General features: G+C 40.8%; 7 protein-coding genes across 12 annotated transcripts in view; 5 read left to right on the top strand and 2 right to left on the bottom strand.

The window, feature by feature from the left end:
- LOC124147009 (collagen alpha-4(VI) chain-like) overlaps positions 1–3,452 on the top strand; it is a 7,934-nt gene extending 4,482 nt beyond the window's left edge. Inside the window, exons 5-8 of the mRNA XM_046517603.2 lie at positions 1–83; positions 788–1,083; positions 1,518–1,743; positions 3,079–3,452. The exon at positions 1–83 is cut by the window's left edge and continues 222 nt beyond it. Coding sequence (XP_046373559.1) covers positions 1–83; positions 788–1,083; positions 1,518–1,743; positions 3,079–3,125 — 652 coding nt within the window. The 3' untranslated portion in view covers positions 3,126–3,452. The remainder of the gene's footprint in view (positions 84–787; positions 1,084–1,517; positions 1,744–3,078) is intronic.
- Positions 3,453–13,623: 10,171 nt separating this feature from the next.
- On the top strand, positions 13,624–28,876 carry LOC124146990 (collagen alpha-1(XII) chain-like). The gene is made up of 13 exons (XM_048382991.1): positions 13,624–13,803; positions 14,063–14,090; positions 14,746–15,330; positions 15,506–15,817; positions 16,291–16,902; positions 17,112–17,648; positions 21,470–21,816; positions 22,343–22,370; positions 22,509–23,087; positions 23,442–23,648; positions 25,080–25,685; positions 27,312–27,854; positions 28,692–28,876. Exons 1-13 carry the CDS (start codon positions 13,771–13,773, stop codon positions 28,721–28,723), a joined length of 4,449 nt encoding a protein of 1,482 aa, XP_048238948.1. The 5' UTR covers positions 13,624–13,770; the 3' UTR covers positions 28,724–28,876.
- Positions 28,877–35,559: 6,683 nt separating this feature from the next.
- On the top strand, positions 35,560–39,534 carry LOC124147008 (collagen alpha-1(XIV) chain-like). Its single transcript, XM_046517602.2, has 6 exons — positions 35,560–35,718; positions 35,933–35,960; positions 36,417–37,001; positions 37,372–37,443; positions 37,687–38,295; positions 38,831–39,534. Exons 1-6 carry the CDS (start codon positions 35,680–35,682, stop codon positions 39,373–39,375), a joined length of 1,878 nt encoding a protein of 625 aa, XP_046373558.2. The 5' UTR covers positions 35,560–35,679; the 3' UTR covers positions 39,376–39,534.
- A 5,587-nt stretch (positions 39,535–45,121) lies between these two features.
- On the top strand, positions 45,122–92,951 carry LOC124146989 (pro-epidermal growth factor-like). The gene is made up of 30 exons (XM_048382996.1): positions 45,122–45,210; positions 45,673–45,885; positions 51,682–51,844; positions 53,722–53,849; positions 54,152–54,317; positions 54,646–54,752; positions 55,453–55,599; positions 55,991–56,128; positions 61,504–61,650; positions 62,042–62,179; positions 64,438–64,584; positions 65,155–65,367; positions 68,943–69,105; positions 70,422–70,480; positions 71,320–71,535; positions 72,428–72,565; positions 72,780–72,944; positions 73,576–73,660; positions 74,363–74,421; positions 80,835–81,062; positions 81,379–81,541; positions 82,359–82,498; positions 84,302–84,464; positions 84,980–85,086; positions 86,138–86,275; positions 87,150–87,287; positions 87,698–87,835; positions 88,163–88,261; positions 92,134–92,221; positions 92,328–92,951. The coding sequence occupies exons 1-30, from the start codon at positions 45,141–45,143 to the stop codon at positions 92,443–92,445; spliced, it is 4,182 nt and encodes a 1,393-aa protein (XP_048238953.1). The 5' UTR covers positions 45,122–45,140; the 3' UTR covers positions 92,446–92,951.
- Positions 92,952–95,941: 2,990 nt separating this feature from the next.
- On the bottom strand, positions 95,942–108,859 carry LOC124147007 (neuronal acetylcholine receptor subunit alpha-9-like). Of its 3 annotated transcripts, none has more exons than XM_046517599.2 (7): positions 108,683–108,859; positions 107,314–107,438; positions 106,556–106,600; positions 100,263–100,372; positions 99,201–99,739; positions 98,271–98,458; positions 95,942–97,663 (listed from the first exon to the last, which is right to left on the bottom strand). In XM_046517599.2, the coding sequence occupies exons 1-7, from the start codon at positions 108,744–108,746 to the stop codon at positions 97,358–97,360; spliced, it is 1,377 nt and encodes a 458-aa protein (XP_046373555.2). In that variant the 5' UTR covers positions 108,747–108,859; the 3' UTR covers positions 95,942–97,357. The 3 variants fall into 3 exon arrangements, with proteins under 3 accessions (XP_046373555.2, XP_046373556.2, XP_048252673.1); XM_046517600.2 differs by having other exon boundaries at positions 108,783–108,843; XM_048396716.1 differs by lacking the exons at positions 107,314–107,438; positions 108,683–108,859 and adding an exon at positions 105,559–105,631 and having other exon boundaries at positions 106,556–106,582.
- A 1,553-nt stretch (positions 108,860–110,412) lies between these two features.
- Positions 110,413–136,923, bottom strand: LOC124146982 (neuronal acetylcholine receptor subunit beta-3-like). Of its 3 annotated transcripts, none has more exons than XM_048396804.1 (8): positions 136,875–136,923; positions 117,028–117,125; positions 115,815–115,945; positions 114,871–114,915; positions 114,627–114,736; positions 111,874–112,412; positions 111,342–111,529; positions 110,413–110,950 (listed from the first exon to the last, which is right to left on the bottom strand). In XM_048396804.1, the coding sequence occupies exons 2-8, from the start codon at positions 117,086–117,088 to the stop codon at positions 110,645–110,647; spliced, it is 1,380 nt and encodes a 459-aa protein (XP_048252761.1). In that variant the 5' UTR covers positions 117,089–117,125; positions 136,875–136,923; the 3' UTR covers positions 110,413–110,644. The 3 variants fall into 3 exon arrangements, with proteins under 3 accessions (XP_048252761.1, XP_046373527.2, XP_048252772.1); XM_046517571.2 differs by lacking the exon at positions 136,875–136,923 and adding an exon at positions 117,368–117,528; XM_048396815.1 differs by lacking the exons at positions 114,627–114,736; positions 114,871–114,915; positions 115,815–115,945; positions 136,875–136,923 and adding an exon at positions 117,368–117,528.
- Positions 118,534–125,069, top strand: LOC124147006 (cytosolic iron-sulfur assembly component 2A-like). Of its 2 annotated transcripts, XR_007221580.1 has the most exons (6): positions 118,535–118,727; positions 119,125–119,289; positions 120,391–120,440; positions 123,314–123,359; positions 123,951–124,134; positions 124,313–125,069. XR_007221580.1 is itself a non-coding variant. In XM_046517597.2 (5 exons), the coding sequence occupies exons 1-5, from the start codon at positions 118,574–118,576 to the stop codon at positions 124,055–124,057; spliced, it is 522 nt and encodes a 173-aa protein (XP_046373553.1). In that variant the 5' UTR covers positions 118,534–118,573; the 3' UTR covers positions 124,058–125,069. The 2 variants fall into 2 exon arrangements, 1 of the variants encoding a protein (XP_046373553.1); XM_046517597.2 differs by having other exon boundaries at positions 118,534–118,727; positions 123,951–125,069.
- Positions 136,924–144,179: the final 7,256 nt, after the last annotated feature.

Raw genomic sequence — 144,179 nt, forward strand, 5'->3', positions numbered from 1 at the left:
CAACTACAGGGGCCTCGACAGACTGTACAGCACTATTCCCAACAGCATCTGCGGACTCCCGCCTATCATCCTCAACAGCAGAGGTAGGTAGATGGGACTGAAAGAAAACAACAATCAAGGGAATTTTAACCCAAGGCATACATGAATCCTCTGAATTGAGCTGTTGGATTTAAATTAAAATCACAGATATAAACAACTAAATACTTTACTCATAGAAATAGTTACTCATTAGCATCCTATAGTTTGTTTTTATCAAAGCATCGTCCGCTCTGTATATAGTTCTTATCCACACCTTCACCTGTATCGATAGGCTCTCTAAAGTTCTTCACCTGTATTGATAGGCTCTCTAAAGTTGTTCATCTGTATCGATAACCTGTATAATGTTCTTCTCCACGCCTTCACCTGTATCGATAGGCTCTCTAAAGTTCTTCACCTGTATCGATAGGCTCTCTAAAGTTCTTCATCTGCATCGATAGCCTGTATAATGTTCTTCTCCACGCCTTCACCTGTATCGATAGGCTCTCTAAAGTTCTTCACCTGTATCGATAGGCTCTCTAAAGTTCTTCACCTGTATCGATATGCTCTCTAAAGTTGTTCATCTGCATCGATAGCCTGTATAATGTTCTTCTCCACGCCTTCACCTGTATCGATAGGCTCTCTAAAGTTGTTCATCTGCATCGATAGCCTGTATAATGTTCTTCTCCACGCCTTCACCTGTATCGATAGGCTCTCTAAAGTTCTTCATCTGTATTGATAGCCTGTATAATGTTCTTCTCAATGCCTTCAGTCTGCGGTGTTCGTGAGGACGCCGATCTCATCTTCGTCGCCGGACCATCAGAGGCAGACAACGCCTTCAGCATCGTCAGCAACATGGTGAACGCCCTCCGTGACGACCGTAGTCGACTGCGCCTGTCCCTGCTCCTCGGTTCCTGCCGAGCTAACGAAGTTCCTCTCTCAGACCCCTCCCTCTTCTGCAGCAACTTCGGCGACCCAACCCCTCGCCAGGATTCCTACACTAACCTGCTGAAGGACATGCGGAACGAGGCCCGAGACGCCAGAGGCACAAGACCACAGGCTAACCAGGTGAGTGAGTGAGTGAGTGAGTGAGTGAGTGGGTGGGTGGGTTGGTGGGTTGGTGGGTAAGTGAGTGAGTGGGTGAGTGAGTGAGTAGGTGAGTGAGTGAGTGAGTGAGTGAGTGAGTGAGTGAGTGGGTGGGTGGGTGGGTGAGTGAGTGAGTGAGTTGGTGGGTGGGTGAGTGAGTGAGTGAGTGAGTGAGTGGGTTTGGGTGGGTGGGTGAGTGAGTGAGTGAGTGGGTGGGTGGGTGAGTGAGTGAGTGAGTGAGTGAGTGAAATTAAGACCAATAAAAGACAAACGGCCTACTACGTCACATTATTAGAACAAACCTTTTTTGTGAACTGACATATTAATAGATACAAACATATATTATTAGTAATAATTAACAAATGACACATACTAATTATTTATTCATAAGCTGATGATGATCCGATTGCTTCCAGGTCGCCATATTGTTCCTTGGGCAGCAAACCATGGAGCTTAGCAGATTCGACATTCTGCGTCAAGCCAGGGACGCCCAGTTCGACGGCATTGAGACATACGTTGTCGACCTTGGCGTCGTGACCAACTCGAACTTCCTGTCGAGTATCGCTTCGAGCAGAGATAACGTCCTGTCGACCAGTGGTCCCGGGAACCTGGAGAACATCCTTCTCAACAAAGTCTGTGACAGTGAGTATTTCCACGTCTCTACTCCTTGTCGACCGCCTCCGTGGTCTAGTGGTAGAGCGTCCGCCCGGAGAGCGGAAGGTTCGGGGTTCGATCCCCGGCCGCGTCATACCGAAAGACGTTAAAATATGGTACTTGTTGTTACCCAGCCTGGTGCTCTGTATTAAGGGGCTAAAACAAGGACTGATCGGCTCAGTCAGTATTCTGTCTGAGTGGGGTATTCATGTTAAACTGCGGCATGGTATCAGTGAGCTAGCACTATAAATCGGCATCAGTCCGGACCAGTACAAGCAGCCACACACGTGCACCCAAGTCGCTTTCTAAGTGCAATAATATTGGACGCGACATAAAACTCAATTTCATCCCACCTCATCTCTACTCCTTGTCAGTTACATCCAAATACGGCCGCTACCACGAATGTGGCAATATTCCAGCTATGTAACAGCTCCCTGAATATAATCGGACCTGGGCCAGAAAATGCCACATCGATAGAAATTGGCACTAGTCCTATAGTCCTTGCCAAACTGCCCAATAGCTAAGGTATCATAAGGACTAGTAGACATCTGCCATTCGTAAGGGATTTGTTATATGTTATTAATATAAGGACTTAGGGATTATACATGTTAATTTCTATCGCTGTCCAGTAATCGATATTGTGAGCAACGATCCACGCTGTCGGGGTACGATGACACACCATCGATCAAGTCACCGTGCCTGACCACCCGATCCATTTGGTCGCGTCTAGGACGAGCATTGGTTGCTGGGGACCAATTCTAACCCCACGGATGACTACCACGAAATATCACGTTAATTAGCTGTCTTTGAACTGGAATTCTTCTGCACTGGGTGTAATGATGCTGTGACGTGACTGTTTTTGTACTTAAGAAGCAAGACGTGTGGGAGTTGTTTATCGTAGAATAAAACACTGCAGAGAGAATAAACCATAATAGGCGTAGCTCGACCTAAAGCCAACCTGAAGGAGAGGTGGCATGTCACTGTCGGCCATCAAAACCCCTCTCTCAGTCGTTTTCTATTTCGGCACAAAATGCATTGCCGCGTATACTTTGAATATTGTAGTTTACGCAAATCTATTATGTTATAAATTATTATTTAAAAAACGTTTACCGGCAATGACTTTGAAATTAATTCTTTTCTGTTGATATTATCTTCCGCGGTGAAGCGGTCGTCAAATCGGCTGTTTCTATGAGAAGTGGATAATTTTACAGGTATCGAATCTACGTTCGAAGGCCTCAAAACTAAAAATGACAAAGGTAATCTCACAGGTAACGTTATCTTTTTTTACAGCTTTAAGACTAATTCGCTCTATTTTCATTTCAGCTCTAAATGAAATCTCAAACCCTCTGCCAACTCTTCCCCCATCCTAAATAAAGGATCACATCTTGTACAGTGAAGTGTACATGGGAGTACAGGAAAAGTTATCGCCCCTTGATCACCCGACCACCAGAGGGCGTATCCGGAAAGCAGGGTTGGATCCGTCTGTGTACCCTTTGCTACAACGACACTGAAAGTTAATACTGTGGGACAAAATATTTCAGAATGGGTCTTAGAATGTAAAAATGTCAAGTTTATGTTGTCATTAATAGTATTCATATGTTTTAAATTTGGACGGTCATCACGAGGGACAAATCGCATTATTGAAATGATGCAGAATGAGAGTGCTATTTTTGTACAATAAAATTTGATGTACCATTCGTGTGTATATATTTTCTCAAATCACGTTATAAATCACTGGGTTGCGTCCCTTTGTTGTGTAAGGATCCGATGATCTTTGGCTTGAATCCCACATGCACCCTGGTTATAATCCAGCACCATGTACGTGCTCATGGGTTTCAACATTGATAGCCGCGATGTATCTTTAATACTGTTCCTAGCGGTGATATAGAGGGGAATATATACCATCCCAAAACACAAGCGTGATAACCGCTTTATCATATAATGTCACTCCTAACCTCTGACGGTATATATAAACCTGTTCTCAACTCTCACAAAAATTACCTAAACATGTGTGCATGAATATATATTACGTCAGAAGGTCGGTGATTTGTCAGTCGGACAGACAGCAGTCAATATAGTCCCAACTGAAACCTGGTCCTCATTGACAGTGGCGTAACTACATATAGGCAAACATAAACAATCGCCTACATATACTGTTGCTACTTTCCTTTTCGCGGTAATCTATGGTCTGTCTGCTAGAGTAACTGCCCTTTGTCAAAGGGAAGCTACTCTAACCTGCCAAGTCTGCCTGCCAAGTGAGATGTACACACAGCAACAAAATGAAACACAGTACCAATTCGGATATATTTCGGCCAAATCCAAATGTTTTAAATTCGGGAAATGGGCCCCAAGCCGCAGATGTCTACAAACACAGATGTGGAAACTTATTCGGCTTGGCTAGTGTCATCCTTCAATTGTTTCGCAATTTATGTTTCCAAAATTGCCCAAACTTGTTAAATGTCTCAGCTATGTTCCAGGTAGACACGGACTTTTAAGTATCTTAGGCTACTCTTTTGATCGTGGTAAAAGTTAACCAAGCAGTTTCTCCAGATTCACGATGGTAAATTCTGACTTGATGGCCAATCGACAAGGGCGACGCCATGTTTGTAAACACTGAAAGTGGTACCTACCTGAACAGAACGGACTAATGCAAGTATTTGGGGTCGCTTTACATATTGTTTTGCATAATTATATAGATATGCTACTACAACTGCGATAGGGAGTTGCATGACAATATATTTAAATATATATAAAGCACAGTAAAGTTCTAACTCTCAGGGACAAAATAGTAATAATTAAATAAGTGGAGTAAGATTGAACACAGTCTTTATTGGCTAGCGCTTTCAACTCGTATACTGAATATATAACTGAATTTATTACCCACGTGGTAAAGATACAGCAAGCTCCGACGTTCATACAGTTTGGATCTCTAATCTATGTGTGTGTATGTGTGTGTGTGTGTGTGTGTGTGTGTGTGTGTGTGTGTGTGTGTGTGAGAGAGAGAGAGAGAGAGAGAGAGAGAGAGAGAGAGAGAGAGAGAGAGAGAGAGAGAGAGGGATTTATAGTGCTAGCCCACTGAGATACCATGCCGCAGTTAAACATGAATACCCCACTCAGACACAGTATACTGACTCCGAGTCATCCAGTCCTTGTTTTAGCCCCTTAGTGCAACAGGGTAACAACAAGTACCATCTTTTTCATACTCCAATGAACTCACACGAAGTGAAGGTCAATTCTTAAATATATATGTCCGGATGGCTAGCTCCCAGTAGGACTTCGAAGACAGCACGTGGAGCCGTACAACCAATGTAAACATAAGATAACTACGCAAATGGAAATAGTTTTTCACGATTTAGGATATTTTCTCAATGAAAGTTAACCATTCGATGACATCTGTTTATCTAGATATGTAGACATATAAAAAATGTCAAATATCTTGAATGGATTATGTAAGATGCCCTGTGAAAGCTATGAACACACAAGAACATTTAGAAAGTGGTCAAATGTAGCAAATGTTATATTTTGGATAACACTTTCTTGGTAAAGTACAGATTCTCGTACTTTTTGGGGTTGAGTCCCGTCCGGGATTCGAACCCACACCGCCAGGGTGAAGCACCTAATCGGCCATGGGAACCGTGCCAATTTACACTTGGTACAAAAAGTACGTGATCTAGACTACCAGTTGTCGGACTTTCATTTTTCTGGAAGCCTCGGTGGCTGAGTGGGTTAGATCGCTGACTTCGTGTACCTGACGTTGTGTCCTCTGTGTTGGCTCTAAAGGGACATTGAAAGGTGTGACTTGGTGGACATTCAAATTAGATGTTTTTGCACGATCCGGCTGATGTCATTCTTACTCATGACTCTCCAGTGACTCTCCGATGAGTTACCGATGACTCACCGTTGACTCTCCGCAAATGCTTGTTTGACTCACGAGTCGCCCGTTATACATCGCTGGTAAAATATCGCGAGATTTCTCGTCATCCCGCCTAACTACATGAAACAACATTTTCACAGTCTGTGTACATTTACCAGACTGAATGCTGTACAGGTGGTAAATGCATTCCTACGTTAACATATACAACATGTACGTAGGCGAGTGTTCGCCCCCACCAACCAGGATACATAACACACGTGGCTGTGGATGTGTGGGGCTCCACTGGCATGCATGAGAACCGATATTATACGAGCGCTTCATTGCTTTAGTGGCCGACGGAACCACTGGAGGTCGTGTAGCCTGGTTGTTGAAGCGGGGGCACCGTTTAGCAATTGTCGTCATAGTGACTGACACACAGTTGTACCCTCGTCATCCGTGGTCACCATGTAGATCATTAATCATCATAACGATGGTAAGTCAACCTTTGCTAGAATAGGTATTAATAAAAAACGTCTACAATGTTCCCCATACCATCACTTTGTAACGGCTATTGCAGATATATTGTAAAGGGAACCAACATATAGCAGGATTGATGCAAATGGTTCATCGCCGACCTAGAATTTTCACGAATATGAAATAAATATATTTTCTATATCAAGATCTTTCTATTCTTCACGACGCGAGGGGGCGGTCGGGTAGCCTAGTGGTTTAAGCGTTAGCTCGTCACGCCGAAGACCCGGGTTCGATTCCCGACATGGGTACAATGTGTGAAGCCCATTTCTGGTGTCCCCCGCCGTGATATTGCTGGAATATTGCTAAAAGCGGCGTAAAACCAAACTCACTCACTCACTCACTCACGACGCGAGTGCTTATAAAGTTTTGAGAAAAACCTTCAAAGAAGGTCCATTAAAAAGAGGTAAGTACATATATTACTTGTCATAAACAAACGTGTTTTTTTTTCGTTTTTCTTATTTTTACACGACAATAATGATTTTGAATCAATGTTTAATTTTGAATTTTGATTGGGGCACTATCCTGTCACAAATACCACCAATAACACGAGAGTTAGTTTTTCTGAAGAATACGGCAGATATTTTACTTGCGCTTCAGTTAAATCTGGCCTGTCCCTTTTTTGTTACCACACGCTCCATTCATCCTCATCAGTAATCCAACTCACCAGTCTCCGTTAAATACTGGCACTATGGACTATACATATGGTAATTTCTGGTTATTTGAATTTGATTTTTGAAAAAAATAAATTGTCCCCTAAAACACTTGAAAAAAAATACTTGTGCTTCTGACCGTTGAAAAAAAAGAATTTGTAATAGTTTTAATTAAAAAATTATCAGGTTGTGCAGATGTAGCTAGGAATATAGCTGGTCTCCATAAAAAAATCCCAGCCCCCCTCCCCCAGAACATCAGATGGTCGGTCCCTAAAGGAAGTACTTACACATCAATATGGTGTAATAATTAGAGGGAAACGGCCAAATTTAAATTACTTTTTTTAACTACCGGTTAATAAAGTGTAAGTTTTGAAGCCGGGGGAGCGAAAATATGATCTAACAATATTATATATATATATATCACCGTCTTGCGCTCTACTGATCGGACTGTATAGCAATGGGTTACTCGAGCATGCACACCTCACACACAGGTGTATCGGCTGTGAAGAGCAGTCACTAAATCTATGTTCAGTGACATCTAATGTTACGTACAGTACGTTTACATGCGTATGCACATTCGTGACATATGGTGCACTTTTACCAAGTTTGTACCTGCCCATTTTGTAACGTGTAGTTCGTCAATAGGTGAGTTAGGTCCCCCCCCCATACACCCTTTCACAAAGATTCCCCAACTTGAGATCACATAATTGGCCTCACAACTTGTGCGTGTGAAACAAATAGAAACCGGCCCTTCGCATGACGCCCACGCTACCACCTCCGTATAAGCTGTAAACAAAAATGTTCTTTCATTATCATTGCTTGGTGTTTCCTACGTTAACTCTTGCCTCAAGCTGTGTGGATGTGATGTAGCAGTACGAATAGGTCGCCCTGCACAGTTCCCTATACACCACATCTCAATAAGATGCCCTGTTTATACGGCAGATTCCATTCACCAAGTGATGCTCATAGCGCTATATTTCTAATACCCCGGTCAATGTTTGTTTGTTTGTTGTTTAACGCCGCACTCAGCAATATTCAAGCTATCCAGCCTGAACACCCGATCCCGTTAGACGACTAACGGGATCGGGTGGTCAGGCTCGGTGACTTGGTTGATGCATGTCATCGTATCCCAATTGCGTGGATCGATGCTCATGATGTTAATCACTGGATTGTCTGGTCCTGACTCCATAATTTACAGACCGCCGTAATATAGCTGGAATATTGCTGAGTGTGGCGTTAAGATACAACAACCAAACAAACAAGCAGATCCCAGCGTAGACATGTTTGTGGAGAAAAAACCTTGAAGCAACCTGCGTACTTTCCCTAAAATCTTCCTGGTGTCGGAGGACGTCTGGTTGTTTTATTTCAGTTCATCTGTTAACGCAGTTACATCCACGATCACATAATTGGACTGCGGCCCTGTGGTACGGAACCCATACCGGAGGTTGTGGCTGTAATTTATATCAGGAAGCGCAACTTGCAGATATCTTATGTTTTATCCAGACATGTATCTGTTTTTGTCTCAGACCAAGTGACTCATGCTTGTGGAATAGTATCTGCAGTTTGATCAAAGTGGTCATCGTGTGCTATGGGAGATTCAACATTCATGTGTAAGAGATAACGGAGTATGCGTAGTTCGGCACTTCCCCCCCGCGGGGACAACTAGAGTGGGAGTCATACCTTGTACACGTGTAGGGATCGAACCCGTGTCTTCTTTACCCTGTGAGCTAGCACCTCCGCTGTCTGAAGTCTCGACACGAACGTGGACTGAACGCACATCGATGCTAGCTATACATGTTAGAACTCACACCACCCCAGCCAGCACCGTACCAAATGGTACCCATGACCAGATGTGTTCAACTGTATCTGACAGTAACAGCTGTTGAGGAATACACAATCTTATAACTGTTTATGAAGTACTGAGGGAAAAGAAAGTGGGGGCAGCTAGCGTAATACTTCCCCGAAATAAAGTTAAGTATAAGCTGTAATGAAATAATTATATAAATATTTTCTCGAGTCTCTTAAATTCAGGTTAGCTCAAATTAATAAGATTGGAGCTGAAGAGGGGATAAAAGTTGAATCGAGGAAGGAGTGATTGTTTTATGGACTATATGTTCAGTGTCTGTCAGAGAGACAAGTCTACGTTTGTCATGTGGATGGTATCGGCCGCGAGTTAGGAATCAGATTACACGGAACGAATAGTATATCGGTACCTTCATATTTGACCATTTTGAGTAATATCCTATGTGTAAGAAAGAACTCGAAAAAAAAAAGATGAGATATGACAATGAACATTTTTGGCCGACTTAATTGATTTGACACATCAACATGTTACCGAAACAGAAGTGTTTAACATAATGTTTGACCTAAGTACATTTAGAAATAAGTTTGGATGGAGTGGGCGAATGGGTGAGTTGGGTTTAACGCCGGTTTGAACAGTATTCCAGTTATATCACTGCTTGTCAGCTTGATGTGGGAGGAAAGCCCGAAGTCATGCAGATCTTAGACGTTTACCGTGAAACCCACGAACACGGGTATGATGCTGACAAACCAAGAAACATAATTGGGGCTAACCGGGATTCGAACCCACGATCATAGATTTCTTGCGTGCCCAAGGGACGCAACTCTCCACAGCGAACTGCGGGGCCATTGGCGACTGGGCCACCAATGCCCCCAGTTGAGATGGATGCTGAAACACTAATTAACCATGTGTCTTTAAATTAATTTAATTAAAATCAGATGTTAGTATTTAGGCACAAGTTCGTTCTGGCGCGACCTGTAATGGGATGTCCTCAAGGCCCCGTTCCACAAATCGATCCTACGACTACCGTAAGCCTATGTTAGAATATACGATCATCTTAGCGCTTAGATCGCTTTGAGGAACGGGGCCCTGATCCCTGTGCAGTGGTTGCGAGAACAAAGATCTGATTTTAATGAGATTATGATAAATTGTGATAATACCAGGTGATTGCCAAAAGGTGGGCGTGTCCGGCTCAACCTGGCATAAATCATGAACTAAATACGTCATCGCATTAAATCATTGTGTTAACTCCTAGCCTTAAGGCAGCATGAATTTATGCGAGATGCCCTACTATTTAAATGCAAAACACTATTTCGTCAAGAAGTATTTTATGCTCCTGTCATGTTAACCTACTTCCCTGTCTGTCACCATGGGCACCATGCGTAACGTTCCGGACAAGGAATGAGTGAGTGAGTGAGTATGGGTTTACGCCGCTTTTAGCAATATTCCAGCAATAATACGGCAGGGAACACCAGAAATGGGCTTCACACATTGTACCCATAACGCTTTAACCACTAGGCTACCCGACCGCCCCTCGGGACAAGGAATACACTGCAAGTTCATGTGTATTAATTTTAGAATGAGGTGATTGTCTTTTTCAGTCTTAGGAATGTGTATCTCATGGGTTAACACCTGTCTTGACATCAGTTCAAAGCAGCAAATAAATCATTCTGGAAAAACATCAGAACCACCAATATTTATATTTTGGGAAAATACTGATCAAATAACTGTTGTGCATTTTATGTTAAAATATTGCTTAATGATATTAAAGTTTTAAGACCTTAAAGGTTAAAGAAAAAAAATATAAACACTCCTGTTAGTTTGTCTACACATCTAGCTTCACAGAGGTGTTCTGTATCAGGTATCAACGTTTCATCAGTTAAAGTAATATCAGACGTTTTGGACGTCTCCTTCAGTACCACATGGTTGTGTAATGTGTTATTCTAAGGTGTGCAAACTGATGGCGGCTTACAAAGATGACCCAGATTCTGTGTGGGACACGTAGTATTTCAAATGTGTATCACGGTAGGGTTCAAATTTCAATTACTTCCTTCCTACAGATGGCTACTGGTCTTAGTCAGAGTGTCCCTCCGTGCTGTATAGACTCTGAATACGAATGTACATGCGTATTTTAACGCAGATGTCCCACCCTCACATTTTGCCCTCATTTATATCCAATAAACGTTAAATGTTTTTTTTTCCGCAGAACCTCATGTAGATACAATAGGAGTACGACTACATGTAAGTACAATAGGAATACAATAGGAATAAGTACAACATATTCTGAACATATTCCGCAAGAAGCATTTACATGTTTTCATTTTATGTGTCTGGTCAGACCCATCCCAATCTTTCACCAACATAGTCTAACGATAAGAACCATTGTAAAGTGTGAGTGAGTGAGTATGGTTTTACGCCGCTTTTCAGCAATATTCCAGCAATATCACGGCGGGGGACACCAGAAATGGGCTTCACACACTGTACCCATGTACCCACTGTTCGGCGTGACGAGCGAACGCTTTAACCTCTAGGCTACCCGCCTGCCCCCCTATATAAAGAGTAATGTAGTCATTGAGTCATTATCCACACTTCCAGGTAGGTCAGCGTCGGGTAAAGTACACTTGGACTTTGTATGATATAAAACACACTGCTGATTTCTTTTGTTTAACCCCCGACTAACAATTCGGTCATCTGAAAAAAAGTTTGTTATTTTCTGTCTAGTTCTATCTAGCCAAGATATGTACATTAGGACCTGGTTGTAATGCCATACTGTGTACTTTAGAAAATATGGTATTATAACAAGGTTGGCATTATATGCAGATGGGTGAAAGATGGACCGGATTTATATGATGGAGATATTAAAAAAATCAATCAACTGAGCTTATGAAGAAACTATCCTTTTGAAGATCAAACTAATTCGTGATTTTGGGAACGTTAGCGCTTTGCATAGTTTCCCCAAAGAAAGATTAAATGGGGATTAGCTGTGAAAACAACTGAGATCAATACACTAAAAAGAGGTACTGGTTTCTAAATAATGAACAATAATGAACAATAATGATACATATTGATGAACATAACCCCCAAAAGTTGGCATTGTAGACAGGGAATAGGGACGTTTGTTCCGAGAAACATTGGCATTAGCATTATAACAAGCTTGGCATTATAAAAAGATAATTTGTCAGCGCGGAAATACGTTTTCAATAAAAAAACCCGATGGCATTAAAACCGGGTTGTACTGTATTCACATGTATGTGTCCTCCTAGAACAACCCGTGTATATCAGGATACACAGAGAACCAATGATGTTTCAAAGCGGACGAAAACTACGGACATGAGAAGATTGCTTGGCAAAGGCTTTATAATCCCACCTCTGAAATCATAGCTGCCGGGCGGCAGGTTACCCAACCTCCCCACTACCGCCCCCTCAAACTTTGTCTATAAAATAACATCGAATTTTAAGTTGTCAACTTAAAACACATTATACAGGAAGTCAAAACACGAACGCTGTCTGAGCATAACGGTCAGGCTTTCTATGCACACGAGCCACCTGTTTCTAATTCTGGCGTAAACAGTTAGAAATCAACTGATATATACAACAAGAATCTCTGATATCTCGTGGTAATTTCAAACACATGCACGCTCCGCCACCATCATGAAGCTGCAATGCTGTGTGGTAATGCTGCCACGTGCCGTGGACTGCGTGATACATAAAGGATGCGCCCAACCTCGCCTCCCTCTATTTATAACTTTCTACATCTGTGCTTTTAAAAACAACAACATTTAACTGACTCGACACACTTCTTCAAGCCGGGGCATGGTTGTCTGTTCGAATACTTCAAACACCTGTTCTTGTTGCCCTTTTTGTTCTCAAATGAAAACAATTCTTGTTTCATAAAATAGGATCATGAATATATCTTATTCTTTATTCTTGATTTTACCATGGCTGCAAAATGTAGTTTGAAGAAATTGTGTATTTTGATGTACACGTACCTATTACAATCTTCAGGTGTATGTGTCTATGTCATGTTCCATAAAAAAGTACTGTCGAAAAGCCTTCTCATTTTCCATCCCAAATCCAAAATTTATTTAGCTTCCAAAGATATTTTGAAACATGGAACTTTCTTACCTGCTATTCATCTAAACCGGATATGTTGGATCATGTCGCCTTTCGAAAAGATACTCCACGAACCTGCTGTCTGTCATGTTCCATAAAAAAGTACTGTCGAAAAGCCTTCTCATTTTCCATCCCAAATCCAAAATTTATTTAGCTTCCAAAGATATTTTGAAACATGGAACTTTCTTACCTGCTATTCATCTAATCCGGATATGTTGGATCATGTCGCCTTTCAAAAGGATACTCCACGAACCTGCTGAATCGGACTATTTAACATTCATGCATCCAAAGTCTGTGTAGGCGTTTTACCTATATTTCACTTAATGTCATATGAGTTGAAAACCCAAGGGATTCTTTAATTTGTTTATTAAGTTTCAACATTATTTGATTTATTGCCTACAGTTCACAATCTCTGACATGGATTACGTAATGAGAATATCAATATCAACCAAAGATAACTTTTTTTTAAATCCTTAGTGTATTTTTGTCCATTCCCAATTCATCGAAATAGTTCCACGGAGACGTTCCCATGGGACCTTCATTATCATTAAATTAATTACGTTTGAAATAATTCAAAATTCGGAAATGTAGTCATCTCATGAATTTAGTTGAGACAAGGGTTGGTCTGTTGTCCTACTTGACACTGGGGTCGTGTTTGGGGCCTGGCCGTTGCTCGAATTGAAGTCAATCAATGCATTGTACATGCCATCGTTTCCTTCCATGACAGGTTCGTGGATTCATTCACAACTCTCCCGAATCTTCTTGCCGTGGGAACCTTGAATCACGTGGTACACAATGCCGGCCGACTATTCGTCAGCAGGAGGAAGAAGCAGATGAATCATGTAAATGAGTTCCATATATGGACAAACCGTCCGGGGTTTGAGGTTGGCCGCATCCTGCAGCGTGACGCAGTGGGCAGCTGTTACGATGGAGCTGTGTGAAGTGTAGGAGGCGAGACAGACTATAAAGACGACGAGTGGCTGCTATGCTGCAGGAGTCCTCTGACCATCAGCCACAAAGGAACCAGGGTGAACGTGACTGAATCAACAACAACAACAACAAAGATGTTTCTCGCTGAAGTTGCTGTGGCAACTCTGGTAAGGCTATTCGAAACGTTATTTAATATGATGTATAACACCTAGATTTTGTAATATATTTGAAAATGTATCATTCTAACACATTTTACGAGTAGTATTTATTTTTTCATATTTCGTCCCTCATCGCAAATGTACGTCGCGTATTTGGAAAAATATAAGAATGAGTTGGAAAAAGTTTTTCTCTGGCGGTGACGTTTTATAATTTGAATAAAGAGGCATACCTATATCTCAAATAATATCAACTTATTTTGTACTTCAGATGCTGTCATTTGTCTCTTCAAGACCATGTAAGTAAACAATTACCAAAGTATCGTTACGACCTGATCACATGAAGTATGAACGTGCACGCCCTTCGTTTATGCAACTTTTATCATTTCCAATTTCTGGATTTGATTGATTGTTTGTTGTTTAACGCCGCACTCAGCAATATTCCAGCTATATGACGGCGGCCTGTAAATAATCGAGTCTTGGCCAGACAATCCAGTGATTGACATCATGAGCATCGATCCACGCATTTGCGATACGATGACATGCATCAACCAAGTCAGCGAGCCTGACCACCCGATCCCGTTAGTCGCCCCTTACGACAAGCATAGTCACCTTTTATGGCAAACATGGGTTTCTGAAGACCTATTCTACCCCGGAATCTTCACAGGTCCCAATTTCTGGAAAGTAAATGCCCCTAAAGATGATTCAATTCTGTTAGAACTTCATTTACACAATTCGTATGTTTACATAAAAGGTTCAGTGCAAATGCTTGACAGATTTATAAACAAATAGATATGTAGATAGGTTCCTATTGGTAAGTGAGTGAGTATTAACTGTCGCATGGGCAATACTTCAGTATAATGACACATTCCTGATATCTTTTACATAAACATTTTTGTTTAAATTTGTATTTTTGATTTTGAAATTGTTGTAAACGTTTCTTTCCCTTTTCAGCTGTGACTGACTGCGGCGGTAAAGCGGCAGACATCGTGTTCGTTGTGGACACATCAAGTTCAATATGGCCGCCTAATTTTCATCAACATGTGCTTCCGTTCGTCAGTGACGTTGTCGACGCGTTTGACGTGGGACCAGGCGACCAACAAACACGTGTTGGAATGATCACGTTCGGAAACACATACCACCACCAGTTCCACCTGAAGGACTACCAGGACAAAGAATCACTGACAAAGAAAATCCGCAATACGCCATTCAGGGGAGGTAACACCAAGACGGACGAAGCTCTGGACTACGTGAGAGACGAGATGTTTGCACGTGAGAATGGTGCGCGTGAAGGGGTCACCCACATTGCTGTTATTCTCACTGATGGCGAGTCTGATGACACGGAACTGACCAAGGTGTCTGCATCTCTTGCTAAGAAAGATGGAATCCAGATTTTTGCTATCGGCGTTGGGAATCGCGTTGTATACTCTGAGCTGAGTAACATCGCTTCGGATCCTGATAGTCAGTTTATGTTCCACGTTGGAAACTTCCGTGCTCTCGACAGTATTAAAGATAAACTTGCAATCCGTACTTGTGCAGGTGGGTGATTTATTCAGATTGTGTTAAAATATTATATGTAATATCTCTATGTCAAACATGTTAATCATTTCAAAAGCGCTGCTAATATCGTTTATTATTTATTTTGTGTTTACTGAAAACAAAGTAGTTTTAAGCGTTATTAATAATAACTATAACCTGCTTTTTCTGCCTACAGCTACGACTAAAGCTCCTCCAACGACAAAGCGCCTGACGACACCGACCACTACCACCACCACAACCACCACCACCACACCGAAGCCATCAACAACAACAACGACAACAACCACTACTGCGCCAACAACCACTACTGAACCAACAACAACCACCACACCAACCATCAGAACATCTCCAGTACAGTCACCATCCACTTTCCCTCCACGAACACCAGCAAAGATTGGAGGAACTACAACCGCAGCACCACCAACATCAACAACGGAACGACTAAGTGGCGACCAGGGCCAAGCCGACAAAGATACAGGCACTGATGGTAAGCATACAGATTCCTATTCATTATCTGTCGATTTGTAAGTTAGAATGATATTGGCATTATGGGTCGGGTTACATTTTTACAAACTGGATGGAAATGTTACATAGTACATATTCCTTTTGACAAACCCCCCAAATCTCTGCTCTTGTGTGAACAAGTTCATTTGACGGAGAATTATGGAAGTACTGGAAATAATAAAGTACAACCAAGAACAAAGAGGCATATTTTCAGGATCATAGTAATATAAGCTTATTTAACGAAGCAGAGCTTAATCGCGATGGGTGATAAAACGTTAGATGATAGAGACGTGATTGCATTAGTAACTGTTAAGATCTGGTTAGAGACACAAGAACACATTTATTTCGTTTCGTTTGATTACCTGGAAAATGTTCACGATGGTTTTTACTTATATTGTTGATAACTGCTGCTTGGTAATGACTATAAAATATAATTATAACGACCCCTTATTTCAGACTGCAAGAGCAAGCCTGCCGACATTTTTTTCATTCTGGATGTGTCCGCTAGTCTTTACATCAAATACTTCAAAGAACATGTTATCCCATTTGTCTCTGGTGTCGTCAAGGACTTCGACATCAGCCCCGCCCACACTCGTGTCGGACTTGTCACCTTCGCCGACAACGTCACATCTGTTTTCGGATTGGACACCTACAAAGCCAGTGACGAACTTCAGAAGGCAATATCCCCCGACAACATTGTTTACACCGGTGGTAGAAAAACCAACACAGCTGACGCCATAGCTTACGTCAGAGACGTCGGTTTTGCTCGTGATGTTGCGAGAAAAGGAGTCACCAAGATGGCCGTCGTTGTCACAGATGGTAGGTCATACGATCCTATTTTGACAGCAAAGGAAGCTAAAGACGCCAAGGATTCTGGCATCTTCATGTTTGCTGTTGGTGTTGGTCCCAGCATTGAGCCAGTAGAGATGAAAGCTATTGGCAGTCATCCAGAAGAACAGTTTGTTTTCCATGTCAACCATTTTGGCGCCCTGGCTGGTGTGACAGACCTACTGAAGGAGGAGACGTGCAGACTTAAGGGAGCGAATACTATCATCATTGACCCTGAGAGTGAGTATCACTTCATTACTAGACCAAAAACTCTCATTTTCATAAAATCATGACGTAGTAGCTCATGCGAACACGAACAATCAATTAACATTATTGCATGTCCACAATTAAGAGAAATAGTATCCCTAGTCCGAATGAAGTCGGCGAGTTTTTCATCTCGACAGAACACAACTATAATCCTTATTAATGAACATTCTAATTTTTTCCAGATTGCGTCATTGGTCCCACGGACATCATGTTTGTCTTCGAATCTGCCTCTAAACTCCCGTCAAGCCGCAGCATCATGAGAACAGTCATCACCAACTTTGCTGAGAAACTGAAGGTGAAGGCCGAGCAGGTGCGTGTTGGGTCACTGACTGACCCTTGTCCTGATGAGGAGGATCTGACCTTCATCAGCCTGGAGACCTTCAAACAAAAGGTCGGCACCATCGTACAGAACACACAGGGACAGATGCACCGTCTTATCAAGACCCTGTTGACAGAGAAGTTCAAGGAAAAGACCGTTCGCCGCCAGGTGGCAGTGTTGTTCTTGGATGCGAACACGCGAAAAGGAGCTTTGGTGGTGCGTCAGGCGATGAAACTGAAGAAACAAGGCGTGGAGGTTTATGTCGTTGCTGTAGGTGATGTCTCTGAGTACATGGTGGCTGGATCAGCATCGGAACTGCTTGAGGATCACGTGATACGGCTCCAGAGTTACCCTCATCTCAAATCAGTGAAGCTGAACAAGCTCTGGAACATTTGTACAGGTACATATTCCATTCTATACAGCAAACCAACATGTTACAATAATATGAAGGTAGTCAGATAAAGTAATAATTCTGTTTTACGTTAACATCCAAAGCTGTCCAAATGTTCTTACATGATACTATCTTACAATTTCAGAGGCTGAGACAACCCAACCAAAACAGTAAGGATTCGCCTTCAGTTATCTAAAGGTCATCGAATCCTGGACAACATTCCAGTGCAAGTATGCGGATCTCATTCAAAGGTTGTGAAATCATTGATCTCCAAGAAGCAAGATCTCCTAAACCCTTCCCGCATTCAGCCAGAGAATATCTGACAATGCCGAGATACTCTGAATACATTGCATACGTAATATAAACACGTAACGTGTTCCTTCTTATGGCAATGGCACTAATACTTGTTTAACAGGTCAATGTGTTTCCTAAGGCATTTGTTCAGTTTCGTGTATTTTGGAACAAACATACACAGGGCCTCGTTGCCATATGAAACTGGTACACTGATTTATATGCAAAGTGTAATGTGCTTTGTATATGTTTGAAGTCACATCATTTTTCCATTTGTTTCTGAGAGAAATGTTAAATTAAACCCCGCATTGTCCATTTGTATATTTGCTTTCAAAAAGTAAAAATGCACATCTATCTGTTTACCAGAGTAAACACACATCCTCCACCTTCCTTAGTGCGAGATATGATCTCAATGTTATCTAATAGTGAGTGAGTGAGTAAGTGAGTGAGTTGGGTTTAACGCCGCTTTTAACAGTATTCCCGTTATACCACGGCGTGCCCTCTTATATGTGGGAGGAAAGCCCGAAGTCATGCAGGTCTCAGACGTTTACCACTTCAGTGAAACCAACGAGCACGGGTATGGTGCTGACAAACCTAGAAACATAATCAGGGTGAACCGGGATTAGAACCCACAATCATTGGTTTCTGGCTTGCCCAAGGGGCGCAACTCTGCACAGCGAATGGCGGCGCCTTAGACGACTGGGCCACCCGTGTCCCCTGTTATCCAATATCATGCCGCCACCATGGCGTGAGATAAGAACTATGTTTCCCTCTGTTCTTCGCTCTTTGTACAGATATTCACACTAAGTAACATCCATGTGAATCTAGTTGCAACCCATGTTATTTCGTTGTGATGATCCATTTGTCAAGTTTTTGTTACAAAATAGATCTTCTTATGGATTTATCAGCGTCGATCAAATCGACAGACGTATTTTAACATTCTTGAATTTGTATTTGTGAAATTTAAACAGAGTGATTTGTATTGTTTAATTTTCATATTTTATCTTATAATAAACTATATAAAACACTTGACATGACTTGGAGATTGAAATACTGGTTAACACAGACACATCACAATGCGAGTTTCCTTCATTATGTGGGAAGGTTGTGACACGTTCACACAAAGACATGTCATAATGCGATATGCTGTTCATTATGTGGAAAGGTTGTGACACGTTCACATAAAGACATGTCATAATGCGATATGCTGTTCATTATGTGACACGTTGACACAAAGACATGTCACAATGCGACATGCTGTTCATTATGTGGAAAGGTTGTGACACGTTCACACAAGGTTGTGACACGTTCACACAAAGACATGTTATAATGCGACATGCTGTTCATTATGTGGAAAGGTTGTGACACGTTCACACAAGGTTGTGACACGTTCACACAAAGACATGTTATAATGCGACATGCTGTTCATTATGTGGAAAGGTTGTGACACGTTCACACAAGGTTGTGACACGTTCACACAAAGACATGTTATAATGCGACATGCTGTTCATTATGTGGGAAGGTTGTGACACGTTCACACAAGGTTGTGACACGTTCACACAAAGACATGTTATAATGCGACATGCTGTTCATTATGTGGAAAGGTTGTGACACGTTCACACAAAGACATGTCATAATGCGATATGCTGTTCATTATGTGGGAAGGTTGTGACACGTACACACAAAGACATATCACAATTCGTGTTTCCTTCATTATGTGGAAAGGTTGTGACACGTTCACACAAAGACATATCACAATTCGTGTTTCCTTCATTATGTGGAAAGGTTGTGACACGTTCACACAAAGACATATCATAATGCGACATGCTGTTTATTATGTGGAAAGGTTGTGACACGTTCACAGAAAGACATGTCATTATGCGATATGCTGTTCATTATGTGGAAAGGTTGTGACACGTTCACACAAAGACATATCATAATGCGACATGCTGTTCATTATGTGGAAAGGTTGTGACACGTTCACACAAAGACATGTCATTATGCGACATGCTGTTCATTATGTGGGAAGGTTGTGACACGTTCACACAAGGTTGTGACACGTTCACACAAAGACATGTCATAATGCGATATGCTGTTCATTATGTGACACGTTCACACAAAGACATGTCATTATGCGATATGCTGTTCATTATGTGACACGTTCACACAAAGACATGTCATTATGCGATATGCTGTTCATTATGTGACACGTTCACACAAAGACATGTCATTATGCGATATGCTCTTTATTATGTGGGAAGGTTGTGACACGTTCACACAAGGTTGTGACACGTTCACACAAAGACATGTCATTATGCGACATGCTGTTCATTATGTGGGAAGGTTGTCACACGTTCACACAAGGTTGTGACACGTTCACACAAAGACATGTCATAATGCGATATGCTGTTCATTATGTGACACGTTCAAACAAAGACATGTCATTATGCGATATGCTGTTCATTATGTGACACGTTCACACAAAGACATGTCATTATGCGGTATGCTGTTTATTATGTGGGAAGGTTGTGACACGTACTCACAAAGACATGTCATAATGCGACATGCTGTTCATTATGTGGGAAGGTTGTGACACGTTCACACCAAGACATGTCATAATGCGATATGCTGTTTATTATGTGGGAAGGTTGTGACACGTACACACAAAGACATATCACAATTCGTGTTTCCTTCATTATGTGGAAAGGTTGTGACACGTTCACACAAAGACATACTATAATGCGACATGCTGTTCATTATGTGGAAAGGTTGTGACACGTTCACACAAAAACATGTCATAATGCGATATGCTGTTCATTATGTGGGAAGGTTGTGACACGTTCACACAAAGACATATCACAATTCGTGTTTCCTTCATTATGTGGAAAGGTTGTGACACGTACACACAAAGACATATCACAATTCGTGTTTCCTTCATTATGTGGAAAGGTTGTGACACGTTCACACAAAGACATGTTATAATGCGATATGCTGTTTATTATGTGGAAAGGTTGTGACACGTTCACACAAAGACATGTTATAATGCGATATGCTGTTTATTATGTGGAAAGGTTGTGACACGTTCACACAAAGACACATCACAATGCGAGTTTCCTTCATTATGTGGAAAGGTTGTGACACGTTCACACAAAGACATACTATAATGCGACATGCTGTTCATTATGTGGGAAGGGTGTTGAACGTACCAACAGAGATATATATTATTTCAAAATTGCATTTTTTAAATTAAACTGAATTATGGATGTGTTTCATATTGACCTTACGACGGTTTTACCAGACCCTTTGGAAACGTACATGTACTTCTTTAAAACCCACGAGAACTGAATATTTACCATTTCCCATCGAGGACTTTTATGTTCACATTCCTACATTCCACATGATCCAGTGACAGTTACTGACTGGGGAATAATCACTCAGTAATAATTATATTCACTCTTTTCTTTCTTGGTGACTTTTGATGTCAAGTATATAGTACTATGCCTACATTCGTCATTAGAAGCGAGGGCTCTATATTATAGCTCATTGGCTCCCGTATAGCGCAAGCTGTGACACCCGGTTTAAAGCTTGGCTGCATCCTGCTGCTTCACATGAATGGTTTTGTGCCTGGAGCTGTGTATTTTGTACACGGGGCAGTCGGCCAGAGGTCATACATCTGACACTAGGCTTTCATCTCTGTTTTGCCTTTTGCACCCAACTGAATCTGTTTCGGCAGATATTTGATTTTGATCATACTCTGTCGTTGACGTCACATATTATATGTATTAGGATTCTACCACGGCGATATTCAAGCGAGGAGCTATTGCGAACGAGGCGGAGAGGATCTACCTACAAGATGCTTTCTAAATTTGTTGCTGCTCTCGTTCTGGTAAGAAACTTTCGTTTGTGTATATCCCTTGGTGTGAGGTGAAATGGGGTCTAATGCCGCGTCCAAGATTATTGCACTTACATAGCGACGTGCATGCAGGTGTGTGTATTTGTGTGTGTATGTGCGTGCGTGTGTGTGTAGCTGCTTGTACTAGTCCGGAATAATGCCGATTTTATAGTGCTAGCCAATTGAGATACCATACCGCAGTTTAACATGAATACCCCACTTAGACACAGTATACTGACTCCGAGCCGACCAGGCTGGGTAACAACAAGTGCCATCTTTTAACGTCTTTTGGTAGGACGCGGCTGGGGATCGAACTCCGGACCTTCCGCTCTCTTGACGGACTCTCTACAACTAGACCACGGAGACGGTCGTATATTCCTTGAATTTCAAACATTGAATAACAATTTCTGTAATTAATTTCTGTGGCTACCGTCGTTATTTGACATGATATTTAAGAGCACGCTCTTCAGTGTTACATTCTGCAACACATTCTTAATTGTTACATTTTTCTTACATTCAGATGATGTCCGCGGTATCGTCCATACCATGTAAGTATATATATATATATATATATATATATAGTATTACATATTGAAGTTAAGTTTTTTTTAAGAATATCATATTAGATAATGTGAACGCCATTTTATTCTTCGTCCCGACTAAAACGATTTTCTTCTATCTTAAAGATGAAGCTGATTGTAGTGGTAGAGGAGTTGACATCGTTTTCATCGTTGACGCATCAAGTTCAATATGGCCGCCAGATTTCCATAATCGCGTACTGCCCTTTGTTAGCAATGTGATCAAGCTTTTTGACGTGGGACCGGGCGACCAACAAACACGTGTTGGAATGATCACGTTCGGAAACACATACCACCACCAGTTCCACCTGAAGGACTACCAGGACAAAGAATCACTTGCCAAGAAAATCCTCAATACACCATTCAGGGGAGGTAACACCAAGGTAAATGAAGCTCTGGACTACGTGAGAGACGAGATGTTTGCTCGTGAGAATGGTGCGCGTGAAGAAGCCACCAACATTGCTGTTATTCTAACTGATGGCGAGTCTGATGACACGGCATTGACAAAAGAATCTGCATCTCTGGCTAAGAAAGATGGAATCCAGATCTTTGCTATCGGCGTTGGGAATCGTGTTGTGTACTCTGAGCTGAGGAACATCGCTTCGGAACCTGATAGTCTTTTCCACGTTGGAAGCTTCCAAGCTCTTGACAGTATCAAAGAAATACTTGCAAGACGTACCTGTGCAGGTAATGGGTTTATCAATGTTTTGTTTTCAGTAAAATATTTCTTTTAACTATTTTTACTATTAGAGAGATGGATTATTAGACAATTAATTGAATCGCACGTGGTAACCCAACTTAAACATTTCTTCAAACTCTGACTTTTTATACAAAATATGTGGCTGGTGCCACTGATGAGTAAGTGTGACCATTGAGGCTCATATATCATATATCTCCTTCATATAATTTCCACCATTAGTTGCCCTTTACGTCCAGTGAATTCCAGCAGATAATCGAAACTGATTGTTCTCTGTTAGGTTTCATATTTCTTTCAATTGCTTGTAAACCATACTAATTTGTCCATATTTTGATCGGTAATAGTTGCGATAAGAACAACAACTTCAATTACCACAAGTGAGCCAACAGTCAAATCAACCACTGAACCAACCACTCTAAAGCGAGCTTCAACTACAGCGACCTCTACTGCCCCGTCCACCCCTCCGCGAACACCAGCAGCTGCAGCCCCAGACAAGTCTACAGCTGGAAGATTCATCGGTGACGAAGGTCACCTGGATAATGACGAGGACGGTAAGATTCCAGAATACGTTCGGCCTACAGACGAAATACACAACTAAAATCAACATTTAACTGAAGTGTAAAACACCCCTCATTGTTAGCCCTGGATAATGACGAGGACGGTAAAATTCCAGAATACGTTGGTCCTACAGACGAAATACACAACTAAAATCAACATTTAACTGAAGAGCCCGACTGAGTAAACCGTTAGAGTACTTAGTCACTGTTCCCATATTCCATTTCACGTTTAGTTGATTGCAAGGTAAGTTCATATTTAGTTTATCTGAGTTTAGTCTTCCACTGCGAACCACTTGGTGTGTAGGAGAGGGAGATGTTCTGGAATGACTAAAGAACAAAAACTGTCTGCTTATTAGATATGTATCCTGCCTCCTTATTAGAAACGTCTGCCCCGGTAGATCCCTCCACCGCATCACTCCAAGAGACGTTAAAAGATTGTTATTGGTGTTACCCTGCCTGGCGCGCGGCATAGAGGGTTTGAAACAAGGACCCGGCGGCTCGGAATGTGTGGGGAATTCATGTTAAACAGCAGCAAGCACTACAAAACAGGGACAGGCCCGGACAAGTACAAGCAGCCACAATTACACATGCATACACATATCTAGCATACTTTTGAAAGCTTTACCAGAGTCTTAATTGCTGTAAGCCTGATCAAACGACTTTTGAGAAAGAGTCGTGTTAATCTCTTTGAAATCTTAAAAAGTGCACTAGCGATTGTAACTCAAAAGTTGTGAAATTTAGACGCCAAAGGCTAGAGCTGCAGGAATACAACTCGACATTGAGAGAAGGTTGACTCTTGGAAAGTCGAAGTCATACCTCTTGTCTTTCTGTTTTGTGGGCAGTATTTGGCAGAGGCGACTATGCTTGTCGTAAGAGGCGACTAACGGGATCAGGTGGTAAGGCTCGCTAACTTGGTTGATGCATCTCATCGTTTCCCAATTGCGCGGATCGATGCTCATTGTGTCAATCACTGGATTGTCTGGCCCAGACTAGATTATTTACAGACCGCCGTCATAAAGGTGGAATATTGCTGAGTGCGACGTTAACTAACACACAAACAAAACAGTATTTTGTCACTTCTTTATACATAGAACTAAATATGAAACAGATGAGGCGGTTACACTGGTCGCTTTTGTTTCTAGTTCAGGTGGATAAATCAGTGGAGAGGTATTGGCTGTAGGACCATCATTGAACGATAGGATCATCGATATATCTAAAGCCTAACTTATACTTATTGTCTAAATCCACTTGTCACGTTGTGTCAATCTGAGATGATGCATGATCCGAATGTATAAGGAAACAGATATCCATAAAGGGGAGCACAATTTGTGCCCATGTAGAAGTGATGGGCCCATGTGAAATATGTAACATAACCTTGAACGCGACATTATATGCCTTTTAACCAAAGATCAATTCATATTTCAGACTGCAAGAGGAAGCCTGCCGATATTTATTTTATTCTGGATGTGTCCGCTAGTCTGTATATCAAACATTTCCAAGAAATGATCATCCCATTTGTCTCTGACGTCGTCAAGGACTTCGACATCGGCCCCGCCGACACTCGTGTCGGACTTGTCACCTTCGCCGACAACGTCACATCTGTTTTCGGATTGAACACCTGCACAACCCGTGACGAACTTCAGAAGGCAATATCCCCCGACAACATTGTCTACACTGGTGGTCGTAGAACCAACACAGCTGACGCCATAGCTTACGTCAGAGACGTCGGCTTTTCTCGTGATGTTGCCAGAAAAGGAGTCACCAAGATGGCCGTCGTTGTCACTGACGGAATGTCATACGATCCTATTTTGACAGCAAAGGAAGCTAAAGTCGCCAAGGATTCTGGCATCTTCATATTTGCTATTGGTCCCAGCATTGAGCCAGTAGAGATGAAAGCTCTTGGCAGTCATCCAGAAGAACGGTTTGTTTTCCATGTCAACAACTTTGACGCCCTGGCTGATGTGACAGACATATTGAAGGAGGAGACTTGCAGACTTAAGGGAGCAAATACTATCATTATTGACCCTGAAAGTGAGTATCACTTCATTACTAGATCAATAACCAATACCTGCTACATTCTGTCACAATAGACACCACAGGGAATGCAACGGTTCATGCGTGGACATTGAATACAAAGCCATTTCCACAATCCTAAGAAATCTTTGCTTAAAGAGAAGAAAAACAAATGCCCCCGTACATATATATGTACAGGGGCATTATTTTTTTCTTATTATATGGTTGGAGTGAAACTGAAAAGGATTTGCCTCTACGCAAAACCCTTTCAATTAACGTAAATTGTCTATGTTCCAGACTACATCCTATCACATTCTGACATAACAGAACCCTACAACCCACACAAAAAAACCAGATTCTTTTATGATAATATTTTCATTTGCATCTAAAAAAGGCAAAGTAGAAGAGAGAGGATCGGTCAGTTTACTTGGGGGAGGAGTTATTGACCGCCTCGTGGAAGGTCAGGCCTTCACGTACTTAGGAATGCAGGTTAGAGACAAACTCCACCCTCGCTCTTCCCTCAATCGCTAATATTTACCTGGGAGTGGTTTGATTAACGTGGATGTTCTTCATGATAAAACTGTATTGTGCACTTTTGCACACATTTATTTGTTTGATGATCCTCTTGTTAAGCATGTCAAGACTCACGATGAAAACAAAAGGCATTCCACAATTTTCTTAAACGAACCAAGGATGTGGGACAGAATCTCAATGTCAGTTTTGATCTTGTTGATGGTTCTGTACTGCCGGTTGAATGTCAACCAAGCGAAGTGCCATGTCAAATCGGCCATCTGAACGACCACTGCACCGCATTTATGAAAGTGTGTTGAGATCAATAGCAACCCTGAAGAGTCCTTTGCTTGACTGAAACCGGTTGGCCTGAAAGATGAAACACTGCTTTCTGTTTGCTGCTCAGGACCAGTCACTTCATGCTCATGCACAAACACAGTATATTAAGCGATCTTTTTATTACCGTTTTCGCAATGCTTGTGGTTCTGATGTGTTCTGGACCTTATAGTAGCTGCAGTTGCTCCTTAGTGGCACCCTACATGAGGCTGTTGTAGTAACGCTCAGCTAGTCTCGCCAGGAGCAGCGCACAGACTAGAACGTGAGCTGCATCAACTGTAATTAAATGCTTGACGTTTCCAATACATGTAAGATGGTAAAAGCAAGATTTGCAGAAATAATCGACTTGAACGTCCAATGTTTGTTCCTTATCCTGGTACACACCAAGGTTCTCGTCTAGTTTTAGAGATGCCACCGAGTTCCCAATGGTTATCTCAGTTTAGTGTACTTGTTGCAGATTCTCTCGTATCCCAAGCGACATCTCCTAGGATTTAACAGCGTTCGGCCTGATGTCATCCACTGTTCTATTTCTCTCGTACATAATTTTGTTCTGGAGAGTGCATGTGTTAATGTTGACAATCGGAAATTGATGTACAGTTGCGTGTCGTCTGCATAACATTGATAAGATGTCTGATCTTTGGAAGTGATATCTTTCAGACCACATTCCAGTGTACGATTCCGAACATATCATAAGAAAAAGAACAGATGCCACCTGTACCTATGTATAGACGACGAAGAGAAACTGAGAAGTGTTTCCCTTCACTCATGTCTCTTTTAATGTACTTCTCTTTTTTCCAGACTGCGTCATTGGTCCCACGGACATCACGTTTGTCTTCGAATCGGCCTCTAAACTCCCGTCAAGCCGCAGCATCATGAGAACAGTAATCACCAACTTTGCTGAGAAACTGAAGGTGAAGGACGAGCAGGTGCGTGTTGGGTCAGTGACTGACCCTTGTCCTGACGAGGGGGATCTGACATTTTTCAGTCTGGAGGCTTTTATGCGGAAAATCAGCACCATCATATCGCACACAGAGGGACAGATGCACCGTCTCATCAAGACCCTGTTGACAGAGAAGTTCAACGAAAAGACAATCTCCGTTCGCCGCCAGGTGGCAGTGCTGTTCTTGGATGAGAATACACGAAATGGAGCTTTGGTGGTGCGTCAATCGGTGAAACTAAAGCAACTTGGCGTGGAGGTTTACGTCGTTGCTGTAGGTGATGTCTCTGAGTACATGGTGGCTGGATCTGCATCAGAACTCCTCCAAGATCACGTGATACGGCTTCAGAGCTACCCTCATCTCAAATCAGTGAAACTGAACACGCTCTGGAACATTTGTGCAGGTAAATTATTCCCTTTGATACTGGGCAAATATGTCTGTTTGGGTGTTACTGAGTTGACATGTACTGTTTGGTTGATATTTGGTAAATATGTTTGGTTGGTTGATACCGGGTAAATATGTCCGGTTGGTTGATACTGGGTTAACATGTCCGGTTGGTTGATACTTGGTAAATATGTCTGGTTGGTTGATACTGAGTTAACATGTCCTGTTTGGTTGATACTGGGTAAATATGTCCGGTTGGTTGGTACTGGGTAAATATGTCTGGTTGGTTGATACTGGGTAAATATGTCTGGTTGGTTGATACTGAGTTAACATGACCTGTTTGGTTGATCCTGGGTAAATATGTTTGGTTGGTTGATACCGGGTAAATATGTCTGGTTTGTTGATACTGGGTAAATATGTCTGGTTGGTTGATACTGAGTTAATATGTCTGGTTGGTTGATGATACTGGGTTAACATGTCCTGTTTGGTTGATACTGGGTAAATATGCCTGGTTTGTTGATACTGGGTAAATATGTCTGGTTGGTTGATACTGGGTTAATATGTCTGGTTGGTTGATGATACTGGGTTAACATATCCGGTTGGTTGATACTGGGTAAATATGTCTGGTTGGTTGGTACTGGGTTAACATGTCTGGTTGGTTGATACTGGATAAATATGGCTGATTGGTTCATACTGGGTGAATATATCTCGTGCGCATCCCAGAGAGAGGTGAATGAAATATTTTGAATGATTGTTCTTAGATTGTAAGTTTAAAGTAAATTCATAAGCCACATAGTTATTTATCCGAACAAAACAATACATACATGTTCTTCAGGCTTTCACTTTGTATTTGCAGATGCTGAGATCACCAAACCGAAACACCAGTGATCTTTACGATGATGCTACGGACAATCTTCAATGTGTCGAATACTCAGACTTTGTTCAAGGTTGTCACACGTGATCTGAACGTGCGCCAAACATCCAGCTCGAGGATATCAGGATCATCCCTGAATGATCCATGACAAGTTGAGGAACTGCTGTTTGTCAGTTTGAAATGTTCATCTATCTGATGATAGGTCGAGTATCCTCTGACTCATGGCGGCGTTGATTTGCACACATGACATTGCTACAGTACAATTCGCCATTGCAAATCTGTTCAAGCCAATGTGTTATTGTACATCCTCATGTCTCCTTACACGAGTAAAACATTTCAAGCAATTCTTTGTTGAAATTCCTGGTATGTCTGCTCTTCGTGTTTATCAGGTGTCATGTGTAAAACTAGTTCGTATTTTTATTTGATTAAATATACAATCATTCCGCTTGGTTGCAATGTTCTCAGTGCGTTAAGTGTTAGCGGGCATAATTTGAGGTGCATTTATACATGTATCGTTATGTAACAAATGCTATATTTGGGATAACACTTTCTGAGTACAGATTCTCGTATTGTGTGGGGTTGAGTCACGTCCGGGATCGTTATTCTGACGTAACATGTGATTACAATGTCAAGTAATCCCGACATAAGGATCTGTTCTTATCTATAACTGTGAAATGAAAACTGAACTGAAAGGATCACACGAATAGCCCCAATAGCTCCCGATATCCCGATAGCATATTCCAATGCTTGGCCTTGAGTGAAAAGTGAAAAGCGACGTTTGCCCGAGCTGCTGCTAGCTGTTCACCCTGATATGCTGATAAGACAGCACTCTGTAGAAGACAAAGGAACTGTTGTTAGAACAATAGAGCAGGACAATACATTTACTTAAGAATATACAACAATAAAGAATAGTAGGTTTCTTAAAGTAATATCAATGATATCATCCAATCAAAGAGTCAACACAGTCGCCGGAAGGCAATCACCCGTTGGTCAACCATTCACATTCCATCTAAGAAAGGATGGTCCATATTAAAACCATTTAAAAGATTATGAACCTTACAATACGTTTATTTTTCCACATTAGGATACAAAATCGAGGACAAGTCTTTGAAGTGATCCGTACATGACAGGGGTATATATAAACTGTAGGATAACAAAACTTGTCTTGTTCCTCCAATACTGCACTTCGTTGATTTTGGCATCTAGTATCGTCAGTGAGTTTGGTGTCATCTCCCTTCAACCGCTAGGGATTGCTGACATACTAATAGCCGGCAGTGGGCGAACAACATACAGTACGTACCATACACCCACAACCGCACTATACTCGAGCTCGCTTTGGTTTCATTGGATGATAACAGTGTGACTTCATCACATGAAACACTACTATTCATCATCTAATCTTGACCTACTCTCGGACGTATAATCTTGATCAACTACTGATGCTATTCCTTTTTGTAAAATGAAATATTTCATTAATGGTTGTGTGGTATAACATATTTTGTATCTCTATCACGGTGAAGTGGGTCCAATACTTATGAAGCGACATGATAAATATTGAGAGCATTATTTTGGATGAACATTGGTTTTAGTATTATTCCAGCCATGTAACGGCGGGGACAGCAAGTATGGGCTTCACACGTTAAACACTTTTACCACAAGGCTACCCTACCATTCCCATTAGAGACTCCTACAATGAAATTACGTTATATGCCCTGACCTACATCCTTAGGCTTCCAGACCTTGGTTAATTTTTGTTTATTCTATATGGTACAAATAAGCACTTTCTCCAGAGCATAACCAGTCTCGATTATCCAGATTCAGTTGGGCGTGAATGACAAAATAGGGACGGAATTCTATGAATGGATCACTGAAAATCCGTGATGACACAAGGTCCTGGGGTAGCACTCCCGTGTAATGCATAATCGAATACCGGTACGGTTCTAACTCGTTTACTCATCGGAACCATGGACAATACATCGAGATATCCGTATTCCAGAAAGGCAGAGGTCCAATATCAATCAATAAGGATTATGCAGTGAATGTAAAGTAACTTCGGTTTATTCGATATATATGGTCGGAGTGTACCGAAATGAGTTCGGAAATTTAATTTTATCACAAGTTTAATGGATATTATCAATTTGCTTGACGGAAAGTAAGATTACTTAAGTTTATATGTGAGTTGCTGGATTGTCTGATTGACAATAGTAGGTATCCTAATGGGTACTTATTGTGCCCCTCTCTTGATTTGTTTCTCTTTGCATACGAATCGGATGTTTTACTACTTTAGTTAATTCAAAGAGAGGACACGGTGCCAAGAAGTTCAGCGTCAGCTTCAGACATGTGACCCGCCAGGAGAAAAGAGACCTTATGGTTTCTAGGAAACAATGGTGCCGTGACGTCATAAAGAAAGACGTTCGACGTCAACGTACTTCCGTCAAATTCGTCATGAAGATATATGCGGACTTGACTTTCTCTTGTAAGGTCGTAATGTAAAAAACATTATTTCAAAATATTTTAGCATATATGTCTACTTTCCATTAATCAGTCACTATATTTAAATATTACAACAGTAACTATTTCAAACCGGAAAATTAGATTTTGCAGACAATTAGTCCAAATGTTTGATGTCAAGAACATCTTTAATAAATAAGAATTGAAGCCTGTGCTAGGTCGGTTAGCCTAGTGGTTAAAGCGTTCGCTCGTCACGCCGAACACCCGGGTTCGATTCCCGACTTGGGTACAATGTTTGAAGCCTATTTCTGGTGTCCCCCGCCGTAATATTACTGGAATATTGCTAAAAGCGGCGTCAAACCATACTCACTCACTCACTGTAAATGACGGCAGCCTATGCCCCAAGCTGTATGAAACGTGGGGTGATGTCATGTGGAGGACAAATTTTGACGCATCAGTGATAAAAATTATGCCCGATGCAATTTCCTGTTTTGACTTGTTCAACATATTTCCGTGTTTTTTTAGGTGAACAATTGACTCGCCTTTGCATGAGTGAGTGAGTGAGTGAGTGAGATATTCTGAGCTTGTACAGCAACTTGCCTCGCATGCATCTTTCATGACAATCTATTTGTCAAATATACTTCCAAGTACGTATAGACTCATACAACATCTATTGAATGCCATTGACAAAACCCTTTCCCTAGACTCGCAAAAAAAATTACATTTGTCTTATTTATATTTTCAGGTATTGTGCTTGAAAACATTACTGTATCATTGACAAACAAAACAAGGAAAGACTCCTTAGTTTCCGGGGGAAGTTAATGATGCTATCTGAACAGTTTTGTTGAATTTGTTAATCTGATGCATTGATGAAGAAGGAGGACAGAAAATGGACTTAGTATGCATCCTTTTTCGGCGCCAATATCGCTTTTAAAAGTGTCAGATACAATGCCGCTATTGAGCGCACAAACCTGTCTTGCTGGAACATATTTCACATTAGCTTCCCAAGTTTATTGCTGCGATCATGACCATAATATTTTGCTAATGTGAATCAAAGTCTTCAGAAAAGTCTGTCATAAAAGCACAATGAACAACCCTTCTTTGTGTAGTACTTTTCTATTATTGTTTGCAACATAATTATATCATAAATTGTGGAGGTTCTTAACTGAAACCTGCTTGTGTCTCACTAATCTTTTCAAAAGCATCAGCCCAGAATACTACTTTTGTGTCAATGATGTACATCAACTCTTATATTTGTATCATTCCCTAACCTTGTTTGTGGAGAGGGATGATAATAAGTCTTCAGGAAACTATGACGTTTCCAGCATGATGTCAGAACTGATGTATCGTGATATTGTGAAACGGGAAATTTGAACACAGTATTTTCAGAGAGAAAAGTATTCCTAACGATGTCCATGGTGAATCATACTTTTATTTTCGGAACTGGAGAAAGAGCGAAATTAAACACCATGTACGATGACACTGTACATAATGATTCTTAAAATCGTAGTTAAACAGAATGGTGATCAGACTCAATCCTTTCTATTTCACCTCTCACTTGAGAGACTTTGTTTGTTTGTTTGTTTGTTGTTGTTTAACGCCGCACTCAGCAATATTCCAGCTATATGACGGCGGCCTGTAAATTATCGAGTCTGGACCAGACAATCAAGTGATTGACATCATGAGCATCGATCCACGTAATTGGGATACGATGAAATGCATCAACCAAGTCACCGAGCCTGACCACCTGATCCCGTTAGTCGTCTAACGGGAACGGGTGGTCAGGCTGGATAGCTGGAATATTGCTGAGTGCGGCGTTAAACATCAAACAAACAAACAAACATTGACCGCATCAACCAAGTCAGCGAGCCTGACCACCCGATCCCGTTAGTCGCCTCTTAAGACAAGCATAATCGCCTTTTATGGCAGACATGGGTTGCTGAATTCCTATTCTGTCCCGGATCTTCACGGGTTGCAAGGAATAAGATCATGATAATGATGATAATTATAATGATGATGATGATGACGATGGCGATGGCCATTCACTTCACGACTGCTTCGTGTAAACATTAATTCATATCAATCTCTAAACGGCGCAGTTGACCAGTGTCCTTGGCCCCGCGTACACCACCAATCCCAAATTGTTCGTCTTCCGCGTGGGCGCTCTATACCAGAGATAGAAATGTTGGAGTTTCTCGTTCCCATTCTTCGAAATTCCTAATTAAGTAGAAAATCTGGACGATTTGATTATCTGGGTTGAGTTATACTGGGGCTAGACGGGATAGGAAATTCCAGTTTTCCCCAAGTTTATATACTCATTTTATGACTATCTGTAAGGGAATGTACGTGTACTTACATACTTATATCAGTAGGCTGTCCCATGTGTTATTAACATACATATTCAAAATAATTAGCATTAAATATTACTAACTAGTTAATGACTTCTTACAAAAACACTTTAGGCAGGTTATTGTAGATTCAGGGCACGAGTAACATCGATACTATTACTTTTGATTTTTCATGAATAGTGTAAATATTTTGTAATGATACTATGATATTTTAGAATGCTGTAATCTACGTTAGACAATGATTTTGCTGGCGACCGCATTACCGAGAAAGAAAATACTTATTTAGAAGCACCTCTTTAGCAAACCCACCCTTTTGGCAATTTCAAACAATGATCTTACTTTTTAACGTTGTTAAATAACATGTTGTGGTTCCTACACTATTTACAAAAAGTATTGCAATATATTTCAGGCGGAAAGCTTCAACGACTTCGAAACGGCTTGACTATAGGAGCTACTCTATTACGTGCTGTGACGTCATGGCTACCGTGTCACAATGCTTAGACTTCCCTTCTGTAGAACTTTATGACGTCGTAATAGTTGTGCGTATAGAGCAAAACATTAAACAGGTCGCTTCATTTTCTCTAGGGATGTCAGTTTGAATAATACTTACAGGCCATCTGCCTTCATCATGTCTCCTGGAAGTGGCTCAATCACTATGGTGATAATTATTGTTGAAGGACATAATAAGACAAACAATATGCACATGTAACCAATCTTCAGTGATCCCTGATTCACCCTTGTGTGTTTTCAATTTAGAGGTTTTTAACCATATATACGACGACTCATACCATATGATAAATACCCCATACTGGATACACAATATCCACTATATTTAGTCACAATGATGTAAAATAATACTTTTCATACCAGTGAGTGAGTGAGTATAGTTTTACGCCGCTTATATCACGGCGGGGGACACCAGAAATGGGCTTCACACATTGTACCCATGTCGGGAATCGAACCCGGGTCTTCGGCGTGACGAGCGAACGCTTTAACCACTAGGCTACCCGACCGCCCCCTTTTCATACGAAAGGACTATCACTTGTGGTTCTTACCTGCTAATATAACACGAGAGGCAATTGTAGTCGTGATTTATCCGTATAGTCTATTGATAAATTGCAATAATAGTTATGGTAAATTTATCAAAATATTCAGATTCATTTTTTTTAATATTCGAAAAATGAAGACGATAAAGAGTCCCAGGTATTAACATCGCGTACTGAAGTTAAGGACACGACTTCTTCACACGTCATTCTTAAAAGACCTTTCCATTCGTTGTTAACTAATTTAGCAAAAACTAAAGCAGTCCTAATGTGTGCATTGCAAAGCGCTAGGTTGATGTTTATCTCTAAACATTCTTCGTAAAAATGTTGAAAAAACCGAGTAAATTCCTACTTTCGTTATTACGCACGATAAATCTTGGTGACATACAGGGTATAATTATACATTGTCGCTCCGGAAATCTCGTCTTTTGTACTCCGTACGTGTTTCCCGTTTGGGGTGGAACGTACGTCAACGTATTCATCTTCAGTGCAGTTATCTCCCTTCGACATTAAACCCTCGAGCGTATATGTGTAGTATATATGTGCAACTCAATATAGGATACGAATCTGTTATTTCATATCATCTTCGGCATGTATATAAACCACACTAGTGAAAGCAAATTGATTTAATTTGAATGGTAGAACATGGCATCATTAAGCAAGCCCGTTGAGCCCTTATTTACGATTTGGCAGGAACTTTCAAACGTTATTAAAATGCTTTGATTTAATGTCGCGATTTTGTATATCTGTAATAAAATATATGTCCCCCATCATCGCCCGTCTTGTGTTCACGCGAAGTGTGCATAAACCGTCTAATATGATTCCTCGGCATGACCTGAGTACTTTTTATTGCCGAGATGAAGGTGAGAAGTTATCTAGGTCGTACATTCCGCGTGGCCCATGCGGAAGAAGATCGGTTATCAGAATAGCCGCGGCTACCGACACCACTTGTTACTGGTCACGTGACCAACGAACTTTAGACGTCTTCGGAAACTCCCACGCTGAAACCACGTATATTGAATGAATTGAAGCACCTGACAAGATAGTATATAAGGTCCATCAGATGTCCATTTCGATGTCCAACTCAGCCAGACGACAAGTTAGCAGACGATCTGAACAGCAGCAGACATGACGTGCCTTTGGACATCCATATTGATCATAGCCGTGGTAAGTAAATCTCATGTAAAATGAAAATTTCATTTTCACTGCGCTCTTATTTTCTGTATAATTCAAATTCTAATTTTACTGTGCAATCATTTGTTCCACATTGAGGTAGTTCTCATTTGCCAGAACAGAAAATGTGATTAGAAGTTCCACAACATGGAAATTTGAATTATTGATTTAAATGTAGTTTTCAAGATGTTTCTTTCTGAAATTTCAGGGCTTAAGTGCAGTTCATTGCCGACCATGTAAGTAAAGTCTTCTCATACTCTATACAATACAATCTACTCAATACAATCCGTGAATCTCCGGGTAAGAACTGCTCAGCAGCAATCCAGGCTTGTCGTAAGGGGCGCTGTGGTCAGGCTCGCTGACTCAGTTGATGCATGTCAAGTATCCCAACTGCATAAATCGATGCTCATGATGTCAAACACTGGATTGTCTGGTCCATACTCAATTATTTACAGATCGCTGTCATATAGGTGAAATATTGCTGAGTGCGGCGGTAAACAACAAACAAATAAAACAAATCCAGCCCATGATTTCTGAATAAAGTAAGAACGGTAGGATAAGGCTACTTAAAATATGTTTATCATATTAATGATACGATTAGACTACACAACTTGTTTCCGAATACATCGACTCCATACGACCAAAATATATCTGGTTCGCCATAGTTTGCATTAATATTTTTCTTTCATCAGCACTGAAGACTTGTTCTGGCAAGGCAGCGGATGTCGTGTTCGTCATTGACACCTCCACAAGCATCTGGCCATTGGACTTCAATCAGTACGTTCGCCCATTTGTTCGCGATGTTGTACGTATGTTCGATATCGGCGCTGCCCCGTCCCAGACACGTGTGGGTGTCGTCACCTACAGCGACGAGTACAACCCTCAGTTTGATCTTGGCACCTACCTGACCCGTGACACTCTAGAACACGCCATCGAAAACATCGTCTTCACCGGCGGCAGCACCTTCACCAGCAAAGCCCTTCAGTACGTGACCGACGACATGTTTCGGCTTGAGAACGGTGCTAGACCAGAGGCTGCTTCTGTTATCATCTTGCTTACAGACGGAAAGTCGCGCTTCCCTACAGTCACCAGGGTCGAGGCTGAGCGAGCACGCTCCAATGGCGCCCACATCTTCGCTATCGGTGTGGGAGATGAAGTTGATGAGATGGAGTTGCGAAGTGTAGCAGACAATCCTGACTCTCAGTTTATGTTTCACGTCAAAGACTACACAGCCCTGCATAGCATCAAGAGGCACCTCGCCATCAGAACATGCGAAGGTAAACTTAACGCTGCGTCTTATATAGTACACAACGTCAACGCCAGTGTCTCGATTATCCGCCGAATCGGATTCCATTTTACATAACACGTTGTATATTATTACTATATGTTTGTGATTCATAAGCACATGATATAGTCGGATCGTACAATGGATTGCTATGATTATGGAAAGGGTCTTATCGCTGTTATGTACTTTGACTATTTTGTTGTCGTGTGAACTCCACCATAAAACATGAAGTAAAATTAATTAATATAGTTTCATGTAATTTCAAATATTTCCATATATGATTGTATTTCGTAAACCGTTGGTTTAGGTAGATGATAACATGCACTTACATCTAACAAATCTGATGTGTTATTACTTAACAGTCATACCAACCACTCCTGCTCCAACTACTACTGAGAGACCACAGAACGACATTGATCCGGAAACCATTAAATGTAAGTATAGGGCCGCTTAAATATATGCTAAAGAATTTATCAGCATTAATTTACGTCATTTTTTTAAAGAGGTACAGAGATATGTCATAGAACCAAATCGAACTTCAACTTCCTGACTTAAACCGGTCAGATACTATACTTCGAAGTCATTAATATTTACTTATTGAATTTTCCATAAAGTCAACATGTGAAGGGATGGTATAGAGATTTAACGACGCTATAACCAGCATATCTTTTTGACAGATTGCGGAGGGAAACCGGCAGATGTCTACTTCCTCTTGGACGTTTCCTCCAGCGTCTGGATAAAGAACTTCAACACAAAGGTCCTCCCGTTTGTCAAGGACATGGTCTCCATCTTTGACATTGGATCAACGAAGACCCGCATTGGCCTGGTAACATTCTCCAACAAAACAACCCCCATCTTCCCTCTCAACCACTACAGCACGCGTGACCAACTCCAACGAGCGCTGAGCCCTCAAACAGTTCGTTACACTGGCGGCCAGACCTACACGTCATCAGCGCTCGCCTACGTCAGAGACTATGGATTCGCGCCAAATGTCGCGAGACCAGGCGTTGCCCAGGTGATCATTCTCGTGACAGACGGCATCTCCTATGATCCTGTTCTGACTGCTGCAGAGGCTGAGAAGGCAAAGAGGAAGGGCATGTACATCTTTGCAATCGGTGTTGGGCCAAGCATTGACTACAAGGAACTGAGAGACGTGAGCAGTGACCCTGACGATCGCTTCGTGTTCACCGTTACTAATTTTAGTGCCTTGTCCAGCATCAGAAACATCCTTGCCATACAGACCTGCCAAGTTCAGCCCACCCAACCACCACCTGCCGACATCAAAAGTATGTACATACATTCAGTCATTCGATGTCGTAATACAAGGGTGGCCCAGTTGTTTAAAGGGTCGCAATTCGCTATACCGAGTTGCGTCCCTTGGTCACAGTCGTGGGTTAAAATCCCGGTTCGCCACGGTTATGTTTCTAGGTTTGTCAGCACCATACCCCTGCTCGTGGGTTTCACTAAAGTGGTCAACGTCTGAGACCTGCTTCACTTCAGGCTTTCCTCCCACATTACGCTGAGACACCATGATATAACTGGAATAATGTTCAAAGCAGCGTTAAACTCAACTCACTCATTCACAGTACATGTCTTGTATCACTTTTTAAAGTTCGACTGAATACATAATAGATTATGTCATGTCAAGTAGAAAAAGCGTGACACAGGGGTATGGTTCTGTGGCACAATTTGGGATTGGCAAATTATTATCTCTGAAATCAATGAACTGCAGATAGATATATAAATGAACTGTCAGATAAATGTTGTATACATAATACAACAAAAGCACAATAATAAATGTCATTTGTCGTTTATTTTCAGTTTGCAACATTGATTCGTCCGATATATATTTCGTCTTTGAATCTGACTCAAAGACTATGGAGGTACGGAAGCAATTCCGTTCTGACGTCATCAAACTGGTCAAGAGCACCTTCTCCAATCACAGGGGCATTCGGATCTCCGCCATCACTGACCCTTGCATCGGGGACCGTGACATCCCATTCACCACCCTCCTCGACTTCAAATTAAGGTTTGGTTCCACCCCCGTGGCCCCATACACTAAGATGCACGATCTCGTCATCACTCTGAAGGAACAGGCAGTCAACACCTGGAGGAGAACTCGTCGTTCTCGACAGGTGGGAGTTATCTTCCTTGATGAGAAGACAACAGATTTGATGAAGGTCGTGATGGAAGCCAGGCGTGCACAGGACATGGGTGTTGAACTTTATGTTGTTGCTGTTGGCAACTTGCAGAGCCGTATCATTGATATGATTGGATCAAGTCCAGCACGTGATCACGTGGTGACCTTTGAAAGTTATGATGACCTCCACATGCTCAGTGATGTTTTGGGGAAGAAGATGTGTTAATGCCTACAGACATTCATTTACATATCTACCATTTGTTGATCTCAGTCATTCACAGAATTAGTTTAGCATATCATGCGATACATTTATTGTTGTCATCGTGCTGGACGCGAAAACATCAAGAATGTTTTTTGAATAATAATAAAAAATCATTACACTTTATTCTCTTGCCTTTTGTATGAATCTCAGAGAATGCTGAACACAACATCACAATGGCTCTAAGCAATCAAGTATGGGCCAGACAAATCAGTGGTTGATAGCATGAACAGGGAGTGTTTTATAATATATTTGACCTGTTTAAATGTTAAACTGCCTCTACCGCCAAAGGTAACAAGGACGATGTTTAATTGTACTATTTCCCTTCTACAAACACTGACCAGTTGCACAAAGAAAGTGTAGCACTTCGAATAGAGTTACTTAATTAATTTACCACGGGCAATTGTTATGCTCCAAACTTTGTATTCACTGGACGAGGGTTAAACATTAGACAGACAGACAAATAAGTTATTCAATATAGAGGCCACTGGCCCCAAATAGCATCTTCCCGAGGCAAGGGACTTAATTGACTAAAGAAGTCCAGTTTCCACCCTTGCCGAGCGAAGCTGCATTTATGGAGTTATATTTTGGCTGGACTAACAAGTCTGTGCACAGTCCAATCAAAATCACGCAACGAAATCGACATCCGGTTCGTAAACTGCCGTGCAGATTCCAGTCGATTGCAGGATTTGCAAAGTATGTGTACCGTCAACATAGTGTCAACAGATATTTTCCAAAACTTTTCATGCCTTTTAACAAGGAGCTTACATGATTTGGTGCACTTTGCGAAGTAAGACCCGTTTTATTACTATAAAGATCTTGATTATCAATCAGATCGTCTTCCCTTTGTGCCGCCATTTTGTTTAAAGCAAGTGATAAGTGGTAAGAAAGGTGGAATCTTATTGGTCAATAGGAGCGACATTGAAAGGACAGAACTCGTAATCGCCAATGGTGGAGCTACGATCGAGCCCAGAAATTCCAGCCGAGCTCGGCAAGGGTGAAAAAACCCTGGACTTTTACGTATTGGAGAAAACACGCTTACGAGGTTTTGGTAGACAGAGCAGGGCCCCCGCGGTTTTTCCCGACTCCCAGGGCATGCTCTGTCTCCCAAAACCGAGGAAAAGTGTTTTTCCGCAAAAAAGAAACTTAAAACAACATTTATCAACATTTTTATGTTTCGAACATACTTTCCATGAACCTTAGGCAACGCGCGTAAAATATCTGTCTCTGACGTACGGATCTTGAAAAGGACATTCTAAAAACCAATGTGTCTTATTAACACATCTGTAGCCTCGTGGTACACTCACTGGGCTAGAGATATGAAGGTTGCGAGTTCGATTCAAGGGAAAATATGAAAAACATTTGTCATTTGATTTTAGATTTCATTACATATTACAATCTGAACGGAAGTTGTATTAATACAATACCCAGGACATCATATAAAATCCCTGGGATATTATAACACATATAGCAAAGCAAATATGACTTGAATATCCTATAAAATCCATGGGACATTACAACGTCCAATTTTATGAGATTTAAACCTCTATAGTTTTAATGCCTATAGAAAGAAGTCTCTTACTTAATAGCGACCCCAAATGAATAGGTTTATAAAGTCAGTTAACTCCCTTGTTACCTTGGGAAGATGCAAAATAAGCACAGATACAAGTTACATTCCTAGCGCTGCCATTTATAGATACAAGAAGAAAATAAGGACAAGCAATAATCACTTATCCTGTTTAATTGGGTTCATGTCCCATTGGCTTTCACCTATGTGTTCTCTGTCCATCGTATTGTGCCAGTATTATCCTTCTGTTGTCAATACTTACTTATGTTATACCACAATTGTTGTTACTTTTAATCCTCCCCTGTTAATCCTCCAACTATTATATATATTCTGTACAAGGTCCCTCATTCAGTCTTGCTGGACAACGGCATAAGGATCTACACCGAAACTTCGCTTTTTAAGTATTAAAGAAGTCGTTATCCATAACATTGTGTCTACCTTATCACATGCCTCATTGTGATCTGGAGAAACTGTGTGTTATTAGGTATATGGAGGGACACATTGATTGGGTGGAAGTGTAAATTGTGGTTCAATTCAATTAACAACAGTTACTTAAGTAGGCCAGTCAATCCCTCACAAAGCATGAGACTGACTACGCCTACTTCGACATGCACTACAACCCACTGTTGAATCGTGAACTCTGATCAAGACTAAGCGGCTGTAAAAGTCCCACGCACTTCGATATGCATGCTTCACGACATACCGCGATTCCCAATTCTATTGTTACAGTATATGCCCCATCGTCTATGCTTAAGCGTATAGCAGCCATACATTATGCATCGTGGTTAGATCACAATGACTAAACCCTCTCTGCGAGTCTTTAACAAGTCTTTTATTCGGTGTAACCTATGGTTGAATGAGCAACTGCAAACTGCCCGTGACCGTCACATCCCAAAACAGTTCGACAGGTCTGGACGGGATAATGCTTGAACTGACGTCACATTCCTCAACAAATAAACAGATCTCGACAGGATAACGCTTTAACTGACGTCACATTCCACAACAGGTCGACACACCTCGACAGGATAACGCTTTAACTGACGTCACTTTCCCCAACAGATCAACACCTCGACAGGATAACGCTTTAACTGACGTCACATTCCCCAACAGGTCGACACACCTCGACAGGATAACGCTTTAACTGACGTCACTTTCCCCAACAGATCGACACACCTCGACAGGATAACGCTTTAACTGACGTCACATTCCACGACAGGTCGACACACCTCGACAGGATAACGCTTTAACTGACGTCACATTCCACGACAGGTCGACACACCTCGACAGGATAACGCTTTAACTGACGTCACATTCCACGACAGGTCGACACACCTCGACAAGATAACGCTTTAACTGACGTCACATTCCGTGACAGGTCGACACACCTCGACAGGATAACGCTTTAACTGACGTCACATTCCACGACAGGTCGACACACCTCGACAGGATAACGCTTTAACTGACGTCACTTTCCCCAACAGATCGACACACCTCGACAGGATAACGCTTTAACTGACGTCACATTCCACGACAGGTCGACACACCTCGACAGGATAAAGCTTTAACTGACCGTCACATTCCACGACAGGTCGGCAGATCCCGATAGGATAACGATTACACTGACGTCACATTCCTCAACAAATAGACAGATCTCGACCAGATAACGCTTTAACTGACCGTCACATTCACTAACAGGTCGACAGATCTCGACAGGATAACGCTTTAACTGACCGTCACATTCCTCAACAAATAGACAGATCTCGACTATTGCACAGTTGATTAGCACTAAGATATGAAAAAGGGAAATATATTTCATGAAAATAAAAAAATATAACCATGAGTAAAAACATGTAAAAATTGAACACTATCACAGTGACGACAAGGAATTGTATTTTAAAGAATATGTATTTATATCACAGCAATAGTAAACTTTAATAAAAGGGGTATTGACAGGATAAGATTTGTGTACAGCGAACTGTTAAAAAGTAATCAACAGATGAACTTTTAAAAGTCTAATACTGGCTGGCATGAATGATTTCCGGGTCCTGTTTGTTTTCAGCATCGGCATGCGCCGTCAGCGGTCAGAAGGTAGACACGGATATTCGGAATGAAGTATATGACTGCTGTCATTTAGTATCTTACGCGCCTTTTGGACAGTTTGCTGCTCATAAATTTCGCCGATGTGTTGAAACTGGGTACCTGAGATTATGCTTGCTGTATTTAAATTTAATGTATTTCAGATATATTTTAATTTATTTTATTTACAGATAGGCTACCATACCAGCAGTTAACCTTAATAACTAGAATGCTTTGTATAAATGTTTTATAAAACGAAGAGAGTATTGTATTATCAAATTTAAAATACCTAAGATGTCGTGAGAAATACACCATACAAAGTTAAAAACTTCAGACATTAATTGCAATATTTGAACAAACAATTGCAATACTAATGTACATTAACGTGAAATTTACTGATATAAATAAGAAAACATGTTAAAAAAAACCACAGGAATATTTCCTGCTACAATAATAGCAAAAATTAGAACAAAATTGGGCAAAATGTATTCCTACGCTGCAAACACCTTTCAGTCATCCCAGGAAGAAACACAAAGTATAACGTCAAACAAATGGTTGCCCTATTTTATTACAGTCACGTTCTTTGTTTACATCAGTATATTTAGGGTGGAGTTCTTCTCTTCACCGTAACAAGTATACAGGCGAACATTTTCGAAGGGTGGCGCAAAAAGGTTTTCTTGGATTTAACAGGTGGATCACCTACCGATAGGTCAGACCATTATTTACCAATATTATGCAAGTCTGCTCAGACAACTGCGTTAGAATATCAAGACTAAAACTCACTAAAGGTGTGTTTTTCCATCAGGACAATGTGCCTGTGTACCCGTCTGTTGTCGCCATGGCTACAATGCAAGACTGTGGCTTGAACACCCTCTGTCATCTGTCCACCTCTTCACTATCTTGAAAAGAAAACTCTCTGTCAGGCTAAATGCAAACAATGATGACGCCATGTCTGGTGAGGAAGACTTAACACACAACCACGAGGCACCCTTCCACACCAGTGGGATCCAGACACTTCAGCATCCCTGTCAGGAGGGCGTGGACCCTGGGGGATGGGAGTGGGGGTCGGGTGAGGGATGGGTGGGGGTGGGGTGAGGTTTAAACAGAGTTAGTAACTCAATCAACGTAGTCCATTATAGTTAGGCTCAGAACTTTTCTGCCTCAAAGCCTAAATGGTACAAAGTATATCCGGCTTTTATCCCTGACCTTATACACCCTTCCGCTAATTCATTTTGTGTCTGTTAAATTGAGCGTACATGATGGACTTTCGCCTTGACCGCATTGCACCATGCTGCCTGGCCCTGATGACAGGATATACCCACTTGCACAATGATGCAGACGTATTCGTGTATATCCTCTGTCATCAATCAGCGGTACGAATATGTCTCTCACGTAAGCGTACTAACACCGTCATATATAACTCAATTTACTTTGTTTGTTTAACGCCACATTCAGCAATATTCCAGCCATATGACGGCGGTCTGTAAATAATCGAGTCTGGTCAATACAATCCAGTGATTGACATCATGAGCATCGATCCACGCATTTTACTATATGTAATATATTTTATTCAAAATATAAATTGAAACAGGCACTGGCATCAATATTATTTGCTTTTACGCTTGAATGTCATATTGTCCACGCATTCCCTCACCAATACCGTGGAGGTAACGTTGAAAATGATGGCAGTCAGGTGTATCCTCAAGGTTACAGCAAATTGAAAAGTTGTTTCTTTAAAAAACTATAGGGAAGTGAGGGGAAAACAATGTCCATTGTGAGGAACAAACAAGATGGTGAGTACATCATGTGCTGGTATCTATGTTATTAAAATCGACAAACCCAATCCATAATCACAAGAAATCTCCGACTATATCATGAGCATGTTAACCATGCTAAAGCATGTTACACTCTGAAACAATATAACGTAGCTGAATCTTTCTTTTCGACTACCATGTGCCATGTAAAGCAAGTCCACACGTTACCATTGTAACGAGCTAAAGAAAGCAGGACTGATGAAACTGTTTGTGTCTGTGACATCATGTCCTTCCGCTCCGTGGTCCGTGGTGCGGGATTCTGCATCAGTTTGGCCATGGCCTCGCACCAGTGGGTGATGGTGGAGTATCTCGCTCTGCTGATGCTGTTGGGTAGCAGTACCCCAGGTAAGTGCACACTTGCCGCTACAGTTCATTAGTAGTGATGAGTATTGATTTACGCCGCTTTGAGCAATATTCCGGCAGTATCACGGCGGGGGACATGTGGGGAATCGAACCAGGGTCTTCGGCGTGACGAGCGAACGCTGTGACCACTAGATCACCCCACCGCCCCAGTTCATTGGTATTATACAGGAACAGTTTGTGTCTCAGTAAATTGGAACCCTGTGCTGAAACTGAAGTAATGTTGACACTGGCGTTAACCTCAAGCCACATGACACTTTGTAACATCACATAACATCAACTGCGGATTGTAGTCACTTCATGTTCAGTTTGACGTTGTTTTGCACGCCTTGGTTAAAACCCCTGTGTTTATTACATAAACTCCTGGAACCCTACACTGAAACTGTCGCATTTACCAAGAGAACTTTGTAGGAATAGTTTGAAATGGATTCGTACTTTCTTTCACAGCTGAAGTATTCGTCCTTATCACCGACCACAACGGCTACATCTACAAGATGGATGCAAACAGCCAGGGCATCTTATACCACGACCAACAAGGAACTGAAGATATTGCTTATGATCCAGCTGAAAAACAAATCTATTGGTCCAATCTTGATACTCATTCTGTCAGCAGAGTGGATCTCGATGGTGGAAATTACATGAAACTTTTCGATGTCCAAAGTAAGAATAATTTCATCAGCTATGGTATACACTTCCGGCTTGTTACTACGGACATTGTTATACTGGACATTGTTATACTGGACATTGTTATACTGGACACTGTTATTCCGGACATTGTTATACTGGACATTGTTATACTGGACATTGTTATACTGGACATTGTTATTCCGGACATTGTTATACTGGAGACTGTTATACTGGTCATTGTTATACCGGACATTGTAATAACGGACATTGTTATACTGGACATTGTTATACTGTGCATTGCTATAACGGACTTTGTAATACTGACCATTTTTATACTGGACATTGTTATCAGAACATTGTTATACCAGACATTGTTATGCCAGACATTGCTATAACGGACATTGTAATAATGGACATTGTTATTCTGGACATTGTAATAACGGACATTGTTATTTGAGACATTGTTGTGACGGACATTGTTATACCGGACATTGTTATTCCAGACATTGTTGTGACGGACATTGTTATACTCGATAAAATCGATTAATTCTTATATGAGAGGAAGCATATCATTACACTATTAATGCCAACTGTTTCGCTAATACAAACGAAGCAACACATTCATACCACGAGGACCGCCTCCGTGGTCTAGTGGTAGAGCGTCCGCCCGGAGAGCGGAAGGTCCGGGGTTCGATCCCCGGCCTCGTCATACCAAAGGACGTTAAAAAATGGTACTTGTTGTTACCCTGTCTGGCGCTTGGCATTAAAGGGCAAAAGCAAGGACTGGTTGGCTCGGAGTCAGTATACTGTGCCTGAGTGGGGTATTCATGTTAAACTGCGGCATGGTATCTCAGTGGGCTAGCACTATAAATCGGCATCAACCCTGACTAGTACAAGCAGCCACACACACACACGTGCATGCACGTCGCTATATAAGTGCAATAATCTTGGACGCGACGTTAAACCAAATTTCACCTCACCTCATACCACAAATACGTTTTCTTTCTTTACTGCCTGCATAATATAGCAAAGATACATGACAGCCATATGGTTGTGATATAGTTTATTGTCGAGCCTGGACCAGCTAACCAGTGGTTGATAGCATGAGTATCATCCCACGCCACCAAAATACTATGACACATGGTGTAATAATAATACATATATAATTGTCCAAATAAGTAACCTACGCCATATTTTGGTCAATATTGAACAACCAATGTGACCAACTACGTACTTCAGAAAAGGGAAGGAGTGGGAGGGTCAGTACCAACATAAGAGAAACTAGCAAGTTCCGACTACTCGTGACTCATCTGGTCTAATTACGAGAGTCGTGAGGGCACTCAGATCATTTAGTTAGTATTTCATATGAGCTATTCTTGAAATAATTGCATATACATTAAAGCGACAACACCTTTTCAATATTCATACTCTTCATAATAAATCTCTGCCAAATACAGTGTCGATTTTACGGTTCCGACGATACCATAAACATGTGTTCATAAGTCACTATAGTTGTGATGACACCAGGTGTTCGCGACAAGGCGAACGCATATGAGCTACTTCTAGACAGAGGCAGTTGACAGTCAGGGCCCTGTTCCACAAAACAATATAACATTGGGTTAACTTTGATCGGTAACTAACAATGGCTCGGCAATTTATCTGAATGATCATCATACATTTCTTTGTGTCCATAGTGTAAATTTTCTTTGTACAGTAAACAACGTTTTTAACGAACACGCTTATAACGAACTGACCGATATAACGAACTTATTTTTTAGTCCCGGCCATTTGTTGCATATATGCTGTATATATGCTTATAACGAACTACGGTTATCACGAACTAAAATTAGTGGTCTCTTTGAGTTCGTTATAACCGTAGTTTACTGTATATGGCAGATCAATGCGGGTTTTACTAGATGTACTGATCCGTGAAGATGTGGGGTAAAATAGGTCTTTAGCAACACATGCTTGTCGTAAAAGGCGACAATGGGAGGGATCGGATGGTCAGGCTCGCTTGACTTGGTTGATGCATGTCACCGTATCCCGATTGCGTGGCTCGAAGCTCATGATGTCAATCACTGGACTGACTAGTCCAGGCTCGATTACTAACAGACCGCCGTCATATAGCTGGAATATTTCTGAGTGCGGCGTTAAACGCCCCCTCCCCCCCCCAAAAAAAAATAAAATAAAAATAAAAATGATAATAATAATTTAAAAAAAAAGACAACAACAACAACCAAGCAAACAAAAAACAACAAAAACAAAACCACCACAACAACAACAACAACAACAACTAGATGTACTATTAAATTCACAAAAATACATTTACAATTCCTTACACCTTTAATATATAGTTCTACTGTGTATTGTAATCATATATATTAGCAGTACATTCACTGGCAAAAACACATATTTAAGCTTAAGCCTGAATTTATGACTTAATGTATACAGTTTGCATCGGGGCACAAAGTGTTCATCTCCAAAACAAGGTATGTCGATTCACAGGGAGTTTGAAAAATATTATATAGTGTCATTATTTGGCAAGTTTTGTCACTACATGTGCCTCTGAAATTGTGCTTGTGTGAGCACAGAAGGACAATTACGATGAGATAAACATAGTATTGGCAAAAAAAAACAAATTGTTAATATAAGATATCATATGGGAATGTTAGTTTTGTTCAGTTTAAGTATGAATTTACCATATGACCGTGTTTCTGTATTAACGTTGAGGTTCAAACCGAAAGTTTAAAATAGTGAAACTGCTTTCCATGATTATAATTTTCTCGAAAGTAAATGCTAAAAATAAAAAGATAAACTTCACTGTCAAACAAAATACATGGAATAAATATATAGGTAATATTAACCTTAGTGAGTTAAGGATGAGTCAGGCCTACCGTAGGTTGTGGTCGTAACTTCAGGTATATCTCATTTACATGCAAACATTTACTTACGTAAGTGTATTTGTTTAAAAAGTATATTAACTTCGGATGAGTAAATATGTCATGAAAACGGTTCTGCACACGTGGGTAGTAATACTTTTCAAGCACATTTACACACCTCCAAAAGAGTTCGTGTAAAAGTATATTTACTCCCTAAGTATTTTACCCCATGAGTAAACTGTCTTGTAATACCCCGTTCACATGCACAACATTTACTAACGTAAGTAATTCTACATGTGTAACTATACACACGTGCGTATATGTAATGTTACTATGCTTTCACACGAAAAGCATCTTAGGTGTGTAAATAAAGTATGTAAATGGTGTAAGGTACACATATTCGTCAGTCTGTTCACGACTTTCAACACGAAACAGGTTGTTTTCCAATCAAAGTTGAATGAGAAGAGAGTTACTTCACCGAAAATTTTCGCGTGGAGCAACATGTGTTTGATGTGTACATAAAGTTTTGACTCCTTGAAACCAAAAGAAAACATCGTCCGCTTCACTCTGTATATACGCGTGACAATTTGGTTGACAATTTGTTTGGTGTTGGCAAACTAATAGATATTAATTAGATCATCCTCTTACGTTGACATAAACGTTCACATATACACACAGTGCAAATTTACATTTACACCTGATCCAGACATGATACAAATTTCCTTCTGGTGTAAATAGACACATGAGTAAACGCGTTCACACGTATGCACATATACACACATATGTATAGAGGCGCATGTGAACGGGGTATAAGACAGCATTGTAGTTTACTCACGTATGCAAACTGATAGCACCATGCCTATGAAACGTTTTTTTCTGGTCATGTCTTAATATCCATGACACCACCACCAGTCATGCTACATTTCCTCGTCACACACCAATGTGACAATCGATTCCAATTTATTAAGATACGTCCGTCAGAAACTTTATGTTTTGTGCCAACGGTGCAACAAATACCGATCGTTTTCTTTTCTGTCATAGATAAATGAATATCTGTGTTGTACATTACATTGTTCAGAATCAAATCACAATAAGTAGATGACGTGATGTACTTTTACTCAGAGGTAATTGCAACATGTTCATTATCATCAGTGTTTATGGTACAGATGACGGTGTCCAATGAGGATTGATGTGGCATAGTATTATACCACAGACAAATTTGACGACCATAGACTTTTCAGGCATTGACGAAATGTGCTGCCAAGTGTATGCCAAGTCATTACGCAAGCTGTTTGCGTTTTGCAGAGGATCATCATCAACATCGTCATGGCCATCTTTGCTTACCTCTATCCACAATGTTCTTGTAGCTCCTGTGTTTCATTTCACAAAGGTTCTGTGGTGATATTTGTGGTCATATGTAGCCTGGAGAATGATTGATTACCAGCCCTTTCGATTGAGGAATTCGCCGTAGGCAATGGATGATACAACGAGTAGGACATGGTACCATCTATGGTCCCTCTGCACCTTTTGAATCCCCGGAGTAAATTTTTAAATCGATTGAACACGTTTTGGGTTCAGCACCTGTAGGGAAAGTTACAGGGTTTCCGATATTTCAGTTTCCACAGACTGCGTGCACACAACTTTATACAGTTGCCAGTCCTACACAAACCAGATTATCGACAGTGCGGTAGCTATGGCAACTTTGTGATGGAGTTCAGTAGGCTCTCTTTCGGGTGGTCACTGGCAGGGAATCATTGAAGAAATTGAATGTTTCTTTTGTCATGCGGAAGGTTTCTATTCACTGTTCATTGTGACAAGACCCGTGAAGATTCGGGGTAGAATAGGTCTTCAGCAACCCATGCTTGCCGTAAAGGCGATTATGCTTGTCGTAAGAGGCGACCAACGGAATCGGGTCGTCAGACTCGTTGACTTGGTTGAAGCATGTAATCGATCCAAGTTGCGTGGATCGATGGTCATGGCATCAATCACTGGATTGTCTGGTCCAGACTTGATTATTTACAGACCGACGTCATATAGCTGGAATATTGCTGAGTGCGGCGTAAAACAACCAACCAATCATTGTGACAATGACGTTCGTCTTCCAATATCGTTCCACAGGATGCGTGAACGTTTCCTTGTCCATGCATTGAAACCTTCGTTAATCCCAGGACACGGCATGAACATAGGAAATACGGACAGCCTCGCCTCCTTTTCAGTCAACTCATTGCGCGTACATACATGTAATAGGACATCTCACGGTATGCAAATCACAGATACTCTAATTGGATAAATAATCAGAGTCAATATACTTTCACTCCTTTAAATAAGTTATTCCATGTGTTAAAATACTCACAGAAGTAAATGCCGACATGTAAATGAGGCTTCAGTTAAGGTTGTTTCATGAAATAAGAAGCAAACCTCAACAAAGGTCTAAAGTTCAAATCTTATGACTTACGATCGCTTTAGCGCTAAGGTTGTTTTATTGAACGGGCCCTGGATTGCTGCAGGTGCAGCACGTGCCACATTGGGCTGAGAGGGGGGGTCAGCAACCCCTTCGCATGCTGACAAGCACGGAATTGTTCTAAAGATCACACAATTACACACTTCACGAGTAATATATAGGCTCAGGATTAGGTACTAGATCCTATCTATCCTACTAGAGATAGAGAGCCAGAAACGTGGGTAGTTTCGGATTCAATCCTCACACACACAACAAAGGGTTGTATTGACATTTTGTTTTGTCCACAAAAGTACGAGTGGAAGGGTCAGTACTTACAGACGGAAACTAGCCATGTCTGTCTACTCATTACTCATTACGCAACTGAAAACATAGTACTCACATAGCTGGGATAAAGGGCCGGAAACATAAATGGTGTTGGGTTCAATCCTCAGACACACAAATAGGGTTATGTTGACATATTAATTCGAACTTGCACCAAATGTTTTGCAGAATCTCAAGGTATAGTGTTGGATCCAAGCTCGAGAATCCTTTTTTACAGTGATGATAGAACTGCGGTCATTGGAAAATATCATCTAAAGACGAGAGTGGAAGAAGTGATTGTACGTTCAGATTTGAGTCGACCACACGCTCTTGCAGCTGATACACAGAGAAGGTATGATGATGAGCATGTTTGCCGTTTTACATGATAGTTTATTGATCTGGTGTAGCAGATAGCATTTGTTTTGAAAAGGACGAAAGTGTTGGTCTTGTGTGAGTGTGAGAGTAAGTGTTTGTGTGAGAGCGAGTGTAAGTGTTGGTCTTGTATGGGTGTGAATGCGAGAGCGGGTGTGAGTGTTAGTGTTAGTGTTTGTGTGAGAGCGAGTGTGAGCGTTGGTCTTGTATGGGTGTGAATGTGAGAGTGGGTGCGGATGTGAGTGTTAGTGTGAGTGTCAGTGTTTGTGTGAGAGCGAGTGTGAGTGTTGGTCTTGTATGGATGTGAATGTGGGTGTGGGAGTAAGTGTTAGTGTTAGTGTTAGTGTTAGTGTTAGTTTGAGAACGAGTGTGAGTGTTGGTCTTGTATGGGTGTGAATGTAGAGTGGGTGTGGGTGTGGGTGTCAGTGTTAGTGTGAGTGTGAGTGTTAGTGTTAGTGTGAGAGCGAGTGTTGGTCTTGTATGGATGTGAATGTAGAGTGGGTGTGGGTGTCAGTGTTAGTGTGAGTGTGAGTGTTAGTGTTAGTTTGAGAACGAGTGTGAGTGTTGGTCTTGTATGGGTGTGAATGTGAGAGTGGGTGTGAGTGTTAGTGTGAGTGCCAGTGTTAGTGTGAGAGCAAGTGTGAGTGTTGGTCTTGTATAGGTGTGAATGTGAGAGTGGGTGTGGGTGTGAGTGTTAGTTTTAGTGTTAGTGTTAGTGTTAGTGTGAGTGTGAGTGTGAGTGTGAGTGTTAGTTTGAGAGCGAGTGTGAGTGTTGGTCTTGTATGGGTGTGAATGCGAGAGTGAGTGTGGGTGTGAGTGTTAGTGTTAGTGTTAGTGTTAGTGTGAGAGCGAGTGTGAGAGTTGGTCTTGTATGGGTGTGAATGTGAGAGTGGGTGTGGGTGTGAGTGTGAGTGTTAGTGTAAGTGTTAGTTTGAGAACGGGTGTGAGTGTTGGTCTTGTGTGGATGTGAATGCGAGAGTGGGTGTGAGTGTTAGTGTGAGTGTGAGAGCGAGTTTGAGCGTTAGTGATGTGTGAGTGTGAGTGTGAGTGGCAGTGTTGATGTGGGAGTGACTGTTTGGGTGACTGTGAGCGTGAATAGGAGCATGAGTGTTAGTGTTAGTTTTAGTGTGAATGTTGGTCTTGTATGGATGTGAATGTGAGAGTGGGTGTGGGTGTGGGTGTGGGTGTGGGTGTGGGTGTGGGTGTGAGTGTGAGTGTGAGTGTGAGTGGCAGTGGCAGTGTGGGTGTCAGAGTGACTGTTTGAGTGACTGTGAACGTGAATAGCAGCATGAGTGCGAGTGTTAGTTTGAGTGTGAATGCGGGTCATGGTTTGAGTGGTGATGTGAGTAATAGTCTTGTGCGAGTGACCGTGTGAGAGTGGTTGTGAATGCGAGTATGAGTGTTTGTATAAGAGTGAGTGTTGGTCTTGTTGGGTGTGAATGTGAGAGTTGGTGTGGGTGTGAGTGTTAGTTGGAGTGTTAGTGACGTGTGAGTGTCTGTGGCAATGTGGGTGTGAGTGTGGGTGTTAGTGTGATTGTTGGTCTTGTGTGAGTGACAGTGTGGGTGTGAGTGTGTGTGTTGGTCTTGTGTGAGTGACAGTGTGGGTGTTGGCGTGAGTGGTAGTGTGGGTGTAAGCGTGAATATGAGCATGTGTGTAAGCGTAAGTGCGAGTGGGTGTGGTATTGTGAGTTCAATTGTTCGTGTGGGTGATTGAAAGTTCAGACATTTTACGTCCTGTCTCACTGAAATGGAATGGAGCAGGATATTATTTTCTTGTATGTCCGGTCCAAAATGTACAACTTAAATTAAGTTACTGATAATTCTGATTCCCATATAAGCGTGGCCTTATACAAACAGGAAACTCTACTGGTCAGACATTGGAAACTCCCCCAGAATCGAGATGGCTGACTACAACGGGGATGACAGAGAAACCCTTGTACAGTCCAACCTCATCTGGCCTACATCACTGGTGTTAGACAAAACAGGTAAATTGTCACGCAATTGTCACCAACCCACGAAAAGGCAGGCAACCCTTTTTCAGAAATCAAGCTTACACCATACGGATGCATCCCGGATTCAACATACGTAACAAGGTTAAATTTAAATTTCTAAATCGTTTTCAAGTTTGTCAGTCTTGTTGAACACTTAACTGAACATAATGCACGACTTTGGTATGGCGGTATGATTCCGAGAGACTGTTCCCTGCATATACGTATTCCCAGTATTCTAGATATGCCATATCATATGGTAAAGGCTGATAGTAGTAACATTTAACTGTGTTATGTAGGAGACAATTTGTACTGGGTTGATGAACATGGATCCTTGAATGACGTGATGGCACTAGACCTCTCCGCAAGGACTTCCAGATCTATACCGTACACTGGGCGCCGGCGGGAATTCTTCGATCTTGATGTGTACAACGACACTTTATACTTCATTGACCGGGAGGCAACGTAAGTGATGTCATGAATTCTATTTGTGTGTTTATTGGTCTTGATTACTTTACAATGAAATTGAATTAACAGAGAGTCTTTAAAGAGAAGTATGGTAACATGCCTGTTGTGATACAGCTTTTTAAACAATTAAAATTTGTTATTGTGGGTTTTTTTCACTCGAAGAAATATGAATCATACGACATCTGAAACATAAACACTGTTAAGCATAACTAACAAACAATGAACCAAACGCAAGCAATCGCCAAGGAAAATGAAATCTTACATTGAATGCCGACCTATCTACTGTTTGTTTTTCAAAGAAATACTTACTGTCCCATATTTCCAGGTCTGTCTATTTATCGATGCCAATAACGGGAGGAGAACTGACACGAACATCAACACCAGAAGGGATGTCAATGTACAGACACATCCGCGTGTTCCACTACCCACATGGTGAATATAATACATTTGTGTGACAGGGTTGAATAGAGGGGTGTCTTTACAAGGATCGGCAAAGATACTTTCTGTCTGGTTTTGCATTAACAAATCTAGAGATAGACTTGTAACACCATGCGGAACTCAGTAGTATTGCTGCTTCTATACATACCTATGTATGTGCTTGGGTTCTGATCCCTTCGACCGCCTCCGTGGCCTAGGAGAGAGTGGAAGGCCCGGGGGTCGATCCCCGGCCGCGTCATACCAAAAGACGTTAAAAGATGGTACTCGTTGTTACCCTGTCTGACGCTCGGCATTAAGGGGCTAAAACAAGAACTGGTCGGCTCGGAGTCAGTATACTGTGTCGTGTGGGATATTTATGTTAAACTGCGACATGGTATCTCAGTGAGCTAGCACTATAAAACGGCATCAGTCCGGACTAGTACAAGCAGACACACACTCACACACACGTGCATGCACGTCGCTATGTAAGCGAATAATCTTGGACGCGACGTTAAACACCATTTCTCCTCACCTCTGATCCTTTTCGGAGTAAAGTGCACGGATTAATTTACATTCTGTGTGTTGGAACTATTTCAAAGACAATATCGCCATAAATTAATCTTCCATATCTCTACATGTCTGCATTGGGATTCATGGATTGACATGTAAAGGGTCATAAGAGTATATGTGTTCAGTTCTGTAACTTGTATTTTAGAAATTCCACGATGTCCGCCTGGTACCCATGGGAAGAAATGCCAAGTGCCGTGTGGACATTGTCGAGACGATAGGCCGTGCATGAGTGATACTGGACGCTGTCCATCCGGATGTCAACCAGGATGGATGGGGAATATGTGCACTGAAGGTAGAACGTATTTCTTGCCAGATGGTCTTTGTCATATATTGTCATTGCTAGCAAAGCTCGTATCATTTGTGTTTCATTATATATGTAGTGCCTCTTATATCGTAGCCATTGTATAATCTGGAGTGTTCAGATAGAAGTCACGTCCCAAGTGGACACTGAAGATAAACACTATTTATCCAATATAATATGAAACAACCAGTTAAAAGCATTGGTTGCTGCTGATTGTACATGTACTGACGTTGAACTAATTCATCATGTACATGTGATATTCTGACTTTTATCCTCATGACGGTGTTCTACATTTGCATGTCCCTTGCTACCCGTGAGACGAGACATATAGTAGACAATGTACAGGTACATACTTTAACGTATTTAATGTGTAATGTTTCAGGGTGTGCAGATGGGTATTTTGGCGTCAACTGCAATGATTCTTGTGGCAAATGTAAAGGTGGAATTGTCTGTGACAAAGCAGATGGGCGATGTGCCTCAGGATGTGAGACCGGCTGGATTGGGTACAACTGTACTCAAGGTGAGATTTATGTAAATAGGCATCATCTACAAGCTTCCATCAAAACTTGTAAAAGGAATGAGCTTGAAACGTTGGACATAATATTCATTTGAAATAATCTAAATTTCCTATGAAGCATAAATACAGGTTATCACGCGAGTGTGTTTGGGGATGGTAGAAAGCCAGTATTAGGAATAAACATTGTATGTAGCGAGACTTGGCGAGGTAAATACATAGTGTTTATTCCTAATACTGGATATGTACCATCCCCCAACACACAAACGTGATATTCTCTTTATCATTTAAAGTCATTCTTTAATTCTGTGCTCGAACATCTCTTTCCACCTCTCACAAACATTACCTAAACATTGCAAGTTTTTCTGGAATATTGCGCATTAAGATATATTATACGTCAGAGGGTAACCGATGTGTCAGTCGGACAGTGACAGTAGCCAATATAGTTCCAACTGAAACCTGTTTCTTATACAGTGGCGTTACTAAATATATGCAAATCATGGGGTAGAAAACAACACTGCTATTTTGATGACAATTACGTGTGATAAAGCAGATGGACTTTCCGCCCACTATGAACTCTTTAAACAATAATCACCACACCTGTGTAAGCTTATCCTGTTTAATTGGCTTCATGTCTCGTTGGCTTCTACCTCATGTGTTCTCTGCCCATCGTTTTGTGACAGTATTATCCTTCTGCTGTCATTACACACCCTTCTCATGTTAACGTTATCCCACTCGTGTATGCAATTGTTGTTACTGTCCATCCTCCACCTATTATATATATGTAACCGGGGTTTGTGATGGCAATAAGAAGGTCCAACACAGGCTACGGGTGTGAGTCTTTATTGCCTTAGTAGATAATGACACCCTGTAATGTACAAAACAATAACATTATAGAAACAGTACACAGGTTTCATACACACATATTAATACAATACAAAGCGACCTTTCATTTAATATAAACATACGTCTATATTCTGTACATGTACATGAACTTAATAATCAATGATATATAAAATCATTATCTTAACCCTGAAGTAAACAAACAAATTATCAAGGGCGATAACTCGATCCCGACATTACTTATAAGATTACAATATATAGATGGTCCATGGTTCTAAAATACAATGAACATTACAAATACAATTACCACTTTGTTGAAACTACTATATTAATTCATTAACTGATCATACATTTGGTATGATACACTATTTACAAAATATATTTCGTGACACGACAAACATGTAAATTATCCGTACCCTGTGGGTGCCACTGGGGAGTTTGTGCTCTCCAGGCAGCCGCCTTGCTGGTAGCTATCAGTTCACTCCTATTTACAGAATCAACTATGAATAAATATAAAATATAGAATACAATTGGGGAAATGTAACTAACTACACACTATCATACAATGATTCACCTTGCATACAAATACAGTATTTACACAATTATAAAAATCAACGCATTCACTCAAACATTCACACACTGAAAGAAGAATGATGAAAAGCATTTATAGTGTTTACTTAGCCTTATTTAATATAACAATATGGTGACACAATCACCATACCAGAGATAAGCATGTTAATGATACTGAAATAGCATTCCACATAACTCAGATAACATAAGTTATATTATTATACAAATACATACATAGATATTAGCTAGTAATTTTATAGATTACTAACCTAAACAATCGAATTATTTATCCATGATGTGTCCCAGTCTAAATTGTTGCCTGACTTCTGGAATGGTGTAGTGTCAAGTGCAAGATGGATGAAAAGTGCACAGTTTGAACAAGCCAATGAAAACAAGGCTTGGGTAAGAACAAAGAGAAGAAACAGTGACACAAACATTGACCAACCCAACCACCCTCTACATTATAAGTAAACTAATCCAGAAGCCCACAATAGATATTGAACTAAGAACCTACTTCCCTAACAACTTTAATATTACAAACCTAAAGGACCTCAAATAGATAAAACATATGTACAACAAAACTGTATGTCAACACTTGTGTCTGCCACATACTTCCCCCCACAGGAAAATGATGTCTCATCATTTGACCTTGCCGCTAACAAGATCGAGGAGAGTATCAGCCACTCGGTGTCGGTGATCCCGGAATCTATCATCAGCACTCGTAGTTGGCTTTGGCAAGCCATTCTGGATTTCCAGGATCAGTTATGGCAGAAAGAACATATTCTCCACTTCTCATCCAACTGGGCTGTGACCTGGTTCTGGTTGACCGCCGTGGCTGAGAAGCATCTTCTGGCTGCAAATTGGGTTGTTCTTCTCTGTCATCCTCACTGCCTGTGGCCCCAGTCTCAGATCTGTCTTCATCTTGCTCGTTCTGGTGAACAGTATCATCGGTTTGCTCTTCTTTTTCCCTCCCTTCTTCAGTAGGAGTCTCATCTCCTTCTAAAGCTTCTGCTGACTCTCCTTCAGTTGGCCTTTCCACTGGGATCTCAGTAGGAACTGAAGGTTCTGAAGAACGGGTATAGCCAATTGCTGATTTCTCATCAGACAGATCTTCACTCGTTTCGACAGCCGTGTTCTTCCTCAGCTTAGGCACAGGTTTTGGTACTTATCGTCGTCTAGGTTTAATGGCTGGTGGCATTTTGACTGGCAAAGAACTGACTGGCAGCAAGAGTTTACGATGTAGCACACTATTCCTTCCCTCTCCATTCTCCTTTCCAACCTCAAAGACAGGTATCGATGGATTGGGATGGTGCAGCACAACATATACATCTTCCTCCCATCTGTAAGCTAATTTATGTCTTCCATCAAAGGCCACAATCTTCACAAGGACTCGATAGCCTGGTTCCAACATTGCAGCTCTGGCCCTCTGGTCATGGTAAGTCTTCTGCTTGGCCTGAGATTTCTGAGATGCTGTTGAAGCTATGTCATAGGCTTGCCTCAAACGGTCCTTCAAGGATTTGGTTATGGACTTGCTTTCCTGAATTTCCATGTCCAATCCAAAAACAAGGTCAATTGGTAGTCTTGGATGTCTTCCAAACATCAAGAAGAAGGGAGCTACAGATGTTGACTCATGGCGGGTACAGTTGTAGGCGTGGACGAGTGGACCTACATGCGCCATCCAGTTCTTCTTTTCATTTGGTTCCAAAGTACCAAGCATGTTACAAAGAGTACGGTTGAACCGTTCTGTCATCCCATTGCCCATTGGATGGTATGGCGTTGTTCTGGACTTTTCTATTTTCAGAAGCTGGCACAATTCCTGCATCACCTTCCCTGTAAAATTGGATCCTTGATCAGAATGGATTCTTTTTGGAAGACCATAATGGATGACAAAATTGCTGAAAAAGGCTTCTGCTGTTGTTTTTGCTGACATGTTCTTGGTTGGGTAGGCTTGGGCGTAGCGAGTGAAGTTATCTGTCACAACCAAGACATGTTCTATTCCTCCTTTAGAGGGTTCTAGGGAAAGGAAGTCCATGCATACAAGCTCTAGTGGCTCGGAAGTCTTGATGCTGATTAAGGGAGCTTTGATGTTGGTTGCAGTTTTCCTCCTCAGACAACGCTCACAATGTTTTAGGTGGGTCTCCATGCCACGTGTTATCCCTGGCCAGTAGAACCTGTCCCTAGAAGTGATACAGTCCTGTCTCTTCCAGGGTGTCCAACATTGTCATGGAGGCTCCTCATTGCCGCAGTTTTTAATCGAGAGGGTAGAACTAGCTGTTCCCTGTCAACGCCATGAACACTGGCGACTCTGTATAGAACTCCTCGCTTGAGTTTGAACTGACTGTAGTTCTTCATCAATGATGTCATTTCAGGATCCTTCAGGTACTTCATCCGGTCTGGTCTTGCTCCATTCCTCAAGTGTGTGATAATTTCTACTAGGGCTTGATCTTTAGCCTGTGATCGTCTCCAGTCTCTGGCATTCTGTTCACATCTGTCCTCAGTTAAGTCAAGGTCTTCATCTTCAACCACATCTGCAGAGAGGCACAAACTTTCCACAAGATTCGTCACATGGGTAGAATGACAAATAGCTGTGACGTAATCTTTGGCTATCTCATCCATGTCATCAGTGTCTTCCTTGACTGGTAACCTAGACAGAGCATCGGCATCACTGTTGGATTTCCCTGGGCAGTACTTAATGATGAAATTATAGCTGGAGAGAGCAGCAAGCCATCTATGACCCGTGGCGTCTAATCGAGCACTTGTCAGCACATACGTCAATGGATTGTTGTCGGTAATAACCACAAAGTCATGATCCCACAAGTAGTCATGAAACTTCTCTGAGATAGACCATTTCAGACACAAAAACTCAAGCTTGTGTGCTGAATAATTTCTCTCAGAACGACTGAGTCCTCTTCTTGCATAATCTATTACTCATGGCTGTCCGCCCTGCACCTAGTAGAGTACTGCACCTAATCCATGACCACTCGCATCTGTGTGTAGTTCAAAGGGCTTGGTACAGTCAGCATATCCCAGAATTTGTGGCATGGAGAGTCGCTGCCTTAGTTCGTTGAAAGCACTCTGTTGGGCCTTCCCCCACATCCAGTTAACCTCCTTGGGTTGATTTGACTTCTTTGAAGCTGACTTTGGCATTAACCCTGAAAGTGGTTTGGCAATTTTGGCAAATTATTTATTGAATTTCCTGCAATAGCCAGCAAATCCAAGAAATTTCCTGACTTGCTCCGGGCTGGAAGGAGTTGGCAATGTTGCACTTTGTCAATTTTCTCAGGGTCAGCTTCAATTCTTTTTTTCTGAAACAATGTACCCCACATACCGAACTTCTTCTTTTGAAGAACTTGCACTTCTTGGTGGCGAGTTTGAGCCCACATTCTTGTATCCGCTGGAAAACTTGTTTGAGTCATTCAATATGTTCTTCATACATGTTAGAGAATATGATCAAATCATCGAGATAGATCAAACAGATGTTAAGGTGTAGACCTTCAAGGCATCGTTCCAAGAGACGCTGATAACTGGCTGGGGCGTTGGTAAGTCCAAATGGCATACGATTGTACTCGTAGGAACCTAGAGGTCCTACAGTGAAGGCAGTTCTCTCTTTATGAGCTTCCTCGATCTCCATCTAGTGATAACCACTTTTCATGTCAAGGACTGAGAAGAACTTGCTTCCACCCAAACAATCCAGTAAGTCTTCAATCCTCGGCAGTGCGTAGGAATCTTTAATGGTTCTGTCATTAAGCTGGCGAAAATCTACACACATCCACAAATCACCTCACCTCTAATCCTTTTGGGAGTAAAGTGCACGGATTAATTTACATTCTGTGTGTTGGAACTATTTCAAAGACAATATCGCCATAAATTAATCTTCCATATCTCTATATGTCTGCATTGGGATTCATGGATTGACATGTAAAGGGTCATAAGAGTATGTATATTCAGTTCTATAACTTGTAATTTAGAAATTCCACGATGTCCGCCTGGTACCCATGGGAAGGAATGCCAAGTGCCGTGTGGACATTGTCGTGACGATGGGCCGTGCATGAGGGATACTGGACGCTGTCCATCCGGATGTCAACCAGGATGGATGGGGAATATGTGCACTGAAGGTAGAACGTATTTCTTGCCAGATGGTCTTTGTCATATATTGTCATTGCTAGCAAAGCTCGTATCATTTGTGTTCCATTATATTATGTAGTGCCTCTTATTTCGTAGCCGTTGTACAATCTGGAGTGTCCAGATGGAAGTCACGTCCCAAGTGGACACTGAAGATAAACACTATTTATCCAATATAATATGAAACAACCAGTTAAAAGCATTGGTTGCTGTTGATTGTACATGTACTGACGTTGAACTAATTCATCTTGTTCATGTGATATTCTGACTTTATCCTCATGACGGTGTTCTACGTTTGCATGTCCCTTGCTACCCGTGAGACGAGACATATAGTAGACAATGTACAGGTACATACTTTAACGTACTTAATGTGTAATGTTTCAGGGTGTGCAGATGGGTATTTTGGCGTCAACTGCAATGATTCTTGTGGCAAATGTAAAGGTGGAGTTGTCTGTGACAAAGCAGATGGGCGATGTGCCTCAGGATGTGAGACCGGCTGGATTGGGTACAACTGTACTCAAGGTGAGATTTATGTAAATAGGCATCATCTACAAGCTTCGATCAAAACTTGTAAAAGGAATGAGCTTGAAACGTCTGACAAAATATTCATTTGAAATAATCTAAATTTCCTATGAAGCATATATACAGGTTATCACGCGAGTGTGTTTGGGGATATTAGAAAGCCAGTATTAGGAATGAACATTGTATTTAGCGAGACTTGGCGAGGTAAATACATAGTGTTTAGAACATATTATCCTTCTGCTGTCATTACATACCCTTCTCATGTTATCCCACTCATGTATGCAATTGTTGTTACTGTTCATCCTCCACCTATTATATATATTCTGTACCATGTTCATCATTCAGTCCTGCATGACAACGGTATAAGGATCTATACCGAAACGTCGTCTTCACAGTCATTAAAGAAGTTGTTATCCATAATTGTGTCTACTTTGACTGTGAGACTTGTCGGCAGGATTTGATACGGTCAAGCATCCCATCCTCATATATCACCGACACTGCACTAGCTTGTTTGAATCCTATCATAGCGTCAGATATCAGCAAAAACCTGTGAATTGAAAACGATTTACTGCCTACAAACTTGGCAAGGTGTCACTCAAGGCTATGTCTTAGGACCAATACTGTTTACCCTATATGCACGGTCTCTCAGCTAAATTGGTGACAAGCACGAAATCAATCAACACTGGTGTGCTGATGCTAACCAGCTGTATGTTGGTTTCTCACATGACGATACTGGAAATTGTGTCGTCCAGATCGAAAGCTGTTATCATGAAATAAAGTAATGGATGGCACCACACTGCTGAAAAGTAATCGGGACAAAACAGAATTTATTGTGATAGGTCCCAAACGTCAAATCCATGAATGTACAGCTGTTCAACAACGTCTTATAGGTGATGCTGTCATTGTTCGTTCTGCTAAGATGAAGAATCTGAGCATAGTACCAGACCCGAACCATCATGCAACCAGGGTGTGCCCAACAGCTAATTATCATCTCAGAAATATTGGAAAATATCGTCCATATCTAACAAAACCCTATTCAGTGGAACTTCTATTGCCTCTTATGATATCCAGAACTGACTATTGTAACAGCCTCCTTGTGAATGACTTCAAGCCACCATGAATGCAGCTGCTAGGATTATATTCAGATCTTCCAAGTTTGATCATGTACCCCAACATCTAATGGCGCTCCGCTGGCTGCCAGATGCAGCACTTGTCATCCGTAAGATCATCATCCATGCCTACAAGCCTGCCTATCTCAGTGAACTCTTACCGATTTACTCTCCTCAACCAACTCTCCGATCTTAACAACATCATTTTCCCGTGTTTAAACCTGTACTTTCGGAAATAGAACATATGCTGCATCGTTGCTGTGGAACAATCTGCCGGAAAATCTGCTCCCACTATTTCCTCTTTCAAATCTCAGCTAAAGACATATCTGTTTCAACAGTCTTATAGTTGCTAAAGCGCACAGAGCATATGTGTTTTGAGAATTGTTGCGCTACACAGATGCATGTATTATTATAGAAACAACTTAAACGTTTACCACTTTGGTGAAACCCACGATCATGGTATGGTGCCGATAAACCAAGGAACATAATCATGGCGAATCTGGGATACGAACCCACGTTTATAGGATTCTGGCAAGCCTAAAGGATGCAAAATGGACTTGGGATGTACTTCCGACATTACTGCAGGAACATGAAAACATATATGTAGTTGTTCCATGATAGTGGCGTGTTCCGTGTTTAGAAAGTGGGGATTTATGTTTCTTCGAGGCATCACATTAATGATTTTACTGTGTGTTATGAATTGATATCAATTAGGTCAACATTTACTTATACTGTAAATATGGTTCACGTGAACCATTTCTACAAACATATATCTAATTGGAGGATAGTTGGTCTGGTGTCTTAAATCTGTAAGGCATCCTGAGCAGAAGATGAGCTGAATACCCTTTCACTATTGTCAGTTTGCTAACATTTAATAGACATCTCTTTCCATATGAGTCCAACCTGCTGACGTCTTCAAAGGAGTCATTGAACAGGAAAACATAAACTTAGTGCCGTAGTATGACTGCGACTACTCATGTATGTGATTCGGGTATGATCGATTACTTTGGCGCCGATTACGTTGCGTTTTTCTTTGGTAGATCTACTTCCAAGACAACATTCCCATGTAGAAATCATGTAATAAACTCTGCATTGGGATTCATGGATCGACAATTAAAGTATCGTATTTCCATAACTTGTTTTTTTTAGAAATTCCAGTTTGCCCGCCTGGTACTCATGGGAAGGAATGTCAAGTGCTGTGTGGACATTGTCGTGACGATGGGCCGTGCATGAGTGATACTGGACGCTGTCCATCCGGGTGTCAACCGGGGTGGATGGGGAACATGTGCACTGAAGGTGGAACGTATTCCTTGCCAGATTGACTTTGTCATATGTCATTATTGTATATTCCTCTTTAATCCTTTTGATCAAACTCTAGAAGTACATCATATTATGCCTCAAAGTGATCAATCAGAGAGCAGAACTACTGACCCCCATGAGCCCGTATACCGTCAGTAAAAATCCAAGATGGTTGTTACATTACTGCAGTTGTTTAATCTTCAGCCTTTAAATAACGAACCCGGTGCTGGCTTGTTTTTTCGTTATTCAAAAGTACTGAATAACTAAACAGCTTTTAGGTGATGATGTAAGACGAACCTGCTGTCAAATATTAAATGAGTTTCAGTATATTTTACCACATTACTGTGGTTGTCTAATATACAGTCTTTGAATAACAAACCCAGTGCAGGAAAACGAATAACGAAACACGAACCCGCATCTAACTTCAGGCCCCTGCTGTTTTGCACGCCTTGGTCAGAACACCTGTGTTTATGACATAAAAGGCTGGAACCCTACACTGAAACTGTCGCATTTACCAAGCGAACTTTGTGGGAATAGTTTGAAATGGATTCGTACTTTCTTTCACAGTTGAAGTAATCGTCCTTATCACCGACCACAACGGCTACATCTACAAGATGGATGCAAACAGCCAGGGCATCTTATACCACGACCAACAAGGAACTGAAGATATTGCCTATGATCCAGTTGAAGAACAAATCTATTGGTCCAATCTTGACACCCATTCTGTCAGCAGAGTGGATCTCGATGGTGGAAATTACATGAAACTTTTCGATGTCCAAAGTAAGAATAATTTCATCAGCTACGGCATGCACAGCCAGCTTGTTACTACAAACATTGTTATACTGGACATTGTGTTATACTGGACATTGTTATACTGGACATTTTTACACCGGACATTGTTATACCGGATATTGTTATACCGGACAATGTTATACTGGACATTGTTATACCGGACATTGTTATACCGGACATTGTTATCCTAGACATTGGTATACTGGACATTGTTATACCGGACATTGTTATACTGGACATTATTATACTGGACATTGGTATACTGGACATTGGTATACAGGACATTGGTATACTGGACATCGTTATCCTGGACTTTGTTATACTGGACATTGTTATACCGGACATTGTTATACTGGACATTGGTATACCGAACATTGTTATACTGGACATTGTTATACTGAACATTGTTATACTGGACATTGTTATACTGGACATTGGTATACCGGACATTGGTATACCGAACATTGTTATACTGGACATTGTTATACTGGACATTGTTATACTGAACATTGTTATCATGGACATTGTTATACCGGACATTGTTGTTTAAGAACAAATCTATTGGTCCAATCTTGACACCCATTCTGTCAGCAGTGTGGACCTCGATTGTGGAAGTTACATGAAACTTTTCGACATCCAAAGTAAGAATAATTTCATCAGCTACGGCATGCACAACCGCTTGTTAGTACGGACATTGTTATACTGGACACTGTTATTCTGGACATTGTTATACTGGACATTGTTATACTGGACATTGTGTTATACTGGACATTGTTTTACTGGAGATCTTTACACCAGACATTGTTATCCTGGATATCGTTCTACCGGACAATGTTAAACTGGACATTGTTATACTGGACATTGTTATACTGGACATTGTTATACTGGACATTGTTATACTGGACATTGTTATACTGAACATTCTTATACTGGACATTGTTATACTGGACATTATTGAACCGGACATTGTTATATTATGTTATACCGTACAATGTTATACTGGACATTGTTATACTGGACATTGTTATACCGGACATTGTTATCCTAGACATTGGTATACTGGACATTGTTATACCGGACATTGTTATACCGGACATTGTTATACCGGACATTGTTATACTGGACATTGTTATACTGAACATTGTTATATCGGACATTGTTATACTGGACATTGTTATAATGGACATTGTTATACTGGACATTGTTGATCTGGACATTGTTATACCGGACATTGTTATACCGGACATTGGCATACTGGACATTGTTATCCTGGACATTGTTATACTGGACATTATTATACCGGATATTATTGTTTAAGAACAAATCTATTGGTCCAATCTTGACACCCATTCTGTCAGCAGTGTGGACCTCGATTGTGGAAGTTACATGAAACTTTTCGACATCCAAAGTAAGAATAATTTCATCAGCTACGGCATGCACAACCGCTTGTTAGTACGGACATTGTTATACTGGACACTGTTATTCTGGACATTGTTATACTGGACATTGTGTTATACTGGACATTGTTATACTGGAGATCTTTACACCAGACATTATCCTGGATATCGTTCTACCGGACAATGTTATACTGGACATTGTTATACTGGACATTGTTATACTGGACATTGTTTTATACTGGACATTGTTATACTGGACATTTTTACACCGGACATTGTTATCCTGGATATTTATATACCAGACAATGTTATACCGGACATTGTTATACCAGACATTGTTTTCCTGGACATTGGTATACCGGACATTGTTATACCGGACATTGTTATTGTGGACACTGGTATACCGGACATTGTTATACCAGACATTGGTATACCGGACATTGTTATACTGGACATTGTTATCCTGAACATTGTTATACTGGACATTGTTATACCGGACATTGTTATCCTGGACATTGTTATACCGGACATTGTGATACCGGACATTGTTATACTGGACACTGTTATACTGGACATTGTGATACCGGACATTGTTATACTGGACATTGTTATATTGGACATTGTGATACCGGAAATTGTTATACTGGACATTGTTATCCTGGACATTGTTATACTGGACATTGTTATACCGGACATTATTATACCGGATATTGTTATCCTGGACATTGGTATACTGGACATTGTTATACTGGACATTAGCATACTGGACATTGTTATACTGGACATTGTGATACCGGAAATTGTTATACTGGACATTGTTATCCTGGACATTGTTATACTGGACATTGTTATACCGGACATTATTATACCGGATATTGTTATCCTGGACATTGGTATACTGGACATTGTTATACTGGACATTAGCATACTGGACATTGTTATACTGGACATTGTTATACTGGACATTGTTATACTGGACATTGTTAATCTGGACATTGTTATACGGGACATTGATATACTGGACATTGGTATACTGGACATTGGCATACTGGACATTGGAATACTGGACATTGTTATTACGGACACTGTGTACTGGACATTGTTATACCGGACATTGTTATTCTGGCCATTGTTATACCGGACACTGGTATACTGGACCTTGGTATACTTGACATTGTTATACTGGACATTGTTATACCAGACATTATTATACCGGACATTGTTATACTAGACATTGTTATACTGGACATTGTTATAATGGACATTGTTATACTGGACATTACTATACTGGACATTGTTATACTGGACATTGTTATCCTGGACATTGTTATACCGGACACTGGTATAGTGGACATTGTGATACTAGAAATTGTTATAATGGATATTGTTATACTGGACATTGGTATACTGGACATTGTTATACCAGACATTGTTATACTGGGCATTGTTATACCGGACACTGGTATATTGGACATTGGTTTACTGGACATTGTTATAATGGACATTGTTATACTGGACATTGGTATACAGGACATTGTTAAACTGGACATTGTTATACCAGACATTGTTATACTGGACATTGTTATAATGGACATTGTTATACTGGACATTGGTATACTGGACATTGGTATACTGGACACAGTTTTACTGGACATTGTTATACCAGACATTGTTATACTGGACATTGTTACACCGGACATTGTTATACCGGACATGTACTTTAGATGAGTACAGTGGGTAGCATATCATCGTGTTTATCAGCCCACGCCAGCGAAATACTATGACACATGCTGTTATAATGATACAAATATAATTGTCCAAATAAGTAACCTATGCAATATTGTACAACCAATGTGACCACATACTACACAGGCCGCCGTAATATAGCTGGGATATTGCTGAGTGCGGGGTTAAACAACAAACAAACAACACATCAAACGTACACAGAGAAGGAATGAGAGTGTCTGTACTTCCTGAAGAAACTAGCTGGTCCCACTACTTGTTACTCATCGTGTCAAATGAAGACAGTCCTGTCGTTGTCTCTGTTGTCACATGATAGAAACATAGCGCCAGAAACAGGGCTGGTGTTGGGGTCGGTCCTCAGATACACAAAATGGGGTATATTGGCATATTGATTCTGCTTACAACAAATGTTTTCTTTTGCAGAATCTCAAGGAATAGTGTTGGATCCGAGGTCTAGGATCCTATTTTACAGCGATGATAGAACTGCGGTCATTGGGAAATATCATCTAAAGACGAGAGTGGAAGAAGTGATTGTACGTTCAGATTTGAGTCGACCACACGCTCTTGCAGCTGATACACAGAGAAGGTATGATAATTAGCACGTTTGCTGTTTTACATGATAGCTGGTAAAGTAGATAGCATTTGTTTTGAACAGGACGAAAGTGTTACTGTGATTGTTGGTGTCAGTGTGAGCGTTGGTCTTGGTGTTAGTGGTAGTGTGACAGTGAGTGTGAGTGGTAGTGTGACAGTGAGTGTGAGTGGTAGTGTGATAGTGAGTGTGAGTGGAAGTGTGACAGTGAGTGTGAGTGGTAGTGTGAGAGTGAGCGCCAGGGGTAGTGTGACAGTGAGTGTGAGTGGTAGTGTGACAGTGTGTGTGAGTGGTAGTGTGACAGTGAGCGTGAGTGGTAGTGTGACAGTGAGTGTGAGTGGTAGTGTGACAGTGAGCGTGAGTGGTAGTGTGACACTGAGTTTAAGTGGTAGTGTGAGTTTTAGTGGTAGTGGGAGTGTAAGTTTGACAGTGAGTTTAAATGGTAGGGTTAAAGTGTTAAAGTAGTTTGAGTTCAAGTGGTAGTGTGAGTGTGGGTTTAAAAGGTCGTGTGAGAGTAAGTTTAAGTGGTAGTGTGAGTGTGACAGTGGGTTTAAGTAATAGTGTGAGTGTGAGTGTAAGTGGCAGTATGAGTTTGACAGTGAGTTTAAATGGTGGGGTGGGTGTGAGTTTAAGTGTTAGAGTAGTGTGAGTTTAAGTGGTAGTGTGACAGTGAGTTCGAGGGGTAGAGTGACAGTGAGTGATAGGTTTAGGGTGGAGTGTGAGCGTGGAAGTGAGTGTTGTTCTTGATGTGAGCGGAAGTGTGACAGTGAGTGAGAGTGAAAGTGTGACAGTGAGTGTGAGTGGTAGTGTGACAGTGAGTGTGAGTGGTAGTGTGACAGTGAGTGTGAGTGGTAGTGTGACACTGAGTGTGAGTGTGAGTGTGACACTGAGTGTGAGTGTGAGTGGCAGTGTGACACTGAGTGAAAGTGGTAGTGTGACTCAGTGTGACTGGCAGTGTGACACTGAGTGTGAGTGGTAGTGTGACAGTGAGTGTGAGTGGAAGTGTGACTGTGAGTGTGAGTGGAAGTGTGACTGTGAGTGTGAGTGGTAGTGTGAATGTGAGTGTGAGTGGTAGTGTGACAGTGAGTGTGAGTGGTAGTGTGACAGTGAGTGAAAGTGTGACACTGAGTGTGAGTGTGAGTGTGACAGTGAGTGTGAGTGGTAGTGTGACACTGAGTGTGAGTGGCAGTGTGACACTGAGTGAAAGTGGTAGTGTGACTCAGTGTGACTGGCGGTGTGACACTGAGTGTGAGTGGAAGCGTGACAGTGAGTGTGAGAGGTAGTGTGACACTGAGTGTGAGTGTGAGTGGCAGTGTGACACTGAGTGAAAGTGGTAGTGTGACTCAGTATGACTGGCAGTGTGACACTGAGTGTGAGTGGTAGTGTGACAGTGAGTGTGAGTGGAAGTGTGACTGTGAGTGTGAGTGGAAGTGTGACTGTGAGTGTGAGTGGTAGTGTGACTGTGAGTGTGAGTGGTAGTGGTAGTGTGACACTGAGTGAAAGTGGTAGTGTGACTCAGTATGACTGGCAGTGTGACACTGAGTGTGAGTGGTAGTGTGACAGTGAGTGTGAGTGGAAGTGTGACTGTGAGTGTGAGTGGAAGTGTGACTGTGAGTGTGAGTGGTAGTGTGACTGTGAGTGTGAGTGGTAGTGGTAGTGTGACACTGAGTGTGAGTGGTAGTGTGACACTGAGTGTGACTGGCAGTGTGACACTGAGTGTGAGTGGTAGTGTGACAGTGAGTGTGAGTGGAAGTGTGACTGTGAGTGTGAGTGGAAGTGTGACTGTGTGTGTGAGTGGTAGTGTGACTTTGAGTGTGAGTGGTACTGTGACAGTGAGTGTGAGTGGTAGTGTGACAGTGAGTGAAAGTGTGACAGTGATTGTGAGTGTGAGTGTGACAGTGTGTGTGAGTGTGAGTGTGACACTGAGTGTGAGTGGAAGCGTGGACAAACCGTTATGAACCTAGTGACGTGAGAGACTAAACGAGGACAAGACATATATTACCTAAACTAAGAGTACAAATCTAGCCGGATACCGAATCGTATGTTTCGATTTTGGAAAGAACCCCACAGATTATGAAAAGAGATCTAAACATGTTCAAATGAAAACTGGTGTCCGTATATATGGTGTGGATATGTAAAGGTCAATTCAAGCATCAGAAAGTATTAATTGGCTGACAAAACTCGTATAATTTGTTGCCTCCTAATTCGTAGCCATTCCTTATAACTTAGAGTGTCCAGATGGAAGTCACGGTGCTGACTGTCACGTCCCATGTGGTCACTGCAGTGACAACATCCCCTGCAACAAGACGGACGGTCTCTGCCCCAGAGGATGTGCTGCAGGATGGACTTTGCCCCACTGTACTCGAGGTGACGTCTTGGCTTGCTGTTCCTGGCAGATACTTTACCCTTGTGTCGTCGGACTATTCGGTATCATCAGATGATGTTTACTTGTACTTCTCGCGGATCATTGTCATTAAAAACAGCTGTTTGATCGCCAGTATTTGTTTGGAATATATCACATAAATAAGCGATAAAACCCGCTCCATATCCAATAGAAATCTCGATTGTACGATTCCGACTATATCATAAGCATGTGTTTATGAATCACTATCAAATAGTGATGATACCAGGTGTTCGCGAAACGGTGAGCGTATCCTGACCCACCCGTCACAAACACATGCAAAGGCAAGTCAACTGTTTACCTAAAAAAACACGGGAACATATGGTACAGGTCAAACCAGGGAGATGAGTCAAATTTGGAAATGTCTTGGCCAAATTACCTAGTTTTGACGATTAAATGCATTAGTTGTGTATGTACTGACGTAGAACCAATTCATTATGTATGTAGCATATTCTAACTTAAAGATGCAGAAGTAACGAGATGTAGTAGACTATGTAAAGGTACGAACTGTAGCATCCTTAATGACCAATGACCAGTGTACGTATGGCGTAAACCGCAAGGAAACATCATAAAACAAATTGATTTGAAATTATCATTTGACATGTGCTATGAAACAGCATAATTATTTTGTAATATTATTTGTGTGCTATGGGGTGGAATGCTTCAGGGTGTCTGTATGGGTATGTTGATGTCAGCGGCAATCGGCAATGTTCTTTAGCCCAAAACGCAATTATACGGTTTAAACGATCAGCAAGCCTGTTTGGATATATTCTAAATGTAAGATCAAACATTAAATAATACTCAAGTCTAAGTTACATTGGGCTTATAGACGCAGAATCCTCCTGGAGAAATCTTTTTATCATGGGCGGAATACAATATTTCAATGAATACAATGTTTCAATGTATACAATGTTTCAGGGTGTAAGGATGGGTATTTTGGTGACAACTGCGAGGAATCATGTGGGCACTGTATGAATGGCATTGCGTGTGACAATGCAGATGGGCGGTGTGCCTCAGGATGCAAGGCTGGATGGTTTGGGTACAACTGTACTCAAGGTAAAAAATCGATAAAGATCTACACGTTTCCGGTTTCAACAAGCATGACCTTTGGGCCTGTATAAAAATAAATATCCATTCCCTTCAATGAATGTTTGATAGGTGAAATATAAAACCTTTTCGAAATAATAACAAACATTTAATTCAGATCAAGCATTATGTATCCAGATATTCTGTTAATTGTATAATGGGGGTGAAATAATATATGTTTTAGAGTGCACCTATGGATATTTTGGTGTAAACTGCAATCAGTCCTGTGGCCAGTGTATGGGTGGAGTTGCTTGTGACAGAGGAGATGGACGATGTGTCTCTGGTTGTGCAGCTGGCTGGATTGGGTACAACTGTACTCATGCTTCTACTCAACTAGAAACGGATTCACGTGAGTATCATGCGATCTCTATGTAAGTGATCTAATGAAAATAGTACCCTTGAAGATCCGGGGTAGAATAAGTCTTCAGCAACCCATGCTTACTGTAAAAGGCGCCTATGCATGTCGTAACAGGCGACTACCGGGATCGGGGTTCATAGTCGCTGACTTGGTTGATACATGTCATGGTATCCCAAATGCGTTGATCAATGCTCATGACATTAGTCACTGGATTGGCTGGTCCAGACTCGATTATTAACAGACCGCCTTCACATATCTGGAATATTGCCGTGTGCGGCGTTAGACAACAAACCAACACACAATTATGAAGATAGTTGACATGGCTTACATGTTGGCCTATTTTCTGGTCGTGTTTTATCACTATTTCGACAAAGTAGCAATTAGAAAGCAAAATGATGATGTCTCATTATGAACATGAAATACCACAGGGGAAACAAATTCATCGTGTCCAAATAAATAAGTTTGAACATATTCACTACTTCATACACTGGTTGTACTTAGCTGAATATAAAAGATACGTTTTGATACTTACTATTCCGATATGTATGGCTTCGATGCAAATATCAAAATGTGTATCGAATTAACAACTGGGTGTCTTTGATTGAGGGAGCTTGTACTTCAGATTTCAACCTCGTCCTCGTCGTAGTTGGTGTTTGTGCTGCTGCTGCCGTGCTTCTAGTCACGGCTTTGGGTATCTACACATACAGGTGAATATAGACAAAAACCTTTCCATCATCATAAGAAATCACTGCTAAAAGCACAGTCCATTTTACGATTCCGACCATGTCATAAGCACGTGTTTATGAATGACTATCAAATACATGTCTGAAAACATCTAGTCAGTTAGCAGAGGGACAATATGCTCATATGGTACACGTTTGTCAACTGTTTCGAATTGAATGATAAAGCTTCTAATTGTACTAATGGATATGTCTCAGTAGTATCTCCCTTTCATACGTTACAAACTGGAGGTTGGTCTTTGTGGTGACTTTAATGCTATCTTCTTTTGATGATATCGAACATTTCCCCAGACACATTTCACTAAATAATATTACTGGGAGGAATGCCCCGACGTTGTGGAATACACTGGAATAACTCCTGTTTATGATTGAAAGATTGCGTAGCCTGCTGTTGTGTCTTGCACCATGATATGGCTTCACGGTGTTGAAAGGCCAAACACAAACCTTTTCGGGATGGTAATGCTTCGTTAGAAAGAGTCTGGGATCAGATAGTGTTTTTCATGGTAAGTATTTGGTCCTTTAAATTGAGGAGTACTGAGAAGGTAAATGTGTCCCGGAGACAAAAGTAATTATTGTGTTAAAGTTGTGTATTATAAAACACCATTGGCAATAACATAATGATTAATTATGTTTATTGATAAATAATTTGATTTCTTTCCTCTTCTGTAGACTCAGGAAATCACCAATACCCAATACAGGTGAAGATACAGTAGCATACCGCGTCATGTAGGACTGCCAGCACAGAAGACTTCCAAATTCTTGTGGATGCTTGATCGAACCATTGTCATATTATCATTCTTATAGAAGAGCAGACACATGTCTATTTTGGGCTTTGGGAAGTTGAACTGGCCACATAGACCATTCCACATTTATGAATATATCTAAGCCTTTATTACTTAAATATGTATCATACATCATTATATGACTACCCGGGAGTAGGTGCCTTTTGATCTTTTATTTTTTTGTAGAAATATAAGATTTTACGACAACACACGAACATTGTTGGTTATTTACTGCTTACCAGAGGGAACAGTCTGGTGCCCATGTCTAGGTCTTATGTGAAACTGAGATATACCAGCTGGGTAACTTGACTAATCGTTTACTGCCAGATTCATCTATACAACTATATAATAAGCCTCGGGCCAGAATTACTAGTAGCTGAGTCAATTTTCGTCAACTGCCAGGTGCCCCGAGCAAAGTGCTGTCCTCTTAAACATAAATTGTCAATGCGTAAAGAGAGTAACCAGTCTAGATTTTCAGTCAGATTCCTATTGGCGCAAAAGGCAAATAGCACTGATGACACCAGGTCCTCGCATGTTGGTCAATAGTGGATGACAAAATGATGACACGCTACATCGGGTGATGCCATGTTGGGAGGTGGTCATCTGGCTTTCACCATACCTGACATGTCAAATGCTTGAATTTCATTGGTCAATGACGTTTCGAAGAAGATATATACACTTCTACAGCTGTGCACAACGGAAACGAATATATCCCGACTTCATTACAACGCTAATTCTGCCGATCTCTGTCCAGTCTCTGTAACCTTTGCTATTAAAACTCCTTTCGGCGTTACGGCGTCGGCTACCAACAGTTTGTAAAAAGTAATCTGTGGTTGGTTAATTTTGTGTAAACATCCATCGGTTCAATATAGACTGGGGTAAGACATGAATTAACAATCACATGACTCCAACCATGTTTGAAATGTTGTACATTTTACCGAAAAAAGATTTAAAGATAAGATACCTCTCGACGGCAATGTATGTATGATTTAAAAAGAAAATTAAAATAAAATTATACTTTTTCAAAAAACGTAGCGGTAAGATTATTTCGTTTTTGGATTATCTCTCGGGAATACGCTTTATTTTATCCTCTGTGTGTCCGTGTTAGTCGGATGACAATTTGAGAAATGAAATATGGTTGGTTTCAGTATTCAAGAAAGATATTAAAGGCAAGTCCGAAATATTTCCGGTATCAAAATCCATTTAAAAACATTTTTCAACCAATCAGAGTGCAACGCGCTCACCTATCATCACACGAAGGAACATTATTTCCCAAATTTTATTCATTAACGTGTAATCCGAAGTCCTAATGACAAATTCTCTTCCCAAACCTGGTCAAGCCAGATGTAAACAACAAACACACTATGTTTGTGTGGCACTCGCTGAGGCATTTACTCTGCATTGAAAATTTCTTTTTTCAAACCCAGTAGTGTCACTAGTCTTGATCCGTATAATTTCAGAACCATGCCAGTCACCGACACTGTAACATCTTACTAGAAGATACATGCATGTGCCAGGTACCATCCATGCTTTGTGGTTCAGAACCATAGTCGTCACTGTGACGACATCTGTCTTGCAGCAAGACTGCCAACACCTGACAACAGAAAATGTTCATAACCATAATGCACAGGACATAAACATAAAATAAACAGACCGCACTGTAACGGCGACACCACAGGAGAGATTAAACTACCCGGGCTTTACAATTCCTATATATACTCCTTACGGTAGCGCCCTCTACCTTGAATAACCTCCCTTTATATCTGGCTTTACCTTCAAGAGAAATCAATTTCAGTCAAATTCACTGTTCAACCGAATGAAATTTCATTTCTCTTCCAAAACCTCATCAAGCCAGATATAAACAACAAACACACAATGTGGCTTCCCCTGTGGCACACGCCGAGGCATTTACTCTGCATGAGAAACAAAGAAAGGGAATACAGGAAAACAACCTATATTACAAACCCAATGATTTGGACATACTTAATATGGCTTTAACACTGTCTTTGATATACCCATCTTTGGCATTCTCGCTCTTCCAGCGCCCGTGCCTCTTAAAAAGACGATCGGGTACACCGTTGTTTGCTGCCGCTGAAGCACCACCTGACCTCAAACTGTGCAGGCCATATTTGACACATATCACTGACAAAAGGTGACAAAGTTATACGAAATATTTCACGGAGTCTTGTAAAAGTCAGTGGCTTATTTTCTTTCCTCAGAACATATTTGCCATTAACACTACTTAGCGCGAGAATCCTCGGCAATCTCTGCCATCGTTAGATAACGTTGCAAGTGCATAACAGGACATAGCAGTGAATCGGATACACCTATGACTACCAATGCACCATCTCTGTTCACGTCCGTCTTGGACTGTTCAATAAATATGGACATATAAATGTTCACAAAACATATCTGAACGTGCAATGTGCAATAATTCAACTGATCGAAGAAAAACCTGCAAAAGCAACTAAAATCATTGCAGCAACGCTGCTGTCATTTTAACAGTTCCAGAGACGATACCATACAACTAAGTGGCGATATTGTTATCGGTACGTTTCTATTAACTGGTTTAGCTAATCTCCGCTTACCAGCCTCCAATACATTTCGTACCAGTGTATTGTCTGTGGGACTGTGTAACCCAACAAGAACATGAGCATATCGAATGCTGTAAAAAAAAGCTGTATTGAGAGGAGAAATACTTTCACAACTTTGTATTAAAGATAACAAATAAAGTGGGCAGTGCATAGGAGCAATTGGCAATAAAGTCGGCAAACCATGGGAATCTGCCCAATCAGAAAATCTCTTGAATCCCAAGTTGTATGATCTCACTGTAGTGGCTGATCTAGCCTCATTTAATAATATGCTCAAACCTTGTATGTTCGGTTTTAAATTTTCTGGGAGGGGAGATATAATATGATATACACTGTCTAACACATCTGAAACAGAAGAAAGCATTTCAATCACTGAAATCGATGTTCAACGCTAACATTGAAAATTTTAAATCTTTTTCACCAAAGAGACTTCCCCAATACGACTGGGAATATAAGCTTCTTTGCAAGACGGAAAATAAACAAAGTCTCTTACTTCTTTGTGAAGATACATCACGTACATAAACAGACCTACTGTTACCGACTAAGAGAGATGTGAAGCAAATAGCAAGCTTCTCTAACTTCCTTAGCTTCCTTGTACTTCCGGTACAGCTAAAGTGAAATGTAAAGTGTTCACGTGAAGTCCTAGCCATTCAAAACTTTGTGAAGGCGTCCATAAAGACTTTTCAACTTTAGGCACAAAACCAAACGTTATGAAGTCATCTTTAACCCTGACCGATACCACAGCTCAACTTGACATAGAATTTTCAACGATAATTCCATCGTCAAGAAACATCACGTTCTTGTAACCAGGTAACGCCACCATTTTACCACGCACGCACACACACACGCACGCACGCACGTACGCACCCACGCACGCACGCACGCACGCACGCGCACACACACACACACACACACACACATACACACACATTGATGCACTTAAGAATGGCGGCCACAAACAAACATTTGTAAAAGAACATGCTACATATTTTGCAGTGAGAATATTGGTGTGATTGGCTTTAACTGAAATTAAACTTCGCTATTTCGGTCAATTGTAACCCTAACCTACAAAGTAGTTGTCAAGTAGTACAAGTAGATCAGTTGTTGGATGTGGCACTCCGTAATCTGTTACATGGAGAGACCAATGTTAATGTGAAGTAGCACTAGATAACCACTTACACTGGATCCTATTCTGCATATATAGCGATGATGCAGCAGAGTCATCTCAAATAGGATTTTTAAAAGGTGGTATTCTGTGAAAATTCATCGTATATGGAACGTCAAGGACTTAATAAGATAAACACTTAATATTTATGCAAACAATCTTTCTCAATGAGGTTTTAATACCGGGCTGTGCAAGAAGAATCGGCATTATATCACCCGCCTTGTGTGATCCTTGAGAATGAATAGACATGGTTACATTGGAACGCTCTGTGGAATTATCATTTTGAACACTATAATAACAGGTAAGGTGCTTCCGATTTTTATATGTGGAATTGTAAGTAGAAATGCAATTTGTCGCATGACCATTCCTACGTTCTTGAAGGTCATAGGTTATCTCTACATTTAACCATTTTTATATCCTACCATACTGGAGGAAGGCCATCACTTTTATGCTTTAATAGAATATTTTCTGTAATGAATACAGGCAGGTTGATAACCAAGCATCGGGTCTTTCCTAGGTCTTCAAGCATTTTCTCGTGGCCAACTCCTAAAATACTATCATGCAAACTTTATTCATAAAGAAATATATTCTTCAACGACACGGATTTCAACGACTTGTAACTGTTTGCCATTTGGCTCATCGCAAAGGCATATCTCAGCTTTTATTAGAATGCAAACATAATCCAACACAAGTTTGTGAACAGGAATTACACAGAATTCAAAGCAAATGCTGAAAAAGCTCACATAGAACGTAGTTCACTCGTACATACAAGGACTACTGTTGCTTGTTGACAGTATTGGTTAAAGGTCATAAAGTCAAACTAGTACAGGAACTCGAATTATTTTTGGAATCTGAACGAATGAGAGATGTTATTCCAATTTGGTGTCCTCCCATTAGTTAGACGTCCCAATAGTTAGACAGCTTATAACAACACTTTAAACGGTTGAGTGCACACTAATCCTTATGCTTGTTACCTCAGACTTTAAAATGGAATAGTCCAGATAAGATCTGACAAACAAAGCAAAGCAGCTTTAAATAGATACTTTAATATTATAATTAACATTTAATGACACTTTACATTTGATAAATTGTATACAGTTTGGTGAAATAATGGCATCGCTGGCATGTTGGTTTCATCTTCTTGAGTGACTTGCTCCTCTAGAACAGAACAGAACTTTATTACGCTCAGGCCGAGATCCTCGGCATAGGAGGTACCAAATGACAGCAAAATACACATTATAATAGCGGATATATGGTTAGCCGGAAGATTTTACAATTTGCATTACATATTTACAGAATTTACTAAGGTTTTTTAATACAGATATCTCTTTACAAGTGAAAAGTCTTTGAAATCTAATCATATTAGGTCTTTTAGAATATGTAGGTGGGATATACAAAATTATTTCTTTAGTAAAATATGGACATTTAAAAATATAGTGAAATTCATCTCCAATATCATCAATAAAACACAGTTTACATTTTCTTTCACAAATAGGTATCCCATTCCATCTTCCTTTTTCAATTGGTAGGTGGTGGCATGAAGTACGAATAAAGGAAAAGGGATAGCTTTATTTAGGGGTAGGGACGTCAGATAATTTTCTAATTCAAATTGTGGTTTCAAGAGAGAATAGACTACACTTTCCTCGTACAATGCCTGCAACTGTGTGGTTTCTTCTCGCGCTCTTTCACGAAGATTGCTATCAAAGTTCACTCTGGTTTCATCTTCAGGCGGATGGTTATGTTCCGGCTGATTGCAAAGAAAGTCACCGACAGTCGTACATTTCCCATTGCACGTCTTGACGACACATCTCCAATGTGTGAAGGTTTGCCTCTCGCGGTTTCTGTTGTAAATATATCCATCTAATATCAACTGCTCACTTCCACGCCGAGAGGTGATGTACTCTACTTTCCTTAAACCAGCCATATCGATACTGATAATGATACGTACCCCAAGATCATTTTTATTTGTTTGATGAGTAGATAATCTAAACTCAAATCCTTCAACTGATCATACAGTAAGACAATTAAGCTACTCCATAGTTTACACAGTTAATCTCATGCCTATTGAACCTGTGCTGAGAGTAAGGTAATTTAGGTTAATTAAACGAAATTATAACATTTATACTCCCTAAACTGTGAGTCCCCTATCCCTACTCAGTACTTTAATCTAATTAGGACTGATCCATTACACCTGTAGGTATATTCCCTCTTTGCCTAAATAGAAATGTCTAACAATTGGGACGTCTAACTAATGGGACGTCTAACTAATGGGATATAACCTCCAATTTACCGCGGCGTGTGACCATTTGCCGCAATTCTTATTACAATTTACCACACATATCTCTCAGTATGAGTGAGAAACTGAAACGAATTGTTTTCTTTGTTTCCTTTGACAGGATGTATAGTAAATGTATAATATTTTATTACAATTTACCGCAGTTTTTATTACAAGTTACAACAGTATAACTTTTTACCGCGCAGTGTTATTACATTTTCCGCAGTTTATCACAATTTACCGCGTTATTACAATTTACCGCGTTATCACAATTTACCGCGTTATTACAATTTACGTCGTATAAAACGTGTATTTATTATCACGACAGGTTCTCAAGGTGATGTGATCGTGCTCATCAGCGACCACAATGGCCCCATCTACAAAGTGAACACCAGCTCCAGAAACACCACGGTCGTGTTCCGGGATGTAAGCGGAGTGGAGAACATTGCCTATGATCCAGTGAGGGAGCATGTCTACTGGTCAAATCTTCAAAAGCGAAACATTCAGCGAGTCGACCTCAGTGGGGGAAACCATGTCACAGTGTTCTCTGTTCGGAGTAAGATTTTTTCAGAGTGCATAACTAGCATACAGTTGTAAATGTTATAATGTTATCGCCAATTACAAACATTTCTGATGAAAGAAAACTATATCGTTTTGAATCAAGATAGCCACCATACTGGATGATATATGTACACAAATACCCATAATTCGTTGAAATATGTTTGGTGCGTGATTATATCTCCGTAGATGTTTGGAGATTGTTTCAGTAAATTGAAACCGGCATATAAACAAAAACAAATATTAAATCGTCATGCCGATACATGTATGTGTTCTGTGTATTAGAAACATTGCCAGAACTACATGTCTTTCAGAATGCCAAGGACTGGCAATAGCTCCCGAGTCCAGGTTCCTGTTCTACAGCGACGATGGCTCGGATATCATAGGGAAGTATGACCTGAAGACGGGCAGGAAGACTGTGATCATTCGTTCCAATTTGGGCAGAGCACATGACGTCACAGTAGATGAGTTCAACCGGTAGGATCTAAATTGGTTATTGATTTGAATCATAACTGATATCAGTGGTATTCGTTGTCCATCATCAACATTGTTCCTTTCTTTGGACTGACTGAGTAGTTGTGAGATTTGCCACAAATATTAATCATGCTCGTGTCACTGTCACATGAACGGAAAACCAATTCAATGGTAGCAACACTTTAATAGTTACCGAAACTCACAGTAAACACCGAAGATATCAACAGGTAGGGACCTGTTTGTCTCAGATTTGACTCATCCATATCGAGCAATTATCTTTATTTCAAAGCATTTGAGAATAACTGCTGAGTGACAATTTTAAAGATAAAACGCCGAAATGTAACTTTTATTCTGTTCAAAGCGGCGTTGGACCCAACTCATTCTCTCCAAATTATTATTTTACATATGTATCATTAATACATCGACAGTGTATAATGTCTTACCTGGGGCCCTTTTCATTGAAATGAAAGCGACAAGACCCTTTTCATAATCGCACGAATCAAATGTACGAATCCGACTTCATCATTAACACAAATCGCTGTTAAATAGTAACTTTCGGTATCTGTTTCACACCTGTCAAGTTACGAATTAGCTTCAATATTGCCGGTATTCCGGGCCCAGATTAACATGACGTCATTACTACGTGTTGGTTGTGATATTAATACCCTACTAAAACAGTACACGGATTATCTGACTTTCTGAAGCACCTTTAATTCTATTAATCGGGGCTGGTGTGATACGCATTTCTAACACGATGTAGAACCCTGTATCACAAATTATCCTTCTCGCTTCTCTCAGTGACAGTTTCTTTACTTTGCAGCAAATTGTTTTGGTCAGATGTAGGCCGCGACCCCAAGATCGAGATGTCGAACTACGATGGAGGAAACAGGGTGACTTTAGTACGGGCACTGTCTAGCAGCAGCAGCAGCACCCCGACATCACTAGCTGTGGATGAAAAGGGTAATAGTTTCACAGTACTAGACGATAAGGGTAACAGTTTCACACTACCAGACAATGAGGTAATAGTTTCACAGTATTGACTGATAAGGGTTAGAGTTTTACAGTACTAGACGACAAGGGTAATAGTTTCACAGTACCAGACAATGAGGTAACAGTTTCACAGTATTGGATGATAAGGGTTAGAGTTTCACAGTACTAGACGACAAGGGTAATAATTTCACAGTTTTGGACGATAAGGGTAAATGTTTCACAGTATCGGACGATAAGGGTAATAGTTTCACAGTGTTTGACAATGAGGTTAATAAGCTAATAGGGGTAATAGTTTCATCTCAGCTGACGAAAAGGGTAATAATTTCAACAATAAAGGTCACAGCTTCACGTCATTGGACAATAAGGGTAATAGCTACACCCAACTGGCAATTGAGGATATCGCCTCACAAGCCAATAAAGCCAATTGCTTCATTGGAGAAAAAGTGCACATTTTCACTTCATTGGACAATAGTCTTGATAGTTTCACCTCATTGGACAAGAAGGGAAATAGTTTCATTTCACTGAACAATAAAGGCAACAGTTTCAATAATGATAATATTTTTACTTCTTTGGACAAAATGGGCAATGGTGTCATCCCAATGACAATGAGTGTACAGTTTAACCTCAGTGGGCAATAAGGTTAATATTTCACCGAATTGGACAATATGGGTAATAACTTCACGTAATTAAATAATCAGGAGAAGTGGTTTCACCCAGCTGGACAATAAGGGTAATAACGTCTTTCGACAATTAATTAATTATTAAAAGCTTCATAGGACAATAAGGGTACAGTTACCTCATTCGACAATAAAAGAAATAGTTTCACCCCAATGGAAGACAAGGAAAATAGTTTAACCCCACTGGACAATAAAAGTAATATATTCAAGGCACACTAAGGATAATAGTTTTCACCTCATTGGACATTAAGCGTGGTAATTTTCTCTCGCATTTAACTGATGCGACATGATATATCTGAAATAGAATTTAAAGTGACGTTAAATTAAGCCAAACTGTCCGCTGTTATTCATACTTGGAACATATAAAGTCAGTTGTTTCACTACTGTTATTTAGCATTGGTATATCATCTATATATACTCACCGAATACAATACATTTTGGTTAATATATATGATAAATTACTCATTTTCAAGAGATACTAGATTGGTTCGATGCACAAACGAACTGTTATGTTGTGTGAACCGACGCTCATGAACGCATCACATGTGACGTCATAGATCCATGACTCGAGATGCGCCATTTGTGTCGTGCAGGATTAGCGTGTAATGTTTGGAAAGCACATGCAGCATACCGTGATAAAACTAAAGACACTCTGTGATTTGTCATTAATGGGCACACATGGGAAGCATCTCTTCTTAACTTACATACTGTTCCATATGTTTCTATAGTTCGTGGTTTTTTTGGCGGTGAGTATATTAAGACTATTCTTTCACTGATTAGGCACAAGTGGGAACAAATACTTAGTTTCAATGCATTCGTTAAAAGCCAAATGTGACCCAAATGAAGGCACGATATGGCACGCGTTCTCCTCTGGTTGTATTTGCAGACAGGAACCAAATTTTCTTTAATGACAATGTCTTGGTATATGAACAAATGTAACAGATAAAGATGCTTCTGTCCTGATGTTTTACACATCGATTCAGTGAGAAATAGACTACATAGTGCACATTATATATTGCTTGATAAGAGGTCTGTAACATTTTACGTGTTTTATGGTATCGTTTCTTCAAGAAAACACCTTTTGTGTGTTTTTCAGGTGAAAATCTGTATTGGGTTGATGAACAAAAGCATAGAAGTGAAATCATGGTGCTTCGACTAAACCAAACAACTGCACGATCAATACCGTATGGGGAGCGGTCTGATTTCTTTTCACTTGACTTGTTCAACAAGACCCTCTACCTAATTGATCTCAGACAAAGGTAAGCAATATTTGTACCAGTTACCTCGACACGTTATCTATCTATCTATCTATCTATCTATCCAACCATCCATCTGTCTATGATGGGATGATGGGCGATCCTTACATGAAAGCTGGTTTCGAAGCGTTGAAATGAATGAGTCACGAAATGTGTCAGAGGCATGCTCTTGTATGCTTATATACCGTCAAACTAGCTTCCAGAACTTTCTATACAGTGATGTAATGACCGTGAAGATCCGGGTTAGAATAAGTCTTCAGCAACCCATGCTTGCCGTAAGAGACGACTATGATCGGGTGGTAAGGCTCGGTGACTTGGTTGATACGATGCCATATACCAGTATCTTTGTCTGTCTTTCGGTCTGTCTGTCCGTCCCGTCGTCCCTCTATCCCTCCCTCTGTCCACCTATGGCTGTCTGTGTGTCTGTCTGCGCATTTGATACCACAATCAACAACAATGCCAACTAATGCTGTCCTGGGTCAACATCAAACAATGCTGATTTCTGTTTATGTCTGAAGGAACGTGTTTCTGTCCGTGCCGGTAACTGGAGGGACTGTAGCCTCTACTCCAATACCACGAGGGATGTCAGATTACAGGAGTATCCGGGTGTTCAGCTACCCTCATAGTACGTCATACCTTGAATTATTATGGGGTTCATGTGGGTAGGTGTGTGTAAGGCAGATGGACGGTGTACCTTAAGATGCGGGACTGCCTGGTTTGGTGTCAGCTGTAACCAAGGTAACATATTAATGAAACACCATCAGCACGGCTGTTCAATGACTGTTGAGCCTATGCAATAACAACAAAATCAATTTCTCACAATTTCCCAAGACCGACAAAATATATAGTTTTGAAACATTGAGAAACACTTCCATTTGAAAGTGTCTTTTTATCAGATACGTCAATCATCTCACGGTGGCGATTAGTAGACGTAATACTGCGAACAATAGTTATCATATGAAACTGGTACCGAGAATCTTTCATACATGTGTGTGCAATTTAGTTTGATACAATACGAACTTTGACTTTGCTGAATCTACTGATGATTGATTAATTCTTTCGTTAACACATTTATACAACTAATTTATCAAACTTAATACATAAAGCGTTGAAGGTCAATATTGATGTACACATTATTTCATCGATTATTTCATTCGTCAGCTTTTTGGTCAATTGTGGAAAACTGACCCATAATCGACAATCTCACATATACCATCTTATTGTTGACAGGGGCGGTCGGGTAGCCTAGTGTTGAAAGCGTTCGCACGTCACGCCGAAGACCCGGGTTCGATTCCCGACATGAGTACAATGTGTGAAGCCAATTTCTGGTGTCCCCTGCCGTGATATTGCTGGAATATTGCTAAAAACGGTGTAAAACCATACTCACCCACTCACTCACTCTTGTAGATAGTCATTTTTGAGACATAAATGCGAAGCTACATTAATGCGGACAAAGGTCACTCGCATGTGTCGCTTTTAATCCACGCTCGCATTAATTTCCAGATTTACAATATATGGTGTGAATAAATGATGAATACTTTACTGTGACAGTAAGGAGATAAGGAGTAGGAGAGAAAATATGATCCACTTGACAGATCAACTTGATATTTGGAGTTATTTAAGTAGATGGGATTATGTTCTTTGTGGGTAATGGGGAAACAACGTTTCTGTTTCAGAGTGTACGGATGGGTATTTTGGTGACAACTGCGAGGGATCCTGTGGTCACTGTTTGAGTGGCGCTGTGTGTGACAAGGCAGATGGACGATGTGCCTCAGGGTGCGAGGCTGGATGGTTTGGGTACAACTGTACCCAAGGTAACATATTGATGAAAAAGCATCAGCGATGCTGCATAGTTGGGTGACTGTGGTTTTGAATGATTAGGAATCACATCTCTTTGCAAACGTCTGTATATCAGACTAACACATATAACAAACGTGTGGACGAGTGGATGAGTATGGTTTAGAAATCAGCCATATCATGGTAGGGGACAAAGAGTATTATACATAATAGTTACCATGGCAACGAGGCACCAAGATTCCTTTATTACACTAGTGAACAATGTGATTAGCTTACATACTAATTTTGTTTCTAGTATTGATCTATTTTATTATTCATCCAATTGCTCACTTATATGTGTATTTTTAAATAATTTATCAAACGTATTACATAAAACGTTAAAGTCAATTGACGAAACTGGCTGAGCAACAATCGAAAATCTCACGTACACATATATTATATATGGTGTAACTAGAATATGAGTCCCGACACCGTGTTACAGTGTATTCCCGTGAAGATCCGGGTTCGCAAAATAGGTCTTCAGGAATCCCTGCTTGTCATAAGAGGCGACTGTACTTGTTTTAAGAGCCGACTAACGCGATCAGGTGGTCAGGCTCGCTGACTCGGTTGATGCTTGCCATCGTATGCCGATTGCGTAGATCGATGCTCATGATGTCAATCACTTGATTGTCTGGTCCAGACTCAATCATTTACAGACCGCCGTCACATAGCTGGAATATTGCTGAATTCGGTGTTAAACAACAAACAAACAAACAAACATTGTTACAGTGAGGAGATGTGGAGTTGGACTCAAGCAGGGACATATTATTATCAAGTCGAGAGATCAACTCTTTGGTGTAGAATATAATTATGTTATATGTGTGTAATGGGGAAACAACGTTTCTGTTTCAGAGTGTACGGATGGGTATTACGGTGACAACTGCGAGGGATCCTGTGGTCACTGTTTGAGTGGCGCTGTGTGTGACAAGGCAGATGGACGATGTGCCTCAGGGTGCGAGGCTGGATGGTTTGGGTACAACTGTACCCAAGGTAACATATTGCTGAAAAAAGCATCAGCGATGCTGCATAGTTGGGTGACTGTGGTTTTGAATGATTAGGAATCACATTTTCTTGCAAACGTCTGTATCTCAGACTAACACATATAACAAACGTGTGGACGAGTGGATGAGTATGGTTTAGAAATCAGCCATATCACGGTAGGGGACAAAGAGTATTATACATAATAGTTACCATGGCAACGAGGCACCACGATTCCTTCATTACACCAGTGAACAATGTGATTGGCTTACATACCAATTTTGTTTCTAGTATTGATCTATTTTAGTATTCATCCAATTGGACTCATGCAGGGACATATTATCAAGTCGAGAGATCAACTCTTTGGTGTAGAATATAATTATGTTATATGTGTCTAATGGGATACTTTGTTTCTGTTTCAGAGTGTACAGTTGGATATTTTGGTGTCAACTGCGAGGAAGCATGCGGCCATTGTAGAGGCGGGGCTTCTTGTGACAAATCAGATGGAGGATGTGTCTTAGGGTGTGAGGAAGGCTGGATTGGGTACAACTGTTCCCAAGGTATGCAAAGCATGTTGATTCAGCGTCATCTAAACTGCTCCACGAGAAAGACACTTGGGGCAGCTAACACACTGCTGTTACAAAGAATCGAGATGAACTCACGAGGTCCATCATGGATAGTCTGAATGCTACAGAAAAAATCAGACAAGCTGTTTAGGAAAATATTTTACGTTCGGACAGTGGACGTCAGTGATCAGTGATTCGGTGTGGCGTGTTTAGTGATGAATTAAATTTAAACGTAACATTCGTATAGAAGTAAGTGTTACTGTGTATAATGACGCACCCATAACCGTTAACATATTCAGTAATAAACTGTCCTTTTATTAGCAGGATGTAGCGGGAAAAGGTGTGACGTGACATGTTCTAACTGTAGCCAACAACAGGACTGCGGTGTTGGTGGGAATTGTTCAAGTCCACTTACCACAGGTACCTAGCTAATGAAGATATAGTCCGGCAGAGAGGACAAAAACCTAGAATTGGGGGATAAAGTTTTATTATTGCTGGAATTGTTTATGTACACATTCTAGGTTATGAATCTGACTGATTACAATCTGTCATCTTTGAGCATTTTCAAATATTCAAGATGGCCTCCAAGATGGCCGTTAAGACATGAAAATATCTCTTCTCTGCTAATTGTATGGAATATCCGACTACTCTTGATGCATATCACTATTGTTTTGCCTTCAATATATTAGAATAGGTTCTTCTTAATGAAATAATTTCATTTGGAAATGTAATTAATCAAAATAACAGGCAACAGAAAACATGTCTATGAAAACCCCCAAATCAGTATATATCAGTATAGATACATTTATTATGATTTTATTCAGTGTAAACTTGGATGCTTGTGGATTTTCATAGGATAATCAATGAAATATAGGTACAGAATAAGATACATTCACACTGCATGCTGGAGTAAAATTATTTAAAAAAGGAAGGAAGATATGCCAGTGCCCATTGACAATGGGCCTGTCATTACTCGCTATCATGATCTCGAGAAGCCACCAATGCCTGAAATTGCAGGACTGAAGTCACCACTGCTTGTGGAGGTATCATGCCAGCGTGTTGTGTCATCAAATGAAGCTGAGGAGAAGGATTTCTCTTTCTAAAGGATGCAGTTACAACAGACCAATGCCCAGAATTCAATGTCGGGTGAAGGGTGGAACCTTTAAACCAAGCACCTCTGCTTCATACCAACCACTTACAGACATGACTCCATCTCACCCTGATATGATGACTTAATTCCGTAGTTGGTGCTCAGCGTCTGACTCAATTGACAGTTCAAGAGATCACAGTTTTCACATGTGATCAGCAACTTCACAGAGTTGCCCTTCGTTTGATGTTGGTGTATCCACATATATTCTCCAATGTTGTTCTACGACGAGGAGGCATGCACCTACTGATGTGTTTTGTGGGATCAGTAGGATCACTCTTGGCAAATAGAGGTGTTTGCCAAAGATGGTGGCAGAAGAGATTTTGAGAAGTGTGCTTGGACCTGGTAGTATCAGCAGTGACAGTCAACCTCAGCTTAAACTGCAAACTCTCTCTTAAGAAAGCAAGACCACAAAGCTCTGGGTTGACGTTCTCATCAAGCCTGTTTTGATTATGATGATGTATGTGAGGGCAGAGAGGGAAGGTACCTTGAAGCAGTTAAACAAATGATGCCATACGTCTTTGCTGATGGACATATACATTTTGCCAGGTATGGTCTGTTCTATCTTAGGTCCATTGAAGCTGTGTCCCTCAAAATCCAAGAACACTTTCTTGCAGGGTACCGTGTCATGAGACACATACCTGGCTACTGACACGGTATCTGGAGTGATGTGGGCATTATGTCTCCAGATTTGCACACATTAAGAGGAAGCTGTTTTATAGAGTTTCAACTCAATGTAGAAAAACAACAGGATAAACACAAAGAAGAAAACAAATCAAGAATAGACTCGGATGCCAAGGACAGGGAGAACATTCGGCAGCATCTGCAACTTCTAATTGATCCAATGAAGCCAAAACTCACCAGAAGATCTTATGAACATCGTTTCCAGCAGGGTTTTTTCTTCTGCAGTTAACGTTCACGATGCAGTATCTATTGGAACAAAGAAGCTGGAACGCTTTCAGAGTGGAAGACCAAACAGCTTTCATGAAACAATTCCCAAAACGATTGTTACAATAGGTACAGCAAAGAAGCATTTCCAGAAGAACGCGTAGAGTTTTTCGACATAAGTTCTCATGTTATAGGTCTGCAGGCCACCTCTTGTGATGTTGACATTAAACATGTCTTTCCTCATGAATATGCACCAGTTGCCACTTCCATGTTCAGCGACGCTGGAGAAATGAGAGTATGCAAGGCAAAGTCCACCATGAAACGTATTTTACAAGTACCAGTATCTTCTCGTCATAAAGATCACCAGACAACAGCCTTGATTATTGATGGATCAGCATTAATGTGGGTCATTCGCAGGCCAGCATGGGGAACAGTCTTAGATTTGTTGCTAGGTTTCAAAGCTAACATTATATCCAAATTGAAAGTTGGAGATGTGTACTTGGAATTTGACCGTTACAAGGAGTACAGCACTAAGGATGTCACAAGGCAGGGACGAACAACAAATGCCAGCAGTGGAGTTCATCAAGGTATCAACAATCTTACCTCCCCAGAAGGTTGTCCTCACAGTCAAAGAACACAAACTTGTCATTACAGGAGAGAATAATGTCCCACTTTAAGTGTGTAATGGTATCATATCCAGCAGACATGACATTGCCACAACGCAATGAGAAGCTGACAAAACCTAATTGTCCAACAAGCAATTTCAAGTAGCAGCAAATGGACTCCTTCCAGTGACTGTTCTGTCAGATGATACTGACGTATTCCTCCTGCTGTTACATTTCTTCTACTTGCAGAATATCAAGGTACAGGTATTCATGGATATTGGAGCTTCTGTTTCCAAAAATGAACCTATCGTTCTAAGCCTACTTGCAGCACATAAATTGAGAGGTTGTGATACAACAGCATCATGTTTTGAGATTGGTAAAGGACATGTGTTAAAGGTTCGAGGGTTCGATTCCCGACATGGGTACAAAGTGTGAAACCCATTTCTGGTGTCCCCTGCCGTGATATTGCTGGAATATTGCTAAAAGCGGCGTAAAATCATACTCACTCACTCACTGAAAAGATGGTCACTCTCTCTCACTGCTTGGAGATCCTACAGCAGATTTACTCGTAATCCCTTTACAAGCAGCTCAATTCATGGCGAACCAAACTGCACATCTGTCACAGAAGCTCGCTTACAAGTTTGCGCTACCAAAACTGGAAGAGGCTGTTCTCAAATTCCCAAGCTCTCAACTTTAACGCCAACTTATGAAGCCTTTTTGGAAAACGTGAAGCGGGCACATCTCCAAACAAGTGTGCGGAAGGCTGTGCGATGGTTCCAACTCAGTTGGCTTCCATAAAGAAATTACATCAAAACACCTACTACCAGTTACTGTACCTGAAAGTGTTACTCTAGCACCACAATATATGTTGAAACTTGTCAAGCGCACATGTGGCAGCGATAATACACCGTCTAAGACAAATCGAGGTGGTTACAGTCGCGCCCAGTTACCTTGTACAGTATTCTGTGTCTGTGTATGCTTCAACCCACTCACTTACCGTGTTATTGATGATGAGGAAGAAACCTAAAATGGCTGTATGTATGTGAAGAAAACCTTTAGCCAATATTCACCTTTGAAAGTTCAGAATAATCAGTAATCCTAAAAGAATCACGTATTTGTTGATTTTTATAATATTTCGGCAGCCATTTTGCCAGTTATCTTGTTTATTTAGGACCAAATTATTATAGATGACAGAGTGTCATCAGTTAGTTGCATAATCTAGAATACACCATTGAACAAATCCAGCAAAAAAAAAATATATCCCCTTATTCTGGGTTGGGGTAAAATATTCATTTCTCTGCAGGATTATTGTCGATATCAGTGAGGTAGTCGAGCTGTTAAAGCGTCCGTACGTCACGCCGAAGACCTGGGTTCGATTCCTCACATTGATACAATGTGTGAAGCCCATTTCTGGTGTTACCCATCGTGATATTGCTTGAATAGTGTTGAAAGAGGCGTTCAGCTGTACTCACTGTCGATATTCCGTAGTATTTTTCATGTGAATAGGTCTTGATTGAAACGAAATGACATAAAACGTCCTTTGGACCTTGTAAACAATCAACACTCACACAATCCAAATTGCATTTGTTTGTTGCCAAAGCCCGCAAACTATCTCCATAATATCACTTCCTTTGTATTCCGTGTGTTTCAAGGTCACGTTCCTGTCCCCGTGGTTGCTGGCGTATGTGGAGCGGCAGTTGCTGTAGGCGTGTTGGCAGTCGTCCTCATCTGCAGAAGAAGGTATACAAGTATACAATTACATGGTACAGTTACAAAAACACAAAAAAATCTTCGTCAAAATCAACTACGTCATATGTCCATATATGTCTGTGTTTTTCCACTCCAGGCGCCAGACTACCTCTCCACTGCCCCCGAAACAAGGAGATCGCTCAGTCACGTACAGGATTATGGAGGACATCCAAGACGCGAATACTTCCGGCGAAGGCCAACTAATACAAGTTTGATACAAGCAGTAGTGAGGTTGTGGCAGTTGTGCTTTCAGATGGTGTCCATACGCGTGTCTATTCTACATACACGTGTTGCAGCAGCACAGATCGACACATCATCTCAAACATACATCGAAGCTGATTTTGGTACTTACTACTGCCACATATCACATTGAAGTCTACAATAACGGGGTTCGATGACAAGAGTACAGCCCTTTTCGCGAACACCCGGTGTCATCACTGATTTTCAGTGGTCCATTCATATAATTTCCAAAGCTATTTGCCCTTTACGCCAAGTGGAATCTGTTTCGGCAGAAAATCTAGGATGGTTATTCTCTTGCACTGACAACTTATATATAATTAACTAAAGCGTGATTTAATAGCATTGTTGAATATATATGGGCATGTGAATCGATGGTCCGTACATGTGTTTCACTTGTCACTACAACCCGCCTATTTGTGATACAGTAGGATAGTTTTGTAGCCCCAAAAGACGGAATTTACAATAAAAGGGAGACAACTTACTTTTAGCTTTGTTAAAACTAACGAGACGATCAGCGCAACGCTGTCGAAATCGCAACCAGCTGAGACTGTATCTCGGCCTCTGTTTCGCACGTGTACATATCAATGTGATCTGATTATTCCTACTCCATGCTGCACTCCTTTGTCAGGATCCAACCTTTATCTCAGAAATAACGTTGACTCGTTGAGTCTAATTGATGCATCTATGATGCAACTGCATAAAGACAGCCCTGTCCGAATATCTTACGTCTTAAATGGTTTATTTTGTAATATTTACTGTACCAATTTGTCGGCCTTGAAAGCTTTATAAAACGTATTATTTGCTGCATAGCTATATAGCGGTTGCCACGCCCACAGACTCGCTCTTGGGACAGGTAATATGCTCTTCTTCACTGGTAATGCCAACATTTTCTGTTATTATTAACTAGGTTTACAGATTTAAAAAAACGTAGGCTCCATATTTGAAATATAAAATAGGATATAAAGACAACACGGTGTTTGTTATTTCTAAAAAACGATTTCTGAAATAAAGAAAATAAGTGTTTATAATGACAGTTCAATGAGCTGTTTGGCTTTGTTTTTAACCTAAATTCTCCGTGCAGGCCAATCACAGTGCCAAGAACGACTATAACTGACAACGTAATATACAGGATGAGGTATTGTCTAGTCCAGGGTAAAAGCGGTTGTCAACTAGTCCTTGTACTCAGCTGATTCAAGAAAAGGATTCTCTTCCTGTGTGGAGTTGGTCCAATTTGTCAGCGATCTTCTTGAAGGTTCTACGATGTCTCCGTACCCTGGGGGTATTGATGCTTTTGCTTCATCGGCAGAGGGGGTGGTTGTTGTCTCAGCTATTTTTGTAAAACTCGCGTGTGTTGGTCTGCTGTCGATATGGAGCGCTAAGACTATCGTAAGCCTATGTTAAAGTATGGTGATTAAGATCATCTTAGCGCTAAGATCGTCTGTGCAAGCGGGCCCGGGAAAGTAGTTCTCTGAAAAATATTTAAGCATGAAATATTCTATAGATATATTTGCTTTCCATGTAAAGCAACTATCGAGACGAAGAGTGCAAATTAATTCAGATGAGATCGCTGTCAAAGAGTATGTCGAGAAAATGAAACGTTTGATTTGGCTGTCGTTGGAAGTCAACACCGACGTCATGGAGGGATTTCCAAGATGGCTGCACTTCCATCTTCTGCGCATGCTTGGATACATTGGCCGGACAGGGTGCGGCTTTTGAGACGGGGAGATGGACTGGCGGGGAGATGTGGGCGGGGCGTGAGGCTTGAAACAAGTTGGTAGGCGTACTAAATATGCAAACAGACAAACAAGGGTATGTTCAAGCATTCTTTGTGGGCGACTGGAATGACTCTGAAAAGGTCCATTGGGATAGCGGTATTTACGAACTCATATGCACAGGTAGCCTTTGGTCTGACCCACGTGTAGTTGTCGTCTTCCAACCAACACCCAACGCATTCACAACATAGAGCAAAAGAAATTCGATCTGCTGATAGTTTTGCCATCAAATGGTACAATCGCTTGTTGCAATGGCTTGTCATTGCCGTGGCTGTTGAGTGAGATTGCTAATCCACGTCTAGTTGGCGGTTGGCACCCATTTTTCTGAACTGGCAGTCCTACCTGCAACAGCACCACGACGGAAGGCAGCAGCAACACGATGTGGACCCGGGGTCCGAAAAAACCCACCGGGAGCATCCATCCAGCTTTATTACCATAAATAGAGGTACCGGTGTCGTGGATGATGAAAGCCAAAGGACAACATATCAGAAGTGTGTCAAGACCAAGACCACCATCCCAAGGAAGCACCGACACCAACCCAAGGAAGAGGATGGGGACTTGTTTTGACTGCACCAAAATCGGAACCGGAACGGCCACCACCTTGTAAATATCGTCATAGTAACAGGGTTGACTGCTATTTTTTTTATAAATTGTTATGATTGAGTGAATCAAGAACACAGTTGACTGATTCAGATTGGAAACTGACTTGGTGCACATAGTTATAAAAGGTACAATCTTGTACAAACATTTAAAAGTCATTGACAACTTTTCTCCCGATTGCAGAAATCTTCCAGATGAAAAATAACTTTATTCCACTTTACATTGTAACAGTAGAGAAGGATTTTGTTAATATTTACTTTAACTATATAAATTATCAGAGATGATTTCAGCTGAGAAAGTTAACCATAATACAAAAAACAATCTTATATTTAATTTATAAGAAATATATATAATCAACTGGACAGTTTGCTTGACGTACCACTTTGCATGCATGTTCTCTTAGCCTATGAGGACTATGAGGGAATGCTGGTCATAAGCATCACAAAGACGCAGTAGATACCTACATCATAGAAGTACATTCGGATCTTCGGATCTTTTTTGTGTATGGTTATGTCACAATTCATCCTGTCATCGATCACATACCCACGTTACACTTCCTGGAAGCGTTTGACTAATGTGTATAGCACACAGTTGGATACATTGATTTATTCGTTGTGTTTCATCTTTACACGTACACGCCATACAGTGTAATGTCTGGAGTCCTGATCTCTTCATATGGAACGTGAATGACATCCAATCCACGCAGTTCACAACAACATTTGCATGTGTAACAATTTGCGAAACGTGTTTTGTTGCATAGAATGCGTTGCCACCTTGCTAATCGTCATGATTGGAGTTATTTGCAAGATTGGTGTTCGTACATCTAGTTGGGTCTTCCTAAACCAAGATTGTGTGTGTGTGTGTGTGTGTGTGTGTGTGTGTGTGTGTGTGTGTGTGTGCCGACCAGGGACCACCATCTTGTGACATATTTGGTCGGGGCGCGTTCGGGGATCGAACCCCTGACCTTCTGCTTCTCGGCCCCACGGAACCGGTCGTAAAAATAATAACCATATCCATCCAATGAAAATTTTAGGAACCCATAACAATCCACTTTTGTGTGACAGTTTGCGTCTCCAGTCCATTTTATATGAATAGCTAGGGCAATATCAGTGTTTTATTTCACTAAAATGAAAGGTCTATGATATTGGTAAATTGTACCTGAGAACAAATACCAATAATTCCCTTTATTCAAATGCAAATTTGGGTTGTGAAACATACCATAAAATACCATAACATAAAATGAACTTTTTATCCATAACTTATAGTGAATTGATAATGGCATGACATTATACATTTAACATTTACCTGTAATTGTAGTCAATGATCTATGCACTTTCACTGTGACATCGCGCGATAGTGACAGTCTAATGCGACATGTGTATAACATTGAAACCAAACACAAACTGTACTGTCAACAATACGACCACGACATACACAATGTACAACTGACCATAAGGCCATGTAAAGCACAATAAGCTGTGCTATTGACCATAAAATCTTTGAAAGGTATTTAGCTATGTGTAAAGATATCATCACGTATATATACTCATTACACTTACTCAGTATGCACCCGATGAAGGGGCAAGAAGCAGTCATGAAATGTCGTTATAAAGAATAAAAGAAGTTGTTATCCGTAAAAATGTGTCATGTCTTATTGACCGCGAGGCCAAGAAAAACACAATAAACTATTCCATTGACGATAAGGCCATGAAAAACACATTAAACTGCTCTATTGACCACAAGGCCATGAAAATCACAATAAATGGTACTATTGACCATAAGGCAATGAAAAACACAATGAACTGTACTATTGACCATAAGGCCATGAAAAACACAATGAACTGTACTATTGACCATAAGGCCATGAAAAACACATTAAACTGCTCTATTGACCACGAGGCCATGAAAATCACAATAAATGGTACTATTGACCATAAGGCCATGAAAAACACAATGAACTGTACTATTGACCATAAGGCCATGAAAAACACAATGAACTGTACTATTGACCATAAGGCCATGAAAAACACATTAAACTGCTCTATTGACCACGAGGCCATGAAAATCACAATAAATGGTACTATTGACCATAAGGCAATGAAAAACACAATGAACTGTACTATCGACCATAAGGCCATGAAAAAAACAATGAACTGTACTATTGACCATAAGGCCATGAAAAACACATTAAACTGCTCTATTGACCACGAGGCCATGAAAATCACAATAAATGGTACCATTGACCATAAGGCCATGAAAAACACAATGAACTGTACTATTGACCATAAGGCCATGAAAAACACAATAATCTGTACTATTGACCACAAGGCCATGAAAATCACAATAAATGGAACTATTGACCATGCGGCCTTGAAAAACACAACAAAATGTGTTATTGACCGTACGGCCATGAAAATAACAACAAACGGTACTATTGACCATAAGGCCATGAAAAACACAACAAACTGTGTTATTGGCCATGGAGCTATAAACTGTCCGTCCGACTCCAATGGAATCATGTTGAGAGTTGAATCAGGAAGATGATGAAGGTGATGACAGACAGGGCCGCATACAGGATGAGGAACATTCGGTCCAGGGTGAATGCGATGGTAAGCCAGTCCTGGTATTCCATCGAATCATGTGCTTCCTTCTCATCATTGAGATGTTTGAGCAGATGATTCAGATTCTTTGAGATCTTTTCAAATGAAGTCAAGACGACCCCCAACTCTGTAGATGATGCTGTTGAAGATGCTGCTTCAGAGGTGTGCGGCAGGGATGACTCTCTGACACTTGCTGTTTGGTTATCTTTATTTAGGATACCCTGGTAAAACAAAACTATATCAGCCATATTCTGTCAACGGTTAAATATTCTAAATCATTTAACGATATGTACTCTGAAAAAATAATTTATAATATTTGGTCAATAATATAGCAGGAACACAAATATCAGTCTGCAACCCTCATCGTTCAAACGGAAAAACACATCTCGTCTATACCCTACTGATAGAGAATGTATGTATTACGAAGTGCTACTATACTTACTGTAAAACAACTAGCAGTAGCCCTGTTATAAGATACACAACTCCGCAGATACATTCCACGATCATGTTACCATATGAGTGAAGCTTTAAATAAAAGCTACAAAACCCTTTCCATACTCATAAGAAATCGTCGTTATCAAATAGTGATGCTACCAGGTGTTTGCCAAAACGTGAGGCGAACCTGCCCCACCAATGATTTACACCAGGCATTATTTTGATCACTGATGCGTCAAATTTGGAAATGTATCCACATGTGTAACATAGAACGTTTTGAAAGTTTTACTGAATGTTGTTATGTTTAAGAGATACTTAAATCAGGCACTTTGAAAGGTAATCAAACAATTGCTATAGACACAGATTCCATGATTCATATCATGAGCTACATACATTTGCATGTTCTCTGAGAATGTGTGGCCGTTTCACCCGTAGTAGGCGGCCAAGCTTGTTGATGAGAAGAGACCGTGCTAGAGACGGAACCTTCCAGCCCTGCTCGCCCTTCATATGAACCCTGAGAACCACAACAGCCAGCACGCATGATGCACTCGCCAGAAGCATGATGAGCACCAGATAAATGCCTGAAATATTGAAATATTAAACTTCAAAGCGCTCATTAAAAAGGTTAATATATGAGTTATTCGTCTTTTTTCACCCCTTGCCCTGTGAGTTAGTGAGTGTTTTTTGCCGCAGTTATCAATATACCAACAATATCAACTCTTCGCTGTTCAAGGCATAAGGTTTTCACGAAGGATTTTAAACGTGTTTGCCGAGCTTTTTAATCGCCTCGATCTTGTTTGAGAGCCTGAGCGACTCAACACTTTAATTAAACATGTTGAAGTAAATATACAGAACAAGAAGTTACGAAATGTCACACACACACGTGATGATAAATTGACATATATGTATCGTCTCAAAGGCGAAAGATGATTTCACAAAATATCGCAAATGAGATCGTTGTTCGAATCCCGTCGGTGACGCATCTCCTCCGTTAAGTCTTGTAACATCCACTAAGGTTAAACCGAAGTTAAAGGTGTGCTTTACCTTTTCATGCTGATGTGCCTAATAAGGTCAAAACAGTACCCAATAGAGGTATCATGTGTTAATACAGTAATTTAATACGAACTGATCGATATAACGAACTTTTTTTTCCTGACCATTTGTTGCATATATGCTTATAACGAACTACGGTTATTACGAACTCAAATTAGTGGTCCTTTGAGTTCGTTATAACCGTAGTTTACTGTACTTTGATTTATGTACGACACAATTTAGCAGCAGAGTAAAGAAGAGTCATTCCACATTAAAATCCAATAGACTTACACATGAGTGGCAATGGTTTGGAGTTTGGTGGCAGCGTGTCGAGTGTGAGGAACTGGAACACTGTGAGAGACAGCAGCAGGGTGACCTGCAGTCCGACCTTCTCTCCTGAGGCTGGTGGAAGGAGGAACCCAAGGATCGACATACTACAGATCAGGAAACAGGGGAAGAAAAATGTGACCATGAAAAACGCTGGTCGTCTTTGAATGGACACAGTGTATGTGACGGTGCTGTAGTTTAAACCATTGAATGAATAAGGCCACTTCATTGCTCCAATCCCAGTCAGATCCCATTCAGCATTCTCTTGGTAAGAGGTTGTGTCACCATCCATGTCGCTGTTCAGAACAACCACGGAGTCATCATATACCCACAAGCCAAACTGCAGGGGGCAGTCCTGCTTGTCAAAGGGGAAGTAGGTGGCGTCGACCTGGCAGATGCTGCTGAGGACGGTGGGGAACTTCTGTGACACCATACCATCACTGGTCACGGCTAGCTTATGGAACTTCCTCTCAGACATGGCTATGTTGCTTCCAAAGGCAGTGCTGGAGTAATGAGAAAACACATCTGTAGATCATGGTGAGGACATGACGAGTCAGACAGAAGGTTTATTCAGTATTATGGGCCACATGGTCTAAAGTACACGTACAATTAATACTAAAACAAAATACTCTCACGTGAATATACAGAAATTACATCTTTTTAAATCCGCTATGAAAACATGTTTTTTACCCCTTAGTATCATCACTATTTGATTTTTATCCAGGAACACATGCTCATGATACAGCCTGAATTGTACAATCACATGTTGAGATGTGTTATGGAAAGGATTTTGTCGCTTATATTAGATACGTAGCCACTGAAAGAATGACATGGGAATTTTCGTGAATAACATTAATCATTAACATTTGACATATATAGACATTATTCAGGGAAAAAAAAGGTATGTACATCTAAAAGCGGACTACTTGTTACACCTGAATGTGACGTGAGAGTTTGTAGAGAATGATGATGACGAGACATCAGGGACATCACCGAATGACTACAACCACATGACATGCAACTTACTCGTCATACAGAGTCATGTCTGGGGTCCAAATACGGTCGAACGGAACGTAAACAATCGCCGTCCCCTTCATGTCGGTCACATTCCACGCCAGTCGACAGTCTGTCCAATTCTGAGGCCAGAGAATAAAAAGTTGATATAATGGTCAGAGGTTCAGATGAATCAATGTTAATGTCAAACATTCTTCACTAGCGGTAATCTTCAATGCCCCCTTTCTAAAGACCGTTATGACAGTGAGAGAGTTTTTCATGTATACTCTTCAAAAAAAGGAACGCAAAGCCAAATCTGTGTGGGGTAGGAACATTTTTACGAGGAACCGTACAAGGTATTGAGCCAAATTGTTGTGGAGAGAACACTTGGTGATTGTAGTCATCTCAGTTATCGGTACATAGGAAAAGTCCAAGGTGAAGGTCAGCTACCATCAATAACGCATATGTCCCCTGTTGGAATCGATAGCGGCCTGACATCTGCCCATGGAAGAGATGAGTATGCGAATCACATCCTGGGGAATGGTAGCCCACTCGGCCTGCAACGCAAAAGCCAACTGTTGCAATGTCTGGGGTTGTGGTTGACGTCGGCGTAGCCCTCTATCCAATTCATCTCACAGGTGCTCTATCGGGTTCAAATGCGGGGATCTGGAGGGCCAGAGGAGAACATCAACGTTGTTGTTGTGTAGACAGGCTCTTGTGATCCGAGCTCTATGCGGTCGAGCGTTGTCCTGCTGGAATACGCCGTTGCCGTTGGCTGCAATTTGGAGGACGTGTGGTAGGAGAAATTTGTTGATGTATCGTTGAGCCGTAAGACTGCCCTGGATATGGACCAAACCTGTCCTGCCATGCTGAGAGATAGCCGCCCACAAGGACGTCTTGCTCGGAGACCTGCTGCTCTAAAACAGTTTCGTACGGTGTGGTCGGAGATTCTGCGCAGTCCGGGTATTTGGGATGCAGTTGAGGTGGCTGTGGTCGTCCTTTCACGTAGGTGGTGCAGTAGGATGTAGCGATCTTGGGCGGGGTTGGTTACTCTTGGTCGTCCCGACCTTGGCCGATCACGTGTTGACCCATGCTGTTGAAACCGATCCCATGGCCTTGTGATGGATCTTGGGCGCTACATTAAAAACCCTGGCTACAGCTGATCGAGATTCCAGTGCCTGCAAGCGGCCTATGACGTTGTTTCTTTGCACTTCTGTTAATCTTGGCATGTTGTTAAACTGCGACCGTTCATAGTGCTGCTGTACGTGCATTACGTGCAGCTCCACGTCATTTTGTTAATGCTCTGGGTGGGTTTTTCGGAATCGTACGTGTTTCCCGACTAATGGTTTGCATGTCCTTGTTGTGATCATTTTGATCCGGGAAATTGCTCACTGATATTATAACACATAAAACCTCTTCATTTTGCACCTCTTTGTCCGCTAATTTTGCTTTTATGGCCAAAAATATCCGTTTTGCCTTTCTTTTTTGAGTATATATTTTCAACGTGCAATATAATCGTTATCAGCAAGAGTGAGTTAAACTTTAACATCATATCGGCATTATTTCAGCCATACATCGACTGTCAGTAAGAGAATAAATCTACATTCTCTGAGCTCATTTTATATTTTAAATGTACAACAATACATGTATGAAAGTAAATATACTAAGTCAAATTAAAAACTTCACATTTTTAAAAGTAATCCTATATATGACATACAACGGACAAATGTATCAGAGAAGGTAATTTTTAATTATTAATGTCCAAAGAAGGATTTTAATTAAAGGTGGTAACCATAATTTGTTCCAAGCACCTACGATATTCGGTAATAACATCAACAGTATAAATCATAAGTCCCAAGCACGAGAATCTGATGGCACACAAGTTCAGTAGCGTGTATGGCCACCATGTGCGTTGACAACTGCCACACAACGCCTCCGCATGGACCTTGTGATGCTTGTGAACACATGATTGGGAAGACGACGCCACTGTTGCTGCAAAATGGTGCCAAGAGCTTGCAAATTCTGTGGTTGGTTCTGGAGAGTGCGCAGACTTCTGCCAAAAGCATCCCAGACGTGTTCGATGGGATTGAGGTCGGGAGCCCTTGACGGCCAGTCCATGACGTTGACTCCGGCATTCTGAAGGAAATTCCTTGTCAAAATTGCTGTGTGGGGTCTGGCATTGTCGTGTTGGAAGATCAAACCGGGTCCATGTGCTGCCATAAAAGGCAGAAGTTCTGGTGCCAGTACCTGGTCGCGGTAAGCAGCAGCGTTGAGGTTGCCACGGATGACAAGAAGCCTCGAACGTGCATTGCCACAGAAAGCACCCCACACCATGACACTTCCGCCTCGAAATCTGTCAACTTCCTGTACACAACTCTGCGCAACGTTCATGACGGCGCCTCACACCCTCGCCCTACCATCAGCAAATCGAAGATTAAGTCGGGATTGATCACTGAAGACGACTTGATTCCAATTTCTCCGAGTCCGTCGTAAGTGTCGCTGTGCCCACAATTGACGTTGACGTCTGTGTAATTGAGTCAGAATCGGCCCGCAATATGGCCGTCGTGCTTGAAGGTGAGCAGTTCTCAGACGGTTTCGAACAGTTTGCGCACTCAGTCTACCCCTAAACAGTTCATTTCTGGTTGATGTAGCCGTCAAAAATCGGTTACGGAGGTAACGTAAGACAATCTGACGATCCTCTGCATGTGACGTCACACGTGGTCGACCTGGCCGAGGGCGATCAGCGGTGGTACCCGTTTGCTGTATGTGCCGATGGCACGTTCGCGTTCACATTCACGTTCACATTTGAAAGGCGTGGCATGACAAATGGCCGTAAAGACTTTTGTTTTCTTGTGTTTTTCTTTTTTTGTTAATGACTGCTAACAAGAATGGCTGAAAACACGTGCGGTATTATGGCCACGTGACCAGTTGCACGTGAAAAAACACTTTTGCCACTATAGGTCTGTGCACATGATTTTGATCGATTCACCTGCACAAAAACGGGTGTTATCTGAAGACAATACGTGGCCATTACTGTTTAAATACACAATAAGGGCCCACAATGATAACTGGTCAAAATGTTAAAATTTTAGGAGTGTGAAGTTTTTAATTAGGTTCAGTATATGTCCGAATATGTACATTGTGCACTTTCCTTATGGGATAGCGTGTAGCCAAAGCGGAAGTTTCCTCTGCCATATTTTAATGGATAGTTTTATCTAAATACAAAAGAACTGATGAAGTGAACTACAACCTGGTGTGTTTATCCTGTTTCTAAGAAGTGTTTGTTTTCATAAATGCCGAGTGACCGCCTCTGCCAACTGATAAAGCGAAGTAAACACTTTAATCTCACAAAACGTCCTTAAGGTTGATATGTGAAATCACGCTTATCGTCTTTCAGATATCGAATTTTTAAAACATTGAAAACTAGAATTCCCGGGATATGGTGGTTTCGGTTGCACAGAACACGTGACCAGGAGAGTGAGTGAGTTGGGTTTAACGCCGCTTTTAACATTATTCCAGTTATATCGCTGCGTGCCAGCTTAATGTGGGAGGAAAGCCCGAAGTGATGCAGGTCTCGGACGTTTACCACTTCGGTGAAACCCACGAGCACGGGTGTGGTGCTGACAAACCTAGAAACATAATCGGGGTGAACCGGGATTCGAACCCACAATCATTGGTTTCTGGCGTGTTCGCGGCGCCTTAGACGACTAGGCCACCCGTGCCCCCTGACCAGGAGAGACTATGTTACATTTCACTTACCATGTTAAGAAACGTGTACTATACACGTATGGTATTGCATGTGAGATAAACTTGTACATCGAAAGGACTTTCATCCCAGGGATAATACGTATGTATTTAGTAACTAATCGGAATAATCAACAGATCAATGTCACACATATCTCGTTATTACGTAAACATCAGCGTGGAATATATTTTTCTATCAAAACTTGCCTCTTTATCAATGCAAATTTTAAATAAAACTAAGAAAATATTTCAATGGTAATACTTTGATCAAGTACATATGTGCGTGACTCTAAAAGTAATTTGGCGTGTGTGTGTGCGTGTGCGTGTGCGTGTGCGTGTGCGTGTGCGTGTGCGTGTGCGTGCGTGTTCATAACCCAATCTTAACTTTAAACATTATGTTAGTATATGTCTTAATTTACCTTATCCAGATCATGACGTTATAATTTGTTTTTATGTCTAAGTGTCTCGTAGGCCATACCTAGTCGGATGTTATATTGTATTATTTGTGTACGTGTTTTAGTATGAAGTGTATATAACATGTGACACTACAATAAACATTATTCTCTCTCTCTTACTCTCTCTCTCTCTCTCTCTCTCTCTCTCTCTCTCTCTCTCTCTCTCTCTCTCTCTCTCTCTCTCTCTCTCTCTCTCTCTCTCATATATCACTACACTACCAGTTACCACAAAGAAAGATATGAATATGGCACAAATTATTTTGCCAATTTCAAAAGCTTATGAAAATAATAATAATAATAATAATAATAATAATAATAATAATAATAATAATACATTTACATGGCGCCGAGTTCCAACCAGGCAGCATCCAGGCGCTTTACATTATCATCACCCAGGTCAATGGATTAGTGTGTACAAAATTTGCATTCTCAACTCCATGGGGAGTATTAAACCCCAAGCTGTCTTTGAGGAGCAAGAAGCATTAACAGACACATTAACATCTTAACCAACCGGTTACCCACATTCTGCTGGTGCAACAGAGGTGAGGTGAGGTGAGGTGAGGTGAGGTGAAATGGGGTTTAACGTCGCGTTCAAGATTATTGCACTTATATAGCGACGTTCATGCACGTGTGTGTGTTTGTGTGGCTGCTTGTACTAGTCCGGACTGATGACGATTTATAGTGCTAGCTCACTGAGATACCATGCCGCAGTTTAACATGAATATCCCACTCAGACACAGTATACTGACTCCGAGCCGACCAGTCCTTGTTTTAGCCCCTTAATGCCGAGCGCCAGACAGGGTAACAACAAGTACCATCTTTTAACGTCTTTTGGTATGACGCGGTCGGGGATCGACACCCGGACCTTCCGCTCTCCTGGCAGACGCTCTACCACTAGACCACGGAGGCGGTCTGGTGCAACAGAGGCATCGTTCGATCAAAGTCACCTACCTGAAGATACATGTACCACTTACCTAAAGATACATGTACAACATGTGCTACGTGTGCTAAATGTGCTAAATGTGCTTCAGTGTAGGGCAGGACCTTAGCCTGAGGCCCTTTTAGGAGTGAATTTGACGAAAACGGTCACCTATCCAACTACTCTTCGTGAACAACGTTGCTAACGTCACCTGATTTGTGGCCTGTGCGATGTAGACAAGACCACCTGCTACCACGTAAAAATGGTAAACCCTCTGTGAGAATCTGTAATAAGTGTCTGCATTTCAAAGTGATTTTGGTAAAATCTAAACCTCTTTTCATAATTTTAAACATGGTTTGAAAATAATATACTTTTTGTGTACTGTGTACAAACGTTGCTTGTAATAAACAGATATGAATCACTAGCCGTACCCAAACGTTGCTTGAAATAAACAGATATTAATCACTAGCCGTACTCAAACGTTGCTTGTAATGAAAAGAGACTACACACTATCCACACCCAAACGTTGCTTGTAATGTAATGAGACTACTCACTAGCCGTACCCAATTGTTGCTTGTAATAAACAGATACGACTCACTGTCCACACCCAAACGTTGCTTGTAATAAACAGATACTACTCACTAGCCGTACCCAAACGTAGCTTGTAATAAACAGATACTACTCACTAGCGGTACCCAAACGTAGCTTGTAATAAACAGATACTACACTCTAGCCGTACCCAAACGTAGCTTGTAATAAACAGATACTACTCACTAGCCGTACCCAAACGTAGCTTGTAATAAACAGATACTACACTCTAGCCGTACCCAAACGTAGCTTGTAATAAACAGATACTACACTCTAGCCGTACCCAAACGTAGCTTGTAATAAACAGATACTACTCACAAGCCGTATACAAACGTTGCTTGCAATAAACGGATACAAATTTCTAGCCGTATCCAAACGTTGCTTGTTATAAACAGACACTATACACAAAATGTATTCAAACGTTGCTTGTAATAATCAGATTCTAATCGTTTATCCAAACGTTGCTTGACTGAAATGAACAGATATCACAAGACGTATCCAAACGTTGCTTGTTAGAATCAGCTGCTAATCACTTACCTATCCAAACGTTGCTCGTAATAAACAGATACAAATTACTACCCGTATCATAACGTTGATTGTAATAAACAGATACTACTTACTAGACGTATCCAAACGTTGCTTGTCAAAATCTGCCTGGTTTCAGCCTGTAAGAGATATATATGCGGTATCCTCATTGTAATGTTAACTGACAGGCTTATCATAAGAGGCGACTAAATGGATCGGGTGGTCAGGCATGTCATCGATCCCAAATGCGTGGATCGATGCTTATGATGTCTATCACTGGATTGTCTGGTCCAGACTCGATTATTTACAGACCGCCGTTATATAGCTGGAATATTGCTGAGTGCGGCGTTAAACAACAAACAAACAAACAAACAAACACTGACAGGCCAAACTGACATTCTGAAAATGGATATCGCTAATATAATTACATATGACCGATTAACTGTGATTAATTCCATGTTCAATATGTTGCAAGAGGGAACCGGAAACAGTGACCATTAAACATAAAAACAGGACATCACACCACATAACCTCAAGATCAATGCCGTAACAAGATAACAGCCGTAACCGTTTACCCGTGACGATCTGGATCAGATTAGGTCTTCATAAACCCATGCTTGCCGTAACAGGCGACTATGCTTGTCCCAAGAGGTTACTTACGGGATCGGGTCGCCTGGCTCACGCATGTCATCGTATCTTAATTGCGTGGGTCGAAGCTCTTAACTTGAGTGTCTGGTCCAGCCTCGATTATTTACAGACCGCCGTCATATAGCTGGAATATTGCTGAGTCTTGGCGTTAAACAAACGTAACTTAGATATTGGGTACACATTGTTACTTGAAGTCGAAACCTACCAGACTGACAACTTGTCTGAGTGCCAGGCCTAGGTCTATCTCCACAGGTGTGTCACAGCGAGGGTGCATATTCTTCTGGTAAGATCCCAACAAGGTGTCCAGAACGTCACATGTTTGATTACTACCTGAATTACATAGCGATGTTGACATTATCGTCATGAGCACACATGTGATAACCTTCATTATGGGAGAGTGAAGGAAGTTGGTTTAATTCTTTGAACAGTGGTAGGAAATATAAAACGCCAACGAAAACAATAACCAGTGTCGACTTTCCGCCGAAACAGACTCCATTGGGCGTAGAAGGAAACATAACTGCGAAATGATTGGGCCGTTACTTGGCCAGCCCGAAGTTATACGTTTACCACCTTGTTGAACTATAACACCTGTATCAAGTTTACTTCCTTGGTGAGACCCGTGCCGATCCGGGGTAGAATAGGTCTTCAGCAACCCAACCTTGCGTAAAAGGCGACCATGCTTGTCGTAAGAGGCGACCAACGGGATCGGGTGGTCAAGCTCGCTGACTTGGATGATGCATGTCATCGATACCAATGTCGTGGATCGATTCTCATGATATTAATTACTGGATTGTCTGGTCCAGACTCGATTATTTACAGACCGGGGTCATATAGCTTGAATTATTAGTGTGGCTTTAAACATCAAACAAAATCAAACCAGGGTGAAGCCTACGAGCAAAATGAGTGGTTCTGAAGTATATTCACAGCGTATCTCGGATTGGAACCTCCGACAATCACAGGATTCCCGCAACTCGTGACATCGGAGACAACTGCACCAACATCACCACTACACAATTCCACATAGGAGCACACATCATTGACTTTCTACATTAAGAAAAGTATGTGACCAACCCTGAGATAAGGGACCTTTACGTGAAAAATCACATTTGCACTTTTCATTGTATTTAAAAAAAACCAGCATCTTACGAACGCAAAAATACAAGCCATATTTGATATTTATTACGGAGATACATGACGTCACACATGGCTATCTTTACAGAAGAAGTGGACGTCAAACGTCTTTATGACGGCATGGCACAATTGTATCTTAGCACCATTTGGTCCCCTTTCTCCTGGTGAGTCACACATACACAATTGTACTCATTTACGTATGTGTACGAAAATATCAATATATCGTTTTAACTTTCATGTGATAATACGAAAACAGTTATATTAAAATCATAACTCGAAGTCGGGGAAAATCGAACAACTTCGAACTGTCGGTAGCTCGAGACTAGCGGAGTTTTGATATGAAACAAAAATACCGATATGATTTGTGCCAGGGCCTAAAAGTAACGTCGTTGACGATATGTCGAGTAAAGTACTTCGAGTAAAGCAGTTCGAGTTATACTCACAATGTCCACAGAGGACCGGCTTGAAGATATACACAGCTAACCATATGTAGTATACCTGAGACATGCTCCTTCAACACCTGGGTGATCACATGAAATATACCTGTGAATGCCGCTACAATACTAGGAAGAGGGGGCTGTATCGTTACGCGGTTCGCCATATGACCAACTGATCGACAATGCAGGAAAACTTGACTACAGCAACATTCCTGGTGCTCGTAGCGCCGCGACATTATCAATATTAAACACGTGCTTGATTTCTCAACAGATTGTTGACCTGATCGATAAAAGTAGGACCGATTCTTCTTTCGAATGCATGGTAATCTTAGATTATGTGCATGTGTCGTTCGATTTTAATCTTCATGTACAGGTCTGTGCATGCATAATATTAATATACTAATGAAATAAAGTAACTGCGCTTACAATAAAGTTGGGTACACGTTATTAAAAATAACAACGTAATATTTGGTCATTCGTCTGATCAATGTTTTATCCAAACAAACCCTTTAACAAAACCTGGTATCAGGAGTCGATACGCCCTAAAAGCAGTGTTCAACAAGTCAATTAACATTGTCATGACACTTCTCTCCTCCGTGTGTATGGCATCTGACCACGTTCAACCTGATGTCATGGAGCACTTTAACGCAGAGATAAGTAAATGTCTTATGAAGGCTAGCTCTAACAATATCCCCCAAAGTGGAACATGATGGGTTACATGAACCCCACTATGACATGAGGGTGGCAAGACGATAATGGGTAGCCTGAGCCTATAGCGAAGTGGATGCAGTCACGCCAATACACAACACAAAACGTCAATGCCAGAGAATAACCAGTCTCGATTTCCTGCCGAAAACATACTATTTGGCCTAAAATGTAAAACAGGAGTGAAAAGTTTATGAATGAAGCACTTAAAATCAGTAATGACACCAATTGTCCGCGAATAGGGTAAGTCCTGCCCGACCGGTAGAACCCGCCACTCACACCTGTAACAACAGTACGCGTCCCCTTTGAGAGCCATTTAGGTATTATCTTCCATACATTGTTATTTACATTGAATTTGTTTTCTCCCTCCATAAAAAACATTGTTTATGACTAGGTCTGTTCGAACAGTTAATATTTCCTGTACAAAGTACAGATAAAGAGGAATATTAAAGCGTCATTGAACTGCGTGATATGCCAGATGGCAAGATCCCTACAATATAGAGCCGTGTTAACATAAATCTATTACGAATATCGTGTCACCGCCACCACGTAGTGTAGGCTTGCTGTTACAGGAACGTGTACCACGTCCCATAACAATGTATTTGGGTGATAGCTGCACCTGATGAGATCCTCATTCATTGTTCAATGCACCAGGAATCAAATCTCTACTGGGTTTTACTTCCACAGGACGAGTTCCTTGATGATAAGAATCAAATCCACTTCTTACACGGTTGAGTTTAGTCGATTGGGTTGATTTCTTGCGACAGAGAAAAATTTCCCATTTCCTGTTTACTTAAATATGTTTCTTAAAGGGCATATCCACGACATACAGAATTTGAAGTTTTAGTTTGAAACTCTTTCCTCTGATGATAGTAATTTTTCTATTTTGAATACAACCATGATTCTTTTGGCATTATGGATATTCAGGAATGTCAGAAGAACTGAGATTTGTGAGTTCAATTCGTAAATCTCAGCTAGTGTACCTAAGAATGTTGAGGATTACATTCAAAACAGCACAAATTTCAATAATCTTTTGAGGGATCTTTTATTATCCACGGAATTGTATTAAGCTGCAGTTGACCTAATCTTGTTACTAATTGCTTTGAGAATTATCTTGACTTCTCATGACCACAAACATATCTAGTTCAACTAGAATAAAAGACTTAGCACAGAATGTATGTCAGCTTCAGATCCTCGAATAATCTAATAGACAGAAGGGAATAGTAGCAGTTCCAACGTCCTCGGTGACTATCAGTATCGACATCAGTTGGACAGTTCGACGAGGAAGACTATGAGCACCACTAGGAACAGCGCCACGTGGAGGAGGAAGAACAGTCGGTCAAGGATGATGGCTACTGTCAGCCAGTCATCGTATTCCAGATCTACACTATCAGGGTCAGGTTTCTTGTCTTTGGTATGTTTCACCAGATAGTCTAAACTCTCTGATATCTTTTGGTAGGACTTTAAGATGGCACCAAACTCTGTAGGCGATGCTGGCGCTTCCTCAGATACAAAAGGAATCACAGCATTAGTGCCGTTTGCTTTAGGGTTCATCTTGTTGAGGTGCTTCTGGAAACAAAGGACATGGTTCATAAATGGACCTGGCAAGAACATTATCTCAGTGGTTTTACAGAATTTTAATTAAAGTAAGTCTAAGATCGAAGTTGATTGTTGCTGCTTTACAATATGTATATATGAAAGATTCTACATATCCAAGGGGACACGGACAAGATGAAGAAGAGTTGCATCCCTTAGGCGTTCCAAAAAGCTATAACCAAAGGTTAAAAAAGCCGATTCTCTCGGGCATTACGATGTTAGGTCAGCACCATACTCGTCCTTAAGGGAGTCACCAATGTGGTAATCGCCTAGTTGCATAATGTCAGGCTTCCGCCCCTCTAACGGCTGACCCGTGATATACCTGACACACTGTGCAAGGCGGCGTGTAATAAGTCTCACTTACATCCACATATTCTCTGAACTTGTGTGGTCTTTTCACGCACAGTATACGACCAAGCCTGTCAATGAAGATGGTGCGAACCATAGGAGGAACCTTCCAGCCTTGTTGACCCTTCAGATGCACCCTGAGGACGACGACAGCCAAGAAACACGATGTGCTGGCCCAAATCATCACCAGCATAAAATACACGCCTGAAATATGTAAAAGACATTAACATATTTGGGTGAGGTAGTCTATTGGTTAAAGGGGTAGGCTTGTCACACCGGAAAACCTAGGTTCGATTTCCCACACAAACAATTGTGATCGCCCATGTATATGTACACTGTCGCCATACAGGCGGTATATCGACTAAAGCGCCGTGTCAAATTCTGCCACCCACTCAATCAACAGACGAAGCCGGAACAACGTTATCTTACACAATGAATGCTATCAGTTAGTTAATAACAGATCACTGTTATCGTTAATAACGAAACCGGAATATTTGTATTTGTATGGTCGTCATTATCTCTGTACTCACTATGATAAATGGACTTACATATTATTGGCAATGGTTTCGAGTTTGGAGGAAGCCTTTCCAGAGTAATAAACTGGAACAATGTAACAGACAGGAAGACGGTGACTTCGAGCCCAATCTTCTCCCCAGACGCAGGGGGCAGGAAGAACCCGACTGCGGATATACTACAGATCAGGCAACACGGGAAGAACAACGTCAGAAGGAAGAACAGTGGCCGTCTACGTATGTTCACAGTGTAGATGATGGTGGTGTAGACGCTGTTGGTGTATATGTTTGGCTTCGTCACTGCACTGACGCCGGTGAGGAACCACTCAGCGTTCTCTTGGTACGACGCGACGTCTCCTTGCTCTGTGCTTGACAGGGTCACCATGGAGTCGTCATACACCCACAGTCCGAACTCCAGGGGGCACTGCTGCAGGTCAAACGGGAAGTAGGTGGTGTCCACCGAGCAGATGCTGCGGAGGATGGTGGGGAAGAATTGGGAGACGTTGCCCTCACTCGTTACTGCCAGGTTGTAGAATTTCCTCTCCGACAGAGCTACATTATTGCCGGAAGCAGTGCTGAAACATGTGACACATCAAGCGTATGACATGTACCATCTTGTAGAAACTAGCACATTTACATAGTATATACTACTACTACTACTACTACTACTACTACTACTACTACTACTACTACTACTACTAACATTAAGGGCCTGGTGAAGTACGCCTCTCAAAACTGGGTTACAGAAAGCCAAGAAGAAACGCTTTTAACTCTGATAAATCTTTCTGATTATCGTTTGTCATTCTGTAATCAAATGTATGATTTACCGATTGAGAAACGGAGGTCACTTAAACAATTTAACCAATAATTTCCACAGAATCATCTTGATAAATTAAATGACATTATTTCAGTGTTCTATATGTTCTATGCATGACATTAGCTGTTGCGTGTATGCTGCTGCTCGAACACTGGAGGAACTCCATACAGTTTCCTAAAGACAATGAACCAAAATACGGTAATAAATAAATAATCAAAAGAAAAACGGGTTCCAAATAAAAATAAATGAAACAAGGAAAGCTATATCCTGGATAGAACTTTGCTTGACATTCCTAAGGGCAACCAATGTCAAAAGAGACAACAAAAGGGAAAATTCTATATCTTGATTCTCATAAGGCAAAATTAAAGCTTTGGACAGAAAGAAAAAGAGAGTGAGATAAGACAAATAATTTCATGAAACAAACTAAACTTTTTAATTTTACTGAAAAACAGTTTTGCCGGCAATTAAATGCAACTAATGGCAATGATGAGAAAAGGCCCTCCATGGATTCCAGTGAAAGGTTTTGGAAACTTTGGTCAATACTCGGCAACTGTAACCTCGAGGATCCATGGGTAGAGGAGTACAATAATAGTGTACATGACAAAATAAAGTAACCATGGTTGTGTTTCATTACACATGATTGCCTGAAACAAAGGCAATTAAAAAATCCGAATCTAATACGGCGCCAGGGCCTGATGGTATTCTAAACCGGTTTGAGAAACGGTTCCCTTGTGTCCAAACACCATTACTTCACTGTTTAAATTCTCTTATGGATACAGGGGATGTTACGCCTTGGTTGTGCAAAGGTCGAACAATACTTCTCCCAAAGAATGGTGATTTGACTGACCCTAAAAACATCCGCCCTTTTACGTGTCTGAATACACCTTACAAAATATTCACAGGGTGTCTGACAGATCTTGTGTCATCATACTGCGCTTCCAATGACATTATGTACATGGAGCAGGCTGAAAGGTGAAACAGAAGGGTTTCTGTTTGTTGCTCAGGACCAGTCACTTCCCACTCAAAACCTTCAATGTGTGATTTTGTGTCAAAATGTAAATATGAATGTAGATTATGTAATGAATTTAATGAGACTGTCCAAGACATTGTCGGTTGATGCCAAGCTTTGGCAAAAACACAGTATCTTAAGCGACATGATAGAGTGGCTCGATCATTTATTACCGTCTTCGCAATACTTGTGTTTTTGACACAGGGGTCCATCCATGGTACGACCCAGAATATGTAGAGGGCGTCATCGAAAATGACAAATACAAACTTCTTTGGAATAGGCCCGTTTACAATCTCAGACGTACCCAGACCAATAAATCCAATGAAATCATTTATATAATTGACTTTTCTGTCCCTTTTGACACTGATGTGATTGACAAGATTCAGGAAAAACATGGCAAATATGCAGACTTTACTTTCGAAATGTCACGCTTGCATCCCAAGCTGTCCGAGTTGTCCGACTCCCTATTGTTCTTGGTGCCTTAGGTTTGGTACCTCCCAATCTGTTGACTGACATTGGGAGAGTACCCGGGTTTGCTACCAGGAATACAGCCCTTCTGACAATCGGGGTAATGCAGAAGGCTGCAGTGTTGGGGAGTCTTCACATTCTCCGAAAAGTTCTGGGTGGGTTTGACTAGGCAGCGCTTCCTGTGAGAAGTCCCATTCGCTGTCTGGGCTGCGTGTAGAGGGGGCAAGGGTCCTGAGCTGATGATGAGCCTAACCAGCCCAACTGTGCCAGGATCACCCAAACCTTCTTGTTGCGTTTTTATTTTAATCTGTACATAATAATTATTATTATTATTGTGCACTTGAATTGTTATTGTGCAGATTGACGTAAGACCGAGCGACAAGAAGGAAAGTCGTTGAGAAGCTTTTGTCACTGAAAGACTGACGATATTAAAATTTTCTTAATTTTCAAACTTAGGATAACACACACGCTTTGCAATATTCTAAACAGACATACTCATCATAGAGAGTGACGTCAGGGGTCCAAATACGGTCATAGGAAACGTGGATGGCGTCAGTTCCATTGAAGTGGGCGGGGTTCCACCGAAGTCGGCAGTCGGTCCACTTCTGAATGAAGATATGGATTCACATGTCTGAGAGTGTTTTCCGACTCATTTTGTCTATCAGTGACAGAGTCAGCAATGGAAAGATTAATCACATTTGGTTGGAGTAACGTGCTATCTAAATAAAATGTATCTCACCAGACGTATCCACGCGTTGCTTGTCAATATCTGTTTCGTCTCCGACTGTAAGGGACAACCATTCATACGATCACATTAGTGCGATTACAATATTCAATATTACAGAACAGGTGTTTGTTTGTTGTTTAACGCTGCACTCAGCAATATTCCAGCTATATAACGGCGGTCTGTAAATAATCTGGACCCACAGGCCGAACCAGACAATCAAGTGATTGACATCATGAGCATCGATCCACGCAATTGGAATAGGATGACATGCATCAACCAAGTCAGCGAGCCTGACCACCCGATCCCGTTAGTCGCCTCTTACGACAAACATAGTCGCCATTTACAGCAAGCATGGGTTGCTGAAGACCTATTCTTACCCGGATCTTCACGGGTTGCTGAAGACCTATTCTTACCCGGATCTTCACGGGTTGCTGAAGACCTATTCTACCCCGGATCTTTACGGATCACAGAACAAGTGTAAACAATGGATTGAATGGCAATGGTGCGATACGATACATTTCCAAGGCGTCTCAATGGTAAGAAATGTATCATTCTGTCATTATTGGCGACTGGCGAGAGATGACAGCATGCTCTGGTTGTAGCTGAATGTCCAGCGTCGGATCAGGGACAATATTCAAATACAGTTTTATTATGTGTCATCGTTACCCCGACTACGTGAGTCGATGTTCACAATATCAATCACTGGATCGATAAGACTCGATTACTTACAGACATATCCCTGGAAATCTGCTGAATGCGGCGTTAAACAAACAAATAATTTTGATTGCGTCTAAGAACCATCTTGGAACCCAATTGGTCGTTGTTCCTACATTCAGCAAATACATTTTTCTGTTCAGATTCGGTAACTGATATAAGTCTGAATAGTTGACAATAGTTTGACATAAACACACTTCTTTGTCATAAGTATCACAACAGCAGGCTGAGTCAGCGCCTACCAGAGTGACGACCTGTCTGAGAGCCATATCCATGTGCACCTCCACATTCGAGGCGTTCTTACATCGGGGCCGCATCTCCTTCTTGTAGGATCCAAGCACTGTTTCTATAAGGTCGCACGGTGGAGCATTACCTTGGAACGATATGTCAATGCATGTGCAAGATTATCAGCCAATGAACTAATACTAAACCAATATAAACATCATGATCAAATTCCATAAGGTCCTCTTATATCAGGTTTTTGTGAAATAATTTGTATTAAGTGAGTTTCGGTAATTATATTTACTTAATAATATGTACACTACGGTAGCAACACAGAAGCAGTGTACACAACGTGTACCGCTAACGTGGAAGTTCGCCATGTCAACATTTATGTTCAGATGTCATGGCTGATTCATCAAAGGTTGTATTAAAAAACAGGAAACGAGTGCATTTAAAACAAACACACTGACGAAGGGGGGCCCAGTGAAGTACCAGAGGTACATTTCTTGTACAGCCAATGAGTAAGTGAGTGAATTGGGTTTAACGCCGCTTTTAATAGTATTCCAGTTATATCGCTGCGTGCCAGCTTAATGTGGGAGGAAAGCCCGAATTGATGCAAGTCTCCGACGTTTACCACTTCGGGGAAACCCACGAGCACGGGTATGGTGCTGACAAACCTTGAAACATAATCGGGGCGAACCGGTTTTCGAACCCACAATCATTGGTTTCTGGCGTGCCCAAGGGACGCAACTTTGCACAGCGAATCGCGGCGCCTTAGGCCACCCGTGACCCCTGTACAGACAATGAAGCCACATGAAAGATAATGTAGCGTGTTGGTGAGGATATATATGGACATTTTCCATGATGGTATCCACAGACTTCAATGTTATGTGACCTGTAAAGATCTTGGGTAGAATAGGTCTTCAGCAACCCATGCTTGCCGTAAAAGGCGAGTATGCTTGTCGTAAGAGACGACTAACAGGATCGGGTGGTCAGATTCGCTGACTTGGTTGATGCATATCATCGTATTCCAATTGCGTGGATCGATCCTCATCATGTCAATTACTGGATTGTTTGGTCCAGACTCGATTATTTACAGACCGGAGTCATGTAGCTGGCCTATTGCTGAGTGCGGCGTTAACAAACAAACAAAACAAAAATCAATGTTATGCAATGTAAATATCGTGGGAAATGTCGCCCTGGTGCAAAGGGAAGAGTTGCATGTGTACTCACAGGGCTGACTTTGTGTCTGATGGAAAAGACACATCACAAGACACAGACACAACAATGCCATCTCCTGGTATCAGCTGTTGATCGGTAAGCACAAGGAACTGGAATCGGGAAACACAACATTCTGAAACTAGCATGTGTGTCATTTTATACCCTATATATCCTTCCATCTTAATCTTAGAATCTGATTCTTACAAAAAGAAACTTGCTACCATGTCCACAGACCCGTTCATATTAAAGCTTTAACGTAGTATACATTATTTGTCGTAATATATTATACGCATTACATTTCGGCTTCTCTATAACCATTTACACAGTACAATGTCCAGTGGGTTATTATTACCTCTATTCTTCGTGTCCTCATCTACAATACAGCAATAGTTCAGCAGGTTAACGTTCAGTCCATCAGTATGTCTCATCTCAGGGGAGAGACGTACCTCTTACATCTTGGAATGTCGGACAGCAGTCCCCCCACCGAACACCACCTCCCTACTCACTGTTACAGCTGTTCACATGATTATTACAATGCATTATTATTTTACGTCATTCAACCAGGTAACAGATCGGTAGTGAATACGATAATGATACAGGTAATGTCTTGAGGTACATGTCGAGCGAATAAAGTTATTATATAATATTGATGACATGTTCACAACTTCATAATAAGTAAGTGAAACATCTGTTGTTATTTACCAGTCATCGTTCACAGTGACCTTTTATGACAATATCAGTCTGTATATGTATTGTTAACCAACACTAACACTAACAGTGTATCGCTGGTCCATAGTTCACGTAGTTCATAATACATCACGGTAATAAATTAATGTATTTTATACCCTTTGCTTGCCCATTTCGCGAACACCTGGTGTCATCACTGATTTTCAGTGGCCCATTCCTATAATTTTCACAGCTATTTTGCTCTTTCCAACAAATTGATCTGTTTCGGTGGATAATCTAGACTGGTTATTCTCATGCATTGACAATTAATAAATGCATCTAAACATTAGTACTTTTACCCAAAAGATTTAGTTTTAGTTTTCATTGTTATCAGCATCAGGACTTTGTGGGTCAGGGGCGGTCGGGTAGCCTAGTGGTTAAAGCGTTCGCTCGTCACGCCGAAGACCTGGGTTCGAATCCCGACATGGGTACAATGCGTGAAGCTCATTTCTTGTGTCCCCCGCCGTGATATTGCTGGAATATTGCTAAAAGCGGCGTCAAACCAAACTCACTCACTCACTTTGTGGGACACGACGAAGATATGGGGAGATATGGGAAGATGTTCATGCCCTTACATTCTTACCATATCAATTACATGATAGTTGTAAGTTCAAATTGACAAACAAAGAAAATAATTTCGCAGGGATAAGAGTATTCGGCGTCACGACTGTCATCACTTGTTTGTAAACATAACGGTTCGTCAGTTGCGAGTTCAATTCAAAGCAGTTTTAACTGGTAGCAGCGATAGTGTAGAGAGCTTCGCGAACGGGATATCGCTGTGAGGAGCTTGGTGAAGGGGAGATAACTCTAATTTGTTGACATCACGGCCTCGATGCAAAGCATTGTAAAATTCTTCAAAGATGCAGTTCCGGCGAGGATGAATGAAACTAATTCTCCACCGGAAACAGAATGTAACGATGAAACAACTACAGTAACGGATCCGGAGCGAGATGGGGAGCTGAAAATACTCGCAGAAACTATTTATGGTGTGACGACTAGCCGATATGTTTTGTCCCTCGGTATTCGCTCACAATTAGTGTATTGCGACTTTGTAATACAGTATGTTGTGATCTAGGTGGTGATCTTCACAACATTGTAAATAATTATGATATAATGTCACCTAAACATAGTAAAGACAAAAGGTTACTGAAGACCTACATCTGGTGTCGTGTCCTTTGAATTGATTTGTGACAAAGTTAAGGAGGAGCTGTTGACGATTACGTTTTAAGATGCAGCAGTGTACAGACGCAGTTTGAAATCGCACCATCCTCAATATTTACATAAAGTGTGCACTAGTATATGTGTGTAGCAGAGATGGGTATATTGTAGTCATATAACTGGAAAGTTTGAAACCTCAGTCAAAGGAAAGTGTTGATGTTTCAGATATTATCCGTGATGTGCGAGACCCGGAGAAGCCGGAGACTTTGGAGGAGCTGAGTGTTATATCCGAGGAAGGAGTCCATGTCTCACGACTCCAGGGCGGTCAGCTGTTGGTCAAACTGACCTTCGTCCCCACTGTTCCTCACTGTTCTTTAGCATCACTCATAGGTACGCCTTCTTGCTGTTGCTCTGATTTCATACCTTCCCTGTCTGATCTTGCCACATAGAACACAATATTCCCCTCTACAGTTCATTCTTAATGTGTAGATGCCATGATACCCAACAAATGACAGGGTGTATAGATTATCTGCAACATATCATTTTACATTTGAAACTGTTTACCATAATGTTCGACATTCATAAATATGATATGCTGGAAACATTTGCTGAATGTTTCGCTCTGTCATCCAGCCTAATCATGCTAATTGGCTCATTAGAAAGTGATATCGAAGTACATAGGTTGCATATGTGGTGAAGACAAATGTCATTAAGTCATTTTCATGATATTGGCAAATTTTGATCAGACATAGCTTTCGCACATTTAGGACATTTTGCGTGAAAGTCCCAGAAAATGAATTAATCTGAAACCCTAATGAGTATATTCTAGTCCGAAGCTTCAGTTGCATGAAATGTCAATTGGATTAGGAAGTAAGTAAGCCCAATAAAGAAGAATCCAACTCTTGACATTAACAACCTCTGAGAAAAATGATGAAACAATATTCAGCCCATCTGTATTCTGGAACCTCTGTAGATCTATGCAATTTATAGATTCCTCTGCCCCTTTAATTGTCTTCTGAGGACTGGATTGTCTGGTCCGGACTCGATTATTTCCAAAGCACCATCATATAGCCATGACAGCTGGGATATTGCTGAGTGTGGCATCAAACAATCAGTCAATCAATCAATCCTCTGAGGTGCATGAAAGATCACTCCTTGTAGATGTAAGATAATTTCAGAAAGTATCAATAAGAGTGAGGGGCTGTGGGGTACCTACTCATTTACTTAATAACAATGATTGCTCAAAACATGCTACAACCTAGGCCTGTGAAAGTTGTGTTAACATGACTGAAGATTTCAAATGTTCATGTTAATTTCATACCCTTCAACATGTTATAACAGTTATAATGAAAAGTCTCAGCACTTGTTACATGTTTGTCCTTGACCTGGTCAAATCATCCAGAGTATTATTACTCACATTTGTTTAGATTTATTTTATTTAGATTTCCAGTGACATCCCCAGATACGATATTGGTCAATGTTTTATTCCAGGTCTAAGTCTGCGAACAAAGTTGGAAAAATGTTTGCCTGAGCAGCACAAGGTATGTGGTTACTCCTTGTAGTCATGTGAGCATCTTTTAACACCAGTCAGCTGATGTGACTGGGAATTACCAAGATTACTGATCCCATAACATGGTGGACTTACTTTCCTCCCGGTACATCATGTGGAATAATACCAGGGAATCTATAGTGTGGAATAATACCAGGGAATCTATAGTGTGGAATAATACCAGGGAATCTATAGTGTGGAATAATACCAGGGAATCTATAGTGTGGAATAATACCAGGGAATCTATAGTGTGGAATAATACCAGGGAATCTATAGTGTGGAATAATACCAGGGAATCTATAGTGTGGAATAATACCAGGGAATCTATAGTGTGGAATAATACCAGGGAATCTATAGATGCTCGTCTGACTGTACCAGCAACAGTAGTAGCAACAATGTGCAATAGTTATCATGCGCAAGTACTGATCGCTGTTAATGCTCTCGCAGCAACAGTAGTAGCAACAATGTGCAATAGTTATCATGCGCCAGTACTGATCGCTGTTAATGCTCTCGCAGCAACAGTAGTAGCAACAATGTGCAATAGTTATCATGCACCAGTACTGATCGCTGTTAATGCTCTCGCAGCAACAGTTGTAGCAACAATGTGCAATAGTTATCATGCGCCAGTACTGATCGCTGTTAATGCTCTCGCAGCAACAGTTGTAGCAACAATGTGCAATGGTAATCATGCACCAGTACTGATTGCTGTTAATGCTTTCGCAGCAATAGTTGTAGCAACAATGTGCAATAGTTATCATGCGCCAGTACTGATCGCTGTTTATGCTCTCGCAGCAACAGTAGTAGCAACAATGTGCAATAGTTATCATGCACCAGTACTGATCGCTGTTTATGCTCTCGCAGCAACAGTTGTAGCAACAATGTGCAATAGTTATCATGCGCCAGTACTGATCGCTGTTAATGCTCTCGCAGCAACAGTTGTAGCAACAATGTGCAATAGTTATCATGCGCCAGTACTGATCGCTGTTAATGCTCTCGCAGCAACAGTTGTAGCAACAATGTGCAATAGTAATCATGCACCAGTACTGATTGCTGTTTATGCTCTCGCAGCAATAGTTGTAGCAACAATGTGCAATAGTTATCATGTGCCAGTACTGATCGCTGTTTATGCTCTCGCAGCAATAGTTGTAGCAACAATGTGCAATAGTTATCATGCGCCAGTACTGATAGCTGTTTATGCTCTCGCAGCAACAGTAGTAGCAACAGTGTGCAATAGTTATCATGCACCAGTACTGATCGCTGTTTATGCTCTCGCAGCAATAGTTGTAGCAACAATGTGCAATAGTTATCATGCGCCAGTACTGATCGCTGTTTATGCTCTCGCAGCAACAGTAGTAGCAACAATGTGCAATAGTTATCATGCACCAGTACTGATCGCTGTTTATGCTCTCGCAGCAACAGTTGTAGCAACAATGTGCAATAGTTATCATGCGCCAGTACTGATCGCTGTTAATGCTCTCGCAGCAACAGTTGTAGCAACAATGTGCAATAGTTATCATGCGCCAGTACTGATCGCTGTTAATGCTCTCGCAGCAACAGTTGTAGCAACAATGTGCAATAGTAATCATGCACCAGTACTGATTGCTGTTTATGCTCTCGCAGCAATAGTTGTAGCAACAATGTGCAATAGTTATCATGCGCCAGTACTGATCGCTGTTTATGCTCTCGCAGCAATAGTTGTAGCAACAATGTGCAATAGTTATCATGCACCAGTACTGATAGCTGTTTATGCTCTCGCAGCAACCGTAGTAGCAACAGTGTGCAATAGTTATCATGCACCAGTACTGATCGCTGTTTATGCTCTCGCAGCAATAGTTGTAGCAACAATGTGCAATAGTTATCATGCGCCAGTACTGATCGCTGTTTATGCTATCGCAGCAACAGTTGTAGCAACAATGTGCAATAGTTATCATGCACCAGTACTGATCGCTGTTTATGCTCTCACAGCAACAGTTGTAGCAACAATGTGCAATAGTTATCATGCGCCAGTACTGATCGCTGTTAATGCTCTCGCAGCAACAGTTGTAGCAACAATGTGCAATAGTTATCATGCGCCAGTACTGATCGCTGTTTATGCTCTCGCAGCAACAGTTGTAGCAACAATGTGCAATAGTTATCATGCACCATTACTGATCGCTGTTTATGCTCTCGCAGCAATAGTTGTAGCAACAATGTGCAATAGTTATCATGTGCCAGTACTGATCGCTGTTTATGCTCTCGCAGCAACAGTTGTAGCAACAATGTGCAATAGTTATCATGCGCCAGTACTGATCGCTGTTTATGCTCTCGCAGCAATAGTTGTGGCAACAATGTGCAATAGTTATCATGCGCCAGTACTGATCGCTGTTAATGCTCTCGCAGCAATAGTTGTGGCAACAATGTGCAATAGTTATCATGCGCCAGTACTGATCGCTGTTAATGCTCTCGCAGCAATAGTTGTGGCAACAATGTGTCATGATTAATATGTTCCTCCCCACTCAACAAGCTTATGTTTTTGCATCCTTGGCAATGCCAGGATCCGAAGAAATGGGTTTTAATCCTTGAATTGTCCAGATTATGTTCCTTTGTTTGTCAGCCCAGTACCTATTCCTTTGCTTTTGTGTAAGCTTCACCACTTTGGGCCTTCCTTCCCAAATAGCTAAATGCAGTGATGTAAGTTTTAGAACTGCGGTGTTAAACCCAACTCACTCCAGCTTTTTCATGCTGTGACTGCTTTCCATTTGATTTGAGAAGTATGCCAGGGGAAGCAACTCTTGTCAGAAAATATTTCGTTCACAATGTTTTATTTGACCAATATGATTTAATTGAGTATTACCATGGTTACAGGTAAAATTGATTTGTTTATAGCTTGACATCTTCATCAAAGAAGGAACCCACTCAACAGCTGATGAAAGTAAGTCAAATAATATACATGAGATCATTTCATGAAGACATGTTTTTAACAATGAGTTGTGAGATACATAGTATATGACAGGCACGAGTGCAGTAATCTGTTTCTTACAGTTACACACCCTAAAATCGCAACCATCTAGCATCAAATCCATGCATATTTTGTCAGTTCCCAGGTGCCGTGGCACATTAATACATAAAACAGCGATCATGAGTAACGTCATCCGGTCAACTTCTTACTACTCATACCTAGTGTGATCAGCCACAAAATAGTTTCAGCCATATGTGTGGATTTTCAAGGTGAAGATGATAATACAAACTAGATGAGATCAAAGAACATTTATTAAACTCTCTAAAACAGTTAGGGTACAGGCATAGGTGAGTTTGACTGAAGCATGAGAAACTTGTCAATGAATTACAATCAGGAAAGCGGTCCGTCTTAATCTGACCTTAGGTCATCACCATGGAGTAGCCAATCACAGATTTAGAATTTGATCTGACACATATGTTTGATGCCCGTTATGGGTTTCTCCCCGGCCACAGGTGTGAGAAGATGTTGTGTTGATGTTGTGAGGATGTTGTGTTGATGTTGCAGTCAACAAGCAGATCAATGACAAGGAGAGGATCGCTGCCGCCATGGAGAACCCCAACCTGAGGGAGCTCATCAACAAGTGCACCGAGGAACCAGATGATACGTACTGATACATGCAAGATGATACATGCGGGCATACCAGATGATACATACTGATACATTAAAGATGATACATGCAAGATGGTACATACATACTGGTACAACATGATACATACTGATACACGCAAGCTGAAACATGTTGATACACGCAAGATGGTACATGTCGGCATACAAGATGATACATACAAGATGGTACATACATACTGGTACAAAATGATACATACTGACACATGCAAGATGATACATGCCGGCATACAAGATGATACATGCGGGCATACAAGATGGTACATACAAGATGGTACATACATACTGGTACAATATGATACATACAGATACATACAAGATGATACATGCAGGCATACAAGATGATACATACAAGATGGTACATACATACTGGTACAACATGATACATACTGATACATACAAGATATATCTTTCTGATACAGTTAGGCATACACGGAGATGTTGCAGGGCATTACTAGTTTATTCACAGGTGACAGAGTGTTGCTTGATCAGTATTATACAGATGTATAAGCACTGATGTTTGAAAGCACTTGAGGAAAGTACTTCACAACATTTCACATAAATTCAAAATGATGCTCACTGATTGCGATTGCTGTATTTCTCTGATTTGTGAATATTGATTCCATTTTGATTCAGAATAATGTATATTGAATCAGAATTATGTATGGACATTGATTTGAAGGATGTATACAGTAAAATGTAAAAAACAAGATAGTACCATGCTGTCCCTTGTCTCACTGTGGACAGATAAAGCCCAGGTAGGACTCACTCCAAGATGTTACATGAGCTGTCTCGGAGTTCTGTTTCTGTCTGACACTGATAATAGAGACTCCTGGTAATGAGAAATTTCTCTACAAGCCATCGGAGGGCAAGGTGAAGTAGGACTCCTAGTGATGATACAACACGATACCCTAGAGGAATTCACATGTTGATTTTACAAATAAAAAGAGAAATAATTGATAACACATTGTATCCCTTTTGTAATGTGTTATCAGTTATTGCTGTAAAAATATGTCACTTTTTAATGGCATATTCAGCCATACGTAAACGCATCTTGATTAATATTTTGATTAGGTAGACAAAATATGCAGGACTCAAGGTCAATGTCCGAGGTCAAGGCCACTTATCACATGGTGTAGCAGCAGATAGCAGGGGTACCTGTGTAGGGGTGGATGTTGAGTGAGTGAGTGAGTGAGTGAGTGAGTATTATTTTACGCCACTTTTAGCAATATTCCAGCAATATCACGGCGGGGGACACCAGAAATGGGCTTCACACATTGTACCCATGTCGGTAATCGAACCGGGTCTTCGGCGTGACGAGCGAACGATTTAACCACTAGGCTACCCGACCGCCCCTGGATGTTGAGGGTAATGTGAATTAGTATAAGGGTACACAGAGCTCCAGATAACTTTTTGAGCAATTAAGCTTTTACACGAAGGTTTCTATTTTAATTGGTTTATTATATTTTTCATTGGGTAACCAATATTTTTTCACTCATCTGTTCATCACTCTATTTGGGTTTTTCCCAAGATGAGTAAACATTTTGAGTTTTTAAAAAAAAAATAAAAAATAATGTTTTAGATGTATATAACGGTCCTAAATATAGGCTTGACTCGGAAAGTGAATTAGCTCGTAATTGTTTTTCGGAAATTAGCTCCGTTGTACGCATGCTGAAAAACCTTCATTGGGTATTTACGCGTGCTGTTTTCAAACAATTGTGTTTTCCATTTAATGCATGCGTTTCTGTATGCAAGATAGTTAAAAGTAATTGGGTTTTGAATAGTTTGGGGGGTATTTTACGCAAATACGATGCTTATCTGTAGCTCTGCCGGTATAGTTGTGTAGGCAGATGCTTCAAGACATAACCAAAAATATGAGTGTTATGATTAATGAAATCAGCATGATTAGAGAAACGGTTACATTTTTGTAAGGAAACACAACTTTATGGATAACAACTTCTGGTCTATTGCATATAGCAATGATTCGATGTAGATTACACCGTTATCAAGTTGGAGTGATAACACCAGCTTGAAAACGGTGAATGAATCTACCCCAAAACATATAGCAGTGATAACGACAGCTGGATAACGGTGCAAGAATCTTCATCAAACGCCGCTATATGCAATAAACCAGAAGTTGTTATCCATAAAGATGTTCATTTTGTAAGAACTCACAAACGTCTACAATGCCAATCAACAGTTGGTTGCATATATTTGCTTTAAACCTTATGTAATCAGAAAGTGTTTGTGTAGTGGTGAACCCAGATGACAATGTTTGGTATCTGTGAAGAAAGTAGGTGAATGTTTATTACATATTTGCCGATACTACTGATTATGTTTATATTTAAAATACTGTATGATCTCATCCTCCATCATGTCCATGGGTTATGTTGTTGTGTACAAGGGCAAGACTGGATGTAGGTAATGGTTGTTGATGTGTGTATGCAGTTTAACCCTTTGTGATTAAATAAAATGTCATTATCAATTTGCGTGCGTGTCTTCTTATGTAAACATGTGAAACTACCATACAACACAGGTGAGGTGAAATGGGATTTAACGTCGCGTCCAAGATTATTGCACTTATGTAGCGACGTGCATGCACGTGTGTGGCTGCTTGTACTAGTCCGGACTGATGTCGATTTTATAGTGCTAGCCCACTGAGATACCATGCAGTAGTTTAACGTGAATACCCAACTAAGACACGGTATACTGACTCCGAGCCGACCAGTCCTTGATTTAGCCCCTAAATGCCAATCGCCAGACAGGGTAACAACAAGTACCATCTTTTAACGTCTTTTGGTATGACGCGGTCTTGGATCAAGCCCGGACCTTCCGCTCTCCTGGCAGACGCTCAACCACTAGGCCACAAGGCGGACTTACAAAACACATCACTTCAAGTTTAAGAGGTTTCATTGTACTTAAGGCCTCCGGCGCCCATATACAAAACAAGAGTACAAAGAGATAATATCCGTGAGTACAACACAGCTAAAGGGATGTGCTGCATACAATACATATGTGGAGACAATGTTACAATGTCGGTGTACACAATTATTTTACGAAGTATCTTCACGATACTATAAGATTCTTGCGCCGAGAAAGTGCACGATGAACAAAAAGTGCTAACCTCAATTGTTTTTCCATCATTAGAATTCAACAGAGATTTACATGAATACAAATTTGATAAACGCGGGTATTTCTGTGGAATATATGCTTCCCTTAAATCAGTATAAACAGTACAAACAAGCAGTATATGAAGTTCATCCTCTATACAAGTTTAACAGTAAGGACACAATCTCATTGGTTTCGATATAGAAAGATGTCGTTCAATGTTAACCATTATTTCAGACAATCCGAGACGAAATCTTGAATATGTTATGCGCAGAGATTGGCATGTTATAACATTTAAATACAATTCAGGTTCAATCAACGATTTAAAAGATCTATACATGACATATCTTGAACTGTTTTCAAGTGTCGATCTCCAATCCTGCTGAAACATATCTAGTGACTTTCTCTGAATTAATCTAAAAAAATCATTTTTATTACCGACAACTTGATACAACGACACATAACCGAAACCGTGATAAAATAGCATGTAACGAATATTTGATGCCCATGTTGTGTACCCATGATTGTCCAGATTAAGTTACATTTTGTATGCTTTTCTAGGCAGGCGGTCTTCGTGCATTTCTAAAATATTAAACCAGTATTTTAGACAACGAATATATGCATTATGTACATCGGATATTCTCCACATTCGCCATAAACCATACAGTTTGGAGTGTTTATTCCTGTCTTCAAAAACCTTTTGCATGCTTACAAATGTATTTTTTCTATTGGTTCATAAGTTTTAAAACCCCAAAGTTCGGAGCCGTATAAAAGGATAGACTATATGAGCATCCAATAACTCAAAATAAACTCGAGGTGGAACAGGTTCTAATTTAGATACAGTGGTAAGTAACATGATCATTGCTTTCTTGGCCCTTACAGCTAAATTGTGGACAGATTTTCCTAAATTCAAAATATTAGCAAATAAAATACCCAGGTATTTATATTCATCTGCAAGACTAACTGGGGTGTTTTTGTAAAACCAGTTTTCGGACTTAGCGTGTTGACCACCTCTTGTAATGGCTTCGGCTTTTGGACACTGGGAATATCCAGCAGCGCATGGACTTGACAGTTGTTCAGGGCATGGACATTTTAAGTGTTTTATGCTAAAATGAAAGCAATTTATAAAATTAAAAATGTTGTAATAATTTTGTGTTAAACTTTCTGTGAATGTTTTGGCTCAGACCACGAGTATTCAGACCTTTGCAAAAAGCTTGGGCACATCTTCGATTCACAACTATAGTGGAAGATCACTTCAATAGGTGTGAGTTTCAGCGGATACTTTGCGTTGAGAAAGCTATACCACAGGTTGTATATGTGGGTTCTTCTCTGACCAGATCAGTAATGTAAAGTCGTAAGCAACAGTTTCACTCGGTGCCGGTGACTTCGATAACAAGAGTTGCCTCCCTTCGTCTGTTGACGAGCGGGCAATCTTGGTGTAGTTTCTCCACATTGTTCAGAGGAGTATTGAGGAATCCACTCACACCAGGTATAACATGCACGCACATAATATGGTACATGCAGCCATACACGATGATACATAAAGGTACATAATATGATACATCAAACAGCCATACAATATACTACGCACTTTAACACAAGGTACAGCTTACATGAACACAATATGGTGTATACAACCGTACAAGATCTTACATACATGAACACAAGATGATACACACGTAAACACAATATGGTACATACAATATGGTACACTCAGCCGTACAAGATACTACATACATGAACACAAGGTGCAGCATACATGAACACAAGATGGTACATACAGCCATGCAATATGGTACACACAACCGTACAAGATACTACATACATGAACACAAGATGGTACATACGTAAAAACAAGGTGGTACATACAACCATACAATATGGTACACTCAGCCATACAAGATGCTACATACATAGACACAATATGATACATACGTAAACACAAGACCTTTCAAAGAGCCATACAATATGGTGCATACAACCGTACAAGATACTACATACATGGACACAAGATGGTACATACAGCCATACAATATGGTACATACAGCCATACAAAATACTACATACATGGACACAAGATGGCACATACAGCCATACAATATGATACATAAAACGGTACAAGATACTACATACATGAACACAAAATGGTACTTACAGCCATACAATATAGTACATACATCCATACAATATGGTACATACATCCATACAATATAGTACATACATCCATACAATATGGTACATACATCCATACAATATAGTACATACATCCATACAATATGGTACACACAGCCATACACTATGGCCCATACATCCATACAATATGGTACATACATCCATACAATATAGTACATACATCCATACAATATAGTACATACATCCATACAATATGGTACACACAGCCATACACTATGGCCCATACATCCATACAATATGGTACACACAGCCATACACTATAGTACATACATCCATACAATATAGTACATACATCCATACAATATGGTACATACATCCATACAATATGGTACATACATCCATACAATATAGTACATACATCCATACAATATAGTACATACATCCATACAATATGGTACACACAGCCATACACTATGGCCCATACATCCATACAATATAGTACATACATCCATACAATATAGTACATACATCCATACAATATAGTACATACATCCATACAATATAGTACATACATCCATACAATATAGTACATACATCCATACAATATAGTACATACATCCATACAATATAGTACATACATCCATACAATATAGTACATACATCCATACAATATAGTACATACATCCATACAATATAGTACATACATCCATACAATATGGTACATACATCCATACAATATGGTACACACAGCCATACACTATGGCCTATACAGCCATACAATATGGCCCATACATCCATACAATATAGTACACACAGCCATACAATATGGCCTATACAGCCATACAATATGGCCCATACATCCATACAATATGGTACACACAGCCATACACTATGGCCCATACAGCCATACAATATGGTACACACAGCCATACACTATGGCCTATACAGCCATACAATATGGCCCATACATCCATACAATATGGTACACACAGCCATACACTATGGCCTATACAGCCATACAATATGGCCCATACATCCATACAATATGGTACACACAGCCATACACTATGGCCCATACAGCCATACAATATGGTACACACAGCCATACACTATGGCCCATACAGCCATACAATATGGCCCATACATCCATACAATATGGTACACACAGCCATACACTATGGCCTATACAGCCATACAATATGGCCCATACATCCATACAATATGGTACACACAGCCATACACTATGGCCCATACAGCCATACAATATGGTACACACAGCCATACACTATGGCCCATACAGCCATACAAGATGGCCCATACATCCATACAAGATACTACACATCCATACAATATGGTACATACAGCCATACACTATGGCCCATACAGCCATACAATATGGCCCATACATCCATACAATATGGTGCATACAGCCATACAATATGGCCCATACATCCATACAATATGGTGCATACAGCCATACACTATGGCCTATACAGCCATACAATATGGTACATACATCCATACAATATGGTGCATACAGCCATACACTATGGCCCATACAGCCATACAATATGGTACATACAGCCATACACTATGGCCCATACAGCCATACAATATGGTGCATACAGCCATACACTATGGCCCATACAGCCATACAATATGGTACACACAGCCATACAATATGGTGCATACAGCCATACACTATGGCCCATACAGCCATACAATATGGTACACACAGCCATACACTATGGCCCATACAGCCATACAATATGGTGCATACAGCCATACACTATGGCCCATACAGCCATACAATATGGTACACACAGCCATACAATATGGTGCATACAGCCATACACTATGGCCCATACAGCCATACAAGATGGCCCATACATCCATACAAGATACTACACATCCATACAATATGGTACATACAGCCATACACTGTGGCCCATACAGCCATACAATATGGTACATACAGCCATACAAGATACTACACATCCATACAATATGGTACATACATGGACACAATATGGTACATGCACTCCGTGTTCGATTCCCCACACATGTAAGACCAGATTGTGGGCCCCATTGTAATTATTACACACTACAAATGCACCAAACACCTCAAGTGTTCGTTAGTGTTAAATATTTATTATTAACCAAACATTATTCTTGTATGTTTTATAGTTTGTCACAGTGGTGTTGAATATCAGTCAAGATTGAAACAAACATGAACGTGATCCCAGCAGTATATAATACAAAAACATCCAAAGTTTCTTTCCTCCGTTCTGCTGGCGGGTTATCAAACAATGACACAAGTGTGTTTTACTTGCTGACAGCGTGTCACTGTGCATCATTTCAGTAGCGTTCACCAACAGATACGCTGACAATACGCAACATCACAGATACGGAACACAGCTGTTTCCCATTTGTAGTGAGACTTCTTACACTGAAAACAATCACAAAAAGTGACGTACATATATCTATATTGCTTTCAGAGGCATACATGTAGACGACATTGAATGCACGGTAGCGATACTGCAGTCCGCATTGTAGATACAGGTATACTGATGGAATGAAATAAGGGAGCAACTTTGATGGAAGGAATATTTAAACATGTTAACCATGCAGTTTTGTATGTTCCCCGGTGATCCCAAGATTGTATAGTATTGTTCGCATTTGATTGTTTGTTTGTTTTTAAGTAGCAGTTAGAGATATTGCAGCTATATCGCGATTGCCTGGAAATAACCGGGTCTGATTCAAGCAAGCCTATGGTCGACTACATCCGATGACATATAAACAGTCGACAAATAATTCTTGACAAATGTAACCTCTTTTTAGTCGATGACCACATCAGATACTAATGATTCACTCAGTTAGTTATTTTCTTGACAGAACGCCGTGTTGTTTACCACAGAAGTAAACATGCCTTTCCCATATGTATTGATTTTTTAGTTATTTCCACTGGTATATTCCAATCATAAGGGGCGGTGGGGTAGCCTAGTGGTTAAAGCTTGCGCTCGTAACGCCGAAGACCTGGGTTCGAGTCCCCACATGGTTACACTGTGTGAAACCCATTTCTGGTGTCCCCCGCCGTGATATTGCTGGAATGTTGCTAAAAGCAGCATAAAACCACACTCACTCACTCACTCACAATCATGAGTTCATAAACGTTTCCTTGCCTTGATGTCGATGTGAATGTGTGTAAAGAAATAACCAAACGAAGGAATTAAGAAATATCTAATGAGACACTTAACCTTTTAAGGATGCATTTGAGACTATGTTGCAAGTAAGGAATAGTTTGTAAACATTTGCACGAAAGCTTGGGAAACAAATATTCTGATGGAATGTTTCTTTAATAAGGAATCGTGATTTCGTTATGTCGAATTTGAACGGAAAACTGATATCGTATGTATAATTGAACTTAGGTTTGGGTATCGTTGGCTCTCACGCTTGAGCCTCATGTTCGATTCCCCACATTGATACTGTGTGTGAAGCCCAGGTGTTCCCAATCCGATATCGGCCTCGAATAGTGCTACACTCGTACAAAGAACGCTCTGTTCCCTTCAGACAATATTGTACTGCTAGTCAGAGGCAAATGAAATATGTGTTGTTATGTGTGTAAGTAATATTAGTGGCTGTAGAAGCTGATGTACATGTATTTGAAGGACTTATCAGAGGCAGCAAATGATGCTCGTGCGAGTGCTGCCACCGGCAGTGAGTGATTAGAGTCGTCTGCCCCTGATTGTTTACGAACACGGCAGGCGTAATCGTTCGAAAGGAGAGAAAATTCAGATCGAGGGAAATGGAATTTCGAAACAAAAATAATGTCTCTCCATTTTTGAAAAATTTCTTTGATGTGACTGAAGATGTCAGATTTGTCCTTTCTTTTAAAAAAAGGATGTGGCAAATATTTTGTTTTTATTTTGAAGAGGTGGCAAAATATTTTTTGGCCAAAGTAATGTGATTAAAGTGTATTAAAAGACACTAAATGTCTTTTCAGCATGATCAGTTGAGGTTTGTTCAAATGAGGTAAATAAAAACCGTTACGACAAAACCCTTTACATAATCATAAGAAATCTCTGCCCAAGACAGATTCGATTGTACAATTCCGACTATATCACGAGCATATGTTTATGAACTACTATCAAATAGTGATGATACCAGGTATAATAATGCTTACTATTTCTTGGTATATTTATGTATTAGTTTATGTAATTAATCACTTTTATGTATATGTATTTAATCACTCACTCACATAACATTTTTTTTCTCAGGCTAGTTGCCTTGAACACCATAATGGGCTTTTCGTCTGGTCAAGGTCTGATTATTTACAAACCTCTGGGACAAGGCTCGAACTGCTGACTGTGCCTCAAAACAACATTTACCCAATCCTTCATTGTTGGGTTCAGGGGTCCCATGAGTGCGGAGGTCTGAATACCCATCTAATTACCTGGATCCATACAATGTACACGTCATGGTTCGACTGGTTACATGCGCAATAATATACAAAACATTGACTCGTGCGACTTTAAATAACACTCCCTCACTCGAGATACAAATAGCTATATGAGATAGCTGCATTTCGAAAATAAGCATCTAACAGAACTAAATCCTGAATCCCGAAGGAGACTAAATATTACTAATGCTGTTAAGCATCAAAGAATCATAATTCTTTCAGCAAGTGTCTCAGTGCCGAGTCTACTCGACCACCTGCCGACGCTCTACTCAAGTGCCAGGAATGCTGGCATGTCTTGATATTGCTAAGTGTGGACCTGGTTTTATTGGGCATCATCTTCAACAAGCCACACATTTAAGTCCCCTCACTGCACCGACACAGAAGCAGCTACAGATACTGTTGTGAAATATTTTAATGCATTTCGCTTTGTGGTTAGGGGGTGAGTGGTGTTTGAAATAGCAGAATCAACTTTAAATGGCCATATAATAAGGAAAATCGCTGTAGCGGTCAATTAACGCAACGGTTATGGCATTCGCTCATTGTGAAGAATGAAGAGGTTCGGTACTCTACACAGGCAAAACACGCGCGCGCGTACGCTCACAGAAAACAACCTTGCGTACCCTCGCACACAGGTACGCACACACGCTCACTCCCCAATAAGTAAAAAGAAGTGCGGCAAAACCCTTTCCATATTCATAAGAAATCTCTGCTAAAAGCAAAGTCGAGTGTACGATTCCGACTATATCATGAGCATGTGTTTATGAATCACTATCAAGCAGTGATGATACCAGGTATTCGCGAAAAGATTAGCGTATCCTGCCCCACCGGTGGCACCCATCACAAACACATGCAATGGCAAGTCAATCTTTCACCTCATAAGGCATGGGAACATATGGTACAAGTCAAAATAGGAAATTGCATCGGACATCATTTGTGTCACTTTTGCGTCAATTTTAGAAATGTCTCAAACATTTTTGAAAGTTTTACTGAGGCCTTCAATGTTGTATCCTTCCTGAAACAACTTTTGATTTAGAATTGTATGACGCTCCTTGAAATCACCAAAGGCCGGAGCTGATGGAATTTATTTCTCGACAAATAGGGACAGTTGACTGTGGGATATGTCATACAGTCTTGTGGTGAGTGTTTTGTCACTCTGAATCTTTATGCATAGATCTAAATATGAAACAGATGAGGCGGTCTCACTTGCATCCTTTATTTCTAGTTCAGGTAGGTAAATCAGTGGAAGGGAATTGGATATGTGATGGTTATTGAACGCTATCAGATCATCGATATACCTGAAGCTTAAGTCAGACTTCTTGGCCAAATTACCTTGTTTTGACTTTGCCAATCCGAGCAGAAATTCTGATTTATATGCATAAAGAAACAAATCCGCAAGAAGGGCAGCACAATTGGGATGCCTATTTCTTGGCTAATAGACTATAAATGTGTTACACCCAAATTTCGCACAGATGTTATCAATGAGGAAGTCTATCATTTTACATTTTGAATTCTCAGTAAACTTAAGATGGAATTGCTTTCTTTTTTGACAAGTTGCCCTGAATCTCACAAGATAGATATGTAGCTATATCTATTGTCACTACTTTTAGTACCAAATGCCTCATTGATCAAGGAACGGTGTTTTCCCTGACGTTTGTCATGTAGAATAGTTGGAAGAATTTAACTTGGAAATGTTTGAGATTGCAAAATTTCAAGCAAATGCTGGGAGTTTTTAAGAACCTATATGGTATTAATTCCACTTGTCTCAAATACTTTCTGTAAATATAAAGAAAGTCCTTCCTTGATTATATTAAGGATTATGGTTAATATTTGAGACAGGGATTTGATGGTACATTTGCTGGACCCAGCAATATATCTCTCTTTGTACGGATTTTGTATGGAGCTTTGGAATCCAGTACAAAATACTTAATTTCTAGTACAAAATAATGATAATAATACTTTATTTCCAGTACAAAATAATTAATTTCCAGCACAAAATACTTAATTTCCCTCTGGTCTAAAGAGGCTGGGAATTGACTTTCACTCCTCTCTCATCCACATACTGAAATAAAAGGAAACATAATTCCAACGCACTGTGGCACTGTGACTTGGACAGTTGGATAAACCGTTCAAATGTAATTTTAATCACGTATAGACGACATAGAGCTGTATTTATACAGTATTCAACAGACATGTTCCATGAGCTCTTTCCTACTCTACATTGTGTACCAACCAATACAACTACATCATAACACCACCTAATACTTCAACATTATGTCGATCCGGATAATCTCACAACGCATCGGACAAGGGGAACTCGAGCTATGACAAAAATGTTAAGAAGTGATGGCATTTTTCAATCCTGTCTCCCCCCACCATTACCACTGACACGATACTTGTTTTCATAACAGATTTAAGAATGCATGCCCCAGCTAAGCCAAAACATTTTTTAATCTCTTCTGCAAAAAAACTAATGTACTTTGAAGTGGTTTGGACAGATCAAAGAGCTTGAGCAAACAGTATCTACATAGGACAAGACAGGACTTTTCACTTAACGCGGATTCTAGCGATCAAAGACGACTTCACTTCAACATTGAATCGTTGAAACTTGGGTTATCTAACACGGCAAACATTGAAGTCAACACCCTATTGTGAGGTGAACTTTAATACCAATACTTTATTCATACGCACAGGAATGGTATTGTTTTCTTATCTGAAGAGCGCACAAAGTTGAGGTCAGTGAAAACGGGTAGGCAAAATATCAAAGGGGTGGAATTGTTAAACAAATACGAGAAATAGAGAGGTCTTTGAGAATAAAGCCTAGAAGGAATTCTAGTTTCAGTTAATGGCTACACACTTGCAATAGCATTCAAGTGGTGTAGTGGTTGTCGTGCCTCAACAGGGAGTAGCTATGCTAGATTGTACATGTAGGATGTGGCACTTGAACTTTTACGCGAAACAATAAGTGAGTAAATGCTATTTTACGCCGCATTAAGCATTTTTCATCTAGATAAAGGCGGCATGTAAATAATCACGTTGTACCAGACAATCAGTGGTTGAGCTATTGGAGTCATGTCACACATTCTAACCAAGCAATGTTGTTCTACCTGGAATCTCCACGAGGCCCAGGATAGACCTTCCACAGTACTCTAGCCACGCCAAGTTGAGTTTCTGCTTACGGTTGCTGTAATGCAAGTTATGGTATCATCACACAGAGCACAGAATACAATGGGAAACAACAGGTACTGAATTGTTGCAGGGCTGTATCCATTTCTCAATTTCTGTATTGGTATTGTGGCTTTGTCTAAGAATCAGCGTCACAACACTGTTAGCCAGGGTTGTGTTGTTAGCGGGCACCTGTTAACCAGTGGTGGGTTGTTAGTAGGGACCTGTTATCCAATCGTACGTTGTAAGCAGGCACCTGTTATCCAGTGGTACGTTGTTTTGGGGGCATCTGGTATTGTTGGTTGTTAGCGGATAACTTTTATCTATGCTAATATGTTGGAATCAAGCGCAACGCCGAAGTTTAAAGATGACTTACTTGACCTAAACATAAGCATGTATACTTGTATGAGAATGGGACCCGTGAAGATCCGGGGTAGAATAGGTCTTCAGCAACCCATGCTTGCGAAAAAGGCGCCTATGCTTGTCGCATAAGGCGACAAACGGAATCAGGTGGTCAGGCTCGCTGACTTGGTTGATGCATGTCATCGTATCCCAAATGCGTGGATCGATGCTCATGATATCAATCACTGGATTGTCTGTTCCAGGTTCGATTATTTACAGACCGCCGTCATATAACTGGAATATTGCTGAGCGCAGCGTTAAGCAATAAACAAACAAACAAATTGTATGAGAATGGACGTGGCCATTATTTGACATCCAGAGTTTCATAAACACAACAAGCCTTGTGCAGATGTATATTTTACAAACAAAATAAACTTGTTAAATGAAAAACAAACGGATCCAATGAGATCACCAGGCTCATAATTAGATTTGCCATGACACTGTTGGGAAGCAGGACAAATAAAAACAGGCTCAGATTGGAACCTGATGCGTTCAGTTTGGTTGATTGTATCAAAATTGTACCCATTCCAATCCTAACTCACCGCCAGGTGTAACAGCCGAGGTACGATAAACGCTGAATAAACACACATGTTTTACATTTCGGCGTCGAGAGGGAAATTACAATGACCCTGGAATGACAATACCCTTTCCATACAACTATCATGAAACATGTCAGATTTTTCTTTTGCCTAGAAATGCAATATTGAAATAATACGACTCACGTGTGCATGCATTAATGGAGAGAGCTTTCTAATAAGCAGCATGTTTATCTTAACGTGTTTTCGTTGTTGTCGACATGCACTCTCGAACATACTTACACTGCATGTTCCCATTACTCCACAGATCCCTCCCAATTGTTCGTTAACTACATGAGTGTCACCATACCAGATGCTGCATACAACCGAAATAGTCGATCTGGCAGTAATGCCTCCAATTGTCTGTGTTCATACCACCAATGGGGGAGGGTCGCTCAATCTTTCGCGAGCACCTGGTGTCATCGCTATTTGTAGTGATTCATTGACACGTGCTTAAGATACAGTCGACATAGTACAGTGGACTCTTGAAGGTACAAGCAATGTTCATGGACACGTTAGCCAGTGAATAAACGTTAGCTATGTCTGTACTAAGCAATGATGACAATTATGTTGTCATTTGAAATTCCAATGTTCAACTCTGATGGCATACATTCACGGGAGAAAAATTTCACTTTTAAAGACATTGGTTCTTATTTGCCGAAACAGTTGTTTATCAGTTTTGATTCATGTTCTTAAAGACGTGCACTTGCACTCAGCAGATGTAATTCAAAATTAATTTATCGTTTTCAGTTTCAGCAAAGTCAGTAAATGAGCTAGCATGGGTTTCTGGCCCTTCCCTCTGTGCGGCGTCAGCCAACATACACTTACCTTTGTATGCAAATTGTGTTAGTGGCGGGTGCTGCCGGAAGGCAGGGCATGCTTACCTTTTCGGCAACACCTGGTGTCATCACTGGTTTCAGTGATCCATTCATTTAATTGTCTCCACTATTTTGCCTTTTACGGCCAATGGAATCTGTTTAGTGAGGTAATGGAGACTGATCTGGCGTTGTTATATTAACAACGTTTACATTATCCAAACAAGATCAGAAAAATGACCCCAATGACATTCCAAATGGGTTCGATCTGAATTCAAATAAACTTGTGGTTTAGGGATATCCTGACGTGATTTCGAGAGTCACGGATAGTAACAACGTAAGCCAACTGTTTTATCCCCAACTTTTTACGACACTGCAAAGGATACTCCAAGCACGTCAACTATCGTTCCATCATATCCTATTTAAATCCTTTTCAATTTTCACAATACTTATTTAAACCCTCATAACAAGATACGTACAGAGAAGGGAGATATCATCAAGCCCAACGGATCAAACCTTGTGATCGAGGACAGGTAAATCGCTTGGAGAACATCAAAAGCCGACGTTGTTTGTTTAAAAGTAGTTGAAGGCGGCATGCCCGTCGTGTGTCGGCACGATCCGAAGATTAACACCAACCCTACAACTTCATTTCGACTAAGTTGAAAAGCCTTTTATTGTACATAATGTTCACGTAGCACGCCTGCTTGTATTGATTGATGAGACAGCATGCATGTCAACCTCATAAGCGAATGTCTATCATGGTATAGAAACGCGCCCCTTATGTTATACAGTTGAGAACGTTGTCACACCTTAAGTTTTAACAAGTCAATGCATGTGGTGTTAACATTGTTTTGAATTTTCTTCGTAAATTTTAATTTTGTTTTATAGAAGTGCATAATAGTACATTTTTTATTGTGGAGGTTATGGAAAGAGTGTGTTTGGTCTTATAAATCTTGCAGTGATGGGTCGAACCAACACACTGTCAATACAAATAGATATTTGGCGATTAGAAAGAGTAGCAGTAAGGATGTTTAGTCATGTCGATAACCTTGTTTCTATTCGTCACGTGTCACAGTGGTTACATTGTGTGAAAGACATTCCTGGCGTCCCAATGCCGTAATATGAAAGGACTAGTACTCCAAATCACACACAGCCTCACTCAGTAACATATGTAACATATATAGCATTATCATGAAGCGTGATTTTCTTTCAGTTCACCTGGAAAGTACACTTTTGCAGTGGTGTTTTTGCAATCAGCTTTATTTTCATGGATAAAAGTATGGTACATGTTGGTTCTGGCAGTGAAGGAGCTGGAATGGTTGACATATTCACTCTTTCTGAGTGGAAGTTGATATCACTGGAGCTTCATGAGCAAAGATGTTTTCTTGTTCAGTCTCGTGTACATTTTGATCTCAGGGTGTCATGTTCATTTGAGCATATTTATAAAATCTGTACCATCACAAATAGTTACATAAATCATTACTAAAACACGAAAACGGCCAATTTAATGATCATTTTGTTGTGTCCTTGTCAAATCCTGTTCCTGCGTTGAGCAGTAGAGTAAACAAAAGCCTTACAGAAAATGATTTCTTAGACCCCTTTGGACACATGCGGTCTCCTGTACAGTGACCTTGACATTCAGGCAATGGAGATACATCCGGTAGGTTATGATATCCTCACCCTTTTCAGAGTTTGGCGACTCCGGGTTTTTAACTCGCTTCCGTTTGCGAATGATTGCGAATGACTGTCTCTAAGACATTAACTGGGTGTCTCAATAGCTACTTCACCATCGAAGCGACCTTAATTAATGATGAGTCATCGATGGCTTAACAAGTACCTTTGTGTTGGAAATAATCCATTAGCATTATCATGTGTTTACGAAAATCACATTGGTCATGGTTCCTGAAGGCTATTATCTTGTATTTTCTTTACAGGTACCTGTGTCTGTTACATTTAATTTTATGATATAATAAATGTTACAACAGATGTATAAAAGCTTAACATCTGTGTGATATGAATTGCATGATCGCGATTAGGTAGTTTCAGTTCAGTTTCCAGGTTTAAGTCAGTGGTATCCCTATCAATTCTTCATATATCTACTTACAAAATCAACACAAGCTTTCTCAAACTACTGGTGTGAGCAAGCGTAAAGTCCTCGAGGTGTTTGGCAGGCATACGTGCAATTCAAAACTGTTTCTGCATGTACGAACCAATTGCCCCAAATGCTGACTCCCACACACGCCATATTATGTGTTGAAATGGAAATAAAAACAAACACACAAACACAGAAAAAATGGATGACACGCGTCCAGCAACGATGGTCGTGATATGAAACTGTTGTTGGGGTTTATTTAGACGAGTTCAAACTTCCCCTTGGTGGGACCGCCCTTAGAATGATCACTGGATAGGCAGAGATGTGTGAACCTCATCACAAGTCGCTTGACAGTAATATCTTGTAGGCGGGATAAAGGGCGGAAAGTTGTGTGCAAACTAAGTATTTCGAGATGCAGATAAATAGATGGTATTTTGCAAAGCTAGAAATCTAAAACACGCCATGAAAGAAATATTCACTGATGCTGTGTTGGTTGTGGGGTTGGCGGCATGGAATTAAACTTTGCACCAGGAGCAATGTTTCTGAAACAACATGTCCTAAACTAAACGTATATGCCTTGGTATTTGTCAAGAAACCCTTTGAAATGGTATCATCTGCTCTGTAAGCTATACTTCGGGGTACGTGCACTGGGTGTACCTGGCAAACGAAAGATGGTGTTCAAAGGACAAAACTACTTTCATTGGAACTCAGTTTACTTCATCAGATAGGAAGGTGAATCTTACAGTGAAGAAACATTAACGTGTCTTTTTTACTGAAAACAGTTTACTGAAGCTAAATGTATAAAACAAAACACAAACAATAATATCCAATGACGTCATTACTATTGTGAAATCAAGAAATATATCGTCAATAGTGATGTCCCGGTCACGGCAACATTTACATCACGTTTATTAACTGGCTTGTCTGGAATCATATACATAACACATGGTGATGAGGTGACAATGAGGTAGTGAGTGGGCAAGCAAGATGGCGGATGTGTAATTGGGTGTTCTTGACTCTCCACAATATCAGTTTGTGAGAGACATTTAGAGAAGAAATTAAGAATTCTGACAAAAGCCGGTCGTCGCGTTGTTGAATCTCGCCTATCCAGAATGTTCGTAATGGTCAGACTGGTCAGGGAAACGAGGAAACAACTCAGGTCTGTGATGATGAAAGCACGGGAAGAGAAATTAAAGTCTGTCCTCCGTTTTGACAAACTATTTATTGAAGACAAAGTGTACACATATATTGACAACGGCTGCGTCAAAAAGCTGGATCGTAGACCTGGGCCACGTACTGCACGTGGTGTTACACAGATCCAAGGCAATTCCAAATCACGTGGTCGGATTCTGAGTACGAGAGACAGTGACAGGCATAAAAAATCAAGTGACTTTCCGAGTTATATTTTTGGATTTATGAGCTGGAATGTTAATGACTTCAAAGGTAAAGTGAACAACAAACAATTATTCTCGGGCTGAGCTCTACTAAAGGGAATATTGAAACGTTGTTTCCAGACTACCACAGAGGCTATAACTTCAGCATGGGGTTGCTGTGCATTATCGTTCTGGACTAGACTTTACTGATATTATATTCTAAGCTCTTGATACGAGCGCTTTAGCAATGTTTCAAGTGTATAAACAGGAGGTATCCGAGGTATCCGAAAAGGGGTCACAGGTAGCTATATATATCATTTGTATGCAAAAGATATGCCTTCGTTGTCTTGTAATCTCATTGAAGCAGTCAGGGTTACAGCCTTGAACGTAAAAATCGTAGCCAAAAACTTCCAATATCAAGCGTACCGTACTTCCTCAAATATACACTCGGACGTGTATTAATTTCGCGAGAGCTGTTGACCCAGCGTGTATTAGAGTCCTAGCTTGTATTAGAGACCCAGCGTCTAATAGAGTGAGTGAGTGAGTGAGTGAGTATGGTTTGACGCCGCTTTTAGCAATATTCCAGCAATATCACGGCGGGGGACACCAGAAATGGGCTTCACACATTGTACCCATGTCGGGAATCGAACCCGGGTCTTCGGCGTGACGAGCGAACGCTTTAACCACTAGGCTACCCGACCGCCCCGCGTCTAATAGAGAAAATATTGATATGGTATACAGTTCTTATCGGTGATCGGCAGCCATTTTTTATGGATCGAGATGTACACTATCGATGCATTCATACGAATGTTTTTGTGTGAAAAGGCATAATATATTTAAAAGAGGTTTCTGTTGCAAATAGGAATCCTCTTTTTAACCAATCAGAATCAAGCATTCGTCAATGTCAGAATAATTTATCTCTTTGATACTATGAGGTATGAGGCCGAAATGTGGTGACACCATATTCGCAGTGGGTGGAATCAGTCGATACTAATATACTGAACAACAAAAGTTCCTGTGACATTGAATAAGATTTAATGCAAAGTTATGTTTTTTACCAAATCTGAAACGATTTCGGTTTGCAACAGATAAAAGACTCCTGTAAGTGTTCAAATGGTTTAATTTGCCATACTGACTTCAGAAAATGCGTGATTTCATAAAAGAAACCATTCACATGCCAAAATGTCAACTTACAAATCAATAGCGTGTTTGTCCACCTCTGGTTGCGATGCAAACAACACATCTTCGTCTCATGGAATGGACCAGGCGTCGCACAAAGTCCTGTGGGATATCTGTCCATATCTGCTGGAGCATGTTTCGAAGTTCCTGGAGTGTATGTGGAACACGCGGTTGACGTCGAAGGCGCCGATCCATCTCATCCCACATGCGCTCGATTGGTGAGAGATCAGGGGAGCGAGCCGGCCAGGGGATGACAATCACGTTGTTTTGTTGAAGAGAATCCTGAACAAGTCGAGCATCGTCGAGACTCGTCAGTGAATAGAACTTGTCCCCATTGCATGGCCGTCCAGCGTAGACGCTGTCTGCACCACTGTATACGTACTTGACGGTGGTTTCCTGTCAAAATACGACGTCTGGCGGGTCTTCTGGCGACAATCCCTGCACATCTGAGGCAGCGACGTACGGTTTGTGAAGATATTCTTCGAAGGCCAGGGATGCTTCTTGCAGTCACTGTTGCTGGCTGGATTCGATTTCGTAGGTGTGTTGTTCGAATCCAGTTGTCTTGTCGATTGCGTGGCCTTCCACTCCGAGGATGGTCTCTGACTGCATTCGTCTGTTGCCAACGTTGCCATAAACACCAAATGGTGTTTCTGTGGACGTTAAATTGTTTTGCAACATCACGTTGGCTCGATCCTGCTTCAAGCATACCAATGGCTCGCAGACGCTCATTTTCGGACAGGCGTGGCATTTCGTAATGTTGAATAATTGCGTAATTTTGTTGTTTTTCTGAGTGGTTGTTGTCATAACGATG

Source organism: Haliotis rufescens, unplaced genomic scaffold (genome assembly GCF_023055435.1).
Source record: "Haliotis rufescens isolate VD_foot unplaced genomic scaffold, xgHalRufe1.0.p SCAF_1, whole genome shotgun sequence".
NCBI classification, from domain to species: Eukaryota; Metazoa; Mollusca; class Gastropoda; order Lepetellida; family Haliotidae; genus Haliotis; species Haliotis rufescens.

What these genes read in the sequence shown, in the direction of transcription:
- LOC124147006 (XM_046517597.2), top strand. Translation starts at nt 118,574, where the DNA reads ATGCAAAGCATTGTAAAATTCTTCAAAGATGCAGTTCCGGCGAGGATG. An exon ending in ACTCGCAGAAACTATTTATG is followed by an intron (nt 118,728 to 119,124) that starts GTGTGACGACTA and finishes TTGATGTTTCAG; the next exon opens with ATATTATCCGTGATGTGCGA. An exon ending in GTTTGCCTGAGCAGCACAAG is followed by an intron (nt 120,441 to 123,313) that starts GTATGTGGTTAC and finishes ATTTGTTTATAG; the next exon opens with CTTGACATCTTCATCAAAGA.
- LOC124146982 (XM_048396804.1), bottom strand. Translation starts at nt 117,088, where the DNA reads ATGGCATTGTTGTGTCTGTGTCTTGTGATGTGTCTTTTCCATCAGACA. An exon ending in TCAGACACAAAGTCAGCCCT is followed by an intron (nt 115,946 to 117,027) that starts GTGAGTACACAT and finishes TATCGTTCCAAG; the next exon opens with GTAATGCTCCACCGTGCGAC. An exon ending in AGTTCAGAGAATATGTGGAT is followed by an intron (nt 110,951 to 111,341) that starts GTAAGTGAGACT and finishes CTTTGTTTCCAG; the next exon opens with AAGCACCTCAACAAGATGAA.
- LOC124146989 (XM_048382996.1), top strand. Translation starts at nt 45,141, where the DNA reads ATGGCCTCGCACCAGTGGGTGATGGTGGAGTATCTCGCTCTGCTGATG. An exon ending in CTAATTGATCTCAGACAAAG is followed by an intron (nt 84,465 to 84,979) that starts GTAAGCAATATT and finishes TTATGTCTGAAG; the next exon opens with GAACGTGTTTCTGTCCGTGC. An exon ending in TTCAAGTCCACTTACCACAG is followed by an intron (nt 88,262 to 92,133) that starts GTACCTAGCTAA and finishes GTGTGTTTCAAG; the next exon opens with GTCACGTTCCTGTCCCCGTG.
- LOC124147008 (XM_046517602.2), top strand. Translation starts at nt 35,680, where the DNA reads ATGACGTGCCTTTGGACATCCATATTGATCATAGCCGTG. An exon ending in CCATATTGATCATAGCCGTG is followed by an intron (nt 35,719 to 35,932) that starts GTAAGTAAATCT and finishes CTGAAATTTCAG; the next exon opens with GGCTTAAGTGCAGTTCATTG. An exon ending in TGATCCGGAAACCATTAAAT is followed by an intron (nt 37,444 to 37,686) that starts GTAAGTATAGGG and finishes TCTTTTTGACAG; the next exon opens with ATTGCGGAGGGAAACCGGCA.
- LOC124146990 (XM_048382991.1), top strand. Translation starts at nt 13,771, where the DNA reads ATGTTTCTCGCTGAAGTTGCTGTGGCAACTCTG. An exon ending in TGCAAGACGTACCTGTGCAG is followed by an intron (nt 23,088 to 23,441) that starts GTAATGGGTTTA and finishes GATCGGTAATAG; the next exon opens with TTGCGATAAGAACAACAACT. An exon ending in TATCATTATTGACCCTGAAA is followed by an intron (nt 25,686 to 27,311) that starts GTGAGTATCACT and finishes TCTTTTTTCCAG; the next exon opens with ACTGCGTCATTGGTCCCACG.
- LOC124147007 (XM_046517599.2), bottom strand. Translation starts at nt 108,746, where the DNA reads ATGTCTCAGGTATACTACATATGGTTAGCTGTGTATATCTTCAAGCCG. An exon ending in GACATGACTCTGTATGACGA is followed by an intron (nt 99,740 to 100,262) that starts GTAAGTTGCATG and finishes TCATTACTCCAG; the next exon opens with CACTGCCTTTGGAAGCAACA. An exon ending in TTCTCAGAGAACATGCAAAT is followed by an intron (nt 97,664 to 98,270) that starts GTATGTAGCTCA and finishes TTGTTTTACCAG; the next exon opens with GGTATCCTAAATAAAGATAA.